The sequence below is a fragment of the Molothrus aeneus genome, chromosome 6, assembly GCF_037042795.1.
Source record: "Molothrus aeneus isolate 106 chromosome 6, BPBGC_Maene_1.0, whole genome shotgun sequence".
NCBI classification, from domain to species: Eukaryota; Metazoa; Chordata; class Aves; order Passeriformes; family Icteridae; genus Molothrus; species Molothrus aeneus.
Genome location: NC_089651.1, coordinates 56,272,799 through 56,400,880, shown reverse-complemented (window position 1 = coordinate 56,400,880; position 128,082 = coordinate 56,272,799). Strand labels below are relative to the sequence as shown.

Genomic DNA, 128,082 nt, shown 5'->3' with positions numbered 1-128,082 from the left:
AAACAGGAGAAACTCCTCTGGTGGCCTTAAGTAAGAATTGATCAAAATTAGGAATTTGCAGTCCTTAGGAATTAAATCTGAATTGACTGAAAGCACTTGGAGATCTGTAGAAATCTAATATGTAAGATATACACTATAGGTAGGATGTACTTTAAAATTGCTTTTCTTTTATAAGACTTGCTAGTTCAGGAGATACTTTAGTTTGTTCAAACCACAAGGAAGCAAAGGTGGAGTGATTCCAGTTTATTTTCACTTAATGGTGAAACTTCACAGCATCAGGATGTTGCTGCACCCAAGCTATCAAAATGGATCAACATTTACCTCCAGACTCAAGGAATGTTCTTAAACTAAAAAAAAAAAAAAATGCAAATAACTGTATTTTTACAGAAGAATGTTCAGGCTGAGCCATGTTTCCTTAAGCTGGGAAAGGAAGTACAGAGTTGTAGCATTAATGTACTGAAACAAAGAAATTCTGCCACCAAAGAATGTTGCCCTAGACATGAAATAGCAGCATGGAACAATCTCTCTTCCAACTGAGAACAAGAATGAGACATATTGCCATGGCAACTGAGAATTTACCTTACAGATCAGCTGGATTTCTACATCTCACCCAACAGCCAAGAACAGGAAAAGAAAAAAAAAAAGCCAAAGGTCATACTGACTTTAAGTGCTTTGAGGTGATCCAATTGCCTTAAAATTACCCTTTTTTTATGAAGTATTTCTGTAAAAAACCTCATCAAAGCAGAGTTGTGAACTTGTTGACTTTTTGTAGCCTCCCTCCTCCCATTGGTTTCTTCTCTGTCTGCTCCCATTTCTCCATCTCTACAGAGAGTTCTGTTCCACAGTGTGGCTGCCATGCTCAGGAGTGGACTTTTCCACCAGTGGCAGCTGCAGCCACCAGCATGGAGATGGGAAACCCAGCCCACAGGGGAAGGGAAGCTCCTGTGACCTCCCCTTGCTGCTGGGGAAATTTGTGCCTTGTCACTAAAGCCTCTGCCATGACCCTGCAGCTTCGCACATCGCAGCACAAACACTCAGAGGTGAACTCAAGGGTGTCTTGTTACTTGCAGCTGCCTCTGGGTACCCTGGCAGTGTTGCAAGTCTGTGTCGTCCTGGATTTCATCCCCCAAGCAGGAAATCCCAGCACCAGCACACACAGATTTGAAGATGTAACTCCTTGCAGAAGCTGTCTTTGTAGCCAGCATGTCCAGGAGAGCCAGGAGGGAGCAAGTGACAGCAGTGGGACAACAGTCCCAGGCTGGGGACATGGGCCCTGGTCCCCTCTGCACCCCATCCCAGGAGACTGGCAGCCCTCTCCCCTTGGGAAGCACAGTGTCCTGGCTGAGAACACACCTGCCACCAGACCTGGTGTTGGCCAGAGTGACAGCAGCAGGATGTGGGAACAGCACACAGGGTACATGGAAGGACCCAAGCTTGGTGCAGTGCCCAGTCCTGCATCAGGACCAGGCTCATGGATCTGAGCTCCTCCCTCAGCACTAATTCAATTTCATACAATTGTAGGATGCTGTGGGCTGGAAGGGACCTCAAAGATCACCTAATTCCAACCCCAGTTTACCATGGACAGGTACAGAAACCAGCTCTGACACCCCAAAACATTTCCAGGTAGAAATCAACAGTTCTCTCTGACCAAAGCCATCAGACCTGAGGCAAATGCTTTGCTCTTTTTTTTTTTTTACCCAGTAGCTTCCACTCACCATCCCTTTCCCCTTGCACACAAACATATTCAAATGAAAACACCGTTGAGCCATATCTGAAACAGACAAGTTCCCCTCATTGCTGGTGATTTTTGTGCATATTTTCTGTTTGGTTTTGTTATGTCCCAGGCATTTACTTCAGAGGGCCTGGCTGCTAAAGCCCAGCTCATGCCATGTAACAGACTTTTTGTCCATCCCCAGACAGAGCTGTGAGTGTTCACCTCAACAGGACACTGTCTATCAGCTGAACTATAAGGTGTAAAAATATATTAGAGTATGAGGAGAACTAGGCATGGATTAAATAAATTAATATTTAGGCTTACAATATGACTAGAAGTCCACTGAAACAACAACAACAAAAAGGCCTTGAACAGATTTCAGGGAAATTATATCTGCACTGTGCTGCCTTTCACTTCAGTGGAAATTAATTAGGATGATTGGTTTAGCTCATGTAGGTTGCTGGAGAGTGATGTATGAGTCTCTGGTGGAAGAAGGTGAAGTCTGGTTTAGCTGAAGCACAATGCAAGGGCTCAGGTTGAAGCTGCCTGATTTTCTTAGAGCTTCAAAAAATGTGGAAATAGAGGAAATAGAAAATCCAGAGTGACAGCTGAGCTCATCCTAACATAACAAGCACACTGGAAAAGTGAAATGGAGCACCCTGGCATGCAGCAAGGGAATGCCACAAATTATTAAATTGGGTTTTTTTGCCTGCCACTGAGTACCAGGGGTGGTTGTTAATCTTAATAGAATGGCATGGGATCAGCAGTAAAATCAAAAATCAAGTGGGAAGTTGTAGCATTGATGTAACTGCAGTGGTTTGAGGGAAATTACCTACAAAACATATGGTCATGGAGAAGCTGAAATGCTGCTGCCCTAATGTGTTAAACTGCAGCAACCTGAACAAATCCTTGCATACAGGAAGGAGATAGAAAAGTGGTAATATACATACAATGTTAAGGCTAAACAGGGGTTTCTTTGCACTTACAAAATGGAGCATGTCAAGCTTGTGAGACAGTAAAATTTCAAGTTTTGCAAACTGATTTTGACCAAAATTTGAATTCTGGGAGCTGCAAAAAAGGGACAGTGGTTACAATCCACTGAGAAATGGCCTCTGCATGCCATTCATTTTCATTTTTCTTCCAGCAAAAATAAATGGTTTTTGAACAGCCATGTTTAATGCAGGTCCCATAAACATTATTCCTGTGTTAGGTTACGTACACACACCTGTCCATGAAATGTGGCAATTTCTCCAGGATCTGCCCTGTTACACTATTTTTTTGTGTTGGAGAGGCAGGAACAGCACAGGCCAAGAGGCTTTAGAATGGGATTGTAGGCAGACGTAAGGAGAGTCATTGACTATCTGGCAAGTCATACCTAATGCCTTTTTTTAAAGCAGCAGATGGTGTGTGAAAGGCAGTAAAGCTTATTTTCAGAAAAACCACAACAGCAGACATAGTGCAAGTGCAGGCATAAGGCCACAGATATAAACTTCAAGTTATTTTTCAAGCACCATTAGTAATAAGGAAAGAAAATCAATAAAGGACTGCCAGGTGAAAGGAGATGAGTTTACTCACTGTGAGATGAGCTAGAAATCAGATCCCAATTTCACCTTAAAAGGAACACTGTTAAGGAGAGTCATAAAGGTTAGAAACCATCCCTGGAACTTATTTGACAGCATCCCCTTAATGCAGCTGATGTCAAAGCCTTTCCTGACAGAGCTGCCTTTGCTAATAGTCTGCTGTCATTTCAAAAGCACTCACAACTTACAGGAAACTTGCTGGATCCTGTAAAACTCATCTCCTTTGGCCTCTTCTGAAACCTTCCTGTTCTAACCAGAGTTCTTAACCTGAAGCTACTCAAGCAGAGTTCCCAAAGTGTTTTCATGCAAATCCCTGCAAGGAGAGATTAGAGGTATTTGAGAGAGATCTTAATTCATCACAGCTGTTATCACATTAAAACCTCCTACAGATGCCTCTGCCCTTTAGAGCCCTGTAAAAACACCAGGACAGTGGGACTGGGACAGTCCTGCCACTTCCAGCATGACTTGAAGGAGGTCCCACAAAAACTCACAGTTTGTCCTGTGCCTCCTAGAGCTCTGAAAAGTTGGGTAGAAGGCAGAAACAAGGCTCTAACCCCGCTCAGGTCCATTCTCATTTGTTCAACTGGATATATGCCCTGTGTAGGTACTGAATTCACCCCAAGTCCAGCATGACAATCAAAACAATTATTTCAGCAGCTGACATTGATATTTGTCACCTTTTTTCTCATCTGAAGCACTCAAAGCATTCAAGATAAACACAGAATTAAATAGCACTGCATCTTAATATGAAATAAAGTTATTCCAAGTGCTTTTATTAAAGGGAGAGATTTTGGTAGTCCTCCTCAACTGAAGAGAATCTCTTCACAAGGAACTCTCTCCAAGTTGTTCCTGTCTCATTCCATCCCACTGGCACTGTTCAGGTCAGGAGGGAGGCTGATTGGTGATCTGTCCTTGCAGTTTAATTACCAGAAAACCTCTGCCAGCTGCTCTAGTGGTGGTGGCCTGTGTTCTTTTGAATCCCTTCAGAAATGGTGACCCAATCACTTCCCTGGGCAGCCTATCTCTCCCTTTAATTCATATATGAAAGTTGCCCCTCTGCTTTTATACCTTGCTTAGTGTCTGTGACCTTTTCCTGTACCTTTTTTTCCCAAGTGACACAGCAAATACCTCTTGACTCACCACACGGAAACCTCATCTGGATTAAAAATAATTTGCAGTGGCATCAATCTGTCTCAGGCCAGGATTGTCTAAAAGCACATTTGTCTTCTCCCACAAAGCAATCCATATGCTCATTTGTTAAACAAAGAGGGAGAATGTAGGAATGTGGCTGCACATGCCTTTCTCCATGGATTTTCTTTTTCCCTGAGGAGGACCTGTAACGTTGTTCTATCCTACATTCAAAAAGGAAAATCTGGAAATAACAGAACATTTTGTTGGTTCACAACTCTATAGGACTGGAAGAGCATCTGCTGTGACAGGAGGTGAGCATGGAGTGACCCACGTCAGAAAACTTCTAGTCACATTTGAGCTCTTTGCAAAAATGATGACAAATTTCCACTATGAATGTTTATTTTCCTCCTGGTGAATAAAGACCATCTGAAAGCAGGAAAAAGCCTCCCACTGATTTCAGTAGTGGCTTGTGATCTCAGCTGTCTTCACCTATCAAAACAAAACAGGAATAGAAATATTTTTGCATCAAAAAGTCAGGACAAAATCACCAAGTCATGAATGCAACAGAATCACTTCTGCTTTGGGGGAGAGCTGCAAAATCAGGGCCCAGAGCCACAATTAGTCTGTTTGATCCTAAACCTTAAATTTCATTTTAAGATGTTAAGGGGACACCCATAACTAGAACAGCAACAACAAAAAATCTTCAACTTCTCTTTTCTTTGTTTCAGTTAAGTTTTCATAAACATGGGAACAAAAATCTGTTCTCTTGGGCAGTTCCAGGAGCCACATCATAACAGCAAAAAGAGTCAGAAGCTCATTGTAAGGAGGAAAATTACTTCAGAAACCCAGAACAACAAGCAAAAACTCATGTGCATTGCTGTCAGTGATGAAAAATCTGTTCAACTTTGAAAATATGGATCCCCATCCCTTTTCATATTGTGCAGACCATAATGCAGTGTTTGGCTGCTTCTAACTATAATGGTAGGGTGGGATTTTCAAAGATGCTCTATGTTGGCTTCATTTCAATTCTCATGAAGGCAATGGAAAATTTCAATGGGGTTTTCCACATGACTAATGTGGAAAATGCTTGAGAATCTTTATGTTTCCTCCTTTTCTGGCCTTTTATTTTGGCTGACCAAGCCTTGAGCACACAGATACACTGAGCCAGGTCCAAGAATCCTTTATACCTTCTGGCTGCTGGTTAAGGACTCCTGAAAGGAGTTGGGGCATCCAAAGACTTTGATGATGTCACCTTTGGAGGCTGGATCTGAAATGCCTCAGTTCAACCACTACTGAGCTGAAGATGAAAGTTACATTTTATTAACAGTGTAATATTCAAAACATATGGTTATCTCTGCTTAAAGACCCTAAACTCACTGCTGTCGTTTAATTTCATCTCATGCCATTCAGGACACCAGGTTTGATGTGGTTTTGGTGAAGATCAGCTTGAGCTCTCACTGATACCAACTCTGGTGAATTTTGACTTTGATTGGAGGTTAATGAATTCAGAGTAAACAGTTGTCACCAGTCTACAGTTTCCAGATCTTCCAACACATTTTTTGTATTGATAACATGTAGAAAAATTTGTCTGATGTCTGTCAAAGCAGTTTGTGGGTAAATCATATCCAGAGTGTGGCTATCATATTGTCCCTCTCAGTATTTTTCCCCTAAATAGGCAGCTGCTCTAAGTGCATCACAGACCTGGCAGGCACTGAACTGCCCTCTCAGCGTGGAGCAAATGAGCCCAAACTCTCCCCAAGCTTGTAAATATTAATTCACTGATAAGCAATAACAAAAATTTACGTGAGAGGGGAAAGACACTGACAAAGTCTTCTTCACTCACGAGCAGAAGTGACCCAAGCCCAGGGTGCCAGGTGGGAAATGCTACAGAGAAGGACATGGTGTGGTGGCCCTGATGCCCCAAAAAATAAGGATTGAGGCTGGTGAACGAGCTGGGAGATGCCTCTGTGGAGTCCCACCTGGGGCTCAGCAGCACCTCGAGACTGGGAGGACTTCAAAGAAGGCTGCAGAGAGGAGCAGGGAGATGGAGTGTGAGCACAACTGAATCCAGTTTAATGTGTCATGATGTTGATGCACTTCTACAAATACAAGAATTTCACTGCACAGAGATTCTCTGCTCCCCCGGGAACACAAAGACAAGGACATTTCATTCCTTTCTTTTTGTGCTTACTTAATAGTAATATTTAAAATTATTCCTTAATAAATGCTTAAAACTAACAGTTCAACAAGTTGTTCTGATTGAGTTGGTGAAGCAGATGTAATGACCTCAACACAAATCAGGACCTAACTCTCACCAGTCAGGTCTCAGCCAGTTAGGAGAAAGAGTCACTTCCTTGATGTGAGTAACTGAATTTTTCTCCAAAGCTGTGTGCAATATTGCTGGAATATGGGGCTGGTGAAACCAAAGGATGGGCACTAAAACAGTATGTCTGACTTTTGAGTGGTATGCCTTTTTTCCAAAGATTAACCAAATCTTCAGAATTCAAAGCAAAACAATTTCAAACCAAGGAAATTCAGTTTTTAAGCGAATGTGTTCTGCATAGTTTAAAAATCATGTAAACACTATTAATTTCCTATTTACAGCACATAATTCTGTACTCTTCTGTTTATCATCTTTTAAACATGTAATTACTGTATATTGTAATGCACATTAATATTGTTTATTGTACATAGTTTATTTTAACAAAATAAATGTATTTCAAAGTATTTTGACAGCATCCTTTTGGGGAGGTGTGCTGCTGTGTTTATTTTCCCAGATGCTCATCACATGAACCTTGCAGGACTTTTCAGGTAGGAAAAACATCTACCAACATGTTGGCAAGGAAGATAATGAGCTGTGCACCCTTTGGTCCAGCAGCCAGGGCAGGGAGGGTCAGGAGGGAGAGTGAAAGGCTTATGGTGGTGAAGAATTTACATGAGGAAAGACAGCCTTGCTGGTCTGGAAATAAGAATATGACTGACTCCAGTCTTCCAGGGATTCAGTGCAGAGATGTGGATCTTGTTTTTTAAAAAGTAACAAAATTAATTACAAAAAAAAAGTGCCTTTGTTACCCAGCTGTTCATTAAAATTAGTTTCAAGACCAGAAGCAATCTCATTGACCAGCTGGTCTGGTCTTCAAGTTAAGCCTAGAAATCCCACCACTCCTGAACAACATCCCTCATCTTGGCTGGACCAAAGCAAGTTTCACCAGAGGAAGGCTCTTTTCATGTTCCTGCAGCTTGTGAACCTCAGCAGGTTTAACCAGCCCTGCCTGCAGCACTTGCAGAGAAAAGACAAAGGATATCAAGGTTTATTCCAAATAAAGAGGCACTGCAGCCCAAATCCCTGGCTGCTGTGAATGGATACATCCTCAGAGGAGCCAGGACAATCCAAGAGGGCACAGCATATAGCCTGGAATATATTTTATTCACCTTCCCCCAGAGGAAGGTGGCATTACTCACCAGACTCTCCATGGCCTGATTTTATCTGGGAAGAGGAGGCACGGAGGACCCACATGTCTGGGGTTAACAGCAATGTGCCAAAGGAATCCCCCAGAGCAGAAAATTCCTAAATTGCTGCCAGATAAGGCTGGGTGGATGTAGCCAAGGGAAGGATGGAGCCGTGCAGCCTTGATGCTTTCACATTTCTCTGAATACCCACAGCTGGCCACAGTCCCTGGCAGGATGTTGGGTGAGACAGGCTTTGCTCTGAGCCTGGGTGCTGCTTCCAGTGTTTTCATGTGGGTACAAAGAGAGCAGGGGGCAGCTGCCTGTCCCATCTCCCAGACAGAAATCCAGTCAGTGCAGGGAACACCCCTGCAGGGAGGCATCCTGCCCTCCCTCTCATGGCAGCTCAGCTCTGTACTGGGGTAAATACACTGATTTCTGGCAGGGTCATTGGGGCTGGGCACACCAGCTGCAGGGGAGCTGAGCTCCCAGGGCCAGTGGACTGCTGTGGCTGTCATGGAACAGGAGGGCATTTTGACAAATCAAAGCTCTGCAGGGCAGTGATCGTTGCTGTTCAGGTTCAATGAGCTCCAATAAACCTATTAATTTCTAAAATAAACCTATTAATCCCTACAATAAAGGTAATAATTTCTATTTATCCTGCAGGCACTGAGTGCACTGCAGGATACAGATGTGCCTGGGGGGCTGACAGCCTGTACACCGCAGAACACACTGTAGAGAGGAAAAAACCACCTGCAGCAACATTCCCAGTGTCCAAAAGGGAAACTGAGGCACAAATAAATCCACTGCTTTTCGTGGGAGAGAGAATACCTGAGGTGTCATGGCCTTTGTGACAAACATTCCTTGCAAACACATACCAAAGACAGACAAGCTGTTCAACTGCTTTGGACAGGTTGGGTGGTGACATCTAAATCCATGGCTCTAAAAAGCATTAAAATGCCCCCAAGGAGGTGAACTTTGCCTGGGAAGAAGCTTCTCATGCTCTGAAATATGTGGGCTGTGTTGGCTGCCTACAAATTCTGGGCAGGATGTACCACCCCAGCTGCAGCATTAAGGATGTGAAAACTAAAGATCTGGTCACAGGTTGTGACAGGACAAGGAGTAAGGGTCTTAAACAAAAAGAGGGTTGATTTTTACAAGTGTTTTACAGTGAAGATGGTGAAACACTGGCTAGAGAGGTGGTGGATGCCCCATCCCTGGGAACATTCTAGGTGAGGTAGGACAGGGCTTTGAGGAATCTGGTCTAGTGGAAGATGTTCCTGCTCTTTGCAGGCAGGCTGGACTAGAAACAACTCAAACTATTCTGTAATTTTAAGTATAAAAAATGATATGAATTTAACAGAATTAAGGCCTACTGGTGCAATAACTTCTGGGGGTGAAGTTCCACATTTACAATCTGGTGTTGATTGGATTTCTGTCACTCAGGGCAGCTCCACAGCACCTCTTTTGCTCTCCTCCTTGAAAGATCATCTCAAAGTGGCATTTTGCTGACTTGGTTTCAGTCAGTAGATCCTTCCCACCTCCCCTTTCTGTTCCCCAGGCTGGCTGCATCAGTCAAAACCCTTTTCCCACCCTGCAGTGTTTTGTTCTGATCACTTGCTGAGGTTTCTACTGTCTCACCGTGTCCGGGTACAGCCCTGACTTCCTGCTGGCTGCAAAGGAAGGAAGTTTGCCACTTTCTAACCCTGCCTCTAATCCTGAGACTGAAGCACAGCCAGAGTCCATCAGAGAAATTCAGTGAAGGAAATGACTTCACAGCAAGGAGATGTTTTGCAGGTGTTCACAGCTCTGGCAAAGAGTTTGTAGGAGCTTATAGATATTCTACGTGAGAAATCTCTACACACAGAAAAGGAGGCACACATTGCTTGAAATTGCTTTCATACTACAGTTATGAGGTTTATTAAGGACACAAAACAATTTGCAGGTTTCCCATAATAACTGTAACACCAATTGACAATATCAAAGGGATCGTGAGGCGCAATTTGAAACAAAACATGAGGACTTTTTAAAGGGTAGTTAAACTCTGCATCAGCAAAATACTGCTCCTGATGCTGTTGGACATAGCAGTCTCTATTCAGAATTACAGAATGGGATCTTCCTACTTAGTCATAGTACAGCTTTTAAAGATAAAAAAAATTGTACCAACCAATAAATTACAGGTTAAATTAAATCTGTCTCAGTGTGGACAGGACACCTGGGGTAGTTTCAAGCATGCATCCCTGTAAATGAAGGTGACTGCATCCAGGAGACAAGGCACTGAGTGGGGGAGGACAGGTGCAGGTATCACTCTGAGCAGCAATTCTCTCCTAATGGCTATCTGAGAAGGTGTCTTCGTTTTGTGAGCTCCTTTGGGCCTCTCCCACTTGGCAAATCTTCCTTTGTTCACCTAATTTCCCATCTTGTTCAGGGGAGAAATGAGAGATGAATGTGAGTGTGTCCTCCTGCAGGTGGGAACCAGGGAACAAAGGCACTTGTGTGGCTGTGGTCACACGGGGCTCTTGTGGCAGCCCCCAGGTGTCCCCCTGGTTTGTAAAGAGTGGGTCTGAGGAGGTGTGAAGTGTCCTGTAGAACATCTGCTCTCTTTCCTGTGCTGGACATGTCTCACCCACCATTCCTGGACACTCTACAGCTTTCCTGCAGGCACATCTGGCTGTCCCCCAGCTCTGTGTGCACCCTCAGAGGAGCAGGTCTCAGGGAGCTGTGGGAACACCCTTCCTTAGCTCCCTCTTTCCCACCACCTCAGCCAGGGGCTCACTGAAACCAAACCATGATCCTTGCATTTTGGCTTGGTCCCTCTGACTCTGGAAATTGTCAGGAGAGATGCCTTGGGCTCTGCAGAGTCTCACTGATTCCATGTGAAGCCATTTTCCCTCCAATCCCTGGACAAAAGCAGATGGTTCTGTACATAATGTGTATCTCTTTGTTCTGGTTTTTTTTCAGGAATTGTCCCTTGTGAGGTAATTTTTTTTTTCAACAAAATAGCTCCAATAAAGCAAAGCACTGAAATACATGCTTAACTGTAAAAGTCCACTGATATCAAGCAAAACACTTAATCATGAGCTTAAGTCCTTGGCTGAGTCAGGGCTGAGTATGCATTCTCCCTAATTTCAAGGTAGTGATCTGAATACTTATTTCCATTTCATTGGCCTTGAGACCTTTTTCTTTGATTGTAACTCCTGAATGACTGCAGGGTAAGATTAACTAATTGGGGAGGGGGAGGTGGTGGAAGTGTTGGTAACTGCATTTATGTTACTGGGAAGAAGCTAAACCCCAGATGAATCAGGCTGTTGTGGAGAAGGCAATGCCTTTTTGGGGTGTTTTCACACCCCAGTGGCTGTTCTGTCCGTGTGCAGGGAGAAAGGTCACACAGAGGGAAGGGAAACTGCAACATTTCTTTTTACCATGTATTTGCTAGTCTAAGGCTGTGGGTTTCTACAGCAATAATGCTTTGAGCAGCATGAGGAGAGGGGATTAAGCCTCATCTGCCCAGAAAAATCAGTGAGCAGCAGCATTACAGGGAGAGATCAAATTCTGGGCTGCTTTACACCCTGCAGAATGCTGGAGGTACCAAGGGTGCGAAGCTGGGGGAGAATTTGTCCCCTCCTTGCCCAGGCTGGGAGGGGAGGTCAGTAGGTCTCACACTCGGTGGTGGCAGTGGAGCAGATGTCACAGTCACAGCGGATGGCCACGGGGTAGGTGTAGGAGGGGTCCACGCCAGGGGCACACCTGGGCAGCTTCACCGTCACCATCCTGGTCTCGTTGTAGGTGCAGATCCGGTGGTGGGACTCGATGTAAGGAGGCTCCAGGATTGGTTTCTGCAGGGGAGAACTGCTGGCCTCAGGCAAGAAGCAAGACAAACATCTGGAGCCCCAGTTTCCTCAAGGGGATTTTGTGTGAATAGAGGAGCTACTGGAGCAGGTGGAAGGGGCTGTGGAAAGAAATTTTAGGCTACATCCTTCAACACTTGCCTCTTGGAGCCCTGCCATGGAGAGGAGTGGGTGCATGTATGTGTTTCAGTTTGCTTAAAGCATAAAGCTCCAATTAAAACCTGCTTGAAGGAAGACAAAAGATTATCCCAAATGCTGGTTTTTAGCAGAGTCTGAGTGTTTCGACCAAATGCTTTCTTCCAAGAGCATTGATTTTCCATTAAACACATTCTGCTGGAAACCCTTCATGTGCACAAGCTGCCTAAGAGTGGGAGTGCATCCAGGTGCCAAGGGCTGGGTTTTTTCTCAGCCAGACCAGTCCTCTCTGTCAGGCTGCACTTCCCACAAATCCTAATGGCTGCACACTGTGGAGAAAGCTCTCAGCACAGCAGCCAGCAGAAAAGTCTGCAATTCCTCTGGAGAAAATCAGCTTGGCCAGAGACCTCAGCCATCAGAAGATGATGGGAGCCTGAAGGCCTTGAAACCCACCCTGCCATGTGGTATCACAGTGGCATTGGTTTTGCTGAAAAATCAGTTTCTCCTTAACAGGGGCACCCATTTTCCAAAGACTCCAGGAATGGGCAGCACATACAGGAATGGGAGCCCACTGCCTAATATCTCCCAGCTAGGAGACATTTTAATTTCTTTCTTTGCCTCTGTGCTGTGCAAAGAGCCCTCCCTGGGAAACAAAAACGTGGGAGAGAACAAATACAACATTTCAGCAAGAAGATGTGCAGAATACACCGACAGCCAGGTTTATTTAGCTGAGCTACACCCCAGGGGTATTGCAATACAGCAGGAGAGGCTGCAAGGTCTGAGATGCCAGAAGAGCTTGGGAGTAGGGGGAAGCAGGGGTTGAGAGATGCCTCACAGGCACCTTATCCCAGCATGGAATCTGCCACTGGTAGCCTCTCCCCTCATCCCAACAAGTCATGAAGAATGGGAGTCAGGGCTGGCACACAGACCCTGCTCCTCCTCTGGTCACTTATGTAGAGTCCTTGTCTTCATGTGGACAAGATCCCTCTGAGTCACTCGAGGTTTTCTGAATAAATTAAACTGGGATTGGCCCCTTGAGCTCTCTGGTTGCTGAACAGTAATGTCAGAAACTTGCTCTCTGACATGTGTGTGGAGGAACTTATGCTCAATCTTTCTCTCTCTGTACACCCCTAAAACTTAAACACTTCACATTTATACAGGGCTTAAAACGGGACCGAATTAGAAACAGACATTATCTTTGGGATCTGCTTTTTGGAATAAAATATATTACCCACTAATTGGGAGCTACATCCTAATCTCCAAGGAATACGGTTTTTTTCAAGCAAAGTAATAAAGTCCCTCTCTCCTTAAGTGTTCAAGCTGTAAGAGGCTTTCAGACTGCGTAGTAAGAGCATTACATAAGTGCTTCATTAATATCATCACATGGCTTCCATTCCCCTGTGGGGCAGTGGCAGGAGGGAGGGACAGCCAACAACAAACGCTGCCAGCGCAGCCAGGGGGCCATGGGCCCTGGGGGTGGGTGTCTTCAGAGGGATTTTTTGAGGTACAAACACCAGCCAGGGGTGTCCCTGTGCCACAGCCTCACCTCCCAGGTCTCGCAGCGTCCCCAGCAGGCGTCGGTGGTGACGCGGAGGCCGCGGCAGCCGCGTTTCCTGGCCAGGAAGGTGAATTCCCTCACGGCGCAGCCCACGAACGTCCGCAGGTCCAGGGCCGAGGCCGCGGCGGCGGCGCGGCCGGGCAGCAGCAGGACAAGGAGAGCTCCGGGGATCAGCCAGGGCAGCTTCATGCTGAGGGCAGAGGGCAGAGGAGGGCAGGGCTGGCAGGGCCAGCAGAGCCCAGCAGGCGAGAAGGGCAGGTGGATGGGCTCAGATGAAGCAGGGGTAGCTCTTCCTCCCTTCAAACCTCATCCTCACTCAGCCTGGGAGAAGAGGGGCCGGGGGAGGAATGAGGGGTCACTACTCCCAGAAGTGGAAAATCTCAGTAAAAAGGTCTGTCACAGAATGCAGCAGTGTGAAGGCTTTCCCTGCAGAGCAGTGGGAGTTTGCCTGGAAGACATGAAGTCACCAGCCCATGCTTCAGCCCCGCTGAAATCTCCATATTGCACATTTGTTTTGCAGCGTATGCCTTTCTGCCACCCTGCTTGGGCTGTCCTGAGCTCACACAAAGCCAAGAGCTGCACAGCTGGGAGCCAAGCATCCCTGAATTTGTGCTACAATCTCAGCATCTCCCAGAAGTATTACTGGAGAGTAATTGAGTAAAAATAAAGGAGAGTAAAAATACTGGAGTATTACCAGCACCCAGTGCACTGGCCTGGTGCCATTCCTCTCCCAGGGCTGCAGCCAGAGGGGCTTGCACAGCTCACACCCAGCCTAGCCTGCCAAGGCAGTGACCAGAGCTGGGCTGACAGGGGGGACATGGCCAAGGTGACCACAGGAACCCTGAACTCCTCACACCTGAGCAGCCCAGCGCCCACCAAGACCTCCAATACCTGTTGACCTTCTGTCTCAGCAAAGAAAGCAAGCAACTTCTCTGGAACAGCTCTCCTGTCAAAAAAAGAGAGCTAGAAAGTAGCTTTAAGACATGAGGTCCATTTTACAATTCACATTTTACAATTCACATACTGTCATTGCATTTAAACACATCTGTCTTAGAAACCCCAGGTTTGACACTGAATTTTGAGAAAGTCATCTACTTCATGGGGCACAGACTGGTGTGTGCTGGGGTCTGTCCTCAGTTGGACAGACCAAAATTAAGTGAGCTGGGACTGCCATTTGCCTGTCTGATGCTTGAGTCTCTAGGCTCCTGTTAAACAAAATTATTTACATTTGCTAAATCAGAGCTTTAGATCAGCACATGATGTTTGCATCATATATGTCACCAGGTATACACTAGCGTCTTACATGTGATTAAAGAGAGTATGATTATATATAACCTTCAACAGGGTAAAAAAATGCTAAAGCTCCTTATTTTTTAAAAAATATATGTAGAGCAAAATAGACAAACTTCAGAACAAATCAAACATTTATCTTTTGCCACTTTAGCAAATCCTTCTGCTTTATTCATGAGCCAGAGCCATGACAGGGAGCAAACACAGACATGCACTCACCTAACTCGTTGGAGTCAGAATTCCTTTTGCAGTTTTAAATTGCAGATGGTGTTTCAGGATGTCAGAGAGAGCAGCAGGAGACCTGCACTGCAATCTCTGTCAGCTTTGTGACCAGTAGATCTCCCCAGCAGCTGCTACTGGGATGTCTAATTGCTCAAATTTATAGAAAGGGTCTTGTCAATCAAGGCAGATCCTTACTTGAACCCCCCAAGGCATCAAAGCCATTGACTGTAAAGCAAGACTCCCCTTTCCAGCAGTGATTAGCTTCAAGGGATTGTTGTTTTTGCAGGTTATTGTTTCATAACCTGATCAAAAAAGGAGTATCTTGGTGAGTGAAATTATGAGCATGCACTGGGGCAAAATGGATCTTCTTTTCCATAATGGAATATCAACACCTTTGTGAAGGAATTGGAAGCTGGCTCTGAAATTATCACTGCCTCTAATTTACAAGCCCTAAGTAAACATCCTCAAGGGAGACTTCTCAGATACTTGTACAAAAAATTGTCTGGATTTTTGTCAGCTAAAGAAGATCTTTTTTTACTTGACTTCTCTGTACAAGCAAGGGCAAAGGATGGGGGGAGGACGTGTGAGCTTACAAGGAAAGAAAGTGTTCTTCTCTTGGTGAGGCAGGCAGCTGAAACACAGGGGAGCTCCACTGTGAAGGGAAGTTTAGAAATCATTGTCCTCTGCCTTCACTGTGCAAACCCAATTCTCAGCTGTCCACAGGACAGGGAGCAGCTGATGAAGTTGTTTCTGTGTACAATTTGCTGGTCAGTGAGTTCATAAAAGTGAAGCCACAAACTCACACAATGGCCTGGAGAAAGACATCTCCCTTCCTTTCCACCATGGATGGACAGTGACTTCCCAGCTCCAGGACCCAGAACAATCCAGAAAAGACAGGGCAAGTGTCAGGGATTATGGATCCCTCAGGATGATGCTGTCAGAGGCAGCCACAGCAATACAACCCAGCCATGAGAATAGAAAACACAGGGGAAACCTTGATTCAAATAAAATCCATGCTACAATGTCTCAGAGGGAAAAACAAAATAAGTAGAAATCAAAAAAGAGTAGAGGAAAAAACCACAACAACCAGGCAAAACAGCTTCTGTTGATGTCCAGAACATGCATCTTATCAAATATGAAGCAGTGATTACTATGAGCTTGTTCATTTACCTTACAAATATCCCAGACATACTTCTGATGGATTGCATTCAGGCTTTCTGTAGTATGAGCTGTGGAAAACAGCAAGCTGCCATTGAGGAAATGAGATATTCAACCATTCAGGACCAAACAAGGTACACACCACAATGGTGCTCTCCCTTTTTCAGGGTACATAACCCATGGCTCGAGGTCCTTGTTTCTCTGCCAGGGTCAGCAGCCCCCATTTGGTGCAGCAGCAGAGCTCCCACTTGTTCTCAGAGCCCAGGGAACCCCAGAACACTTGCTGGGTTTCATTATTCAGCTTGGAGCAGCCACACAACCTGGAATGCAAAAGGCTGGTTATTTACTCTCAACTTCTACCTTTTCTGTCTAAATTAGGAAACAATGATTGGAGCAAGTGAAAGAGGAAAGGGACTGTCAGAAAAACAGAAAAGCAGCAGGCAGGCATTTGGTGCTGCTGCCATATTGCCATCATGACATGGGAAGCAACTTCTTCAGATAATTAATTCACTTAACAGACACCAAAAGAATAAAAAAAGAAGGAATAGCATGTTTAATAAAAATGTGAAAAGTTAGGAGGGAGGGGTTGTTTAAAATCCATCCCAGTATTCTCCCTCACTATTGTTTCCAGTCTCACTGGCAGTAAATGACTCCAGGTTCAAGTGAAGGGTGATCAGGTGAGATTTTGGAGCTGGAATGTTGAGTGGAGGTGTTGTAAATGTCTCCATCAGATCACCAGACAATGTCCCAGACACCTTTTTTCCCCATTGAAACCAAGAGGGAAAAGCAGAAATTCAAAGATAAATGATGTCACAGGGAAGTCAAGAGGATCAGCCAAAGTCTTGTCACTGGTCTAAAATGATCACTTTCCACTAAAATAACCCTGAAACTACTTTTCTGTAATTTTCACTGACCAAAAATAAAGCTAGAAAATAAACTTTTAAAGCTTTTTCAAAAATATACTGTTTAAAAGTTCCTGACTTATGGGGAAAGCATGTAAAAGTAAAAATACTGAGCTTAAGTTCCCTTTATTTGATTCTGGAAATGTACCAGCAAAAATGAGCCCAAGATTAGAGGCAGGTACAGGAAATACGTGCCAGATGGCAGATGAACCAGCTTTGACAGATCCCTCTTCTTCTGTGGATTAAAAAACCAGGTGCTGGAGTTTTTGTGTAATTCAGCTTGGTTTCAGTGACTCCAGCTAAGTAAGATCCTGTTCTCTCATCTCCATTTGTACTGAACGGCCTCTTAGAGTGAAACAAAAGAAAAATTGCAGACTCTCCCTTATTCTGTCTCTAGAAAATCCTGTCTGTTTGTGGGACAGACACCAATTCCTGAAGGATTTGCTTTGTGTTGTGTGAAAAGCCTGAGTGCTGGCTTTTTCCCACACAGAGTTTTTGCTGTATTACTGTTGTGTTTATCTCCTTTAAGCTAATCAATAAATACACCAGTAGGATTTCACATTGGGTTGATCATCAGAAAGTAGCTGAGCTGAGCTGTTTAATGAGACAGACCAAGGGAAATCCAATGCTGCACACACAGTAAACACTGCACAGAGCCGTGTAGGCTGTGGCAGGCCAAAAGAACCTGGTGACCATTCAGGCAAGAAAAGTCAGTGACTGGACAGGAGATATTTAATGCACTGCACACAGCAGGGGTTTGGAAAGGTGGGTGTTAGTTCAAAAGCACCACAGAAGGAGAAAGGGGTGAGGAATCCAGCTGGTGTGGGATGGCTGGCCAAGTTCACAGGAGGTGGCACCCAAGAGAGATTAGGGTTCAGTTTAGAAAAGAGTCATAAAACTATCAGGTAGGATACATAGCTATAAATGTTAGATGTAGTTTGATGAACTCACAGAAAAAAATAGCACTAGAATCACTTTTCCCTATACAAGTTAACATCTGACTTTATGTCTATAGTTTGTTTACTCTTTGCTGGTAGTTTTGAAAAAAAGATAACCTTTATGTCCTGAAACCAGCATTTCAAACAAGTGCATTAAGATTGTTTGATCCATCCCCACAGCTGCTGCATGTTTGTCTTGGAGAGTGACTTTCTGTCATTTTCTACATTCTGAAAGAATGCAAAGAGTTGGTTTGTAAAGGGACAGACAAAGCAGGTTTAACCTTGAGAGGGCACGGCTGATCTGTAAATGAAAATCAAAGGCAGCAAGTAAAGCTCCTTGTAAGGCTTTGGTAGAAACAGTGCCAAGTGCAAGCAGAGGGAGCAAAATGCAGCCATCAGGAAATGTGTTCCTGGGCAGGAATGAGATAAATGTGGGCTCTCCCTGCTAACAATGGGACACCAGTCCTTGCTGAAGGTCTTGGGCACACAAAGCCACTTCTGCTTTAAAAGACTTTCTGCTCATTTTGCTTCCTGGGCTTAACACAACACGAGCTGGCACCAGCTGAATGAGCATTAGGGGGACAAGAATGCAGTCAGGAAAGAGGATTTCTTGAGGCTGCTGTGGCAGTAAATCAGACCACACTCAGTACTCAGGGGAATGAGCCCTCTTACAGAGGAGATGAACACTTCTTGCAGCTTGTGGGGGTACCTGTGTTAGGAATGGCAGAACAGCCCAGTGAGCACACCTGTAAAATCCAGCCCTGCAGATCTGAAGTGCTGGGGAAAAGCTCTGTGCTGACTGCAGCAGAATCCCAGCTGTTTCAGCACTGCCTCAGCAGCATGGCTGTTATAAGGAATCTGTCAGACACTATTCTTCTCTTCCTTTTCCATCAGACTTGGAAAATGAAGTCCAAGGGTGAGGCTTAACAGTAACAAAAACCACTAATCCACAGTTTGCTTGAGGCACATCTATCCCAGAGAGATAACACTCTTCTGCTAAAAAAGGCCTGTAGCTATGATGGATTCAATCCAGAAGAGAACTAATGAAGGTCCTACAGACATTAGAAGAGCTGAAGCTTCTAAAATTTGGTAGTGCACATCTCTAACATACAGGTATTGCACCCTAAACAAGGTAATTCCAATAAAGATAAATCCATTGCAGAACTGCAGATTCAGTTCAGAACCTGGTCATAACCTGATTTGCTACTATATGGACCAAAACTATAGTTTGAACACATTTATTGAAATTCCTTTTTTTGTATGTTTATATACAGGGTACCTCAGAATAGCTGGTTTCTCAAACCTTAAACTTTGAGCAAAATGTTTCACAAGTAGAAATCAGAAGGAAAAATATAAAGGCAAAAAAGGAAGTAAAGACTCTCCATTGTCAAGAAAATAACAGGTTTGAACAAAATTAATCCTGGCCCAATGGCAAAGGATAGCAAAATTTAAAATAAAAGATGTTTAAAAATTAAAATAGAAGACCAGACCAGTTTGTCTGACATCTGTCCCAGTCAAACTAGTGCAAATACTGATTCCAGAGTCCTACTCCACTGTGGCTGTAAATTCCATGTTGCAAAGATTAACAGCTGCTGAAGACACATTTCTGAAACACTGAGTGGCAGAAAGAATTTACCTGCAGCAGGGGCATTCCTGGGGAGTTCCCTGAAGGTTCAGGAGTTATGATACAGACAATGGTGAGGAGACAAACACAAAAACACATATCCAGAAGGGATGAGGAGGAGAGTAAAGGTGCAGCACTGAGCCCAGGCTGTGGAACTCCTTTGTCATGGTCCTTAGGAAAGTAAGGAGACTCATTTCTTAAGGCAGCCATATTCTTGCTCTGGAAATGTGTATTTGTCAAGCATAGCTCCTGATAGTAAGCAATCAAACACCATTTCACCACACTGTTGGTAACATTCTTCCCAGTTTTCTCAGGCACTTTGGAAGCATGTGCACCCTCACATTGTCCTCAAACACAGCCACATTTTCTTCCCTACCAGACTGTCCCTTCATGGTGATGATGCTGATCACATTCAGCCCAGAATCTGGATTCAAGAATTCAAATCCAATGGAATTGGCTAAACATTGATGGGAGAGAGAACTGGGCTCTCTAATTGTACACCAGGGAATTGCCTGGAGATTTGATCTGAGTTCATTACAGTATGGAAAAGATTTTTCCAATAAATACAGATGCTATACAAACTTTATGTGGCTGACAATAACCACTTTAGCTCAAGTCCCTTCTGCACTGCATAGCTCTCCTCTAATAGTCTTTTTAGAAAAGACATTTTAGTCTTTTAGGACAGACTAATGAGCAATGACAGAGCTGCTCTGGGCTCAGAATTTGAAGATGAAGCTTCTTAATCAAAACTACAGAAGTTCAAAGATCCATTACCTTAATTCAATAATTTCCCTACTGTTCAAGGCCGGTGCACTGGAGAACAGACACTTTGTGTGACTCACATCACCCCCAGTGCTAATGCACCTTTTAAACATTGCCTTCATGATGAGTGAAGTTTGCAAATTAGACAAAGCTGGAAATGAAATCTCCTGAAACAAAGCTACTGTCTCTTCCTGTGAATCCTGTCAGAATAAACTCATAGAACTATTGAACTAATCCAAATCCAGCCAGGAGAACAAACAGGATGAGAGTCCCAAACCCCAGAGAGGCACTTGGCCAAATCAAACCTCAGCACAGCACAGACCCAGACAGTAACAGGCAAGAAGTGTCAGGAGTAAATTGAACCAAATCTTCCAGCCTGAAATCTTTTTACCCCCTGGGGAAATGTGGATCTCAGACAACACTTTGAGTCCTCCTATTTCCAGTTCTTCACCCCGTTCCCACTGATTTTTACAAGTTCCTTGTGGGTGCAGATTCACCCCATGTCATGGGACCAGCAGGGCTCACAGAGGCCAGGAAGAATTATATGTTCCAGCAGGCCAGAAACAAACCCCACCACCCTGCAGAGACAGCTGAGGTACCAGAGGCTGCCCAGGGCTCTGTTGTCTGTCTTGAGTCACCAACTTATCAGCAACTGAAGAATTACCAGGGGAGGAAGATAAGAAGAGTGAGAGATAACAAAGATCCATCTTTCACCTCTGAGCATCACTGCCACAGGCACATCACACTGTGACTGTCTCACCACTCTCTCAGGGAAGAATTTCTTCCTAATTAACATCACTTGTTATAGTTTACAGCTTATTTACAAATTCTGATATCACAGTAGTAATGATTTCACCTGAGCTGAAAGTTCAGGTCAGAGTCTGCACTCTCCTGCGTATGGATTAATCAATAGAGATTAACTGAAAAAAGTACCACAAATTCAATTTTATGGTGCTGATGCTACACACCTCTGCCTTTCTTCAAGCATGCTTTTTATTCTGCAGTCTTTGTAAGCTATGTCTACTTTAATAGATCAGACAGATAAATCCTGATTAAAAAAAAACCACTTTTGTCATTTAAAGACACTTTCAGACCAGACATTAATTTATAAAGATCGGACAAGTCTAACAAGACAAGTTTCATGTTTCACAGAGCTTCATACAGTGTTTGACTCTGACAATGTCAGCTATATCCTCTGAAGTTCAAGGGTCAAATATGTAAATCATGGCTAAGTATAATAATTTCTTGCTTTGCTTGCAACTGGCATGTGGCAAATAGATGTTGAAATCCAGCTGCTTAAATCTTCAATCATCCATTTAGGTTTTAACCCAGCAGTAAATGACTAAAAGGTGTGTTTGCAGAGGTGTGTGCCAAACTGTACCCCAGGGATTCCCACTCGACTCAAAGTACTAAAAGACTCTGAACTTCTTGGACATGTAAAGAATACAACATACAGATGTTGCTTTATAAGGAAAATGCATTACTAATGACTCACAGATTAAGCTGAAATGATAATAAAATGCTGGGTTTGACTCGAAACATAAGGCTAGAAAATTAAATTTAAGTTTTGCCTCTTTAATTGGCATCAAGGATCAGGTGTCCTGCAGGCTCCAGTTTCTGAACACTTCATAAAGCATCACCCAAGAGCTACAAGCACTGTAGGTTAAATTTACCAGGGTTAGCAATGGCCAAATCTCCACTGACACTGAAAGGGGAGAGCTGCTGGTCTGTACTTCCTTTAGAAATCCCTCCTCACAGAGGCTGGCCACAGAATGCCAAGAAGACACAGAACAAACTCCAGAGCCACAACCCAACATTTTACTGATCTTCCTGCTTTGGGTGGCATTCCCTGCACAGAGTGGAGAGCACTGGTGGAACTATGATGTGTCTCTAAAGAGACTGGTGCCAATGGCAGCTTCTGGACATCACAGTTGCACAGCCGTTTTCAACTGAGAAATTACCTTATTTTTTTTAATCCAAGGAGCCAGAGTGTTGACAGATTAAAATTGTCTAATCTGCTCTCTTCCCCTATTTAAGCTGTTTGAGTGCATGCACAGGACCATGTCCAGGCAAAGGTTTTCCAAACTTTCTAATTAATATATAAGAAACAGACAGTGGCTGCAGGTTGAGCAACAAAGATTTTGCATGACCCAAGAGGAACTCTGGAATAAAAAGGATTCTCCATGTCACAGGAAACTGGGAACTTCAAATCATGGTCCAAGGATGGATCCCTGCTCTAAGTGTGGTCTTCTTGACATCGTTGTCAAGGGGTTTTTATCACCAAAGCATGGGACACTGAATTTTCATACATTTTATTAAAAGGCTCAGGGCATTTCATCCAGATATGGTGTTATTCAGAATCTCTCCTCTGCCAAACCTGTTTGGCACATGCAAATAGGAAATTACTGGAGGCACTGAATACAGCTCCCCACTCCTTCTGTTGCCCTCTCCTCAGCACCTGAAGAGAAGGACAACAACCTCTCTAAACCCCACACAGAGGCCAGCCTAAAATAGTCACATACAAGGACAGGTAAAACCACAGAATCATTAAGGATGGAAAATACTTTTAAGATCACTGAGTCCAGCTGTTAATCCAGCACTGCCAAGCCCACCACTAAACCATGTCCCCAAGTGCCACATCTGCAAATCTTTTAAACACCTCCAGGAATGGTGATTTAATTTCCCCAAGCAACCTCTGCCAGTGCTTGACCATCTTTTGAGTGAAGAAATTTGTCCTAATGCCCAATCTAAATGTCCTGTGGCACAACTTGAGGTGGTTTCTCTTGTCCTGTTCCTTGTTACTTGGGAAAACAGACCCAGCCCTACCTGGCTACAGCTTCCCTTCAGGGAATTGTAGAGTTACAAGGTCTCCCCTGAGCCTCCTTTTCTCCAGGCTGAGGCCCCCCAGCTCCCTCAGCTGCTCCTCACAGCACTTGTGCTCCAGACCCTTCTCCAGCTCTGCTGTCCTTCCTGTTCCAGCCCCTCAATGTCATTCTTGTAGTGAGGGGCCCAAAACTGAGCCCAGGATCTGAGGTGCAGCCTCAGCAGTGCCCAGCACAGGGGACAATCACTGCCCTGTGCCCAGCACAGGGGACAATCACTGCCCTGCCCCTGCTGGCCACACTGCTGCTGACACTGGCCAGGTTCCATTGGCCTTTTTGGCCACCTGGGCACACCTGGCTCATGTTCAGCCACTGCTGATCAGCACCCCCAGGCAGTCAAGAGATCCAGACTGAGCTTTTCATTGACATGGATGAGACAACCCTATCCTGTGACATCTTCAAAAATGCCTTGTCTCCGTAATTCCTTAAACATCTGGTCATCTTTCAAGGCAGACAAAAGTTTGAACAGATTTTGACTGGTCTTTTCACCTCACTGTAGCACCTCCAGCTTTAAAACTTCATTCCAAGCCCACGTTTTCCCTTCTCCTCTCAGGTCTGGGGCAGAGCAGCACATTCCATGCAAAGCCCCTTTTTCCACAGTCTGCAAAGTGCTGGTCCACTTCCATTGCAGGGTGCCAAAACAGATGGTACACACCTTGCTTCTCAGCATCACAGTGACACTTACAAATCCATGCAAAATACCTTTCCTGGATTCATTTCTCCAAACAAAGCAAGTGAAATTATACTGCTTACTTTCCTTTTTTTTCTCATGTCAAAGAATAGGTTAGCAGGTTTTTTTTGCAAGACAGCATGTTTTATGTAATTAATAATAATGGAGAGTCTCAGAGGAGAAAATTTTTAGTAACACCAGTCACAAAATGACAACTGCACCAGGAAAGGGCAGTTCCCTGCTCCTGAAAGAAAAAAAAAAAATCTTTTCCATTTCCCCAGCAGCAGAATAACATCTTTTGAACAATGAGGCCCTGTTCATAACCAAATTCTTTTGTAGGCAGACATTGTGTCTAGACAGCCTCAGGAAAACTGCCTCACTTAACATCCCAGGGCTGGGTTCATTACATGTGCTGAAGTGTTTACCTGAATGCTCAGGTACAGATCACAAATTATGCAGCAGACATTTATTCAGTGGTTTTTTTTCTGGAGCTGATGGGTGTCATTGTAAAACAGGCAGGAAGCAAACTGGGATCACCTATTCCCTCTGGAGCTCATATCCATGAAAGCTTTCTAGAGGTCACACGGACAATGTGCACACAATAGTGGGTGATGTGAATAGGATCCATTTACTGCAGGAAGAGGAAATGAGTCCATGTCACCCCTGTTAGTACTGAACCATTTTCCCACATAGACACAGCAGATTTGTCCAATCTCCTCACAGATCTTTATTTTACTTTTGGTGACAGCAACAGGGCTTCCATCATTGACTCTGGCAGAAAGAGAATTAAGTCCTGCAGTTTACAGAAGAGCTGTACTTAATCTGTCTCGCCCCGTTTCTGTACTTGGAAGAGGCAAGATCTCCATCATTCAAGCTCATATTAGTGCAGTCATGGTAAAAATAATGACAATAATCTTTAAATAGACCCCAAACCTTAGCCTTGGATAGAAAACATCTGATTTATCTTTGAGATTTAAACAAAATCCCCTTCTGCAGAGGGACAAACTCTATTCCAGATTAACACAAACCTTTTTTCTGCATATCCTCCCCTCCAGGCATCTGATTCTTTGGGAAGTGAAGAACTCAGGGAAATGTGTGGTGGGATGGAAAACTCAAGGACTGGGGATCCAGTGGAGAGTGGGTGAGGGTTACCCCACGAAAGGGAGGAACCAGGTAGGGAGCAGGGATGTCCTCCCTGCATTGCTCACACTCCCACCCCAGTGGCACAGGGATGCCAGAAACCTTCTCCTCCTCCTCCTCCTCTCACCTCCTCAGTCCTGGTTCTGAGGGCAAAGAGATAACAGCCCCAGCTCTGCAGAGAGACACTTCCAGAAGGTGAGACTCTACTTGGAAAATGTATTAGCATGAATGGCCTGATGGGGAAAATGGATGGGAATGAGAGAACGTGAACACATGGAAAACAATTCAAGGTTTCAGTAAAGGAAAATACATTTTAAAGATGTGTTTGCATCTGCTGCCAAGTCAGGCAGCACAGAAGGAGACAAGTCAGTGTAGAAGTAAGGTCACAGAAGTTTAACTACCAGCATTTCCATAGCAAGCTTGAAATCACTGCTGCTAAGCCTTAACAGTGTTTTGCCCACCCTGGCTACTGAAAAAGAATGTTGTGGTAGAAATGCTTTCTTTTCATCTGATTTTTCTCTTTCTGGTCAATAAAGCACTGGAATATAAAACTGAATCCATTTTTGCTTTGAACTACCCTGCCACAATGAATGAAGGTTGACCCAATAGCAATCCCATGAAATCAGGCTTATGTTGAAGCAACAACTTAAGCACTAGAAATCAAGTTTTATTTATTGCTGCAAGATTTGGATTCCATGCCCACACTCCCTGCTGCACTGATGATGCAATCAAAACAGGATATTCTACATCAGTGACTAATTGACACCCAAAAAAACACCAAAAAGCCACCATGACATTAAATGGCTTATTTATAGATTCTGTTTTCCCAGACAATTAATTCAAGCATATAAATTTAATTATTAGATTTCAAATCCTAGTAATGGATTGGATATTGTCCCATGAAATTATATACAGCATACATGTTGTCAATGATTTTAGAGGGGATTGGTAAATTAGAATAGCAAGTGAGAAACAGTTTGATTGGGGATTTAACAGAAATATAAATTATAGAAATTATTATTGGAAGGGGGTAGGAAAAATTGTGTGTGTGTCTTTTCACAGTTTAATTTAGTTAATCTCTTTTCCAAGCAACTGAAATCATAGTGTAAAGGGTACATTCTGGGCACACCTGATTCCTGCTGGAAGAGTGTTCCCTTGCACCTGAACGCCAAGTTTGGTAAGTCTGAAGCACTTGGTGTAAACCAGGGGGATCTTGTTACAAAAGTGTATTTGAACTACAGAGAAAGTCACTAACTCACAGCCAGTGCAAGAAAACCAGATGAAAAGTTCAGGGGAAAAAAAAAACCAGCTGAAAAAGTTGGAAGTCGAGGGACTAAAATTCCATTGGACAGGTGGCCACCTCTGCTCTCTCAAATTCAGACAAAAATCAAGCAAGCAAGAACTCTTGGCCCTAAGCTGTATTAGCAGAAGAATCCAAAAGGTTTGTGCAGCTTGTGAGCTTGGGATCTTTGCAGATATTGATCAGAGGACTTTTTACAATGGGGTGGCGTGAGAGGACAAGGGGGAATGGCTTCAAACTGATGGAGGGCAGGGTTAGACAGGATATTGGGGAAAATTCTTTATTGTGAGGGTGCTGAGGCCCTGGCACAGGGTTGTGGCTGCCCCATCCCTGGGAGTGTTCAAGCCAGTTGGGATGGGACTTGGAGCAACCTGATCTGGTGGAAAGGCCTCTAAAAAAGTCCCATTTCTTTAGCTGACCACTTGGAAAGGCATTTGTTTGGAAAAGGCTGAAGTGCCCCCTGGTTTGTAGTTATGTCCCCCTTATGACAATCTCAACTAGAACAGCACATTTTGCTAAATTCAGCCCAGTACAAGTCCTTACCCTTGTGTTTGCAGAACCTAGTGCAGCACAGGAGAAAGAGGGGCTGGAGGCACCACACTGCAGTGGGAAATATTATTTTCTTTGTATTCCTGAGTCATTTTTGTCTGGCCAGAACTGATGTTGAAATGTGCATAACCACTGACCGTGACAATTATTGTCTGATGAGTGTCATGGAGAGCAAATAGCAATAATATCCCCTTGTGCTTGTGAAATAGTCTGTGGGCTAACAAACTAATTACCACTGTCTGAATTCCACATTTCCTTCCTCCAGAAATCAAGAGTGCCCTTTGCCAATTTGCAGTTTACTCCAAGATCTGGCACCTGCAGACTTGAGCCTGGTCCTCCTAGATGCCTGAAATGGAAGATTATGTAATGCAGATGCCCATGTTGGTTGGAGACAGTTAAATAAATATACAGTGATTTTTGACTCATGCACATCATAAACATTGCCAAATATCTAAAAAAGCAGGGGAGTTGCTGCACAGCCTTTGGGATGAGCATAAACTGTAACCCCACTCAGCACACTTTGCAGAATTAATATAAAAACCTAAAACTGAGCTGGATCAGTTGTCCAGTTTGCTCACATGTGCTGAAAGTTCAAAAGGCAAAGACTCAAACCTGACCCAAGTCTGCTCAGTTCACAAAAGGTTTGCAGATAACCTCTGCCTTTACTGAGGGCTGCAAAAATCCCTGTGCAAACACAAGGTCTCTGCTCCCTGGTGCCCAGCGTGCTCCTGCTGTGGCTGGGGCTCCAGGAATATTCACTGCTGGCTCACTGCTTCCTCTGCCAGGGAAGTGCACAGGCTTCTTACACAAGGCAAACCTTGCAAAGTAAGAATTTTGACAAGATTCAGGTGGTGTGTAGAATATTCTTTTCTCATTCTCTTTTTGGAAGCCCTTCCCAGATGCAGGGATAATGCCAAGTTCCCAGACACTTTCAGTGTGTATGGAAGAATGAACCACTGAATAAAAATCAGACATTTCTTTAAATGCATCTCAGGCTTTCCATCCTTCCTGAGTGACCCCCAGCTTCTCACACCTTCAGTGACTGAAGGGGGGATAATACTGAATAGAAAAGATGGACAGGGGAGAAACAAAACCAAACAAACATAAAAAAATAGTGCAAGATAAAGTTTTTGTATGACCTGTTTTGATGTCGTGGAAACCCCAGAAGAGCCTCTGGTCACTGCTCACAGTGGGTTGGAACACTTGCTTTTGAGGTATTTACTAACAAATTCAGGGTATTTGCTTCAGCTTCAGCTCCAATGTTGACTCTTTAAAGCCACAGATCATAGTTTGAGACCTTGTATCAGTGTCCAGTTTAACTCCCAAGCTATTCCTTCAGAGTACTGAGGCACAAATTAATGCAGCCTTGGGACCAGCCTGTACCTGCACACAAAAGTACTTTTGTAAGCTTCACACTTGTGATCTGAGGTCCAAACTTAATGTAAGATAAACCAGACATTCTGCTGTTGCATGAGAAACCAAATCATCCCTGAGAAGGAAAGACCAAGATGAAAAATTAGCAAAGCAATTGTCATTACTGAAAGTAGGAAACTAATTTAAGTTTTTAATTCCAAGCCTGTAAAGGTTGATTTCTAACTTGCAAGTAAGAAGACAAATCCTACCCTGGAGGCCAACTTACTGCATGTTCTCTTTATTTTTTTAAGTTCTTTAGAAAATACTTGCCTTGCAATAAGAAAGTAGAGAGACATGGAGTTGTTAAGCTGAATTGCTCTGAATATTGTCTTTAAAGTATTTAAAGAGATTTGTGATAATGAGCTCTTCTAACAAAGACAGGCAAGATCCAACTGATTAAAATTAAAGGTGGAAAAAAAATTGCAAAGAATTAAGGATTAGACTATCGGAACAAATAATGTTAAAAATGTGGTATTTAAAAACCAGGTGTTTAATAAATATTTCTCATTTTATGGAAGCAACCAGCTCTCCTACACTGCTGCTGAAGCCAGGCACCTGCAGTGCCCCTTTCCAGGCTCCATCCATGGCTCTCCCCAGAGGCTTTCCCCTGATGACCTCCAGCCTTTCCCTTCACCTCCACACTGCAAGGCAGAGCAGCACTGAAACGCTGCCATAAAGGAACAAATTCCTTCACCAGCTGCACAGGAGAAGGCTCAGAGGGCTCCCAAAGAACTCTGTGGGGCTTTAAAGCCTCTTTCCTGCATCCTGACCTCCCTTCAAAGGGGGTTTGTGTGAGGTACACAGATACTCACCGTCATCAGAGGATCTCTGAAAAAAAATTAACTTACTGAAAACCTAGTGTTTGCTATGGTAATTCTGGCTGGAATTTAAAATTACCACCTCATTGCTTCATTTTTGGGGATTTTTTTTCCCGGACAAGATTCCTTACATTTGATACATGCAGATGGGCACCTGACTGCTCCAAGTTCACTGCTGAAAAGGCTCATGAAGTTCAGATGGGAGGAGGTGGAAAAAAAAGCCAAGCACCTGGAAAACACTTCATTGCTTCTTTATTTAGATGCACCCACAGTACAGAGCCTCTTGAGCATGTGCAAAAGAGGAAGATAACACATTTATAGCTGGGAGCACCATTGAGTTTGAGTTTCTTTGATACCACTTTTAAGAAAGTAAACTGTTTCCAAAGAATGACATTTGAATCCAAGAGTTTAAGACCTGCTTGTACTTTATCCAGAGGTGGAAGATATTTTTATTGTTACTTGGATGTAGAGTAGAAGACATTTTCACAGTCTGGTTGGACCAGTCTATATATTTTCATATGCACCTTTTAATATATATAAAAAAGTTTCATTTTTCCCCCCTACCCACAGATAGTTAGATGCACCTAAGTTTAAAAACAGTAATGGGACCAGAGCATTCCTATGGGGAAAAATGAACTTTTGCTGCCCTCTCCTGCTTAAACAATGAAATGCTAAAATATTAAGATCTATGAATCTAATGCTAACCTTGAAACAAAAAGCATGACAGGTCATTCGCTATACTACAATCAAAAATAGGACAACAACAAGAAATGTATTGGTACTATTTATATTTGAAAACTCCTCATGGCTCCACGAGGTTATGAATACAACATATTTACAGCAGGTGATCCAAGTAACAAAAACTCTTAGAGAGGTTGTGATAAAAAGCACACGCTTCTGTGGATGGGAAGCAACACTTGGATAAAAGTTTTCTACCTAAAGTAGTTCCATTCTCTTTCAAGATGCTGTTTCATAGAGTTCAAAATGGAAAACTGGGCTACATAAAATCTGCTGCACATACCAACTAGGAAGAACTAATTCATGGCTCACTCCAGAGCTGCTAAGGGAAGCACAGGAGCCAAATTAAAAAACTGTAAGTAAATAAAAACATTCTTCAACCTTGAGTATCATCACTCTTGTCTTCTTTAAGGGCAACTGCTTTGGGATAGTGGTGTCACACAATTAAGAGAAATGGGCATCTTTGTTTTCAAAGACAGAATTAAAAGGAAATTATGTCGGTTTTACTTGGAGGGAGAAGAATCTCATCTTTCCCACTCCTCACAAAACAATAAAGAGCTTTTTAGAGCCCATAATATATTTTCTTTTCCATCAAGTGAGAGAGCCTAAGGCTGTACTTACACACGTATAATGCAAGTACAGCTGCTACATTTCTTACTCAAGCAATTCTTGGCTCCAACACCCTCGATTTTTCCATATTTGAGAACAGATTAAAAAATAAATTAAACCCTTTTACTTATGCTAACAAAACCAAGATTAAATTTACTGTGACCCTGCTAGCAAATGCTCCAATGGCATTAGAATACCTTTACTTAAAGCATTCCAACCTTTGGGAGAAAGACAAAAAACACTTGAAAGCAACAAAAGGAAAACAGTACGGGAGACGTGCAAGATGAAGAAAGCAACATGTGGTCAATTCAGAGTGTATGAGAGGAACTTTACTTGCACAGTTGTTACATCCCCATGACCCAATGCCCTCGCAGCTCCTTCCTGTGAGCAGGCAGTGCCCAACCCTTCCCCCCGAGACCAACGTGGCCCAGGACACGCAGGAGCACCCAGTGCCTGCCGGACGAGCAGTCAAGAACAACACTGACACCAACCAGGGTGGTTTGTGGAACTCAAGAAGCCAACAAAAGTGTAATTTATGATGCACTGATCACACTTGGGCCCACGGGCTGCCTTCCTCTTCCTCCTGCTGCAGCTCCAGCGGGAGCCCTGCCGGGCCGGGCACGGCGCTGGGGCTGCGGCGCACGCGGGGTCCTGGCAGCAGGCGCCTCTTCAGGTGCATCACCCAGCCTTTGGAGTCAAGGGACTTCATAACAACAGCACATCATCTCCTTCTCCTTGAAGGAACATTCCTTCCCAGAAGTGATAGATCATCTATGAACGTCAGACACGCCCCGCTGTCCCCGCGGCAGAGGCCACGAAATATTGCAACCCACCAGGTTCTGGTCAGTTTTGTATGATCAAGAGTAGAATGACACGGCAAAACAAAAAATAGTTATGAACAAACAACACTCACCTAAACTCTAAGTACAGGACAAGGTGCTTTTTCTAATTTCACATTGTTGTGTTTTACTCCACCGGGTGAAGAACATCAAGTTTTATTCCTCCATTCTTTCTCAGTTTTTCACAATGGAACATAGTCTTTGAGCATGAGTTTGAGTCCACCCTCTTGTACTGTGAAATGATCATTTCACACAGAAATCACACTAGCAAGTTTGTTTTTTTGGTAACAGAAATAAAAGACTGCCAAAATCAATGGGCTAAGGGACATGATTTGTTATAAATTTATTTAATCTTCAGTATTTCAGCTTGCACCTTTGCTTCAGCACTTTAAAATAAAATGTTTCAACTATGACAGTAACTGCCTAATTTACATTGAGTCCCAGTCAATGTTCTTAAAAGAAGCTCATAGTAATCCCATTAAATCATGTTGTGTTTGGTGTTGCATATGACTAGTTCCACTTTTTTTTTTTCTTTCCAGAATTAACAGTGTCAAGTTCTTACAAAGCCTTGAGTTTACAACATTTGTGTGTGCAGACCCAGGAGTACAAACTGTGACCTGATAATCCTGAAACAGTCAGTAGTCTAGGAGGGAATTCTTTTTTACTTTTTTTTCCGTGCCTGAAAACAAGAAAACTTCAAATTCTACTGTATATTTAAATGGTAGGAAGAAAAATATACAAGCTTGTATTTATACTGTATTTCTATCAATGGCAACAGGTCATAAATTCATGTTTGCAACTATCACAAAGACTCATGAACACCAATTCATTTTTATACTGTAAATACTGCTGGATTGATGGTTTAGGATTATCAATTCACTGTTGTCATATGTCTATAACAGTTCAAAAGCATCCTGGAGAAAAATCCTGAAACACATACCTTCCGGTATAGAATAATGCAACTGCATTAGCTAAATATATACTGTACAGAAGTCTTATCAGCATTTTACCTACCAAAGATGTAAGATTCCACTTTCAAATACAAAGCAGATAGCCAATAATGTATACTTATAATACAGCCCTCTTCTTTGTTTTTGTATTTTTTTTCCTCTTTTGTTTTAAACAATTTGGTCACAATGCACCTTTGATATAAAAGCATTTTAAACTTTATTATTAATACTCAGAACATTAGGATTTCCAGAATTTTTTTTTTTTCAGTAGCATTTGTAGAACCACTTTTGGTAACAAATACAGTAGTTAGGAATGAGCATCCAGATGAGAATGCAGAAGTGTATTATCCAGAATCCTTTCCAGCTAAGACCATAGGGCTGGTACTGTGATGAGTAATAGTACTAGAACCACAAAAACACTAGAGTATGTTTCTTAGAGGCTACATCCTCTTTTGCTGGAACACTTTATAAATACATATTAAAAAGTAAGGCAACAACTCCAAACTGTCCAAACTGCTATCTCAATTTCCAATTAGAACCATGACCACTGGAGATCAATTTCATGCTTGTGTTGTTTAGCATGTGTCTTTATTCTTTCAGAATGGTCCAATAAGAACATACTGTAATAATTTAGCAATTGGTGTTTCTAAACCAACTCTGGTACGTGTGTCCAATGCTGCATCACTAATACTGGTTAGGTATTGGAGTCCAGGGTGTTACCACTGCCCTTTTTTTGTTTTTTCCATGGATTGTGGACACTAATTTGGATTTGCAATAAATAGGTGCACGAATCCAAAGCTCCCTTTCCTACTATGTTTATCACCTACTTGTTTTTTAATTCCTAATGTTCAAATTAAGGAAGCACCAGAGACAGCCTGGTACTAAAAAAATGCTCACACCAGTAAACAAAACTTTTATTCAGGACCAATGTTTTTCATGGCCCTGATCTGAATGGACATTCAACTTATGAAGATATGCAAAAGGAAAAGAAAGTCAAATTACAGTAAAGTTATCCAGAGAAGGAGGATGTTACACAAACTCATAAGGAAATGACAGTCTTTTTTTCTCTTTTACTATAAATACACGTAACAGTTTAGCAGAAAGACAAGCTAAATTTTAAGATTGTTCACATTTGAAAGTTGTATTATACTCTCTGCTAACGATAAATAAGGAACAGGTCCTGACAATGGAATCTGACATTGCAATTTTCATCAACAGATCTTTGAAGACTCGTTTTAAAGAAGGGTTAAAACAATGATTATGTTTGCAAAGTTCTGAGAAGTCCATCTGTTGTCCAAACTTTGGATTAAAGTCCTTATTTTTTTCCTTTACTTAGAGACAGGTATATACAGTGCTGTTGTAATAATGAAACAAATGTGAAATCTACTGTAAAGTTGCACAATACAGAAAACTGTTGCTCCATCTTCTACTACATAAATGTGTGACTCCACAGGTTAATAATGCTGTTTTGTATTTTTGTTAAGTTGGAATTATTCCATCACGTCTAAGACCTCTCTTTAATTCCAAATCCTCCAGTTTTTTCCACAGTTCTTCACGCTCTTTCTCTTTCTTCTTCTCACTGACAGATGAAATAAAACAAAGAGTTAGCAGGAGAGAAGACTGGAGATAAATAATATTTATGTTAAAAAATATATAGCTGACATTAAATATCTGCACTAATTTTCTTGAACACAACTGCAATTTTCCTATCATATATTTAACTTTTTTTTTTGTATTTTCTTTTTCTTTTTGTTACCTACATAAATTTAACTAAACAAAGCAGTATGAGAAAAGCATAAAATGTAAGCTGACCAAAGTGACAGTGTTCATAGACACTCATCTGCAATGAGGAATTAAAAAATGCAGCGGACTTGTACTACAGAACTGATCTGTCAAAATTATAAAAATTAACATTTTGGACTAAGTTATGTAATTATTTTCATTTTATTTATTTAAGATAGAAATAATCCTGTAAATCACAGCAACTTTCTAGAAACCATTCCCTGATCCCTTTAGAATCACTCTTTTTACTTACATGACTGCTGGCTTCCCTATAGCTTAGGCACCAGCCAAGGCAAAGTTCAACCTACAAGATGTGCCTTTTGTGCAGTGAGTTACTCTTTTTCCACACCAAATTCCTGCAAGATCTGTGTAGCATTTGCTTTAACAACAGACTTTAGTGGCTGATTTGAGAAAATTAAACAGCAAACCTAGCATTTACTTTACCTGCATTGTTTGCTTTCTAAATTTCCTGTCTCTGCCTCAGCTTACTGTGAATAAATCTCCTTGAGACTGCAAGGCACAAAATGCTCTCAAGTTCTATGACATCACCTTGCAGGTTTAGATGAAATGGAAATCTAACAATGACAGATACACAGATTCTCTGCCAGTCACATTACAGAAGTCTTGAGAAGTATTTCAAGGGATTAGAACCATTCCTACACACTTTGATTCACTCAGCATACCAACATCTGGCTCATTTGTTTGGAATTCTGATTTCCCAAGAGGATTTTAAACATATAAAAAATACAAACAACTTTCAGATAAATCCTTGAAGAACAGTAAAGAGAAAAAAAGAGCCTACTGTTATTAGAAAGTATTTAAAATTAAATACAAGAGTAAGTGAAATAGCCTTACATTTTCAGGCTACTTACCAATATTTATCTTCTAATCATTAGGAAATACATGTCTGCTTACCTAAAGGTCTGTTAGAGGATGATCACCTCATCCAACTTACCTATTTGACCTATCCTAGCCATTAATATTGAACATATTTCTCCTCAAGCTTTAAGTGGTATCAAAGCTACCCTCCTAAAATGTGGTTTTATTAAGATGCTGAAGATTTTCTGAAAACCTTAAGGTAAATAGCCTATAAATATTCAGATTTTAAAATTATAAGAAGCAAATAAAAATGGTGACATGGTTAGCACCAGCCTTGGTAAGAAGGTACAATGTCACCAGGTGCAAAAGAAATTCTTTGTGCAGTTCAGCCACTAAACCTCCCCCATTATCCAGACATGGGACACACCACTGCAGTGTCTGGTGCTGTTCAGAGCAGAATTTCTCATCTTAAGGGGCAAAGTGCAACCACAAATGGATTCAGGTCACCAAGCTGCCTCAGTGAATATCTGGACTAGATGATCAGTCCTAAAATTCTCTGCCTTTTTGCTAGGAAACCACAGAGTTTGTCTCAACTGCACTATGTGATTGGCACTTATTTATCAACACATATCAAGAATATCTGGTTTCTTAGTTCAAATCCATCTCTAAACAAGTCTCTACAAGTAAAATACCATATTAATGAACTAGCCTGTTATGTGCAGATTTTTTGGGTGACTCCAGTCACACAAGCCAAAAAACTACAACAGCCAAAAGACTTTCAAGGTTGGACTACCCTAAAAACCTCTGCTGATATGCAGTGCCCTTTGCATTTCTTGGGGGAACTCTGAGTCACAGCCAAAGTATGGCTTAAATGAAGTTGCAACCTGTTCAAAGTTCCTGAAATTTGCTCATTTTTTTTTTACCTAATCTTTGCATAAGGTGAAACTTTTGAGAAAAGATGCTGCACTGTAATGGAAAAATAAAGATTAGGGAAAATGGCAGAAAAGACAGGAAGGCACTGAAGTTGAACTAATGTCTCTGTGAGTGGTGTATTTAATGGATCCTGCATGCTGAAAGACTCAGATACAGCAAGACCTCTGAATAAGAAACAAAAAGGCTGAGAAAATCTCTTTGCTTTAAGATCACATCCAGCCAACAAACAGCAGCTTGGAAAATCAAATCTTAGGGGTTTCTCCTCATGTCTCTTTCCAAACCTCAGTGTAACTTTTTTTTTTTAAGGTCTTTAAGCAAAGTGTTACCTTTCAACCCTTGTTTTCCTTTTATCATTGAAGAGCTTGATAGACTTCAGTGTTTTGGAATGTGAAGTCAAAAAGGAATTGCCAAGGAATGTGGATTCCCAAGTCATGCAATGGACACTGTATTTAATAAAGACTAAAGAACAACCTGCACACAATCTCACATCCTGCAATGAGAAACCCAGCAGCAGACAAGGGCAAAAACGGGGCAGTGTCTATAATGTCTGAGATTCTGCAACTGCATCTGAGTGTAAGGGGAGAACTAAACTGCAGGCCATGTGCACAGCTGACAAAAAAAAGCTTTAAAAAGTTACCGCTGACGATCTGACTTGTAAGTGGCTGTCAGCTCGTCAAACATGGTGCTGTTCATCTCCATAAATGCCTTCAACACATTGTAGACTAAAGCCACAATAGCCCTGTGAAACATGGAAAAAGAGGAAAGAAGAGAATCCATTAGTTTCAGGTGAAATCAAACGTGAAATAAAAAGTGTCTTCTCTTCCCAGCCTTTCTGTGACCAATTCTGTTCCTGCAAGTATGGTTATGTAAATTCTTCGATTTCACTGAAACTACTTTGGATTAACATCCTTAAAGGTGAGAATCAGCCTTCATGTCCCTTCTGACTACTGAAATGGAGCAGGCCAAAACTCTAGGGTGAAAGGCAACAACAGAAAGCTATTACATATAACTACAGCCTCTTCTCTCATGCTGTGGAGCAATTCTGAATGCAACTTCAGAGATTCAAATCATCAATGCTGGCAGAAGGAATAGAATTCAAACACAAAATGAAAGTGATTCATATTTCCTTATGACTCTCCTATGAAGCTGAATATTCAGTGCATCTATGCAAAATACAAAGCTGTATTTCAAGAGTGATTTCCTTGTGCTCATGCAGTTCATATTCATTTTCCCTTTCACAGTTCCTGATCCACTACTCTGGCTGTCATATTCAGACCCAAGGCTGCTTAAGAAGCAGCTCCGCAGCCAGGAGGCAGTGAATCAACAGTACAAGTGCCAGGAACCTTTGGAGCTAATCCTTACAGGACACACAAAATATGTGCCATTTCCCACGCACCCCTGTCTCTCTCATCTCTTTAAATAAACTTTCATTTTTGTTGCCTACATGAAAAATTTTCTTATAAACATAGAAATTCTTTAAATAGCTCCTTTATTTTAGACGTGTCTTTACCTGGCTCGTGTAACAAAATTACTGTGGGTATGAAAACTCTGAATTGGGATACTGGAATATTCTCATTACCAGAAGCATCTCAGTGCATAATATTAAAAGGTTGGAGACTGGTACTGGAAAGTGTCTTTTTGTGACCAGTGTTAAGTTACAGAGGCTTTCCAGCAGCATTAGATTTGTCATGTGAGCACACAAGCTTGAGAGTTTGACTAGGTACAGGAAAAAAAGACCAATGTTTGAAAAGATGAATCATTTTACAGTAAGGTCTCAAAGCAACTGGGACCTGAACATAGCACAGCTCATTAAAAATACTGGCTTTACTAAATGCTAATCATCTTGACTTACAAAAACTTTCCGACTAAAATAAAGGATATATGTCATCTTCCTGCAATAGAATTTTCCATAAAAACACTTTTTATTAGGCCATTCAGTTGAAAATAAAATTGCCTAATTACCACAATATCAATACTAAGTAACTGTTCAATTACTGTCATAAAGAACAGCTTTTAAATAAATTTAGAAAAAAAACCCAACCTAAGAATATATTGTCTGTATGTTTCATGGATGTTTAAAAAATGCCAACACCAAAAGTCTCCCAGAGGTATCAGTTGATGACACAGCCACAAAAGCTTTATTAATGCCAACTGATATTCTTCTAGACAATTTAGAATCAGGCTTAAGAGCCAAACAGTTTATAAAAAAACTGCGTAGGAGAAACACTTGATGAGCAACATTTTTCCTTCAATAGCAATGTAACATTTTATTTCTTCTTTTTTCCAGCTTGTGAGAAGGCCTATTTTTATCCTACAAAGTAGTGATTTTTGTACACATACCAGTTAATTAAAAACACTGAGACAAGCTCAAGTTCAGACTAATATATATTGTCATTAACAGAGTTGCACTTGCTCAGAGCAGCTTTGAGTGTGCATCTCTCCCATTCAGATGTTCTTCAGCAGACATTCCCTGAGTTTATCAGTGGGCTGTCAAATGCTAAGAGATAAAGTGTAAATGCACAAACTTACGGATTCCAGTGCTCTTTAGAAATCCTGTAAAGGCTGGAAAACATGATGGGAAGTATAACGTTTGAGTTCTCCTCTATCAAACTCATGATGTATTCATTATTCCAATAATACAGCGCTCTTTCAGCCACCTTTAAGTCAAAGAAATAAAATAGGAACAGGAATTCAGATATCTGTAATTTTGTGATTTTCTGATAGAAAAACAAATCACAGAGAAACTCCACAAAGATGAGCTAACAGCAGTTATTAGTTTTGGAATTAAACTACTCTAATCAGTAGCATAACATGCATTAATGGAATTAATTTCTATCCTGTAGTTCTGATCCCACAGCACCCACTCTCTATTTCCTGAGCAAAGTATTATTGCTCACTGAAGACTGGGTGCAGACACAGCATCAGTTGAGGAGGGGTAGGAAGAGCAGACAGACTTCCCATCACCCTTTCCCTCAAAATCAGGGAGAGTGCAGTTGGAAAAAACCCAGGAGTGCTGGGAAACCAGAGGAAGGAGACAGGGAAAGGCCCCATAGCTGGGCTGGAAAAGGGAGGAGAAAGTGTGGGGAAGGTACCAAGGACAGTAATTATCTTGGAGAGGAGCTGGGGGGTAGGAAGGAGGATGCTGATCTGAATTATGATTAAAAAAAGGATGTAGTCCAAGGAAGAGCTGAAAAGTCACATCTGTCTTTGTGCCAGGACAGATCACCAGGCTTAATATGGAGACACTACAGGCCATGAACTCTATATCCTCTTCACATCCATTACATCCATTATCCAGTTACATCCCATCCATTCCCCTTCCTCCCATTATACAATGTGATTAAAACAGGCTACAGAGTTTGTGTCACCTCTAACCACACACGTGGGTACATGGTTAGAAGGAATTGAGTCAGAAAACAGGGACTGCACAAGACTGCACCAAAACCTGGGAGCAAATCCATCCTCCAGAGTCTACAGGGCCAGCACCTGCCACCTGTAGGGCTCTCTTGCTGCTCAGAGTGACCCCAAGAAAAGCTGGAAAGTCTCTTTTCCCAGCCCAGTGCTTGAAGAAGGAGTCAGGGCTCTTCATTTCTCAGCCTCAAGGTTGTTTATTGTATCTTATCTGTAAAATTCTTTCTCCTGCCCTGCCGAGGTCCATCCAGCAGGACAGTTCCAGGCACTCTGCCTGCCCCAGGGCCAGTGTTATGTCTTTATACTAAAAACTACCTGTACGATGTTTACAATTACTTTTCAATACCTATCACCTATGTTAGACAGTGAGCTTCTACTCTAAACCCATCCAAAAGTGCCAACATCACAGCAGAAGATGGAGGCCAAGAAGAAGAAGGAGAAAGGCTGGACATGCCCAGATCCCTCCATCTTGCCTCCTGAATCCCCATTCTAAAAAACCCCAAAATCTACTTTTTCACCCCATGATAAATTCACTCTCATTCTACTTAATTTGTCATGGCTTGCAGATCTTCATCTAAGGTTGGTAACTTGCTCCATGGGTCATAATCAAACCCACAGGGGCATCTTGGGCTCTGTGCCAGGGTCTCTGAGCCCCCTGGCAGGGGTCTGGGCTGATCAGGACAGCCAGAGGGATGTCCTGGGTCCTGACAGCCACCCATAGTGGGAAGAGCTCAAAGCCTGCTTGGACACAGGTCAAGGATTTGTGAGGAGCTCAGAAGGAGCAGCTCTGTGCTGTAACCCCAAACACCTCCAACAAGTTATTAATGGAGCTCAGACCTAACCTTCCACCCCAACATATCCTCTTCCACAAAAGACAAGTACTTAAAAACATAACATAGAATAATATTTACATTTGGGGGGAGTTATGTTTGAAACTGAGACTATACATTCCTATATGAACTATAACCTTTACCACTGACCTGAAAATGAGGGCTAGAGACACACTTGGCAATTTGTTTAAACAAGGGTTCCTGGATTTTGACAAATTGTGATGGTTCAATTACATCCAAGATTTCCTCCAGCTCTCCTAGGAACATGACCTAAAGACAAAAAAGAAAGCATTGAACATAAAACTTCCAAATCATCTTGTTCTGCAGAATGCTGGTAACCTCCAAATTCTACTGCTTCAGGAAGAAATGGAAACCTCACTCAGCTCAGTGAGACCCTGTCTCAAAAAATGTCATCAGTTCTACCACTGGCAACTTCTGGACTCAGTCCCTTAAAACAAGGACAAGTTTCTTCTTCAAGTGCTGCATTTAACATATTTTGAATGAAATTCAGAATTGCTCCAGTATAAACATCCATGCTGAAAACCTTGTCTCATACAAAGATCTGAACAAAGGCTTAAACTTCAGTAACTAAGGAGATTCTCCTAATTTTACCTCATTTTTGAGAGCAATATTGAAAATAACAGTTTTGCTGTTTCACAAAACCTCACTAGGAAAACTCTGATTTGCATCTGAAACAAAAATGCACATGTTTAACTGCATCTTTCACATGTTTAGTAGGTAAACACCACAAAGTATCTTTCACCCTGACTGGAAAAATACTGTCATCATATATAAACAATTCCAAATCTAATAGAGTTTTCCAATGTTTATTTTTCTCCTTTCTAAAATATTCTCTGCAGCAGAACCAGGAACTGTTTTGTGAATAGGAACCAGACTTATCAAACTTTGCACAGTCAAAACTGTTCAAAAAACTAGAATTAAAGTATTGAAAAATCATCTACAAGAAATAATATCAAGCTTCACCAGAGCACGTGCTATCAACCACGAATTAAAGACCCCTGCTTATTATGTTTTAGAGCAAAATAACTCTTTTTTTTTTCTTTGTAATACCAGCATATCTCTTACCTCTTTCTGACTGCAGGTTTTTGGCCAGAATTTCATTAAACCTCTAATGACCTAAATTAGAAGGAAAAAGAAGTTAGATTTTGTACTTTTCTCTCTATGGGGTAAAGCATTCATAGTGAAAAAAAAAAGTATGAAAGAAATATTTACTGGTTCTGTGAGTGAGGGGTCCTTCTCCAGAAACTGTACTATGCAATATGCCAGCTGTGAAGAGATAAGAATTTACAAAAACAAAATTAGAACATTTCTATAAAAAAAACACAAAACCCCAACTTTTTTAAAAAGAAAAACTTAAGGCAAGATGCTATTCATCTCTCTCAAACTACATCCAATTTTAGACTGAGATGCAGAGTTTGCACTGTGCAAATCCATTCAAAGTTCAGTTTATAAGAAATGAGTTTATAAGAAACAATTGTTCTATACAAGAACAATTAGAGTGACGAAATAGCACATAAAATAAAAATCAGAACAACTTGGGATTCTAAATACAGTCACACAAGCAATGTTTTGAAGCTTCTGCTACTCCCTTAAAGTGCAACTTTTTACTAATTTTATACAGCAAAGTCATGAGAATTCTTGCAAGATGAGTCGACACAGCTAAAACCTGGAATAACATACTTAGAAAGCAGAGCTTTATCACCATAAGAAATACTGAAAATTTTCACTATCTGAAAATCAGAGAGAAAGGCAACAGGTAGCAGTATCAGAGGAAAAATTACATAATGAACGCTGGGGGTATAAAAAGATTTATGAGAGCATAAATGCAGTATATTAAGGAATCTTTGAGGGAGAATATGAAATGAAAAAATGTGGGTATTAGTATTCAGAAGGTTGCCAGGGGGAAGAAGAGCCTTGACAGGACAAGACTAAGGAAACCCAAACATCCTCTTTGGAGAGAGAATGGGAAAGGCAAACTTGTGAGAATGAGAAAAGAGCAGAGAGGAAAACCTAGAGAGAGCCCAACTACTAAATAAAATTTCCAAACTATTACAGATGCATGTTATGCTTTTAATTACCTAAGCAGAACAGAAGCTAAATATTTATCATATAAAGGATACTGAATTAATTTGGAAAAAAATCGATTGTGTTTTTTTTCCACATTTAGAATTTCCCTCCCTTTTTATGTTCATGTAATTAAATGCAACCTTTAAAAATATACATATAATTTTTACTGAACAGAAAATATTTTCATAATTTCTACCTGTGCATGGAAGAGCGATAAACTCCTGACTGTGTGTAAAGGGATCAGCACCTTCACCAGAAACTGTTTATGCTCTGCCTTGAGAGGTAAAGCAAAACCATTGATAATACTGGAAATGAGAAAAGAAATATTTGTTAGTGTCATCATCACAGAGAACAATACTGAGGTCTGAACAAGCACTTTCTAGATTAAAATATATTTAGCAGCCAGCAGCTGTTTACAAACAGCACTTGTAAACAGCTGTTGACTTTGGTCCTGATTTGTATTAACAGGGCAGTTCATATCTAGGTAGCAATCCAGCTCTCATTAGGAATAACCACATAAACAGCTGCACAAAACTGTTGCCAAACAGAGAAAACCTTGTCTATGTGGTCTGTAAATTCATCTGAGCAAGGTGGTCTTGAGTAATTAACCTACCAAAATTAGATTCACTCATAACATTCCCTCTGCTAAGTGTGCTCAGAATAATCCTCCAGCATGGAAGGATGAAGTGTGCAGTGTTTAATGGACTCACACACATAAAATCAACCCAACACTTTGGCTCTAACTTGTAGCTATATATTCTTGGCAAAGATGTGACAGAGATTTGCACATGGGCTTAAAGATGAGCATGTGCACACATCTGTTTTCAGAGTCAGGGATTATCATAATACTTTTTCCAAATCTGACACTATCCTGACGTGTGCACAAGGGCAGTCTGAGTTAGATAATAAATAAAGACTCCTTTACCTTCCTAAAATTTCCAACAGTTCAGCTACGCCATTGAAGTGTTCAGTTTCATAAACAAATCTAAAAAAAGAAAAGTTAAATATAAGCAATATATCAGTTTCCTAAAGGGTTCATAAATGAAACGCACCTTCTTCCACAACTTACCGTAGAAAAATATTATTAATCTGTTTTCGGATAAATGCTCTAAGGCCCAGGAACTTGCCATAAATTCTGTGCAAGACTGTTTTTAGGTAGTCTCGTTCCCGAGGGTCTTCGCTGTCAAACAGCTCCAACAGCTGTGTTTAAAGGAAAAAGAGAACTGAAACAGGAGACATTTGACCAGACTTCTGTATGAAACTGAATTCATGAAAACACATGAATGAAAGAATATGACATCCATGGTACCCAAGCAGCAGATATCCAGTATTAAAAAAGCCTGCTGGAACTTCAGTATAACATCATACACCTCAGAATAATAAATTTGTGATTAACTAGCTCCAAAATGCTGCCCTTCTTCTCCCCAAAAATAAATATGGTAAGACAGTTTGCCTTTTACCATCCACCATTCCCTGACTCTGCAGAACCAGAAGATCCTCATTTGCTCTAACACTTTGTTCTCACAAGGTTGTGTCAAGGTCACATTTTTCTAATTGCTTGTAATTCATATGATGAGCTCTTAAGCCTTCCCAGTGATTGCATGGCCCTCATGCTGTGGAAAGACTCAACAGGGAAGTCCATGCCAGCACTGGATCTGCTGCTATGGGATCTCCACCAATTGCCACAAATCAAAAGCATCAGAGGGAATTAATCCTTCACTTTGAACAAAATGGTGATTTCATTATCAATGCCAATTAAAAAAAAAAAAAAAAAATAAAAAACAACAATAACAAAACCCCCGCATTTATTAAGTTGTTCTTAAATACAGTGCAAAATAGTTATGTGAGATTCAGTCAAGAGAGATGGTGGTTTAGTGTCTGGTATTGTACAAAATATTTCCCAAACACTGTCACCTGAAGCTGCATGAAATGAGCAGCAGGAATATCACCTGCAGGTCTTTGTTTCATTCCCCTTGAATCCTCTGCCACAACAGTATGAGCTTTCCCTTAGCCACCCTCTTCATTTTTTTTGTGACACCACAACATTGGGTATTCTGGTGGATGTTTGGAATAAATTCAGAGGTAAACTTTAAAGCAAAAAGGACAACCAAGTGCCACAAATGTGCAGAAACCAGGGAATTTAGGCAATTTTTAGTAATCAAAGGCAACCAGTATCTGTCTTGCATGAAAAAATCTGTGAACCAGTACCTGTCTTGCAAGAGAAATAAAGACAGTTTGTCAAACAGGTCTTACAAATGGGTAAGATGCTGTCAGAAAATCATTGCAGGAGTGGCAGAAAACAAAATTATCTTAGGTTCACAAACAGATAAATTATAAATACCTATTGCAAGTAGATATGTCAGTGTATGCATGCTACACCTGATCTCTGTTAAACTGCTATATAATTCTGAGGAGGTGAAAAAAGATAAGAAAAAATATGATTTAAAGTTGTTAGGCTGTCTGGGGTTTTGCTTTCTAACATCCAGGTCTAGGACTGATGCACACATTCTTCCTCATTGTTTGGAACATTTCTGCAGCTTGCAGTGAGACCTCACTGTATCTTCCTTGCAGTAAGGATCTCTGGTGGGGATTTCATGAGGGAAGTATGAGGTTTGTCAGCTGCCCTCCAGAGGTTATAAACACATTGCTCTCCTCAATTAGTTCTGGATTTCAATAAATAAATAGTCACCTCATCCTTCCCCAAATAGCACATTTCAGCCTAAGACAGCAAACAGCTGGAAGCACTTATGTTTTTTGTTTTCTTACTGGATTGAAAAGTATTTATATTTCCAGTTCTCTTATACAGATCCTCTCTGGAAACATTGCTAAACTAAGTCTCTCATTAAAAAAATAATAATAATAAGACTATTCTTTTGCTATGTCCAATTTGTTTTCAGGTTTCAACAATAAAGTCTTATTTATATGAATAAGCTTCAAGACTTCCATAATTTATTTTGACTATTCTAAACATACACAGAAAAGGGAAATTAATTTTCCAAAATAGCAACCTACATAACAGAGACTTGTAGATATATTTGAATAGTATGTCTCTTAGCAACCACTGCCAACCATTTCAAACTGTACATAAGCAGGCTTTAGAAATGAACAGCTACACTGGTAAATACAGTATTTTATTAAAACATATAGCTGAAAGCAGAAATACAGCTATACTTAATAAAAGAAAGCAAAAATCATGTAAACAAGCAAAAAGTTTGAAAAAAGTCCAGTAAAAATCTAACTTTTTTTTTTCATATAGGCATCCTTACTGCCAAGAAACACTTCATTAAAATAAAAAAAAAATAATAATTTTGAGAAAAAGCTGATTCCAAATACTCCAAAAGTCCCGCTTGTGTTGTCAGTGTCACAAGACACCAAAATGCTTCTTGTTCTTAAGTCTCAAATTGCCTTCCTGTGTAAGGGATCTGCAGGTACTCAGCAGCTACTCCTGACACACAACAAACACAACAGGAAGTAGAAGGACACCCCAATTTCCTACAGCTCACAAAAAAATATTTACACAAATGGAAATATAACTATTTATATGTAGTGTGTATATGTGTGTATATATATATGTGTCTGAATAAAACTTTTTATAGAAAAATGTGAATTTTAAATTGATACCGTGCACAGCAACATAAAAATGTGCATCACCAAACTCCATGGCAAGAACAGAAATCCTTAGAACTCCTTTGACCTCTTAATTGTCATATCATGTTTTCTGATATGTAGGTTTTAAAATCTCATATTCCCCTCTTTCAGTAGATAATATTCTTCCATTTAGTAGATTTAATGAAAACTAGCAAGATTAAAATAAAAAAAAATAAATCCTTGGTTTAGACCCATTCTCCTGTGCCAAACTGACAGTTTTGAATGTCTTAAAAAGGCTGAGTGGGATGTTGCCAGTCATGACCAAGCTCAGCAGCACAGAACAGGAGCATCTAAGAATTATTTTTACCAGATTTTTGAAGGAGAGCACATGTATTCATCCTAATGCAATCCTGCTCTATCTAATCAAACTAAAACCAGCCTGGAAAAACCTGTCAGGAGTGATTTGTCATGCATATTCTTTTATCTCCACCAGGTACTGAACACATTGGTGCACCTCCTTGTCAAATCAGTACTGAGATGAACAAAAAGGAAACCACCAGAAGTTTGATCCAGATGAAAAAGGCTCGTGTTTAGGAGAAGGAAAAAGTAAAAATTTAAGTATATCCAACTGCTTTTGTAGGATGGAGAAGGTCTTGTGATATCGAGAAGGAAACTGAATTATCTTCTTTGAAACTTTGAATGTAAGGACAGAAATTGCTCTGTCCACTACATTTTTCAGGTATTCTTCATCCAAACAACACAGATGAACTGTAAAAGCACAACTTTTATTGCCTGAGCAGTACAGGGAAAAATAAAAGCTCCATGAGTGATAAGGGGCAAGAGAAAGGTCTTCAGAAATGCTGACTCTCTCCTGCCAGCTCCAGTTGCTTTTTCATTCAAGTGACAGCCTGCAAGGAAACTCCATTTTCTAACTAAATAGCAATCTTTCTAAATTCCCCTGATTTTCAAAAGCAAGCTACAGACAGCATCAAGCACAAAGTTCTTTTTGACTTGGCAGTTACACAGAAACTCACAAAGGGAAAACAAAACCCAAGACAGGCCTGTTCTCAAACCTGAAGACAAAAAAATGTATCTGTGGGGTGTCCTGGCTTACCCAGAAAACAAATGTATCAACAATACTAAGACACATGAAAACTGGTGTTTAAGTAGTCTCTCTAGATAGAGAGAACAGTATTTTGAGACTACTTGGTGGGAAACTTTTCATTTTTCAACAGTTACTGTTTCAGCTCTGTCTCAAAACCAGTAAGTCAAATATTTTGACTGAGGTATTGAAACTGGATCCAAACCATCTATTTTATGTATCTATAGTAACAGAGACTGGCATATAAACACACACACCTTTTTCCATTACCTCCACAGATTGAAAACTTTCATTGCAGATGCTGATTTAGACTTTTTCTATTGCAAATGAAGTTACACTTTCAAATTCTAAACTATATCTTTTAAAGGATTTTTTTTTTCCCAAAAGCACCACTAAGCCTTAAAGAAAACACACCAGCTTACCTGCAATACAAATTTCTGATCTATGTACTTTTTGGCAATGCTGGGCTGAAATTCTTGGCTTTCCAAAAATCGTATGAAAAACTCATATACAAGCTGCAAAACAAAAAATAAACAAAACATGGGTTTAGTTTATGACTTGATTACTCTTTATATTTTTAGTATTTCCCTAAATTATTTTGTTAGAAGATTAAATGCTTATTTTTCCCTAGTACAAAGGGTTAAAAAAATGGAGAAGATTTTTCTCCTTTATCAAATTGCCACCTTTTAGTTAAAATTAATTACATGAGCTTTTTAAGCTGCCTCTGCTTATTTAACTCCAGTCAAAGACATTTCATCACCAAGAACAGGCACTGCCATCTTGTAATGCTTGTTATCATCTTGTAAAGCTTCCCAGAGTAATTGGGAAGCACATTTAAACTGCCCTCTGAACTGCTGAAGACACATCAAATACAGACATTACAATTCTGAAGGGGTTGGTGAAACAGTTGGAAATATTTAAATTAAATTAGAAACTGCTTGGAGTAGTGTTCTAGTACAAATTGAAACACAGAAGAAGAATACCAACCAGAATTTATTCAGAAGTTCCTAACTTACTGTAAAGATTAGCCTCAGGGCTGGAGAAAATCTGCTTATTTTCATGCAGTTCCATCTCTACCTAAACTCTTCAGTGGGACATGCAAGACTTTTCATTTAGTGGAGAAAAAGAAGAGTATAAAAACCAGGGAACAAGGAAGTGAAGTGAAACAGAGACTGCTGTGGCCTCCTAAGACAGCAACTCTGATCTGTCACTGGTAATGAGCTACCAGCCAGCCATTCTCTTGGCAGAACCTTTTCATAAAGAGCAGCCACTGAAAACTTTTTTCTTTTTGTCTTTAGTGAGTATGAATATTGATACTGAAAGGAAAAAGGAAGCTTCAAAATTACATTTTAAAATCATTTTAAACTCTTCCCTGACAGCAACATGCTGCAAAACTGCTGCTGGTACTTTCTAACAGTGTTCTCTGCCTTCTCAAAGGAAGCAATAGGAAATCAAAAGAAAGAAAGAGGTTGAGAAATAAGTTGTGGGAAAAGTGACAGCTTACATAACACCAACATTAAATCATCAGAAAATCAATTCCATTGACTTTTCACAAATACTTGGTGAATTTCTTCTTGACAATGCTAAGTCATCCACTGGGTAAGAAATTCCCTCATTTCCATGCAAGTAATGACTTTTTGAACTACAGCACCAGTGTCACTGAATGTGCTGTTTCCAGGCAGGCACAGCTCCTCAGAGCTGCCTTGAAGTTTTGAAGATTCCTATTTTTTGTGAAATTTAAATATAAATGAGGGATGAACCTACATTTCAACAGATTCTGATTTAGAGAACATAAAAGAGTGAAAAAAAACACTCACAGCATTGTGCATGCAACTGTAAAATAAAATCCTCATTTCAGGCTGAGATCAATTCTGCTCCTTTGCTCACAAAAACACCCAAACTCCACAAACTGTTACTCAAGCAAACTTCCTGTAAATTTACCAGTGGTGTGAGTCATTATCCTGACTAACACACACAGGATTTTCATCTATATTTTCTATAAAGGAATTTACTGCATTAGTATCAAGGATGTTTTCTCCAGTTTATTTTATGTTCTTCATTCTATATCACAGAATGATGGAATTGTTTGGGTTGGAAAGGACATTAAGATCACCTCATTTCACCACCCCTGCCATGGGCAGAGACACCTTTCCCAAGACCAGGCTGCTCATCCAACGTGGCCTTCCACACTCCCAGAGATGGAGCAGCCACAGCTTCTCTGGCAACCTCTGTGCCAGGCCCTCACACCCTCACAAGTCAAGAGCTTCTTAACAAAGTGTAATCTGAATCTCTCCTTGTCCTTTCACTATCTGACCATGTAAAAAGTCACCCTCCCTTGTTTTTTTATCATCTCCCTTTCAAGTACAGGAAGGCTGCAATGAGGTTTCCCTGGAGCCTCCTCTTCTCCAGGATGAACAAGCCCTGCTTTCTCAGCCTGTGCTCACAGGACAGGTGCTCCAGCCCTCTGATCATCTCTGCACCCTCCTCTCTGGACGCACACCAACAGGTCCATGGTTTTCTTGTGCTAATAACCCCAGCCCTGGATGCAGTGTTATTCCACATGGGGGTCTCAAAAGCCCTCGTTTTGACAACTGAAATTCACAGGAAGGGATGCTACTGAGTGAGCGTGAATCCTGCTCCAAACACCTGGGAGCAAACCTTGACTCGAGGAGAAGGAGGACTTAGATAGGGATGCAGCTTCTCATTCATTTTTCTGATCAGCTGCCAACACCTGTACACTTTCCTATGAATATTAACCACCCTCAATAAAGCAAAACTGCCAGCAGTGTCATCCTTACAATGCTCTTGCTGCAGTTGTTGAAAAATACTTGTGCATCAAAGCAGTTGGGAAAGCAAAATAATTTTAAAATCAGTGAAGGAAAACAGGAATATGAGGGACACCATCAATATAATTTTGAAAGAAAGCTTTAACAGTTTGGAAATATCACAAAGTTCTCTCTCTTTTCTGTAGGTACTATATTAGAATCATCAACAGTATTAATAAATGCTAGTGTCTCACAGACTAGTTCTGATCCACAGGTTTAAAAAAAAAAAAGCTGAGAAAATTATTAGATACACCAAGCAATGACAAGAATTTCTTCTGAGGTAAATAATCAAAAACCTGTAAGTGCGGCCACGATGCCTCCAAGGTGGGCTCATCTTCTTCTGGATCAAATTCATTGCTGTCACTAGGTGGGAGAGTTCTGAAGATATTGCAAGATACCTGAAAAGGCAAAGAAAGGAGGATGAGATCCATTCTGCAAACAGGTAATAGATTTTAGGACCCTGTATGTCTGTACCTGCTCCATCCTCCATCCCTTGAACACTGTTTCTTTTTCCTGCTGTCTGACAAGGATCTTTAGCAGCAGCACAGGGCTAAGGAACCTGTCACTTTACAAACCTGCCACCAGCCTTGGCTTTTCTCCTTTCCTCTGATACCCCAGCATTACCCAGTCTGCCACCATGTTCCACCAACATGTAATTCCCAATCCTGATGGGCATCAGTGGGAGCCAGGACTGCTTAGGAGTTGTAGGAAATACCATCAACTCGTGTTTATAAGTGCTGTCATACAGCATTTGGTTATTTTTGTCTGTACAGAGAAACATTAATGATTAAGGCCTCATCTGTCAGCACTTGCTAGGAGTTGCAAGTGCTACTCACACATTAAATGCTTGGACACCTCATGCCAAGTACAGAACTTGGTACTAAATGAAAGCAAATAAGAGCATTTGCTCGACACTTAGCCTACATTTTATTTCATGGCTGGCTCGCTTTGCTTAATCTTATTTGGAGGTACTTTGGTGAGACTGCCTGGCTTTGTGAGGTTCATGCTATCAGCAAAGACTGAGCCAGAGAGCTTTCCTGGGTTAATCAGAGTGCTGAATGGAGCGTACAGCTTATTATGCAGCAAATCTGATAACTGCAAACATGCTGTAGGGCCCCTCAGCACTTGGAAGGTGATGATGTGCCTTCCTTGCCCTGCTCCTGTGCATCTGACCCATCCCTAAGCTGGTTAATCAAACAGCTGGGAAAAGCAGCATGTTATCCCCTAATCTATACATGACCCCTTCATAGTAGTTCAGACAAACTAAGCCATTTAAGACACAAAACTAGTATGTTCTTTAGCATCCTTGTTTATTTTTTCCAGCTTTTTTTGCTCCTGTAAATGTTTTAGTCTGTAAGGAGTATTTTCAGTATGTTGGCAACTTAGTGAGAAAGGGCACTTTAAAGCCCTTTATACAATATATATATTGTATATATATACAATATATACAATCCAAACACTGATAAAACCAGATTTAAATAGGGTGAAGTTTAAAAATTTGCAAGACAAACAGAACAGATTCAAGCACTGCAGAAACAGAAAGATGAAAGAGGCAAGTGCAGAAAAGCCCAGGTGGTGCACCCAGGTGAGGGATGTTCACTGAACCCAACAGAGTGAGAGCAAGGCAAACCGAGGAGCACAGAAAACAAGAGGCCACACTGGTTTGTGCTGGGCCTTGTCCCTTCCTGCCACAAGAGGGTGTGTGCCACTGCAGTTCCAGTCCGGCAGGCTCCACAGGAGCCCCACTCTGTAAAGCTCAGCGCTGCTTCCAGCCTGGACAGACTCAGCATTTCCTGCAGCTGTGCTGGGGTACTGAGCTCCTCCCGCCCTGTGCCACAGCACCGAGTGACTGCCAGCGCTCATTAGGAAAAGGTCCTTTCCTCCTTTCTCCTGCCTCTTCCCCAGCTCATTCACTTCTCTCAAGAGCCCCGTCATGAAGAGACATTTCTAATCTCATGAGAGGTCAAATAACTATTCCAGGAATACATACATGTTACAGTTTGTGTTTCCTCAAGGATTCCTGAGCTCCTCCTTCTACTATCCCTGATACGAAAACGCAGGGAGAGGAGGAGAGTGATCACAATTGGCAAGACAGAGTTTCTATGGTAGAACACAAGAGAGGATAGACAGCCCAAAGGATTTCCAAGTAAAAAGTGGGAAATGTACCTTAAATCCAAAGATTTGGGATTCTAAAATACTTACTCAAGCATTTTTTGTTAATGCTTTACAGTCAAAAATCCCATTGGATCAAAATAAGAAACTAAGAAAACCAAAGGCAGCTTTTTTTCCCCCTTTTCTGCTTTAAGTTTCATTTGAAACAAGAAAGAAAATTTTCTGCAAATTTAACTATACATGTATTGTTAAAACTTGTACCTACAGATCACTCATCAGCTGTTTTGTTTAGAAACTGGAACAAATACTGAATTATGGCACAAGTAAAACCTGCAAGGGAAAGTACATACTTTCAGAATGAAGAGCTAAACAAAGACAAATTCCTGTAAGACTCAAGTCAAACCAAGCCTCAAGCAGTTAGTGCCAGGGCCTTACCAGCATGACAGAAGCATGAGAGGTTCAGCAACAATTAGCTAAGTCCCAGCACAGACACCTGGATCTTGAGCTTGGGACAAAATTAGTATGATCTCTGGAGAGTGCCCATTAAAAAATACCAGTCTCAAGGCAACTCAAAAGCAGGTTTTTTTGCATAAGAAAATTATCATGCAGGAGTAAATGCAATGCAAGCTTGAATCCTGCTTGCATTACGGTCCTAGTATGCAGTTTGTTCTCTTTAATTTTCTGGTTTGCATTAGGAGTAAAGATAAGCTATGTGGAGCCAAAATGCAGATATCCTCCTGAGGAGAACAGACAGAACAGGTTATCTTTAAGTGATTTCCCCAGGTTATCATAACTTTAGGAGATAATGTGTGCCATTACAGTTACATTAATCACCACAACACAGCACGATAGCTCATTTACATGCAGTGTCAATTTATAGCATGCTTATCTAAATCAGTAGCCTCTGGGTGGTTAATGTTTATAAGCCTCTAAGGGAGAACTGAAGACAACAAGTCCTTCCATGCATGAACTGCCCAGCTGTACTTTGGAGACCCTGACAGCCACCACATAACACAGCAGCATCAGATCTGGAAAGACTTTTCCTCAGATAGGCATAAGGCAGCTATTTAGAATTTATCCCCGGGCCCAAGCAGCATGCCAAAATCCCTTCAGCTGGATAGCTGAACCATTTCTCTCCTGACCTTTCTTGGATCATCAAGCCAGAGGACATCCCTGCCAGGCCTGCACACACAGTCCCCAGTGATTCCTGTCCCAAAGCCAACACCAATGACCATGGATCAATACTGACTTCCGTCTGCCACGGATTAGGAATGCCTCCAAGCCCAGATGATCCTTTTGGAAGGCAAACCAGAACTCCAATATTCTAGAAAGTTGTATCGAGACAGATGTCCTCTCTCTGTCCTCAGAAACACCTGCACCCTCTTCTCCATGGCTGTACCTTTCAGAAGCACACACCAAACTGGGTGTACAAAGTCCACCAGAGCTCCTCCATCATGCAGAATCTCAACACCCAAGTGCCAGAAACCAACCTAACGAGCAGTTGAATCTACCCATTGGCACTGAACCAAAAACCAGACCCAAGTGGAAATGCTGAAATGACAGATTTCCAGACTGGAGATGCACAGAAACCTCTGAGCTCTGTGTCAGTCAGGCACAAGTCACAGAATCACAGGGTGGCTTGGGCCGGAAGGGACCTTTAAGGTCACATCCTTCCAACACCCTGCCATGGGCAGGGATGCCACCCACTAGACCAGGCTGCTGCAAACCCCATCCAGCCTAGCTTTGAACACTTCCAGGGATGGGCAATCACAGCTTCTCTGGGCAACCTGTGCCAGTGCTTCACTTGCCCTCTTAATAAAGAATTTCTTCTTAAGATCTGATCTAACACCTAACTCCAGCCAGATGCAAGACAAAAATTCTCCCAGGCAATTACAAGTCAATGTCAATTTGTTAAAAACAAACAAGACAGGGAAGGCTGCTCTGCAACCCCCCCCCCACAGAGAGTGAGCTGCAATTTCTGAACAGATCTGATGGTTGGTACCTGGCAATGCACAACCACAAAATTAAGACTATACAGGTAAAAGCATCAAGCTTCAAGAAATCTTTATCACCATATTTATATTCAAAATAACTTTTAGAAAAGAAGGTAGTAAAAGGATCAAGTTTGAAGTCAAAATTCATGTTTTGAGAAGTCCTCTCCCTGCCCCTCACTGGAGTGCTATAAAAGTGACAACACTGTAATAGAAACACTTCACAAATTGAATTGCAGCTGAGCACTTCTACTCTGTGCTGTTTGAAACAAAGATTTTTATCAGTAATAGTCTTCCTGAATGAAAGCTGAAATGAAAACAAACACACACACTGCAAAGTTTAATGTATTCTCTATATAAAACCAGGGTAAGTGGATACCCATTTAGCTTACAGGGAACACCTGTTCTTCAATTAAAAATATGTGGAATCATCTAAATAAACCCCATGTACATATAAAATTGAAACCCAGTATCTCTGCTCACAATGTTTAAACTGCTGTGCATAATAATAACACACAGAAGCAATAAAATGTAATTAAGTCATAACATGAAGCCATGCTAACCTGGAGACAACACTGGCCCCCAGAAAGACACTGGACTTGTCCTTCTGAAACACATCTGCATATGTGGAGTTTTTTAATATCATTTACAGATTTACATATTCTAGAGCCTGAAGCAACTACTGCAGTCACTCAGCTATAATCTCTCTATAAAACCACTGAATTGTTCCCAGAAGTTTGACTAAAGAACCTCTTACAAAATGTAGTATCTAGTTTTATCTTCAAAGATTATACACTGTTCCACCAGCTCTCTTTTCCTAAAGTTTCACTACTAATTTAGCTACAGCACTGTTTGTGATCTCAAGGTTGAATCTGCCTGATACCCTGTTGGCTCTTGCTAAACCACCAGATCTCTTTTCCACCTGTATATATATATTTGCATATGCAGTATGTGTCTATCTATAGATAGGTATTTTTTTATAGACATGACAACTCTCAACCTCTGTGTCATTAAATGGAAAAACAAAGCTCCTAAACCCAGGCAGTTGTTGGTTTCTCTGTTTGTTTTTAATCCTGTGATTATTTTTGCTTCCTTCCTTTGACCTCCCACCTGTGCACAAGTGCCCTGGGGTATAAAAAGCCAGACCATCTCCCTCTTTTCTCCTGCATGTTGTCATATTAATTTATCGACATTCACTTCTTTGAACAGTGCAGCGTACCAGAAATTCATATTAAGATACTCATGATAAGCAATCCACAATGCTCAGGTTCTTTTCTGCACCACTGCTTGCCTGAATACAGTCTTTCAGGGCTTAATATTATGTGCCTTCTTTTGCCCAGGAGCATTACTTTTGACTTGGCTGCATCAAAATGAACTACATTGGATTGTAAACACAGTCAACAATCCAGATCACAGGCTGGGGGAAAACAGTTCTTCTCATTTTCCCTTTACCTTTACGTCTTCTAAAAATTCAGTCAATAACCTGCAAGAATTTAGCTCTGGATCAGGGCTCCTAAACTTGTTAGCTTACCCTCACCCACTTAGTGGTGGTGGCAGCTTCCATCCATACAGATGAGGAAGCAGAAAACCCAAGATCCTTGGGCAATGCTTCTCTTGGCAGAACTACAACAGGAGTGAGTTTGTAGGAGAAAACAGCTGGATTTCAGGTGCAGTGTCCACACCATGTGTGTTTTAGAGGGAGGAGTTGCTTTCTAGTGATATCTTGCACTGAAAAAAGCAGTAGCTATACTTCTACAGTGGATGCTTTGCCCAAAAGAAACCCAACTGACAAACCCTGAAACTTCTCATAGAACCACAGAAGGGTTTGGGTTGGAAGGGACCTTATAGGTCATCTAATTCTAATCTGTCCTGCCACAGGTAGAGACACTTTCCACTAGACCAGGTTGCTCCAAGCCCCATCCAACCTGGCCCTAAACAATTCCAGGGATGAGGCAGCCACAGCTTCTCTGGACAACCTGTGCCAGTGGCTGGCCAAGCTAACAGTGAAGAATTCCATCCTACACATGTCATCTGGTCCTGTTCCCTTCCAAATTCAAGCCATTACCCTTTGTTCTCCCCTTCCAGTTTAAAGCCACTACCCCTTGTTCTAATCTTGTTCACTCTGGCAAGAACCAAGGTGGATTATGACACTTTGGATCTGAACTAGAAGTGTTAGCTCAGCCCCAGCCCTGGGTACAACCTCCTCCCTGCTGGGAACTGGAGCTCTGCAATTCCACTCTAGGTCACCCAGACCCAAACTATATCTGGGTACCCTACCAGTAACCCCATTCATCACTATCTCCTTGTAACTAAGGTTTCAGATGATTCAATGGAAGAATAATTTAATGTGTGCCAAGGTAATTCTATAATACAGTCTGAAAAATCATAGCAGTAGCTAAGTATCTTGCACAAATTAAAGCACAGTACCAGCAAAAAGAGCTCCTCACCTCTAGAGCAGGCAGGAGATCAAGTGAAAGCCTGCCAATGAATGAACTTGAACTCTAGACAGCATTACAAAACTCATGCTGTCCTGGACTCCAAACTAAAGAACAAAACACACAATTCAAAACTCAGGAAAACAATCCCTCAGAAGCAGATTAACATTGTGGTTGTCTGTAGACAAAATGCTTTAAAGGTACTTAAGAGGATGACACAGCCAAAATAGGGTGTGGGGATGTAAAGGTCCTACAAATAAATAAATAAATAAATAAATAAATACTGTTCCAGTGCTTCTTGAACAATAAAGTGTTTTCCCAGTTTATTTCTCTGCTTCAGACCTAGTCACTGCACTGTTATGCAGATAGAGCCTGACAGATGCAAGGCCCACGTAACCAACCACAGCAATAATGGATACAGGTAAATGTAATTACAGACTGTCCAGAAAAATTATTAGGGACAACTGCTGCAAGAGGAGCTGCCTCCAACTGATTTTTTGAGAAGGGCACAAAACATCAGAGCCTCTTCTTTTAATAAGCATTGTACATTTAATACGAGCTAGGTGTATAAAGAATGTGAGTAACAAAAACATCTAACAAAAGTATTTAGAAATAATCCATAAAAGAAACCGAAGTTAGATTCTTTTCTTGCTTCTACAGAATTGTTAAGCCTCACATTAAAGAAAGAAGAACAGAATGTAAAATATTATGTGATTTTTATGTGTTTTTTTTAACAATAGCATGTTTGCTCCATTATGGCTGCACCTACATGACAATTTTTAATCAAAAAACATGGGCGGAGGGATCAAAGGACATTGCATTTTCCTTCCAGCATTTCAGATGCCTTCAAAATCTGTTCTACTTCCACTGAGAATAAGTTAAGTTCAAGATTAATTCCTAATATTTGACAGAATTCCTGAACATATATAAAATTCCCATTAGAAAGGGATATGATTTGTCAATTCTTGTGAGAGTATATGATTTCATTGTTTTCCCTTAAACTCAAAATGACATTCATTTTATATTTTGAAATCTAATGCAAGAAGCAACAGGAACATACACACAGGTTTTTTGTTAAATCAGAAAGGTAAGACTGAATATAGATGGACCTGCAGAAAAATCTCTATCCAAGAACATTTTAATACAGAAACTCTGAAGATGTCATACTTAGTCATAAGACACAGCTAAAGCTATAGAAAATATAAAAACCATAATGCCTATGAAGTTTAACAGCTAGAACACTTCCTAAAAATAGGTTCCTCAACATACTAAAAAAAATCATGGCTTAGCAAGATATTCTTTATGTTTAACGGGTCTGTCACAAACAAACTCCTGAGCAGATTCTGCCCTCACATCTGCTGAGACAAACCTGCAGTAAAAATGAATGCAATCTCTCCAGATTTATGCCAGTAGAAAGAAGAGAGGGAAAAAAAAAAAACAAACCAGAATCTGACCTTTAAAATGCATTTTTTTGTGTTTATTTGGGTATTGATTTAACCAAGTTTCTTTCCCTGTGTTGCTTAACACAGCTTCTACACCACATGACATCTCCTATGATGTTTCACTCGGGCTGTACAGAAATTACAGTCTTATTTTACTCAATTTGCCATTACAGAAAAGATAAAGATGACAATGGGAAGCCAGAGGCATTTCAGCACTTAGAAAAGAGAACAAAGTATCACTACTCCATTCTAAAAGATGGATCTGAAGAGAGTTTCATTAGCCATCTCCTGTGGGCTGGCAAACACACACTGATGTGTAAACGTCAGGGCCTAGGTCTACAATTTCTAAAGAAGCAAGTAGGAGAGCTAAAAGGTTGCTCACCAACAAAGAGATTCATCCAGACTTCTCAGTTTAAAAGCTTGTCAATTTTTTCATCCATTTTTTCAATTAAATAGATGAGTTTCCTCAATCTATGTCTTAACATCCATAAAGCAAAACAGTTCTACCACATACACCCTTCAGGATACCACAGATAAAAACAAACATTTATTTCCTTCAACTACCACTGCTTAATCTACCAGCAAAAATCTGTATCATTAGTTTAAGCCTCCACATTTTGCTCAGACAGGAATAAATTTTAGATTAAGTGTCCAATTATTGGCTCATAAAGTCCTATTACTGGCATTTCCTTCTTAGCAGAGTGTGGCTTAATTGGCAAGGCCATTTTTCCTAAGATTTGCCTAATTCTAAAGAATGTCATCTGCCCTTCTGAACAACACATCAAACTGCAGGGGAAGCACGCTGAGCAATCCCCTCCTGAATAAATCTGTTCAGCTCATGGCCATTACCACAAATCCCAATTCCTCTCCCTATCAACTGATATTGATGACATGGATGAGGCCTCTGCAACTTGCTTTGGTGGTCATTAGGAGGTTTTGGTTTATTTTATTTTTTTGAATAACAAATAACATGCCAGACACTGTATCAAGCTATAGAGAGTGGTTTAAGGAAGCAGATTTGCACACAGGTTGACAAACAGCCAAGTGGTTTCACATTTAGCTATATACAACATCTTATCACATGCTCAAGAGAAGAAGATGAAAACATGTGATGCTACAAGTATGGCTAAAGCTTTTAATGGCACACATTTTAGATGGTCGGCATGAAAAACATCTCTAAGTTATCTGGCTGCCACAAATGACTTTTTCAAACCCTTATATTTTAGAAGCAATTAAAAATCTCAGCTCTTCTGAAGAATTCTACTGGCAATCTTTTCCTAGCCTAGTATGTCTAGAGTCAAACAACTTTTGGGTCACTAACAGAGATCATTAACATACACATACATTATAAAACCTTAAAACAAAGAAGTTTCTTCCACAAATACTATTTTTTGAACATTTTAGGTGATTTAGATGAGAAAACACTTTAGCTATTAATCCTTCTCTATAAATACTAGTAACTTTAAAAATATCACTTTTAGACTGGTGCACCTTTTTTTTTTCCTGCTCCTGGATGATGTTAAAACTCACAAAAGAACTTTTTTTCCCTTCACCTCCAAATCACAGTAGCCCAAAGGGACAAGCAGGAGATACTAATTCTCAGATTCATAAACACTAAACATAACAGGGCAGAGATCTTTCAAAGGGACATAAAACAACTGGGCTCAGTTTTGATCAGTTTTAAGATCCTGGTCTTTCAATCAAAACACTCCCATGACAATTGTGGCAGGCAGGCAGCAGGGATGCTAATTTGGTCAGAACACAGATATTGCTGTTTTCTTCACTATCATGACAGGTCTGAGACTGTCAACGTGACAGCTCCCTTGTGAACCCAGCTGGAGACTTTGGTGAAAATCCCCAAAAGGACATGAAGGTGGTAGCTGCACTTGTGAAGTCAACTGTGCACATTTAAGTCTGTCTCAGTGTATGATTATGGGCACAAAACTGAAACAAGAACATGTATTTACTGCAAAGAATAAGTTACACCAAAAAGTAGGGCTTTATTACAAAGTGACTAATGCCATCTCTTCACCCAGCAGTGTGTGCTGAAAACTTATTCTACAGCATTTCAGAAGAACTACCCTTCCCTCTAGGGCCTGTGCAACTGTTCTCAAAGTGGTGAACAAGTCTTGCTTTTATAGGCAAAGACCAGCAAGAAAAACCAGCATTTTTACCAGATAGTCCATCTACAAAAACCAAAACACCTGCAAGACTTTTCAAAAGCCCTGGTGAAGTGGTTTAGCAGAAACACTGCAGCAGCATTCACTGGGACCATCAGCAGGAATCATTCGTGCATCTGCTATGGGTGCACTCCCACAAATTCAGTATCACAGCACTGCATCCTGCTCCCATGGAGCACAGCCACCAAAGTGGTTTTCCAGCAGCACATGCACCCAAAACACCACTGGTTGTGACAGGCACAATCAGGGGAGTCCAGCTTTCAACTGCTTACACCTTCACCAAGGCTCAGGTGGCTGTTGCAGGCTGGAGCTTCACCCAAAATCTAAATTACAATTTACAATTATATTTACTTAAAATTTCCTCAGGAAATTCTTAAGAAAAAAAAAAAATCACATTCACTTCCTTAAATACTTATGCATCTTTTTGCTTATAAGAAAACAATCAGGTTTGGCCAGTCAGGGGCCACTGAGTAGCCAGACACAGGACATGAGAATATTCACAGTCCTCTCCTGCTTCAGTATCCCAGAACTGAAGAGGAAACAGCTTGGGTTCAGCACCACAAATGCAAAGTAGAAGAAAGCAGAATGAAGAAGGGCATGATGCCATGAAAGGAAAAGATGAGAGAACAGATTTCTATCAAAAAGGATCTAAGGTGAAACTGAAATTTCTTAAGCACCATTAGTAAATATCTATGAAATACACTGCAAATATTCAGGCTGCATCTTTATTTCCAATAACTCCTCCATATCATAGATACAGACTATATTTAAGGAAATTATTCAAAACCATGCTTTTCAAACTCTTTAGGCAATACCTCATTCCTTAAGTTAAAAACTGTTCTGTGAATCACTACAAGTGACTGCAGGGACAGTAGGAAATTATATCAAAGGGGTTTTACTTTACTGTTCAAGATCACACTGTTTCATAGATTACTATTTATGATTCAAATTGAACCTCATAAACAATTACAAATCAAATTCTTCTTGCTTCCTGGGGCCCAAGCTAAGGCAACACTAACTTACAGAGTTTTTATTCAAGAGATTTTGCTGCAGGAAACAACTATAACCAGTGTCAACCCAAGAATACAACCTCAGTAACAGAAATGCTATAAAAATTACCAAATTCTCTGGGGGGATGAGTTTGGAGGCATCTGCTACTCACAGAAAAAGTCCCCCATTTTACTGAAGTCATCTGTGCATCAACATCCTTTCTATGCAAAGGGTGTGATATACTTTGTTCATCACAAGGGGTACACATCAGATGAAACTAACACTTGCAAACCATTTAGATACTACAGCGCAGCACCAGCAGAAAAATTGAGAAGGAAAACAAGTTATTCTGTATTCTGCCTGGTATTTGAATGGTGCATGAGTTCACATTCTGAAGAAATAACACAGCAAGCAGTTCATTCACAAGACTGGTCCAGTGCAGAAAGGGGCAGGAGAGAGTGAGGGAGAAGGGAAAGAATCTGAACTCATAATTACAGGCTTTCTGACAATGCATACACACAAAGAAGCCATATAAAGATTTTCTCATACACCCTTAATTCTCTTTTTTTCCTTCATGATTAACTGCTTGATGGTTTTGTCACAATTTACAGCTATTTTTAAGTACTACAGACAAGCAACACAGCATGTATCTGTGTGTCAGAAAAGAAGCAAGGAGCATACACAATGCAATGCAAAAACTATTCATGTTTTTTCTTCTAACAGCACATAGCCAGTGGATGGATTCCACAATCACACAGTACTGTTAGGAAACTGTCAAGACCAAATCTATATTTAATTAATTGCTTTCTCATTTAGAGAACAGGTTATAAGGGTTCTGTTCAGTAGCACAGAACAAACATTTTAAAGCAGTGATTGATTTTGCCAGTTGCAATGAACATTCTTCACCATAGAGCATCTGGTACTGTTTCCATTTTTACAATGAAAACACTATTATTTAACAATTTATATATACAAGGTATGGCTTTATAGTTGAGCAATCTTGCTCACTCTAACAGCACCTGCAATGAATCCACATAACCCAACCAGGAAATTGACACAACAATCCTGTACAACATTTTTAGCATTTATTATTTTAAAATTATTATCCATGCATACTTTAAGGTATCTGTAACTGAAGCAGACAACCAAGAACTTGGAGTAAGTTCAAAGAAAGATAAGAAACTTGCAAAAATTATTCCATTATTTACACTGGGAGGAGAGGGAAGATAGACTGGAGCAAACACGAGGGACTCTGATTTAATGGCTGCTGGCTTTCTCTATCAGGAAACAATCCAGGTTTCCTTTCATAATTTGTGACACTATAATAACCATAATCTACTTGACTTTCATTAAAAATATATAAAATGAATATTCTTGTCTTTGGAGAATTATCCCCAAGCAATGTCTATCAGCAAATCCAAGCCAAAGGCATCATTTAATCCACCTACTCCAGGGTTCAATTTCGCCCACAGGGTGTAACTGGAAGTGCAAGTGAGTTTAAAAGGAGACCATGAGAAAGAAAGAACTCACCATTCTAACTACTTCAGGGTAAGTCTGCTCTGTCAAACAGCCTCTGCTTATTGTAATGTAGTCCACCAGTTCATTAAGAGTGGAGCGCTTGTATTCTTTCATTTTAAGGTCTGAAAGCGTGTCCATGAAGTCAAAAATGACACAGCACTGTTGAAGTTTCTTTAGGAACAGTTCAGGCTGCTCTGAAGATGGAACGTCTATGAAACAAGAAAGGAAATCTTTGTGAGTCTGGCATCTTATTATACAAAACAGGATTTCTTTTTGAAGATCAATTTCAAAGGAAAGCAGCATTCATACAATTCTTGTAAAACAGAGCTCAGATTAACAAATGAACCACTTACAGGAACTGTATTGCTATTGTGTGTTTGAGATCTTGAACATATTGCAGAAGGAATTTAATCATCAACTGCTATGAGGAAAATAAAGTTCACCAAGAAAGTCCAGGCTGAAGCAGAGAATGGAAACACACCAGCACTCAAGACATCATTTTACAATAAACAACTACTTTGACTGGAGGCTGGTTTTTACCATCGTTAACTTCAACTCCAAAGGAGGATGAAAGAAGTGTCAAACACATCAAGCTTGATTAATTTGTATTTCTAAAAACACCACGTCATTTATAACCCTGTATGAATATACATGAATACCTATATATGAACACACAGCAAGGCCATAATTCCACAAACAAGTTTTGAGTTTCAATCATTATCCCCATATTGACACTTCCCATAGCAAAATCAATTTCACTGAAACACAGTGAGGATTTTTTTTCTGTACTGTGAACACATAACATGCATCAATAGGAACATTTTCACAAAAAATAGTATGTGCTTGACCAATAAAGTAAACAGAACTCACTACTTTTGCTCTGTTTTCTTAATTCACAGCAAATGAAAAGATTTAATACAATAATAAAAGAAATGTCAACTTCTTAGTTGTTGGTTACTTTACCACATGCTTCAAAAGAATACAGAGACAGCTTCATTTATCCAGTGTTCATGTACAAAAGAGGAGGACAGCAATACCAGGAAGTTGTAGAGATGAAATCCACATTTTTACTCTAAAGGTCTGTCCTCAGACTAGGGAGCTTCCTTTCAACTACCTGGTTTTATTTAGGCACCAATGCCTGCCTCAGCACCAAAATCCATCAGTTGACCTTCCTGATCTCACTTTAAAAAAAGCTTTAGTAGTAAAGAATTTGTGTTTATTTCTTGAAACCTGGGCTTCTCAAAGGCCAATCTAAGATGGAACTTCTCACTGCTGACACAGAATAAGTCATAGAAAGGAATACCTGGCAAATGCTGGGAGGTGTTAGTAATTGTATGGTACTTTTAAATAGTTTTAAGACTTAAGCACCACAAATCTGTTTTGCTTAAACACAGTGCTTCAATTTAATTAAAACCAGTGTTTAAACACTAAAAAGAATAAACATGGAGTGCAGTACAAATAAAGATGCAACAGTTTCTTCAACCTGTTTTTGTTTACAGCACTGAAGTAGTGACAGGATTCAACAGGGAATGTACACAGGAGAAGAATCCTCCACAAACAGCTCTGGAATACTGAGGGTCCCAAAACCAGGCACCCTAAAGCCATTCCACTGGCCAGGTCTCTCTCACACATTCAAACACCTCAGAGGAGGCAGAGCTGAAACCCAAGATGAGCCAAGGAGACAGAGAAACTCATTAGTCTTCATCCACAACAAAAAAGATCATTTCTATACATGACCTTTCTAAGGTTACAGCCCTGCAGGACATAAAGGGCCTGGGGAAGCAGAGTTCTGTGACTGCTCTCTTGACTACCTGCCTTCAAATAACACAGAGATTAATGGACTTCAGAATTCACTGTTATTAACAAGCAGGCAACAGTTAAATGATGAAACATTTCTTCCAAAGACAGCCTTATACACAGGCTGAAAAAAAAGAAAAAAAAAGTGCAATTGGTTAGTTTTCAAAAGCTTTTTTTTAAAAACTTACACTCTTTCTTCTTTATTACACCTATAAAGCACCACAGACCTTGAAAATATTTCAAAGGTATCAATACAATCTATGTTGCTACATGACCATAATGGGGTTTTAGTTGCACTGTTCTACATGACTTTAACATGTTTGTTTTGACCAACAAGGACATTATAGTTAAAGAAAAACAGGCTGAAATCAAGTGGAATCCATTAGGATGTAATTCAGCACAAGTTAAAACCAGACTCATATATATGACTCAAGATTACACTCATTTTAAGCAGAGTTCATATTAAATAAAAAATTTTAAATTACTAAAGCATTAAAATAAGTCACGAAAGTTTGTTTTCTTTTTCTTTCTTAAGTATCTGGAGGTGTGGGAACAAAACAAAAAATATAATTACATTCTTCTCAAGAAAAACCACTCTAAAACCCTTCACGAAATTCATGCCAGTCTGACTACATGAACAGGCCATATGAACCACAGGGAAAAAGCTAAGAAAAACCAAACCACAGCCAAGCAAAAAACCTCCAAACAAACAACAAGAAAACCTCAAAGCCCCACAGAATAAAACCCCACAAACCAATTGTTCTGGTCATATCTGCTTTTCTTTATTAAGCAAGTTGCCACTCACACTAGGGAATACAACTCTAAGAAGTTTCACTCAGTAATTTTTCTCAATGTTCCTGCGAATTTGGGGTGATTTGGGGTGCCTTGGGAACAGGGTAACACCTAATGCCTAATGAGGGTTTTAGTACTTGGAAACATGGGAAGTATATGAGAGTAAATATGCTTGAAAAATTAGGGGGTCCTAAGACAAGAAAAGGGTGGTACAAATAAATAAAATCAGTATTCCATGTTCCCAGCCTTCAGACAGAGACCATGGTATTGGCTGGTTTGAGATTCTGGGAGGGAGGGGTCTTTTTCTGGTATTTGGGGCACATACCCTACAGACCCCACAGCAGAACTCCTGAACTCCTTAAGGCAGCAGCTTGGAATGAAACACACGGCTCCCTACAGATGTTCACAGCTGGCTGAGGAAAGACAGCAAACCCTTTTCTTCTCAGCAGATACTCAGAGCTTTCAATGAATTTTACTCCCATGCTAACACACAGCCACACATTTTTTTTAGGTCTCAAAATTTAATAACCTGCAATATTACCATTGTATCTACTTTCACATAAAAGAACAGAAAATTGAGCAACCACTCTAATAAATCTGTGTAAATACACATAACACTTTAATAACCTATAAAATAAAATTAAAGTGACACTATTAAGTAGCATGTGTGATTTATGTCAAATACACAGAGGAGTATACATTTATTAAAACCTAAATTTAAAGCAAGATAAATTTCTGTTTGGGTGACTGTGAGAACTCTCCTCATTTTCAGGTCTTTGCTACAATTTAATTTTCAGGCTTGTCACTTTTCTCTTCAGGCATTTAAAACTGTTCAGAGCTTTTGAAATACAGTGAGTATTCACAGACTCAAAGGAAATCGGCTTAGTGAAAGCGTGTACTAGGACATCTGAATGCTGATTATCAAGACAGAATCAGAGCTTTAAAGTCAAGTTTTCATAAAGTTATCAGAAAAACTGACAGAAAGTGCTATGATATTTTTTTAGACATGGACCAACACTTTTTACTGCAAGGGCTGAAATACTAAAATGGCTAAAGCAACTCTGTTTTTCTCTTAATAGCCTTTTCCCAAAATAATCCTAATCCAACCAGCCCATCCCTTCTCATCAGTCTCTGCCTTCTGCATCCTTTTATCAACTAAAGACATAAAAATCTGATGGCACACTTTTATTGCAAGTCTCTAACAGCCATAAAAACATATTAACGTTTGTACTACATTCATGTTTTAATTAAAGTCATTTACAAGTAACTCATTTTGGATTATAGGAAACAAACTATGCACCAGAGAAACTGCATCCAGGGAAGTGAGCTCTGCCTCTGCTCTCCCTGGCAAGTGAAAACCAGATGGTGGGAGAACCTGGATCAGTTGCCTCCTGCCCCTAATTTTGCAATGAAGGATACAGTGCTGGGAAGTGAAGAAGGGGAGGTGCAGGGAGGGATCGAGCAGCTCAAAGCAGCATGACAACTGTGAGGAAAAGCCATGGGACTGCAGACACAGGGCAGTAAAAAGCAGAATGAAACAAGACAAAATATGCAGATTACATATGAGGTATTCAGCAGAACTAGAGGATGCTCACACATGCTACCCTTCACCCACATATGCACTATCAGAACATTTCTGAATCATTAAAATCAAAATGCTCTCAGAATAAGTACCGCTTTCAGTATATACATTACCGGTACTCATTAGCTTGAAGATGGCATTTGCATAGAGAATTAGCATCATCTTCTTGTATGATAGTAAAAGCAAACACCACATTAAACACAAAAAATAAAAACACATACTAAAACCAAAGTAAGTCCAAAATGGGGAAGAGAGACTAATAGTAACATTTTTATTCACATTAATTTTAAGAACTTCCTTATAATGTTCCAACATCTGAGAACTCGGCATTCACTCCACCTCTGAGATTTCCTCTTTCAATTGAGTTGCAAAATTTCAACTTTTCCTTTTGACTTAATAGCAAAATAATTCCTCAACTCTTCTTCAATTTTCATATCTTCCAGTTAATAAGTAAACCCAGCACAATTCTTTTTCTAGTTAAGCAAGAAAATCTCCTTATGACAAAAAAATCTTCCAAACCCCAAACAGCTCCCACTTTGCTGCCACTCACCAAATCACATTAAATACAACCAAGTACTGCATCAAGACGTACCTGCACAAAGGGGGCAGTGGTGCATAAAACTGCTACAGCTAACACTCACAAACCACTGTGAGGATTTCATTATGGAAGAAGTTACCTTTCTAGTCTTCATTCCAATAAAACTGGCAAATTTGAATTTGAAAGCCTTTTGGTTTTCTTTGAGAAGCTGACTTCAAGAGGTGACACCCAGCTCAGAGCTTTCCCTAACTTACAGTCCTGGAATACAGAACAACCACGTGTCTACAGGTCACTTTTCACAGCAGAATACTGCTCTTAACATTCCAAGAAGTACAAATGTTTGCCCTCTTTTTCTCACACAAACTTCTTGAGAAAAATAATCACTATCCTGATTGCATTGATTTAATTTTCCTAACTGGCTGTCAATATTATGAATGCTTTGCCAAGTCAGTAATCATTCATTTATAAGAGGTGATTTTCTCAAAGCTGTTTTCCCAACCCATTCTCTAGACTTAATAATTACACAGGCAGGGCAGCAGTTAGGCACTGTGTTCCAAATATGTAAAATCTAACCAGTACAATTATTCACACAGCAATAAATACAGTGGGACAAACTCAAGCTGACTTTCCTGAGTGAAAACACTCAGAAAGAAAAAGCACAACATTACCATACCATTTCCAGCACATTCAAACTGCACGATTAGAAATGCAACACAGGACATAATCCACCAGCTTCCTGATAATCACTGCCTCTTCAGCTAATCTCTCACAAAATTGAGAATTATTTCCCTGGCCATAAATTTGCCCCGACTCAAAGCGAGTAAATTCTCACCAAGTGGGAGTTTCCTGGGTAGTTCTACAGGGATCGTGGATCCACAAATGCCTCCACTGCTTATAACACCTCCCCAGTCATTTCAGAGATATTCAACATCATTTACTGGGGTGGGTATTATAAACTCAGTGTAGATCTAACATATCATTTGAGTGCCTTGATGGGGCAGCATTACAAACAACACGGGCTACTCCTTAACAGATGCATTCTTAGTCATATAAACTGCCCAAATTTTGTAATGTCGATATATTAATCAAAATTCTGCCTTTACTCACATGTGTGGTACCTCAATAGAATAATACATGGATGAAGGGCTACAAATTTACAATAGAAATAATTTAATAAACCATATTTTTCAAAATTATATTCTTACACTTTATGACTTTTCAGTTGAACCCTTTTGCCTATTTCCACAGCAGGCACAGTGCAGGCAATAATTTAATTTCTCTTCATTTTCATACAGCTCAATCCAGAGCCACAGCAGTCAAAGTTTCAAGGAAAAGCCTCCTTTGGGCTATGGTTCATTAACCTGTGATCAACACTCGTCCATTCTCACCAATGATGTCTGTGCTGTGAACATCTTTCAACTTGGAAGTGAACCAAGACCACAAGCCTGGTTGTCAAAGCTATTTATGAGCCATAACAAAACATTATTCCATGAATACTGGCTGCAAAAGGTCTGTATTAGGGCAAACTGGCATTGATGATGTGCACCCCCAAGTGAGCAGAGAGGGGAGAGTCCTCTAAGGGACTTGAGGTTTTACAAGTTTGGGTGCTCTCACTCATCACTGACCTACACAAGGAATCTGTTATGAAACATCTCAGATAATGATATGTAATCAAGGAAATACATGATGGATAGTGAGAATTCCTGAGCAATTAATGGAAGACAAGACTGCCAGGGTATTTTGGTACACCAACTGGTGTCCCACAAAAATAGCCTCACGAGATATTTGGTCTGTACATTATCAGTCCTTATGCTTGGACTCATAATCACCATTCAGAACTGTGCCTCTTCATAATCAGGCAGCAATATCTTTGTTTTTTAGGTAAACTGACAACATTTTCAATATTTCCCCATTAGTTCTTAAAGAAATGGGATGAGTTTAATGAAATAACCCCGAGACAGTCAACATTTTTTACCTATTCTACATGCAAGTCCATTCAAGCCAAAAATGACCCAGGCCAAAGAAGGTAAAAGAGAAGGTAAGGAAAAGGATTCAAATGACAAGATTTCAGAGCAAAATTGATGGGAAAACAGCAGGTAGATGAGTGTACCAAAAAATTTCAGCAGAGATGGAAGAACAGCAAAGAGGCTGTGAATATTATGAAGAGGGTAGACAAAGGGAAGTTAAGGCAGCAAAACAACATAAATTATTAAAAGACCAGGAGAGAGAGAATGAGGTATAGCAGGAGACTTGGAAGATGAAGGAAAAAAATGTTTGGAGAATGTGTACACAATGGAAGTAGACTATTTCAAAAGGAAAGAAAGTAGTAGCTCCAAGCGGTTAAGCAAAACAAGAAGGAAGGAGTTAGAGGTTAGGGGCCAGATTTGATTCAGCAGCCACATATCTGGAGGTTCTTGACACTCTGACATCTTTAATATATCCAATTACATTACTTGGGGTGAGTTTGCCTAGACATCAAATTAACACTTACATTTTAGCCCCAGGCTGATCAAAGGTTTTGTAGGTTGCTTTTGCTCTTCCCCCCCCCCAGTTTTTACTAATATTTCAAAAGCAATTATTAGTAATTTCTTTTTTTTTTTTCCAGGAAAACAAGAAGGCTGGCAAAAGTACACATAAATATGATTTCAATTCTCTAAATTGAACACAGGGCATAAAGTTCCAAAAGAAGACAAGAATACTTTGCTGAAACACTGGGAGTTACTGTGGCCAGTTTCTTGGACTGACTCAAGTTTCTTTCACACTGGCTCAGAAAGCTCATGCCAGTTGTTTTGAGTAGGTTTTTACTGAATTGCACTTTCAAAGTACAAGCTACTCTTCACTGAGCTAAGTCACTGAGTTGGCTGAACAGCCACCAGAAAAACCTGGTGTCTGTCCTGCCACTTGAAAACACTGACCTGAGGTGGTCAAGAAGATATCAGGATACCTTTGCCACACACTTTCTGCCCTATACCATCCAGCATTACATATGAAACACTTAATTGTTACTTTTCAAAGTCTTCTCCAAGAACAGGGGAAAAAGCAAAATGGATTCCAAATGTTCTTTATTAAAAGAAAAAAAGCATTAAAAAATCCCCACTGTTTCTTTTCTAAATACTACATGTATATAAACATAAGCATCCTTCAGTTTGGTTTTTTGTTTGTTTCTTAGATGGTTTATTGCTTCTGGGTTTTTTCTGACATTAACCTCTTAATTTAGCCAGATGTATTTAAAAAAACCAAACCTGGGAGACAGCCTTAAAACACAATAAACTCAGCTCATGCTCTTCAACTCCCTGAGCCGTTAGAATATTCTCAGTGTAAGAATGAAAATACCCACAAACTCAGAAGATCTCTCAAATTTTAGCACCATGCTTGGTTACAAACACAAGACTGACTCTTCATGGGAAATCCCTGCAGCTGGTGAGGCTCCAGGATTAGTCACTAAGTGTTATTCCTTCCACCTTTGCTCAGCTCTAGCTGGTAATGCCTCCAGTGCAGAGCCCTCCACCAGCTCCTTTCAGCCCTAACCAGGAGGAGCTGCACACCAGAATTAAATTTTTTCTGTAGACATTTGAATAGCAAAATCTATAGGTAGAGCATAATGTAAAGTAAACTGAACTTACCTATGTGCTCAACTCTTCCACCCTAAATCACATCCCAAAGAGCAGAGACAGGAACACCACATAAACAAAGCCACCTCATTTTCCAAAGGATTTCTCAAACATCCAATATAGAGCAAGCTGCATAATGGCAGCTTAATGCTCCATGGAAATCACCCTTTCCTTTAAAATCTCTAACTGTTCTTCAAGGTGTTTTTAGTGTATTTTTAACTGCCTAGCTGGTCTCTAGGACCTGCCACCCTACATCCATTCCAAAGTTCTTAGTGGAGCACTGGAACCCAAAACATCAATAGAAACAACAAGCCTCAGCTCATTATTTCAACCTGGTCATGCTATGCTCAAATCTCCTTTATCTCATATTTGTGTTCTGTTAATTTTAGAGAGAATGATGGATTGCATTGCAGCTTCAGCTTTATCTTGCTACAGTGTGTACAATTTTTTTCCATTGCAAATTAATGGCAATATTATGACAAGACCAACAATTTATAAAGAAGAGGACCTTGTTTCCAGGTTTCTTAGATGGCAAAAATTTAAAATGTTTACAACTTCCAGGACACTAAGAAACAAACGTTTGCAAAAACCCCATGATGGCCTCCTGACCTAAGACAGAAGAATCCTTAAGAGGATTATTGTCTTTCTTTTGATAAGATTCTTACCAGACCACAATTTTTTTCTGCATGACATGAGAGGCCTGTGCTCTGTAATGATCATTAAATATAAGAACACAAACATGTCACAGCAATCTTACAGTTAACTTCCACCCTAAATGCAGTCACAAGGCAGTCCAGGATTTGCATTGCAATTCATTTCTTCAGTGCATTAAGTACATAATGAAATAATGATAAAATTATACATCTGTACATGCTTTCCTGTAAGAATGCAAAAATTGTATCTTGCTTAGTAAGTGCTCTGAAACTGCCATCTGTCCAAATAAAATATGCAATATTCATTTTGTTTCAACTACAGAGCTGCTCTATGAAATTTATACAGAAATGCCCAGACACTTGCAAAAAAGCTTGAACCAAGAGCACAGGAAACCCAGCTCATAACTCTTATCCAAGCAGGCTCAGAGCAAGTGCCAGAATTGCTGCTTTGCTTGATACTGACCCACTAATTTATCCCAGAAGTTACAGGAATTCATTCTCGAGTGAAACAAATAATTATGTGAGAGCTGTTCGACATACATAACCCACTGTCTAAGAGCTCGGGCTTATATTTTAAAATATTCACATTTATTAGCTTAAATAATATACATACATATAAAATATACATTTCTATAACCCTGTTTATACATTGAGAAGAGTTTAATTGAACCCTGAAAACATGATTTCCATTCTCTTCTCATTTGGCAGTATAAATTTAGTCAGCAACATATTCTACTTTATGCTAATTTACCACAATAGTCTCCCAACATATTCCAGTAATGTGCTACACAACCCAACTGTTTGCTCTCTCACTCCCTCCACAGAGGGGACAAATGTGTTTAATGGAGTAAAGATTTTATGGAACTGCACATCATTAAAGTACTATGTTTGTGTAAGAAAAGAACCCAGTATTTGATAAACATACCCCAAAATTATGACAAAAGATGCAGAAACAAGCTGGGAAATCACTAAGTCCCCAAATGGACACAGTGAAAGCTCAACTTCTTACACATTCTTATCTCCTGTTTCTCTCTCTTTCTTAAGAATAAGAGATATTCTTATCTCCTCCTTTTCTGTATAAGCTCCAGCATGACACAACAACAAAATCATGGGGTTTAGCCTTCATTATTCATTTAGGTTTTTTTAATTCTAGTTTCAGCCTACTGAGATATCCAAGATGAGAATCAACAAGCTGGACTCAACATTATGCCAAAAGCCAGCTGGAGTTGCAGGGATGCTCCACCTGCAGCAGCAAATCCCTGGGGGACAGCAGCCCCCGTGTTTGCTGAGCACAAGAACAAACCCCTGCTACATCCCAGCCACGGCCAACACAGGAAAACCTGAAGGCACAGCCTGATGTGCAGGCTGGGATAACAGCTCCTGGGCAGCTGAGAAGCTCCACAGCATTGCTCAGAAGATGCTGGGTGAGTGAGGCCCATGCAGTCTCCCTGCCTGGAAGGCGGCTCCCACTCCCTGCAGGGCGTGCAGGGCTCGGGCTCCACGGGCAGCCCCAGACACGGTCACCTGTGAGCCTCACGCTCTGGTATTCAACACCTTGTGACAATAACTCAAATAACTCAGAGGGAACACCCTTTTTCATACTGCCAAGCCCAGTGCATATGTCTAAATGACAGAAAATAAATATATAAATCGACTTTATTTTGCTTTTGCAATTGCTGTAGAGCTCTCTCACGTTTCCTGGTGCACAGGAACACATTGCCATTCTATACCACTTCTACAGCAACTTTTTGATCTTCAGATTATTCAGGATCTGGAACAACTCAGCAATAGAAGGGAAAAACATGACATTTATATAATACTCATCTATAACCTGTCAAGTTAATATGTGCTATGCTGGGTATTTTATGTTATTATGTATTATCATTACATATGTCTAAGTAAAAATAACAGCTATTCCTTTAGAAATAGCATCTTGTCCATCACAGAATGGCTCAGCTCAGTTTCAAAGCTATGTAAATGAGAGTCATTTACTAGTAATTATCCACCTTTAGAGTCTATTGCTCTGTTATACCTAAACCAGGTATTTTAGCTAAAACTTGCAAAATTGACTGACATAGACTATTAGGCCACTTTTCTCTCTTTTGAACAGAAACTTTTTATTCAGCTTCTTGAACCCGAAATGGGATAGGCATTTTATCTCCCTAACATGGTTCTAGAGAGCAAAGACTTAATTTCAGAATATTTATAATTATCTAAAGAACAACCTTTATCATAACCTCGCACTAGCATGATGCACATGGACCTTTTTTCACAAGATCTTTACCTTTCACCTTTTCAAAAACACTGAAGAAAACAATCCAGGGTGTTTTAGGCAGAACATTCTCTATCTGCTTGTGTGCAAATCTATCATAGGGGACTCTGTCCCTCATAAATGCTGTCTGCTCCTGGACAGACAAATATATCTGATGACCACTGGGCCTTGGCACCTGAATTTCTATAGAAATTGTTTAAACACTCTGCAATATCACTATCAGTCTACAACAGCACATTGCTGTTAAAAATAAATATTTGACCCATAACAAATTAGAAGTTTTGTATTACATTCTTAAGAACAAGTCTGAGAAAATTAGAAACTTTACAGACAGGGCTATGCCATGCAAGTACATATACACAATGAAAGGTATAGCTCTGCTGGGCTTAGAGTCACTTTGCAAAGCCTTCTTAGTTTAGACTGTTACAAATATTAACCAGACATAACAGTTTAGGCATTAAATATAATTAAAACACTTCCTCTGTGGTTACCAAACAATAGCCTTCATCATCAACTGCTACCCTCTCTACCTCTTTCAAGCTACTCATAAGTTCAGCTGCCTCTCTGTTGAAGATGATAAACTGAAATTAGATTTCCAGCAGCATTTATCCCCAGCTGTGCTGTGGTCACAAACTTCATCTTGAAGGTGGTACCCTGGCCAAACTGAAGTCAAGGAGTGTTACTCTGGTTCATTACAACTGTGATTACACCTTTGCTCTAACTGGCAGAAAGCTCATTGCTTACTAATGAATAAAAAAAAAAAATTAAAAAAAAGGAAGAGCAATCACATCAGTTATGTATTCCACAACAAATTAATGGAGAAAAACTCAGCAGGAAAAGTGTGTGCTCTGCAGGTTTATACAAAGATAGGTAACTCTAAAAGTGAGGTGATCCAAATACACTACTGGTGAATTAGCATAACATTCTGCAAGCATTTTTACAGAGCTTTTGCAGGTACAGATCAGCAAACATGCTTTGTATCTGTCCAAAGGAACACACAGATCACACCTTCCCTGGCTTGCACTTTTCAGAAAGCAGCCAGCTCACTACTACACCACTAGTAAGAAATCTTTAACTTACACCCTTTGTATTTAAAGATAGGACTTCAAGTGCATCCCTCATGCCTTCTCTTTCTTCCATGAAGTATCAAATTCACTAATACATTATTAAATGCTGAGTGAAGCCAGCCATTCACAATAAAATTGAGTATTTCAAGTAATTGCCTCCCCCGGACTGAGGTTTATCAAGAGAAGGCAGACAGCATCCTAGGTTCTCTTTACACTCAGGCTGTACCAGTGGGCACATACACAGATGGCCCTTTCCCAATCCAATATCTAATATGCAGCCAAAGTAGGTCAGTGGGCAACAAAAGAGTTTTTAACTATACTAATCCAGCAGCTTCAGTATCCTATAAAAACAACAGGGCAGGACCATCAAAGCTGCTGTGGTCCCAGGACCAAGTTGTAACTGTAGAGGCTAGAAAGCAAAATCCCAGCCCATCCAGCTCTCCTCCCTGTACCCCACATGGTAGTTAATTATTTAGTCTCAGAGATGCCAGCAGTAGCCAACTAATTGCCTTCAAGCAAATCAGCTGAAGCATCGCTGGTGTGTGACTTACTCCTGCCTCTGACTGAGGCATTAATGTATCAATCCTGAACAGAAAAGCTAACAATCTAGCGAGCTGTACACCCACACCTCTGGTTCCTGTCACTTTCAGAGGATGCTACAGCTTGTTTCATTTTCATATCAATGCCAGCCTTATGCTCTTGTCAAATGGAACTATGAGCCCAGCTCAGGAACTCCTGTGGCAGCAGAGGCCTGCTGGTTTCAGGCTCTAATTTGGCACTGCTCTTTGCCATTCCTCTGGGCTGCTCCTACCTTTGCCTGCTCGTGGAATTCCTCACAGCCCTGTACTACTCCTTTCTGAAGGGTGCCTCTTTCTCTTGTTTCTCTCAGTCTACAGCTGAAGACCTCCTCCAAGGCAGCCCCCAGCTCCTCCAAATGCCATCTATTTTTACCGAGGCGCTGCCGTCTCATCCGGATGCTGCTAATTGGCCCCTTAGTCACAACTGGAAAAGTAACCTGGCTGAGTAACTCCTTCTGAGCTGCTCACATTCATTCAGACAGGGAAGCTTCCAGTACATTTGTAATTTGGTTTCTAAGATTTTACAGCAGTGTCACACAATTTTTTTTTTTTAAATAATAGCCTTACCGCACAAGATGTTTAAAGTTCAAAATCCTTAAGCAAGCACCATATAAAACAACAGAGAGAACGCAGCACTAGGGATCAACTTTACCCTGCTTATTCACCAGGGTTTTTTTCCCCCACATATTACCAACACCAAAGTGTAAACTTGCAAGGGCTACTCAAAAGAAATTACAAAAAAACCATGTAAATTTAGATTTTTGAAGACTGAAACAAGCAAAGACAATACACACATAAAAGCAACCCATTCTGAGGAGGGTGCTTTTCCACACAGACTTCTTTCTTATGCATGTGACACAGCCCAGCTTGCTACACAGCTAAAAAATGATGTTTCAGACATCTGAGTGAACCCTCCTTGTTTCCCAATCACTTTGCTAATGAAAAGTTGAAACATCTTGGAATTTCCTCCCAACTATTCTGCTTCTGTATAGTTATCAACCAAATTGGTACAAACAGGAAAAACAGACCATGAGAAAGACTAGTTAGGCAGCTTTTACTAGGAAAACACTGGGAAAAACAAATAACTAAATTATCTTAATGCATCCTAAATTATTTGACAGCCTTTGTAATACTTCATTATTCCACTAAAAAGCCAAATTTAAATGCTTGGTATTTAAAAGCCATTACTTTAGACATATAGTACATCATTAGAAAATTACCATTTTATTAAGAGAACCTGACTCATTTTTACTAATAGAGACTGAAATAATTTAATATTAATATAACTAATTCCTTCTAGAAATTCTGATGTTATCACAGACAAATACATCATGTGTTTTTGACAACATGAATGCAACTCTCAGATACCCTGAATATCATCTGTAGTAACTAAAAGCAGAGTTTTGACAGGTAAGTGATTCTGGATTCAGTTCAATACTGGCAGGATTAATCCTATTTCCTAGGACCAAAGAGAAAGCCTGTTCCACCTTATGAAGACAGCTCAGGCTGCCAAGAGTAAAGGGAAGGACCTTCAGCTGTGGGTAAGTAAGAAACAGCCCTTTAAAAAAACTGATATTTTGGAGAACACAGCATCCAGTAAAACGATGGAACAATTTTTCCATGCTGTACTCAAGAGAACTTAAAATCATTTATTCTGCAAATGAGAAACTGAATGCTTCTATGATGGTTTGTTTTGCTGAGAAAGGAACTCCTTTTCACATGAAATGAAGGCTAAAACAATCTGCTTTAAATGTGATTTTGCTGAAAAGAAAGAACACATACAACAGACTGCAAAATCCTTGCCCAGCAAACCACCACCACCATTAGCTGGCACATCCCTACTTCCCACTCTCACATGAGTGTGGTTTGGCTGGGGTTGTTTCTCTTTCTGAAGGAACAGTTCCATATGGCTGTGCACAGCCTTGGTCCTGACTGGGGGTTGGAGTTAATTACAGAATGGGTGTGCACATCTCTTGGGGTTCAAACACACGTAGGTACCTCAAAACCCATGAGGAATCCCATGACACAGCACTGTGAGGGACAGCCAGTGCCTGCAGTGAGCAGAGGGAGAACAAGACCCTACAGGACACACAGAGCCCATCACAAGAGCACCAGGCAACCTGGGCCCTAGAACTCAGCTCCAGAGCATCCCTCTCACTCCTCCTCCAACTCCCAAACCTTATGATTGTTCACCCAAAATGCTGGAAAAAATGTTTGGGAGTTTCTAGCAGTGGATATGGTCACCCCTAGTTACACACTCCAGCTCTCCAAGAAATGGTTCAAGTAGTTTTTGCCCAGGTAAAGGCCTGATGGTTTTCTCAGCATTTTACAGGAGACCCCTCTCATCCAATCTCTGAGGCAGACCTCTCTCACTGCACACAGCCTTACCTGGGCACCCAGGCTGCCCTGGCCTAATGCAGGGTTTCAGTCAGGATTCAGCAAGGCAGAGGAAATTTAAAAGGCTGTTTGTGTAATGAAGAGGAAAATGACAGGTTCTTCTGCTTTGGGCACTACTCTTCCCACTGTGAGATAATCCTTCCTTGAAGCACCTGCACCACTTTAGGGCACTGATGGGGCAAGTATTTACTCTTGGCCCTCCCTTCAACAGCTCAGATACTTGAGAAAAAAATCAAATTATTCCAAAATCCAACCAATTGGTAGACAGTTGTAAGCTCACACATAGACATTTTGATTAAATAATAAGTAAGTAAAGCAAACAAAATTGTATTGTTATACAGTAGTGTATTATTGTACAGAATTTTACCTGTTCAGCAATAAAATCTTATTATCATTTCTCCACATCCTCACTATCTCCAAGAAACAGCCCATCAAGTAAGCCATGAACTTTCTTCTGTTTGCAGTGTTACACAGTGCTCAGACTTCAAAAGGCTGAGGGGAAGGAAGGTGGCTGAGCTCTCCCAGCAGTTTGCCAGCAGCAGCAGCACTCAGCCCCTCTCAGGTGCAGAATAAAGGGGCTGGAGCAGAGCTCCCTGCCCTGCCCCTGACACAGCTCCTCCCATACAACAGGTCTGGCCAGTTCCTCTCTGCTCCCCATGCTGGGACTGAGCAACAGCTTCCCTCCCTGGCTTCTGCCCCTTCCCTGATCATCCCACCTTTTCCTTGGCACCCCCTCACAAGCTGACTTGAACCCTGAAATGATAACAATCATTGGTCATTTTCTGGTTTTCGGCTTCCTGACCCCTTAAAGCAAACAAAAAACAATCAACAACAAAAAACAGGAAGTTTATTTTCTCATTGTAAGTAATGAACTCTTTGAAATCTGTAGGAAGAAGAAGTTTAGAACTATTTGAAAATGTTTAGGGGGGACAAAAGAAAAACAAAACCACAGCAAATGTCTTATTTACAGTACTTGAAACTCCTAATGTTTTCTTGATGTCCATGGGGGAGAATACATAGGAGGTGTATGAAATTCCCACTAGACTGCTATTTTTAAACTAAGCTACTTTTTTATTATGCCTAATAAGCAATGCTGATGTCCTTTCTTAAACCAAACTGAAACACAGCATTTCATTCCTATGAAAAATATTTAAGAAAACACATTACTGGTATAAAAACTTCTGGATTTATAACTTTCACATAAAAACTTTGAAAACTCTAGTTCAAGTTTATTTTTGTAAGTAAATTTTACCTTTATTCTGAGCAAAATTCTCTGCCTCCAACTGGAGGAGAAGCAACTCAGGCCCTGGCATGCTCAACAACAACAACTTCAGCAAAAAGATGGGCAAAAAATAAACTGAAAATCTCTCTTTTGGATTAGAATACAAATACAGTCCCTCTTAACATCCTTCAACACAATGATCAGCCCTTGTTTTATTAAAATGTTACCACAAAATACACCAGCCAGAGTAACACAAACATTAACACTCATCTTCCTTCACCTTTCAAATACTGAACCTGATTCAGCAATCCTTAATCAGGCAAAGTGCTAATATAATCAAATCAGAATTATTTCTGAGCATCACAAAAACTGGTCTAAATTCTGAAATGCAGGAAAAACTGTTACAATGTGGGGATTGATCCTACACCTCTTCAGATTTGGGCCTCTCCAGCCTAGAACTCTGCAGCTAGGATCAGGTTATATGTTGATTTGATTTCCACCCACTGTCTCAAAGCTCTAAAAACCAGAAACAAAAGTATCATTTTTAAAAAGTAGGGATCAGCTTTCCTCTGACACCACTACTTTGCTACAGCAAGCAAAGACAAAATATTCTTAAATGGTATCAGCTGCTAAAATAGTCAACTTAAGCTATAAACCAAACCAAAAAGCATCCTACTTGAAACTTAGAGCCCAAAACATAAACTACTAGAAAAAGCAAATAAAACAACGCCCCACCAAAAAGGAAACCCTAACACTTTATCCCTTGTTTATGCATGAAAATTTCAGTCAAAACCGTATTTCAGAAAATACACCTTTTAACTATATAAGAAACTATAATAAAAATTTCTTATTTTTACAGACCTCTCCAAATTGAAGAGCATTACCTTCATAACATCCACAAGATGAATGTGAAATTTCCCTCAAAATGATTTCCACAAGATGAATGTGAAATTTCCCTCAAAAAAGCACTCCAAGTAACCTCCCTCCTTTTAACCTGAGTCTTTACTGAAGGTATGTTTAGAAGTCCAGCACTAGCCTACAGTCTAATTCACTTGTCTAACGAGTGAATTATATTCATAACTGGATGGTGATTAACACTAAACAGCCCAACACTCACACAAACAGCACAGCAAATCATTCTTTTCAAACTGCCAATCGCTGAGGTCAAAACATTCATGCTTTTAAGTCAAATTACAATCAACTTCCTCCCCCACCCATTCTATTATTTCTTATTCATGCATTGACAAGAGCATGGAAGCCACTTGACAAAAAATCATGGGTCTCTTGGAACAACCTACACTATTTAAAGATCAAACTATTTGAAAACCAAAAGAGGGAAAGGACTTCTTGATTTTTAAAACTAAAACAAAGAAAGCAGAGGGGAAAAAAAACCAAAATAACCAAACAAAACCCAATCAAATTTAGTTTCCCCTTTGATTTGTTTTAGATACCTCCTTGTATTCTCTCATCATTTCATCCTTTATAGTGTTCAGCTATAAAAGATCCAACCTTTAGGATCAAGCCAAACATTCGTTTTCTACTCCACATTTTTTTCAGAAGTTTTCCTGACTAATATAGCAACACTTTGAATTACAAGCAATTCACAGGGTTCAGTTCTGGTCTCTGAGGAAATGTCAGGTTTAGAAAAGAATTAAGAGGAAATTTTAAAAATACTGCTTTCCACTTTTACTGGAATTCATGCTAGAGCCCCTCTTTACCTTCCCAAACTACATTAACATAATAAAGTATTTTCCAACAAAATATTATCAACCTCCTTGAAATACCACTTCTGACAGCAGCAACAGCACAGGGAAGACAACACTGGGAAGGACTTGGAAGAGCTGGAGTTTTTGCTTGCAGCAAAGCTGCTGACACAGGTTTCTGCTTACCCAGGCTGGATCCTCAGCAAAGCTGTGACGAGGGAGCCACGGCCATGGGCTGGCACAGGAGGTGGCTCCTCACTCAGCTCCTGCCTGCTCCAACTTCTCTCCAGCTTTCCTGGATAAACCCACACCGGGCAGTCCTTTCATCATCTGCATAATCCCAGCCTCTCTGATTGCTGCACTGGAACACCAGTGCCCCAGTGAGTTTTCTTTCCTGAATGATGGCCACGTAGAACATGACCAGGGGTGTGCCAAACAAGATGATTAAGCAGCAAAATACGACGAGGCATGAGTTATATTATTAATGTTCCTATCTAGCACTAGCCACAGAGATGAGGGGTTTGTGCAGCCAATAGCAGCTGTGCACAAAGCAAGCTCCTCCACTCTGACTCGCTTTCAAAATAAGAGCAACTATTTCTTTTGAGCAATTTTACTCTTTGGTTGCTTTGACACTGAGCTGTATTTCAGCAGTTTATAAACTGCTTCCTTTTTCAAACTGTACTTTGACAGCGTTGGAGGAAACAAAAAGGCAGTCTCAAATTACAAGCCTTTATTTTCAGAGAACATGAGCATAACCATTTTTCAACAAGATATATTGAATAGCAAATCACTGCTATAAACATTTCATACATTTAAGAATAGATAAGATATATATCAAATCTCCATAAATTTCAGATTCATCGGCACACCATTTCATGTTTCCAAACTTATTAAAAAATAAACCAAAAAGCAAGTTTTAAGGAGTTCAGATAAAGTAATAAAATATTCAGGAAACCTTATTTAACCTTAATTTGCTTTCCTTTTTTTTTTTTTTTTTTGATCTATTAATATGTAACACATGACAATAAATTGCTGCATGCTCCACTACCAAAATAATAGAATAAACACTCAAAGCCCACACAGATGAATTTTTTGATGCCATAAAAGATCACTTCACCATGTAGGGATGTGCTGCTCAATATTCTGTAAGACAAAGCATTTGCTACTGAGCTCCTTCCAGCTGACAATGAGCATCTCCAATGTATGGGGTATCAGCCCTGTCCTCAGCTGTAAACAAAAGAGGGGAGAAAGGGCAGGCAAAGATAGCTGTGCTCAGTCAGGAAGTGAGAAAATAGAAGAGCTTAAGCAGGATCCCAGTTTAAAATTATTTTAACACTATGGCCTTTCTTTAACCTGGTGAGCCTTGCTAAAATATGCTAAGGACAGGAAAAAGATCCGGTGAAGCAACAAAATGGACTATGGATTTCAGTTAAAAAAAATTTTAAAACCCTAAGAGTACACTACCCTTAAGAAAAAAAATTAATTATTTTTGCATAATAAAATCAGGAATTACTGTATTGTATTAAAACCAAGAATAATTAATTTTAAAATTTTATTCCTAAAGAAAAATAGAATCGGATTGAAAAGCAAAAGACTTCATGCTCAAAATGAACCCACAAATCAACACTGCTCCAGTCTGGACACTTGAGTTTCACTAGGCACTTCATCACCTCTAATCAAGACTTTTTAAAATGTTTGTGATAGTCTCATTTTTGAAAAGAAAAACAGAAATAATTCAATCAGATTTGTTTCTATTAAAATAAAATTAGAGCAATTTTTCAGTTACTTAGCTGTAATAAAAGCAGTGAATCTTAAAGAGTTAGCATAATGTTGTATGGAATTTTTATCTTGTTTTTCCTCAAAGCTGACAATATTTTTTTTAAAAGACTGTCATTTTTATGCTGTATTACTCACAAGATACCAATGTAAAAGAATGCTAAGAAATAAAGAGAGTCAGATTAAAAGCATCCATTAATTCTCAATGCTCAACTGGAGACATCCTGATTTCTCTGGATGTTTACTTAGCACTGTGTGATACTCAGGACTAGCTCCCACCAAGTTCACTTGCACTTTGAGTCATCCTCCATTCTGTAAATCACCCCCTCCTGTCTCAGGCTGAGCAGCAGAAACAGTAAAGGAGCAGCTCTCAACAAGGAGCAGAGATTCACCCAAGATACAAAGAGCGGAGGCTAATTTCTCCAAGGGAACATGAAAGCCTTACTTTTCTTCCCAAACTCCTTGCTGCTTTTCCATCAACTTTGACAGCTTCACAAGAGGGAGAAGCTGGGGTCTTAGAGCTGCAGATTTAGGAGACTGCAAGCTGGAAGAGGCTACCAAAGCAGGTAATTTAATCTAAATGAAAACAGTCCCTAAAATATCCTACAGAAGCAACCCTCCACGAATTAATCCGGCAACATGTGCTCAACTACAACTTCTCAAATCAAGAGTCACGACTTTTAGGAAACTCACAGAGAATTTATCATCCATTTAAAGAGCTCCTGCCAGCACAGACTTTTCCTCACTATTAAAACCACATGGATCCTGCTTTAGCTGACAGCATCAGTTCTTCTATTTAACCAGTATTTCCTCCCCATAAGACACTATGACCATATCTGCTCATGAGCCTTTTAATAAACTATTCAAAATTATTTTTTAATTGTATTGCAGAAGGCATTTTCTCTGGGTCTTCCATCATTTAATGGGTCTACATCTCTCCTACCCTCCTACAGCTCCTGCAAGTTTGGCCATGATGCATCCTCACATTGATGTGACCAGAGCCCCAGCCAGGTCTAACGATGCCTCCATCACACCTCAGAGGAAACAAATCCCCCTCAGCTGCTCCGTGAGGATGACACACCTACACACTGGTTAATAACAGATGCTAAAGTGTCTGGTCATGCTTAATTATGATAACCCTATCTAGCTGTTACACACAGAGAAATCTGTCTCAGGATTCAGCCAGTTTTGGGCTGGTGTTCACAGACGAGGCAAAAAGCTGACCTGGGGCACAAACACCAGCCCTGACAAATAGCAAGGGACCACTAGGAGAGTTCTAAAGCACCATTTCAAAATACACTTTTATAAACTCCGAAAAACACCCCTAAAATTTAAGAAACTATATATAGCAATTTTAGCCATATTACTGTATAGTGTAGTAGCAAAAAAATAAATAATCAAACAAAAAGAACATGTTTATGAAAACTGAAAACTGATTTCTCTCAAAAGCAGAACTAGCAGGCAAGATAAATCAACACAGACCCTCTGAAAAGTCTCTTGTCATTTTCTTTGCCTTACTTTAAAAGTGAATAATATCTTTTTTTCTTTCCTGTAATTTTGACAAAGTCTCCTAGGTTTTAGTTAAATCTGCCTGCAATGAAATGATCATTTCTAGAATAAGTAGGCCATGGAAAACTCCATTTTCCATTTAGATTCAAACAAGAGATTGTCACTCATTTGGATATTTTGTGGCTCAACGTGAACTTTGAGTGCAACATGCTAAAAAGATAATGTTTTTCCCTGGTTTCTATAGCACCTGCTAGAATCTTCAGGCACACAAAATCAAACCTATTCCAAAGGTACAAAACATTAATCACCTCTTTTGATATTTTGCAGGTTAAGTATCAAACGTGCTCTACTGGAAACACTTTGTTACCCACACCTGTGCAAACCTCTGCTTCAATAGCAAAACTATCTCCCTTGAAGTTAACTATTTAATAACCTGGTCCAGAGATCCTCTCATCAACTCTCCCCATGGGACAGGTCATAAAAGAAACCCCACTTAGAAATTAATTAGAAGTTCATCCTCCCTGTTAAATCAACTATCCTGGTCCTGAGCAGTGGATTCCTTAGGTCTTTTCTCTATGTTTACTCAGGCTGCACAACACCTTCACACTACTTTTATCTCCCCTCTCCATCCCTAAAAGAGAAAATAACAAACAATGCCGGGATACTTCATTTCATGTGTCCTGCACAGCATCTCACAGGTCAGAAATTAAATGGCTAAAGAGTCTTTAAACTCTGGCTCAGCAACAAGGTAAGAAACCATGGCAGCTCCCAGGACTATCCAACCTCAGGGATGGATGATGCTCATGCAGGGATGAAGAAAACTTCCCCTCCTGGATCGTGCATGAGGCTCTGCATGCACCCAGCAGAAAGCCAAGCCCAGTCCCACCACCTCAGTAATGATGCTTATGGTCTTCTTAGGCAGCTCCCAAAGGCTGCAGCACAAAGTAAATCCTTAAGGTAAATCTTCATTGTGTTATGGCTTACAAAAATGTTAATAGTAACACTGAGCTTTCTGAAAACTTCAGAAAATAACACTCCATAGCTTTCAGCTTAACTTACATAATCATGCTCAGAAACAGTATTGTTCCCTTTGAAAATGAAGTTCAAAATGTTGCATAAACTGACATAATATTAAAAAAATTTAAGACAGGTAGGAAGAGAAAAGGGCTTGGGTTTGGATTTCTTCTGCCCTCCCATCAAGATTAGCAAAATATTTGTAGCAGAACTCTTTTTTTGTATTCAACATGAACAGCAGATCACATCCACACAGTAAGTACCTTTTTAAATTGCAAGTCCATTGTCATATTTGGCCCACTAATTCTTCCTGTCATTAAATGTCTCTTTTTTTAGGCAAACCTACTAAACAGCTCCCTAATATTTTCAAGTAGTTTTGGTCCAGGTAGCATCTGCCAACCTCTGAGCTACATTTAGCATCCTCCCACAGTTGAAGCCTAACAGACTTCTCTATTGAGACTTAAATCAGCAGCCTCTTTGTCTCCATGCAACTGCTCTTTTACTGAAAATGGTATGGCAGCACAGAGAGCACAACACGAATTTAAGCAGTGAAGCTGGGAGAAAACTTCTTGTTGTCTGAAGGGGGGGGGGGGAAAGAGTGAAATCCCACTTACTTCCTCACTGGAAAAAATAAAATGCAGGCCCTCCCTCCCTGCAGCCATATGGATGCCATCACTGTGGCAAAAGAGACATTTCAGTGGTCAGAATCACTCACTGCCCTGTCAGCCAGCTCCATCCCTCCCAGGGAATGGATCACATGGAATAATTTTAAAGGGTCTGTACCAGACAAGGCCATGTTTTACATGGTAGCTTTTTTCTATCAAGGAAATCTCTACTCATGTAAATAAGCTTCCTTGCAATTTATATCTCCACAGGATTGGCCTAAATTTTACAAGTACACTATACTGAAATTCCACACTAAGTTTTTTCTTATGTTTAGTATTAGAAGCATGTGGTTTTTTGCAGTATTATGCATGTTGTTGTAAGAACAAATATTAAGACTGATGAACCAGATTTACTTAACATTGCTGATCATATTGCTTCTTCTAAAATATGAAACCAGGAGTATTTGTGTTAAACACCAACTACTTAAAACAAAACAAAATAAATACTTGTGGACTTTGAACCCAGGCCTGCTATGCACTGTGCCTTCATTAACAAAAGACTGTGCTGTGCAAACCTGCCATTTGACATGATCATTATCCTCATTCCCCAAACACCTTATAAAATCAGATTATTTATCACTAGGTGAAATGACAAATCCATCATCCCCTAACAAACAATACCTAATGCCTTTATTAGACAAACACAGACACCTGACCTTTGACAGCTTGTTTTATTTAAGGATTAAAAAAAAGGAGGTTTTTTTTTCCCCAGGAGTTTTTCTCCTTCCATTTCTCTGAGGAAGCAATCCCACAGAAGCACTTTGTGCAATCCTTAGCAAAGCCAGCATCCCAAAGTGTTAAAGCCACCCTAAACAATCCCAGGACAAGCTCATTTCTCCCAGCACAGACTTCAAGACACGTGTGTGGAAGCACACACCTTCTCCTTGAAGCCAAGGTTAAATGTGTTCACATTAATGCATCCACTCACTCCCAAGTGGTCAGTGCTAAAAAATGCACTCTGGTTTCTGCCTTAGTCATGCACACAAAGGTAAACATTTTGAAGTTCAATTCAACTTCACACAAGAAAAATAAAACAGAAAATAAATCAATTCCTTTTCCTTATCACTGTAGGAGATGCTTAATATTAGCCAAGTGGGAAATTTCATCTTTAATTTTATCTTATTTCTAGAAATGAAATACTACAAAGCCTCTTTGTTACTTATTATTTGTTTATTCCATAGGCATGAAAATATGGGTAGTGGGTTTTTTCCTAGTAATTTATTTTATCTGTTATTTGCCAAAATCTATCAATCTGACCTCAGAAGTAAATTTAATCTTCCCAAACTTTATAACCTTAGATACCAACTATCACACTATATTCCCCCCAATTCCAAAGATTTAGTTCTGTAGGAGATAAAGTGGATTAAAGACATATTGAGGATTATAGATTATGCAGTTAGAACAAACACAGGCGAGTATTTCAAATAGCTGACCCTACAGAAAGGAATCACATTCTGTTCTCAAGATGATATACAAAAATAGAAAGCACATTCCACTAGGAAAATATTTACTTAATAATTTATCATTTAAGAACTGCTACTGTACAAATGAAAGTACAAAAGACAGCATATTGAAATCCATGTGAAGATACATATGTAGTGATTACAACACATCTTCAGTTTCAATTCTGATTGGCTTTACAAAGTTTACTCTATTCCAGCATGAATCACACTTTAGTTTTCCCTGAAAGTCCTACGTTAAAAGCAGATTCCAATTTTTTTGGATGGAAGAGGCTGACACACACAGTGCTGCCAAAAAGTCTAGAATTAAAAGGATAAAAATCTCCAAGTATCCAACTGGAAAGAAATGCTAGTGAGATATAAGAATCAATTTAGTCCAGACATTAATAACTTCCTTAATGATCTAATGATTAAAATAGCATATAGATAACATCTTCAGAGGATATTAAATAGAGAACTTTGAGTAGCAGTAAAGTCAGAAATAATACAAAGGAACCTAAGCACATTCCTTACACAGCCAGAAAATAATGTGAAATTCAGTTTGGAAAAACATCAGCTAATACATCTGGGGAAAATAATCCCAAATATAGATATTCAATATGGACAAGGAACCTGGGAAACAACAATGCAGAAAAACTGCATTAACCACAAAATCAGCATGAGCAAAAAAAAAAAGAGGGAGGGAGTGTCTGTCCAGCCACTGAATGTAGGAATGGGGAGAAGGCTGAATTACTTCCCTTTCTCCCATCTGACAACTCTCCCAACATGAAGCACACACGAGTGGGTGCTCTATTCCACTCCTTCTTGCAGCTCTGGACATGAGATAGGTCCTGTTCCTTCAGACATTTGAAACTACATAGGCAAAATGTACTATCAACTACTGACTGCTTTAGCTTAAAAGACCAAGTGTAATGAAAAACAGTCTGTGAATTTTCTATTGTATATGATGTGGTGTTTTAGAGCTTTTTTGTTAGATTTGATTTATCAGAACACTTAAATCCAGAAGAATAATACTTCTCCAAAAGCAAATAAACATGAAAATATGCTCATTTCCAAACCATTTGCTTTTTATTGACCATGAAGTTTTGGCACATCTCACCACAACTGAAATTACTTTGAAGATTTTGGCTCTCAAATGAATTTTTGCCATAGGGCAATGCCTATTCATGTTGGGAACAACTGTACAAAACAAGGGAAGACAAACCAACACTGCACTCATGTCAAATGAGGTCACCTTAGAATCTATATGAAGGGCATGGCAATCCTCCTCTCTACAAAGTCCTTGATTAAGAAAGTTTCTGCAAGAGGAATGATTGCTCCTTACCAAGCAGGAAATAAGAGAAACTTGCTTAGAGATACTCAAAGCCTGCTTCTAGCCATTTACTTTTTTTTCCTAGGTATTACAGCATTCTTTCATTAGGAGAATATCCCAAAAATTTAGGAAAAATAGATTTACATTGCTAACAGAAATTAGAATGTCCCCAATTCCCTTACACTCAGAAACAGCTCAGAAGCATATACAGAAATTCTAAGTATTTTGGGGGTTTTGTAGATTGTCTTTTCTACTGTGAGGGTGGGATGCTCACCTCAAGAGTGTTTATTGGAAGATTTTGTCCCATTTAAGATTATGGGATACCTGAACCTAAACTTAAACTTGGCCCATGAAGCAAGGGCTCCAAATGCTGTTTATTGAACTTGACTGTGCACATTATGGATGTGGTAGTTTAGGGACAAACAGGACAGTACAAGAACAGGAAGAGGAACAGACTTGTCCTGAGAAATTCAACACATTTCTCTTGCCACTGGAATTTCCTACAGTTAAAGAGAGACAAAATATTTAAAAAGATATTCTGACAAGATCAGTGACTCTGTGATTGTCTTTTTCTAAAAAGATAGAATCTTTTTTATTTATTATTTGGGACACTTGTTTGTTCTTCCTGAAATTAAAGAAGAGTGAGAAATTTCACTCTGTGACCTGGAATTTCACAGTTAATAGGAGGATGGAGTAAACATAACCTCAAGTACTTTGTTGCTCTCTCACTCCTTGCCACGATTCCCGCTGACTCATGGCAATGAAGTGTTTAGAATTTTTCCAGGAGCCTTTTCACTGCCTGGCTTATGCCTAACCCACAGTATAGAGCTCATTTGCTCATTCCTCTAATATTAGGAGACTCACAGCAGCTCTTTTTACTTGTGACTGCAGAGATTTAATCTGGCAGCTCAGATCATATTCCAAAGCAATTTACAGCAATGGACACTTCTTCTGAGACTATGGCATCCAAAATACAGGATAACAACCACCCTGAAACGCTGACTTCTTCTTGAAGGTCAGCTAAAAAGCCCTGCATCCCAACCCTCTCCCACATATATAATGGATCTGCTCCCACATCTGGGTTATCCAGCCACACCACACCACTTTTCCAAGAGCCAAGCCCAGGTGCCAGAACTCTAGTCAAGGTCTCCATCACTTAAGGCACACAATTTTGGAGCTGCTCTTGTCAGAGGGACTATGAGCCACTTATTTCCATCAGCCTTCCTAGCCCTAAAAAGAAAAGCTGAAGCAGCATCTAGTCCTGAGTAAAACACTTGTTCAAGTCTGGGTACAGTCAAAAACAGATAGAAATTTTTACTAAGATTCCCTCTTAAAGACAAATCACAAGAGTGGCTATTTTCTTCTCTCTCTCTGCCTCATCTTTTTATTCTTTTTAAAGATTCATCTTTTTTAAAGATGAATCAAAATTTCAACCAGTTCAGTTTCACAGGACCAGTGAAGAAGGAGGTTTTGTATCCTAGTAAACAGAAGAGGAAGGGGGAAAAAAAGCAAGAAATACTCACAAGAGTGCATGGGGGAGAAAGGAAAAGGAAAATTATTGCATGAATAACAGATATAAAAGGCTGTCTTGCAGCAAGGCCTGATTACTGCAAGAGAGGCAAGATGGAGCTGGCATGTTCTTCCCAGGGTGGATCTCCATCCTGACAGGTCTTGTCTTGCCCCCAGAAGTGCACACAAACAACCTCTGTAACACATGGATGGAGCTGAAGGTGAGCAGACTATTTTTCTGTCTAAGTACAGCTAATTTTATTCTACTGAGTTTGTCAATAACCTCTGCAATCCCCTCCACCTGGAGTGCTCCTTTTAACACGTGTGAGTTTTATCACCCTCTTGTGGAAAAACATGTTATCGTATCCATCAGAGGGTGCAGGAAGAAAACCAAGTGGGAGTAAGGAAGGCAGTGATAAGGAACAAGCACAGAAGAAAACAGGAGATGCATGGGCTGGGTGGAATAAAGGGAAAGTGAAGGAGAACCACGATGACACAGTGCCACCTCAACTTCTTCAAAAAGCTATCCCAAAAGTGTTATTTGAAAACATCAAGAGAGCAAGCTGCCAAATTTACTCTCCCTTGGTAACACTGACAATATTCAACCAATAAGTTTTGTCCTTGACAGCGATTCAAGTACTTTCTCAGCTGTAATCACCACCTTTTGTATTTCTGTTTACACATAGATGGGAAAACATATTCTCTATAAACAGCTTTGAACAGTTAATCTTATGTGAAATCAGAAAACACTAAATAGACTTTCTAATTTATACAGAGACTGCATATAACATCTATGTCCTGCTGTTGGAATGTGAAAGTGGAGAGCACATGAGCAAAACTTGCCAAGAAAACTAATGAAAGTTTATGTGTTCACAGTACATCCTACTGGGTAACATAAAGGAAAAATAAGAATATTTAATTCCTCAAAAATCTGAAATCATCCTTCCCTCAGTTTCTGACCATCCATAGTATCAATTTGTAATAGGAGAAATTTAACTTGCAGTAGATTTCCTTTGCAGCATAATCCATATGACAAAAGCATTGAAAGCAACAAATTTGCTACCACCTATGCTGTAAAATCTGAAAATCCAAGTTCAGTACAAGCACATGGAAAAAAAAAAAGCCACGGAAGTCATAATAACATTAAACTCATGACACTGCAAAGAAGCACAGAAATCTCAAACAACAAAAGCACAACTCACACTAGATAGCTGTATCATGAGCATTATAAAAAAATACATCACACACAATGCATCCCTAAAACTTCCTAAAAACCTTCCAGGAATCCCACAGAAAACTACAGACCACATCCAACTACAGTTACTACAACTCTTAATGACACTAAACCTTTTTTCTGATAGTCCTCAGAGAGTTAGAAATTCACAAACAATTCTAATGACAGATCTCCTTAACCTTATGATAAAAGAATACCCAAAGAAATGCTTCCCCCAATACCCAAACTGCATTTTTGCCCAGCCAGCCTTCACAGTGAAAAATATAAAACAGATAACCATGCAACTTATATCTACTTCATTTTTTAAATCAAAATCTGACAGCAAAGAACTCCAGACAACACACATTTCAACTTAACTTTATTCTTCATGATGGTATCTGATTTTTCAGAATAAAAAATTGTTGTAACTGAGTAATTTATCATATCTCCTTCTGGGGGTCAAGTTCTAAAACTGATACTTTTAACCAGCAGGGGCACAAAGGTGTCAGCATTCACTCACCACCCTGAGATAAAACTGATGGTTTACTTCAACTTCTGCAAAATACCATCAAGTAAGGACAGCTGAATCTGTGACGTGTGTTTGGCAGGAGATGCACCTTTTCCAATTCATAAAAATCTTCAGAAATAGCCTAATTATGCACAAACTTCTGTAATCAGACCAGCAGGCTGCTGTCTGCACTCTCCACATCTCCTGTAACTCGGTGAGCTCTGAAGTCCAACACTGAGGTATCAGAACAAGCTCTTCAGCTCGGGGAACACGAGAAACTGCTGTTCCAGAAGAGCTGGCACCATGTCCAAGCCTGTAAAACAGACTTTACAGCAATCTGATATTCTAATTTTTCTTTTGGGAAGCTACCCAGAAATGAGCCATTTCACTTTTTTTTCTTTCAGCCCATGTAACCAGGTACAGCAATTCTGCTCTATTGTCTTCCTCCTCTGCCCCAGACTCTGGCAGATGCTACAGGAAGGACCTTGCACTTCACACACAAGACAAACACCACTGTCTAAGAATCTGTCATAAATACTGGAATGGAAGAAGAGTGGAAAAATCAACAAAGAGAATAAATACAAAATAATAATCATTTTTTATGAAATATATTAAAAATGCTGAAAATAAAATATTTAAAATAAATATTTAAATAAATATTTATTTAATATTTATAAAATAAAATAAAATTTTAAATATTTTGTTTTCAAGCAAAAAAAAAAACTTGTTAATGTCAGACATACTGTGACTTAAAAATAAACTTCCTACAGGAAATTCAAAAGTAAAATGATACTGACATGTATAATTTTCAAAATGTATGTACTCTTAGATTTGTTTAATATAACAATTAGAAAAAAACTACTGGTGAAAAACCTTCCATTACTGTGGATCATTATTACTCCTAATCAAAGTGATTCCTCTTCGGTCTGACTACAAGACTTCATTGAAAACAGACAAAATTTTCAATCAAGTGCAACAACTAAGGGCAGGAAAGTATTTTACACTGATTCTTTGGACAGCTGCCTTATCTTTTGGAACGCTTGATAAAGATCCTCAGACTGTAGCTGCACTGTTTTTTACTTTAAACAGAAAACCACAGATACAGAAACCATCAACCCTACATAAACATCCACCAGCATTTCAGATTTGCTGAATTAACTGTTTGAGAGGACAAGGATCAAGCACATCACTAAATTCAGGAGGAGGTGGAATGTTTTTAACAATCTGCTTTACACTGTGGCCCTCAGACATTTCCCTCAGCAGATGAGAGGCCACACTTGGCTCCAGAACTTCTCAAGTTTTGCCACGAGAAAAAAACCTTCCTGTTGCTGCACCTGTAACCAGAATGACATTACCAGGGAGGTTTCAAAGGAAGATTTTAGTATTTTTCTAACAGATTTGCCTTAACCTCTTATGCAGCAAAGTGAGCCCATCTGCTGATACTTGTGAGTTATACAGTTATCAAGAGTACAGTAATCCATAAATACCCATCCTACCAAAACTCCCTGAACTCCCCTCCTCTGTTACTAAGGATTTTTGCTTGATTGAGTCAAAGAAACAGTAATAACCTGAATGAAAAAACTGTAGGTGAAAGGAAGTTACCCTGAACCTAAAAATAGTTGTGTGTCCTCCTCCCACTCCCCAGAAAGCATTAATGAAAGTGCTCTTTTCTCAGGGAGGCAGTAGCTTACAATGGATGAATGTGAAAGGACTGCTGCCTTACTATAAAGCTCTACCAATGAACAGAAGCACTATCCCATCTGAAAAACAGAAAATTAAATAAACTCAACATATAAACTTTGTATAAGACATTAAATATGTCTACAGCTTATTTATATACACTTCTATATTATACACATGTAATATACACAAACACAGATTTTATAAATACACACATAATTCCAGAGATATGGAAAATGTGTTCTTTCACAACAGTAAAGCTCCATAACATAATCAATTATAAAGGCAGCACTATACTTCAACAAGCATGTGCACTATATAGAAATAATAGCCTGGCTGAACCAGAACTTGTATTTGTTGAAGGTACTTCAGGAAAGGAATATAAAGGAGGTACTTATTACAGAAACAGGAGGTTTTATTACAGACCCACAGAGTTACGCTTGGGCACAGAAAAGAAAATGGCAATATTATTAGAGAGATAAGTATTACTGGGAAATGTTATAAAGACAGATTGTACAAGTACAGACTAAAACCAAAAGTTTTTCATGATGATGGCCAGGCTGGATGGAACTTTGAGCAGCCTGGTCTGTGGAAGGTGTCCCTGTCCATGGCAGGGGGCTGGAACAAGAAGATCTTTAAGGTCCCTTCCAACCCAAACTGCTCTGTGACTCTGTGATTCTATGATAAAGTCTAAACACCCTGCAGAAAATTATCAAGATTTTAGAGTCAATCTTGTGAAGAGTACAGAAACACATTTTACATAATTACAACTTACTTCACTTTAAAAATTATTTAAAAGAAAAAAGAAAAGGCAAAGGTGGGAATCATCATCACTAAACACTTCCAGAAGCCAGGCTGAGAAATTTTGGAAGTAAAACAATTACACTGGAGGCTTCAAAAGCAAAGCAAAGCAAAACCAAACCAAACCACCTTCCCCTAAAAAACAAAAAATAACCCACCACCACTCTGGCCATAGGAAAACTGCCAGTCCTGGAGAGACTCAGCAATTAATACAGAGAAGTGACTGGAAACACTGGAAGATTGGGGATAAGCTGACAGAACTCCTCACCAACTACATTTTCAACCATATGCTGTTAAGATAAGAGGGTATTTCTTTTACTTAACCTGCCCATTATCTACAAATGTTGTCCTCCAAAAATACATTCCCAATGTGGGAGATAGTAACAAGCAACCAGAAAAAAAAAACAAACAAAAAAAAATCTAAAAACCAGAATGGAATTAGTGTATTGAAACAACCTTTAAAATTACTGGGAAAAATTTCTACAATCAAGAGATGTAAACAGATTATAAAGAAGGTTAAGTGCATATTCAAAAACCAACTGACAAGAGCACAAAGAAAGTGAAGACATTTATTACTTATGACTAGAACATCATACATATTCATAAAAAAAATACTAAATGGGTTAAGTCCTTCTTCCTTTTGAGACTGTGGCCCTGTTCCCAAATCTTACACAGAGATGGCCTATTATGTCCAGATTTATATCAACCAGAATGGGCAGAAAATTCCTAGAAGCAGTTCCAGGATTCATCCCTGATTATGTACATGCAGCTCAAACCAAGTTCCAGTGTTTCTTCCATGCAATAAATTAGGAGTCCTAAGATCTATTTCTAATTCTGTAAATAAGGCTGAATTTTATTTTGGGAAATCATAACCACTATGACCCTAAATTCCTGTTTATATATGAGAAGAGAGCATTTAGCTCAGTGATTTTATTAACAGTTTACTGATATTTGTATATCTGATATCTGTAAAACATTCCAAATGTCTCAACTGAAGAGCAGCACAGACAAGATAAGCAGGCAGCTCCCATGGAAGCCAACAGAAAACAAACTCTGTCTTTCTTCTTCTACAACTCAAATGATAACTATTTCTCATATTACAAGTTTTAGGTGGCATCCATAGGTCTGCAAAGGCCTGGATACTTTTTGTATGATAAAGGAATATTTTAAAAATTCAAAAGTAATTGCGTTTGAACAAGAAGGTGCACATCTTGCAGTTCTCATTTGAGAGTCTTTTCAAATTGTTAGAATTTTTTTACTTTTTAGGAACCTCAGCATTTGACCAATAGATAAGATTCACAAGAAAAGCTTATAATAAAATCTCAGCTATAGGGAAATAATTTAATGATCAAAAGCAAATAGCAAGTGGAAAGAGATTTTTCCCTTTTTGACTATGCAATGCTCTTTTGTTGCCACCACACCAATTCTTTAATGCCATGGAAACTATCTGATAAATGTATTAGAAGCTCAATAAATTTCATAATATTGAGGTAGCAAAGCAATTGTTACTGTTGACAGAGAACTTCTGCTCTGAGTGCTTATTTTAAGGAGGAAAAACCATCTAAAAATAAAAATCATACTTTGAAACATTTTCAACAAAAATATACAATAGTTGCAGAGAACATTAAAGTAACCTTCACTAATTATATTAAATCATTGGAAAATGTGGAAGGATGACAGGAAAAAAACACACCCTGAATTACAAAAATGGGATACAAATGATTTAACAATTAGCAGTCTGGCTTTTGGATGGTTTGCTTTGCCTAACTTCTGTGTTTGTAATGAGGACAAGAGGGGTGGCAACGATGCTGTGAGCTGCATGCAAGTTTTCTGTGCAATTTCTCAGGATGCTAAATGTGCATTTTTAAGACACATGATGTTTTTAATCATCTCTGTGTATGTTTTCATCCTCTGAACACTCCCCTACTTCTACAGACACCAGGCAGGAACACAAATGAGCTCCCCCTCCCCCTTTTGCAGGTAATACTGAAATTGCTCTGTTTTCACATGTCCAGCACTTACAATATACTCTTTTTCCAGCCAAATGCTTTCTAACATTGCACTCCTGCTGTTCCACCTCTAGAGACTTCTAAGTAAAAAGAGCAGCTATACAAAATGAAAGCAAAATAGTCCTCCAATAAATAATACACCTATCCAGTGCAGCTACAATTATATTTTCCTCTACAGAGCCAGCTCGATTTGAGGCATGCCACAAACCTGGTTAGCAAACCTGGGAGGGAATCTCAGGCACAGAGATGGAATCACTCAATCCCAAAAAAGGGCCCTTCACCAGGACTGCTCTGTCACAAACCAGTTACACCTAAGGCACCTGTCAGCCTGGGTAATACCAGCAGCCTCTTCAAAGTACAGCCAAAATCCATCATGCACTGCGAGATACACCAGGGAAAAGCATGCAACCTTCAAAATGTGCATGTGAGAAACATACAGAGGAGCACACAGGCAAAATGCAACTGTGCCACAACTCCCATGTGCACCTCCCATCCCATTCCTCTACACTTGAAACGAAGGAGAAAACGCTGGCCTTAAAGTGTTATACTGGACAATAGTCAGATTTTTAAAGATAACTTCAAATTAGATTTAGTCACAATGCAATAAATAAAAATATAATGAAATCTTCTAAAATTTTAAGTCTTTAGGCAAACAGCAGTTTCTTGACTTGGGGCTTTTGAAAGCCTGAATTCAGCCCAGCAGAGCCTCAGAAGGAACACCTTGTATTCCAAATACATTAAATGTTTGTTTACAAACTGATACCATACACATGTTTTTTTTTAAAAAATACGAGAGCAACAACTTCTTTTCTCTATACTTTTTTTTCCTGAAATGAGCAACACTGAAAATTCCAGTTGTTCTTATTCCATTTCCTAAATGGCAGCTTATCCTTCAGACTTGTACAGAGCATCAAAACATAGCATCTCTCTTATTTTTCTTTCCCAAAATATTTTTATTACCAAAAGAACAACAACAAGGCTGGCATATCTATCTGTTTTTGCAATACAGGCGTGTATGCTCACAGAAGGCAACAGACTGCATTAAAACACTACCAAAACAAGCCATTTCACTATATGTGACTCTGCCCCTAGGGAAAGGAAGGAGAGCAGATAAGATGTGACAGATGTGTAGTCACGTCACTTAATACACTACTGGAAGGTGCTCAGATCATTATGGTGACAGGCAGAGTATAAAAACTTGCAAGGAATGGACCAAGCAGTTACCCAGTTTTCTGCATACATGATTCTTGTAATCACAGAAGATACTGAAGGCCATAAAGTGCTGCTTGAGATAAAGCAGCCTGACAATGTCAATAAGCAATATAGCCACAAAAAAAAAAAAAATTAAAAACAAAAAAAATAGAAGGGAGCATAGCATGTATGTTTGTGTAAGCAAGACCCCTCCATGTTGCATATGAAATACATCTGATGAATATGAATTTGAGGTCTGTCCTCTAAAAAGTTCCCATACTGAAAATTTCTGATGATATTTAATTAAACCTGAAATCTACCCAAACCAGGAAGCTTATCAATTGCACATCTCCAAACTAAGCTCAGTTTTCTGAGACTTTAAAAAGCTACTTTGCTGGTATCTCTTCTCTATTTGGGTTTAAAAGACAAAATTTTCCAGGATAAAACTGGAAATCATATGCTTACTGGACAGAAGGAATAGGACTGATCACTTGTTGGAAGGTGAATATAACCATAAGAGTTAAAAATAATCAGGACATTGATTAAATTGGTCAAGAAAAGGATGGAAAACACAGGAGAAAATAACTTCCTCACTTCTTGCAGACTTAACAACCCTGAATGTTACAAATATTAATGTAGGTCAAGAATATTTCCGAACAGCAGCATGATTTTTAGCTGCCAGTGTCCCTTCTGCAGGGACCAATAGCTCTGCTGTTTAGAGAGATTGTTAGGTCCAAATCCCACAAATTAATCTGCACAGGTAGATCCCTGTGCCTCTGGGAATCTGCATTAAGGCAAAGAGGGAAAACCAACTCCCAGGATCACATTCTTAATTTGAAGCTGGACCACTGTAACTCACTATGACACTAATCATAAATGTCTCACCAACACTCTCTGCTCCCCAGCTGTTTGTTTTATCTTATTATAGTTTTATATCTCAATCCTCAGGACTGGCTGCAGTAGTCACATTAAGCACCTGGACACGCCTGTGTTTCTGCAAGGCGAGGCTCTCACTGTTTTACTTATGCTTGTGCCCATGCCTGGTTTACTCCCTGAATGGGACTACAGAATAGAGTGAAATAATCACAACATCAGTTTCTTCATTTATACAAATACAAATCTCAATGTTTTCCACTAATCCCATCATTTAAGCCAAAGGATAAACTCCAGTCACCTACCAAAATGCAGCAACTGGCATGAAATAACCTGCATATCAAAAATTACCTAAAAAAGTGCAAAACTGAGCTTTAAAATTATTTGAAAGAAGTATTTGCTTCTTTATCATATTGGCACCAAACAACAAAAGAGTTCAACAACAAAGAGAAAAAAAAATTTTAGAATCACAGAATAACCTGAGTTGAAAGGAACCCACAGGATCATTGAAGTCCAACTCCTGGCCCTGCACAGGATCACCCAAAAGAATCACAAATAATATTCACTGCAGACTACAAAGTCAAATCCAGTGGCACCAACCAACCCTAAACTGAGAAATACTGGATGAAAGTCACCACCAGGCACAGTGCAGGGGGGCTGGGTGCACATTTCATTTGACTCAGGATACTCCATTTGTACATTCTTACAGGGAGCCACTGAAAGAAGCCCATAATATTGCAATTAGAGGTCCACTGGAACTAAGCCTGTTCCTGTAAAGGAATCCTACTTTTAATTAAATTTGAAGACACACATTAAGGTGAGAGATTTTTGGGGGGGGTTTGTAGGGGTTTTTTTTTTGCAACTACTGTATCCTTATGAAGTGGGGTTGAGAACCAACCAAAGTACAGTTCCACATTTGTTATGTATTTCAATACCCTGATTAACAAATTTGTCAAACAAGGCAGATGAGAGAATGTGGGGAATATACTTGCCCAGAAAGGAAGAAAAGGGACAGACACAGTATTAAACCTATTAAACTTGTTATTTTCCAGAATTATCAGCACCAGCCGTGCCTATTTTTGCTACTTAGAGCAGAAATGAAGAATAGCAATGAAAAAAACACACAGAAGTAAATAACCCATTTGAGAAGTCAGTGTTGAAGACTTCTGAAAGGTGATTTCCCCTTTCTCACCAGACAGACATTCTGAGAGGTGCTTTTGACCCCTGGATTTGTACTGAAATTCAGTGACAACTAGAATTCAGGAGAAGCAGTCAAGGTATCACAGAGATATTGACATCCTTTTAAGAGCAGTATGCTGGATAATATTTTTCCTTCTCAAATCAGAGGTTAAATCTGCCAGCAGAAATTCAACCAGCATTGGGATATGCAAGATCTCAAAACAGTAGGGCCTTGCCTAAGACCAGATTGGCAGCATCTTTCCCCTTGGGAGGCTGCAGCTCATGGGACCTTTCCATTTCAAAATCCAGCAGAAGGCAGGACCTGGGAGCTATCCATGCACAAATGGTATGAGAGGGGATCCCACCTCCTCTCTTGCTGTAGGGGCTGCAGTTGGCACCACTATCACAGGGTGCAGATCCACACACCAAGGAAAGATACTAAAAACCAGTTTCCTTCAGCTCACAAGCCCATTTACCCTTACCAAAATTACTGCTGATTTATGTCAGGATTCACCAACCACAACACTCTTGCACAAAGCCTGAGAGCCTTGAAAATTCAAGTCGTGGTAGGGGTTAACATCAGCATTTAAAACTTCCAAAAGTATTGCAAACAATTACCACACCCTCAAGTCACAGATAAAATATTTTGTAGCACTTAAATACATATATATGTGGCATGAAACATTTCTCAATGCCTGCAAAATTTCCCTGCAATTTCTGACCATAGAATACTTGGATTTTAGAAGTTGGTTGTAGAGCAAAAATTGTTTAATTTATTAAAAACTGTGTTTGATCTTACCTTTTAGCAGAGGCAGGGGAGTTAACTCGATAGGCTTGCCCTGAGACCTGAACTGGGAGGAGCTTTGTGACCTCTTCTGTCTGGCTTTTCTGACGGACTTCCGAGAAAATCCGTCTACTTTATCCACTGATGGAGGAGTAGTTGGTGCTGAGGACATATCCCTACTGAAGGAAAGCATGGGTTAAAAATGTGTTCCAAATGAGTGAAACAGGTAAAGATTAATCTAAACTTTCCAGATATCTTCTTCCTGCACTGCTCTCCTGTTGACAACTCACATAGATAAACTGCTGAGAGATCTAACCCATCTTAGGGATGGAATAAACTTAATGGAACTTAATTATTAGTGTAGTAATTCCTCTTGCTTACTTTTTTACCTGTGTCTCCCATTTGCCAAAAATTTCAGACCAAATGCTGACATCACTGCCTTCAGAACTTCACACACCTGCAGACCTGACTGTAGCTTTAAATTATGCACTCCTTGGAATGAAGTCATTCCAACTTACTCTGCTAAAGAATGGGTACACAAAAAGGCACAGATGGTTTTTTGGCATTAAGGTTACCCATATGCACAGGACAAAAAACACAGGATAGAACAAAAACTCCATTTATTTGCCACACCTACATACAAGATTTTATAGAAATTTAGGAAAGTATAGTAAAAGGTACTGCTATGTTTCACAATTTCACTAACACTGAGAAATTGTGCATATTACTTCTTTATTCTCCACTTCAGAAACACTCAGTTATTTGCCTGCAAGTGCCTTTACATGTAGTTATTCCAAGTCCTGGCATTTCTGGATGACTGGCAGTGTGGTAGCAATAACTGCTCTAAGGGCATGAGACAGACAAGGTTTGCAGGGAGAGGCAGAGAGCCAAAAAAGGCTTCTGCAAGCAAAAGTTTGTTTGTTTCCCAACTTCAGCTGGCCTAAGCAATAGGCATTTGCTTCTTCCTACAAAACCTGCCTTGGTGGTACTCCTGCAGCTGATTCTGTACCTCTAGCAAACACTGAATTAATGCATCCAGCTATTTTATTTACCAGTCTGGTCCTGTCTGTTAAAAAGGCCCATCAGAGCTTGATGAAATACATGAGTAATACTCAAGGGAGAGGAGACAGGAGGAATCCAGGCCTACACGTTACAAGCGGCAGCTCGGTGCACAGTTAACTCCAGCAGCCTCATCTGCATTCATTAATTAACACGACCATTAACGAGGGCAGCTCTGTCGATTTCGGCCAGGACAGGCACCCGTGCAAAGTTAAGCATCGGCGTAAGCACTTGCAGGATCAGGGTCTTAGAGCATGTCCTTGGAAAGCATTACTCATCCTCAATGTCTGTTGACTTCAATTACCAAAGTGACTCCTCGTGTGCTACAAGAAGTTGATTCCACAACATACAGAACGCTTTCGAGTACTTATTATTTTTATTGAAATTATCTGGTCACTCGTGTGCTTGGTAGATTACTAAATCCACTGAAACTGGCATTATTTGGGTTTGTGTTTTGTAAGAAAAGCTTTCGAAAGCAAGGTTTGTGGCAAGAGTGTAAACAAGCTCCAAAAGATAAGAACTATTTAATGCAAAATTGCATATAGGTGCATTGAATCTATCAAAAATGGAGTATAAACTCCATAGCTTCTTCAAGGAAGCATGTGCAGCACCCAGAAGCTGAACCGTGCAGCCAGCATTAGAATAATGAAAAAAACCTTATTCCATCTTTCTGATTTCTCCTGAGGTATTCTTTCACTACCAGCTTAGGCTTTCTAAATATAATATACTATCAGCAACATGAACCCGTACCTTAAACTGGTCTTGTTTATCACCCAGGCAAAAAAAAAAAAAAAAAAAGCCACCATCACCAGGGCATTCAGGCCCCAGCCAAGATTAATAAATAAAAAAGTCAGATAAACTGGAATAGAATGGCCTGTACTTTAGTAACCCACTTCTAAGATCTCAACAGTCCGCCAAAAAACACACAAAGTTACCTGTTACATAAACCAAATTCTGAATATATCAGCAAAAATATATTCCCTAAACCTGAATCGGTTTGGCCCCATCTCATCTCATCAGAAATCTTCCCCTCCTCATCACGTGCATCATTAAAGTGTAACCATCCCTGCAGAAATGTTTGCACGCTCTCTCCAAATTAAATTACAAAAATTAATAAAAATAGTAATAATGGACAGCGACTAAAGTAGATCACTTAAACTGGAGGATCATTGTGTCAGCAAAGAGCTTTACTGACACTTCTCTGCTGTAAATTTAGTAACAGTTTCCCTAACCTGCTTTATAAATTATTAAAATCTAATTCTAATTCAACAAGACTACATCCAGCCTAACAACCTTACAGTAAACACTGATCTTTTTTTTCGCCTCTCCAAATGAACATTCGCTGCCCTGCATACACTATCACAGGGAAATACTCTGTTTCCACCAACAGTGGGGGGGAGGGGGGGAATAAAGCCCGAGATTATTTATTGTGTGCGAGGGGGAAAAGCTGCAAACCCGGCCACCGCTCCCCGCTTCCTCCGCTCCATTCCCCGAGTATTTTGGTAAATACGAAGCCACGCTCATCAGATCCGCCGGTCCCGGGGGTGGGGGGGTGGGGGGGGAAGTGAAAATACCGACGGCTATCGGCGGGGAAGGGAGCAGAGGCGCAATTATCCGCTCTCGGCTGTCATTTCCAGACGGGATCTCCGCAGCTGGAACATGTCCTCCCGCAGCCCCCCGCGCCTCCTCCTCCCGCACCGCGGGGCCGGCGATGGAGTTACCTTGACGCTCCCGGTAGAGAAGCCGGAGACGGAGGGAGGCGGCGGCGGCCTTGGCGGAGCGCGGCCGATGCCTGGCGGCGGCGGCGGCCCGAGTGCGGTTCTCGCCGGGCTCGGTCGCTGCCGCGGCGGCGCAGGAGCCCTGTAGGCCTCGGCCTCGGCGGCGGCGGCAGCGCGGCCTCCCCGGCGCAGGGCGGCGTCGGCGGCGGGTTCAGGCGCGGGCGGCTCCGCTCAGTCCCGTGCACTCCCCGCTGCCTGCGGTGCTGCTGCCTCTTCACATTCCCGGAGAAGGGCCCTGCGAGGCGGGAGGGAGCCGAGCCGAGCCGAGGGGGAGCGGCGGGCGCGGGGGGGGGCAGTGCCGGGCAGGGCGGGGAGCGCTGCTGTTCCGCCGGCGGCTGGCGCGGGGGAGAGCGAGCGGAGGGTCCCGGTGGGCGTCGGGGTCTCGCTCCTATTGTGGCTCTCAGCGGGCTCCGGCCATTGCACTCGCTCGCACGCACTCGCTCTCGCTCACAACCGAGCGCGCTGCTGCCACCGCCCCCCGCCCGCGGACCGCCCCCGACCGCCCACCGGAGCCGCCGCCGGGACGCGCCGCCTCAGTGGCGCCCGGAGCCGCCTTGGCCGCCGGGACCGCCGGGAAAGGGCCGCCCCCTCCCCCGGCAGCGCGGCCCCGCCGTCCCTCGCCTCTCTCGCCCGCGCGTCGCTCCCATCCCTCTGCCGGGCGAGCGGCGGGGCCCGTCGGCTGAGCAGTAAAACCCGGCGCTGCTGAGGGGAAACCGCGCTCAGGCTGAGGTAAAGCCCCGTCGGAGCCTCTCGGGGGGCGCAGAGCCGCTGCCCGGGGCGGACTGCGGGCGAGGGGCCGCGCTGGGTGCAGCCGGAGGGACCGAGCCGGCGGTTCCCTGCTTTGGGAAGCAGCCGCTGCGCCCCTCACTCTTCACTGCTGCGGCTCTGCACCCTTGGGTTTCTCAGCCCAGTGTGTGATCGCTGTCTGCATCGTTTTTTTTGGTTTGGTTTTTTTGTTTTTTGCCCCCAAGTATATTTATATATACTTGGAACTAGGGACCAGCACAATGACTGCTTGTAGATAGCATAGTTAAATATCATAAATTTGGGTTAAATTTATCTACCCGATGGCTTGGTGTTTGATGGTTTTGGTTTGTTTGTTTTTGCCGTGGGTTTTCCCAAAATACAGCTGATGGCTACAGGGTAACGAAGCTGGGCAAGGATCTGGAGCACACAAGTCCTGTGAGGAGCAGCTGAGGGAGCTGGGGATGTTTAGTCTGAGGAAGAGGAGGCTCAGGGGTGATTTTAGTGCTCTGCAACTCCCTGAAAGGAGGGTGTAGCCAGGGTTCAGTCTCTTCTTTCTCAGACAAGTGACAGAAATAAAGGGATGCAGTAGGGGATGTCAAGGAACATCCCTGCTGAGCCAGGGCATGTTTAGTTTGGACATTAGAAAGAATTCCTGTATAGGAAGGGTAATTAGACATTGGAATGGGCTGCCCAGGGAGATCGGTGGAGTTACTGTCCCTGGAGGTGTTTAAGGGATGACTGGGTGTGCCATGGTCTGGTTGACAAGGTGGTGTTCAGTCCTAGATCTCAGAGGTCTCTTCCAACCTAACTGATTGTGTGATTCTGTAATGGTGTTAATAGGAATGTTACGTTTTTTAAAAAGTTGACATCTATTAGTAGCAGCCCTCCTATGTTGATATGACCAAATCCCTCTGACGTACAGTCTTTTTTTTTTTTTTTTTAGGAAATTAGCTCAAAGGCAGTTTGAGAGCTGGTTGATTTGGTGGGTCAGCCACATCCCTGCTGTTTGTGCAGGTACTGAATGCTCTCAACATTACTAACCCTGCAAAGGATATCTAGTTGTTGTCCTACTCAGCTTCCTGACTCAGCTTTTGGCATAAGGGAGGAAGTGAGACTGTGTCAGACTTGATTCAAAGTCATTTAAGCTGTTGTCAAACTGCTTTCAAACTGCTAATTTTCAGCCAGTTCCCTGGTCCAGCTCCCGCTGAGAACCTGCAGTACTAGTTAAAAGCTCATGGCCACTGAAGTATCACTGTAATGGATGTGAGTGGTTTTGCTTCTCACCTCTCAAAATGCCTCTTTATATCTTAAGATAAATGTCTCTCCTATTTTTTTTTACCTATAGACAAAGCAGTTTTGTTTTCTTTTAATCCTTCCTGGTGTGGCACAGTTTTAAACCTCTTAAGATGCTTATGTCTTCTCCTTGTGTTGTCTCAAAACCATTCACATCTTTTTTTTTTTTTATTTTGTAACTGTAGTGCCCAAGACTGGACATTACTAAAATTAAGGCCTCAACAAGGCCAGCATCTGCTGTCCTGCCTGTCACATACCCCACTGTTTACACATGCCAATACAAATGCTTTTGAGTCAGTCTGATCTATTCACAATCTTGCTGACCTGTTTTACCCCCGCATCCATTTCTGCTGACCTCCCAAGCCAGGTATTTCTCCCTCAAGTAGACAGTAATGCTGCTTGAGAAATTATTTCCTGCAACAGCCCTAATGCCATGCCTTCATTTTTATTTTATAATCTAGCAGTCAAGACATCTTTTAAGATGAAATTCCACATGATGTTAAGTCAGAGAACTGTAGAATTTGTCATCCTCTGTAAATCGATTGCACTTCTCAGAAGAATTGTATTTAAAAAAGCAAAACTAAGATTGAAATGTGCCACAGTTACAGAAGGGTTGTGTAACTCTAAGTTTAGAAGAGTGATTTGTATGTATTTGTAAACATTTAAAACTTTAAATTTTCTTAAACCAGCTAAAATAATCTAAATGCAAACAAGGGTGGATAACAAAGAATGTGGGTTGGAGTTATACCAATTTAAGATAAAATATGGCAAAAACAATGCAACGTCCCATTAGTGAGGGACAGAACTTGTATTTGTGTGTGTTTTGCTGTTCCATGTGCTCAGAATTCCCCAGTTCTGCTCAGTGTCCTGTGTGCTGCTTTTGATGTCAGCAGTGCAATGAGCAGCTTATACAGCTGCTGGCAGCACACTCTGCAGAAGGGAGGTTCTAGCACAGCCTGATGGCTACACTGGCACTTCAGGTGCAGTTGAGCAAGTCATTTTACATGATTGTACTTCAGTTTTCCTAGTATGGGATTAATCCATCTCTGTAAAACATCAAATATCTAAAATTGAAACCTGTGATGTATCTATTAAAATAACTGCCATAGAAGGGATAAAAATCAACAGTGCTGTCCAAGTCCACTGTCCAGTGCACACAGATGTTTTTACTCTTCATTCTGACTTTGTATAATAACTACAGAATTAGTTCTTCAGTACAGCTGAACAAGCTGGTAAATAATGCATTCAGCTAATTCATTTCTTAGATGGTCCATCTAGTCTGGTTGGTCCATTTTGGCTGTGCAAAGCATTTTTGTGATGTGTTTTATATCAGGTAATGTTTGGACAGTAACAATCCAAGAAAAAAATACAGGCTTTATCAGGGAATAAACAAATCTTACCTTTTCTTTATCACGTGGCCATCAGATTTTACACAGTGGGCTTCCCATTTATTTCCTGGTCGCTTTCTTTTTTCTGCTTTAATCTGTGAAGTCCTCATCTATGATGAGATTTCAGAGCACAACATAAGATATGAATGTAAAACTGCTGATGTTTCAAAGGGGTACTGTTACTTGTCCTTCTCCTATTCTCTGTTTAGCCTGTATTTTGTAAAAATTGCTGCTTTGAAAATGGTTATGTGAATCCCAAGCAGAGATGGAGAAGAACTGAGTACTGCAGGTGTTTTACATAGATGTGTATCTGGATATGCTTATGTATGTGTTTGTATAAATACATGTAATACCAATTTGCAAGAATAAAAATTAACTTTCCTCAGATAAAAGTTCACAGGACCAACATCTCTCAAACAAGTGTGTGGGCATATATATGAAAATATGTGCATTCAGTACCTGCAGCTCTTCCTGGAGATCTACAAGCAATAATAAATGCTTTTGATCAGTGTTTTTCCATTGCTATCAAAGGTAAAAGACAAACCTATTCTTTTGAAAACTTACACTGCCTCACTCTCCTACAAAAGGGCTTTTTAAAAATAGCTGGGAAGGAATTTTCAGGGCCAGCTCCTCACCAGTTCAGCTCTGCTTTTTAGCACCCAGACAGTTGGAACAGCAGTCAAGAGCCCTCCAGAGCAGAGATTGTACCAGTGACTCAGATTTGTGCCACTTCACGTTTTTTTGTGTGTCTGGAGTTCCACTATAGCCCATCTGTTATGGCCACCCAGGCAGGAATACAGGAGCTCTCATCCACATTGGCATTCTGCTCTTTGCAGAGCAGCTTATCAAACAGGATTGCTGCAGAGATACCACTGTGCAAGTCCTGCTGTATTGAGTGATAAACACAAATGGATCTAGCTGGAGCCTGTTTCACCTGGCACGTGTGACATGTGTTTGTCTACAGGAAGGGTCACATAATGCTCCATAAAGGATCTCCTATATGTCAAAGGGAGCATTATCAGGGTACCATGGGATTAGTCCAGATATTCCCTGTTCCAATACTTGGAAGCAAGAAAAGACTTGATCTCCCCAGAGAACTAATTATTCAGACCATCAGGAAAAAGACCAGCCACAGAAAGTGTTATGGAGGAAGAAGCAGAGCTGTTTGAAGAGGCAAATCAGCATCTGAACAAGGCTTTTACATCTTTTAACAAAAATGAACGCTGTGGAACACAGCATCAAAGTAACTGTCCTGCTCCATCACTGGGATTGAAAGGGCACAATCTGAGATTTTTTTGTTTACCTTGGAATCCAATTCACAGGTAACAAGAAAGCATTCTGCTTAAGTCTGTTCACCCTGCAGTTGACTCCTGATTCGTGTTTTTGCTTTTGGGGTGTGGCCTTTAGGCAGTGTTTGCAATTGCCATACCAAGTTTCTCTAATAATAAGCAAGTGCTTGTTACAGCTTCCTCCTGCTCCTCCTCTATCAGCTGTGCCATGGCACTGTCAGTGCCCTCAGGAACTGAATTCCTAGTGTGTGTGGGGTAAGCATTTTAGGGTCATAGACACAACTACCAGAATGGGAACTAATTCTTCCTCTCTGTTTATAGACACTGCGTCATTTGAGGTCTGTTTCTGTAGTCAACATGGCAAGATAAGTAGGAGCTTGCTCGCCTTGGCAGCTGGCTAGCTGCCTCCTCCAGCACAACACTGCTCTCACTTATTCCCCAATTCATGGGTTTGTTCCTGCTTTGTTCCCCTCCCCCAGCACCTTAACTTGCCTCCAGGCCCCAGGCACTCCTTTAAGCCAAGTTTTCTGAATTTTTTTGTTCGCTTTCCTTCGCTGCCTGTTTACCTCTTACCTTCCTCAGGCCTTGCGCTCCACTGCTGGGCCAACTCCCCTCCCCAACTGTCCCTGCCCGCCCCAACTGTCACCTACAACTGCCTCAGAAGGTTCTCAGGGCAGCCTCTGGCACCTGAATCTGCCTGGAAACAGCCACGTGTGTTACATGGTCCCCTGGGGAATGTCAGAGTCTCAAGTGAAACCAGCTCGGCTTGTGCTCTTTGCTTTGTGATCAAGTCTCCTTCAAGTACCTGAAGGGAGCCTACAAGAAAGATGGAGAGGGATTTTTTGGAGAGCATATAGTGACAGGACAAGGGGGAATGGCTTCAAAGTGAAAGAGGATAGGTTTAGATGATGTATTACTAAACATTCCTTTACTGTGAGGGTGCTGGCACAGGTTGTCCAGAGCAGCTGTGGCTGCCCCATCCCTGGCAGTGTTCAAGGCCAGCTTGGATGGGGCTTGAATACTGGGACTTGGATGGGGCTGGAGCAGCCTGGTGTGGTGGAAATTGTCCCTGCATTGGGTTGGAACAAGATGGTCTTTCAGGTCTCTCTCAACCCAAACCATTCCTTTGTTCTGTCTCCTCAGTTATCTCTGCATTCAATGCATTACAAACCAATATATGCACTGCCATAAAACATCCTCATCAGGTGAGCACCTTCTGTTGTGGCCCAGCTTCCTACTTCCAACATCACCCTGGAAAGAACAAATGAGTGAAATACCTGTGTGTGTGTGTGTGTGTGTGTGGTGCAGGTGCCCAGAAAGTGTGTCAACTGTAGCACTTCCCAATCTCCACTGAAGCATCACCAGCTCCCTCCCAAGCCTGGTGCATGTCTCATGATCATAGCAGCAGTTGATAAAACTCTTGGATTTTTCCACAAGTGCAGAGACCCTGAGGATGGAGTAGGCTGACAGATATCTCGTTCTCTTTGCTGTAAAAGAGAACAGGCAAGTGTTCATGTTGTATTTTTGCAACCTGCTTTATCTCTATCTCATTGTACAGCCTTAACCTACTGGGTACTTTTTAAATTTTCAAATTAGTGTTCAAATGGAAGTGTTCTATATTCAGTGGTGGTTCTATATTCAGTGGTTCAGCTCAGCATTGTAAGGAATGCTTAACATCAGAGGGGGTCTAGCAGCACTTGAGTTTAAAATACAAGTCTTAATGGGCTCCAAATTTTGTAGTAGGGATGAGTAGATAGGTAGGAATACTGCCAAAATGGGAAGGATAGAAAAAGAAAGGTGATAGGAGCATTTTCTAGAGTCTTCTGAGATCCACTGCCAGGTAAACAAATAGTATAATTTTGCCACTCAGAAAATTGCATTAATTAGGAGGTTGTAGTTCTGTCATGACCCTGAATTTTAGATACCCTATAAATGACCAGTAAGAAAGGACTTTGTGTGAGACAGGAACTGGAGTTGGGATCCAAAAGCTATAAATCCTAGAAAAAGGCAGAAATTCATTAGATTGAGATGGAAAATAGCAAAGAAATGCCTAAATAATCTCATGACTAAGCAGACCACACAAAAATAGATAACTGGAACAGGAACAAAACTGGTGTTGTGTGCAAGCACTGGAAGTTTAAAAACTTGAAGAGATGAGGACATCTCACTTTAAAGGAGCACTCTGATAGGACTGATTTTTAGGAAACATTGAGAAGGAATGGCATTAAAGGCTCCCCATACTTGGTGGCCAAAAGAGTTGAGGATGCCAGAGTTAGGAAAAGAATAGCAAATAAACAGAAAATGTACCACTGTACAAATCCATTGTGCATCCTTCCTCATCTCTAACTCTGTGTAATTTAGAGAAAGCCAAGGAATAAGATGGCTTGGTACAATTGCACAGAAGGACAGGATTCACACTCTGGTGATCTTGATCTCAGAATTAAAAAAGCTGAATTTGACAGAGGTTTGTCGAGATCTTCAGTAGAAGGGAGGCAGGTGAATGAGTTATTTATATCAATATCAAAACTGCTTTGTATTTTTTGTTCTGGTCTGGCAAGGTGGAATATTGCAAGCTTCCACATCCTGTTAGGGAGGCAAAAGGTTTGAACAGGTTCAATAAAGGAAAATTTTAAAAACCAGATGCTCAAGGGCACTGAGGAGATTAAATTGTCCTCATATTTAATGGGCTGCCTTAATTGCAACATACAAGACACATACAACATATTAATGAGTGGAGAAGCCTATCTAAATACTAAATAAAAATGCACCACTCTCAGCTTTAAAAGTCTGCTCTGTAGAGAAGTTTAGACACCAGATTTAGGGTAAGATAGTTCAGTAAATACAGAAGAATTGGAACCAATATAAAATCTGTGATGTGTAATATTTGGCATATTATCATTATTGAGTGGTTTCTTTGACATGCTGTGCAGTCCCCACACTTGGGGAATTTTCAACATTATCCAGTGTCAGGTGGGACCTCAAAGAATTTATAGCAAGAATCAATAGCCAAGACTTGAGTGAGAGCTGATCAAAAATAGAGTTGAAATTTCCCTTTTTAAGAAGCAAGGAGAAGTTAAAACCACAATTTGCTGGGGCACCAAGTGGCACCAGAGGACACCTCTGGAAAATTTGTCTTAAGCTATATTTGGTACATCCAAAGAAATTGTAGCTCCCACTTGAGCCATTTCAGCTCAAATACAAATAAATAAAGAAATATTTTAGAGAGCTGTGTGCTTCTGAGTCATGTTTAGTTCTAAGATCTCCTGCCTTGGAGCAAATTAATTTCTGACTGCAATTCTATAGGTGTGCACTTCTACTTTGTGTGTTAAAGGCCATCAAAAATACACTAGGCACTGAAATTCTAATATTGAAAGCTTTTAGTAAAATGGCTAATGAGAGCCCTTCAGACAAGCACTTCTCAGCAAGTTTGTTTTAGAATAATTATAGTTTCTTGCAATTACTGGCTTTTAATGATAGGCTGTTGAGACATTTTTTTAGTTCCATAATCTTTGTAGAGTCTTTTGTTCCTGAAATTTTATCACCATCTTGATGCATGAGTGTGAGATACTCCAGGGAAATGCTGTTCAATGCCTGCTTGAGTACAATTTTAAAATGTAATTTTTTTGTCTTTTCTCTGATTTATAGCTAGGTCAAATTCATATTATGATTTTGGGTTCCTTCTTGAAAACTCACTGCATCTTCATTTAAGATCTTAAAGTATTATGTAAGTCACATCCTGGGAGATGTGATTCATCTTCTTCATAAAGCATCCTTTCTGAGTTACTAAACTTTCCTCCAAAGTACACTGATTTTCATCCAGAAATTGATTCCATGACATTCAGACTGTTCTGATGGCATCAAATGTAATTCTACCTCCCGTGAAACCCACCTCAGGCCTGCTCCCAGCATCATCCAGGGGTTTTTCCTTGGGATGTTACAGAAGTTGCACACTACCATTCTGGTACACAGCAGTGAATACACTCCTTTCAGAATTCCTGGTAGCATTGCAACTCAGCAAACTGGTTTGATACATCTGTATAAGCAATTTACCTTGTCCCCTGTTCCCTCCCTGCTTTGCTTTTGAGGAATTGACAGAATTCTGACAAATACACTCACCAAAGCTTTCACACAGTGCTTATCATCCCATTCAAATGCTTTCTTCACAGAAAATTCCAGTAGTGTTAGTCCTGCTGGTGATCATCCACAGGATATTTCAACCTCAATGCCACGTATGCAGAATGTTTTATTTGTGTTGCAAAAAGATTTGCCACCTGAAACACTCTCCACTTATTCAAGCCATAAGACAGACATATAAGCAAGGTTGTCTGCTTTTGACAGAGATTTACAAAAATCCTCATTACCTCCTGGGGAAAACAGGGTAAAAGACATTTGCAGAGAAAAGTGGGGCATCCATTGTTGCCACATGTTTAATTTTATTTGATTTACTATACTTAACTTTTTCCCTTGTTGGCAGGAACAGCCTTAGCTGCTGCTCATGCTGTTTGCCAGCACCTCCATCTGCATCTTTGGTTACTCCTTGGGTTCCTTCTCCTCCTGCATTTGCAGAATGCTGCTTGCATCCTCTGCTCCCACGGGAATGTTTCCCCTTTGTGGCTAACATTCCCAGCAGCATGGAGTTACTCTCCTTGTGCATGACATTTTCCTGCAGCTGCAGACACCTGAGCCCAGCTCTCTCTGAGTCTCCCAGGTGGCCTTGGTGATCACTGCCACTGATAAGGGAATGCCTCCGACTCCTCTTCCCAAGTCTTGGATTGGTGCTGTGAATCCACACCCACGTTTCAGTTCTGTCAGTAATCCCAAATCCCCTGTGGGAGAGTTTATCTGAATTAATCTCATCTTGTAATTTTGCCATGTAGGTTTATTTTGCAACTGGACCGTTCCTTATCTTACCTTTTGTAGATTTTTTTCTCTTGGGAGTGGTTTCCATCAAACCCCTTGGAAAGCATTTAATTCAGTCTCAAAGTTAGTGCTGCATTTGCTTGGAATTTCTGTCTGGCCTGTTTTCTGCTGACCTTTACTTAAATGATTATATATATGCATGTGTGCATGTGTATTTGTAGTGCTTTCTGTCTTGCTCAAGTTTAATTTTACCCCATAAGGCAAGCTTTCCTCTCAAGTGTGATGTCCCAGTTGTTTTATTAGGACTGTGACAAGTCTGCTCACACGAGGCACATCCACAGCACATCTGAATGAAAGCAAACATCCTGTGTTCCTCAGCCTTCTCTAAACCCCAGCAGATGGCTGCTGCTTCTGCAAACTGTGAGCAATAGGATGGATCACATTTCCCATGCAGCAGACTTATTTCTGGAATCCAAACCCAGTATACTTCCAGAAGGTGGGAACGTGGATCCAGCCACAAAGCAGTTTAGCCCAAATCAGTGCTACATGGTGATTCTCCATAGCTCAGCCCCTCTTGCTTTTTGGGATGGATGTACAGCAGTGCTGAGCCAGGTGGACTGGTAGCAGCTTCCACATGCAAGTCTTTAAACACCAAGCCTGGAAGTCCTTTGTGCATTTGTTAAAATCTGTGTATGTTTATTTTTTCTCTCTGTGGTTAAGTATCTTGTGGAGATAAATGGTGTTTTTTGGAATGACTGGGTTTCCTTGATGCTCAGAGCCAGTTCCTGCTCAGGATGCTGGCAGGATCTGCAGGAGGTGATGTGTGTTTTCTCCACCTCAGGTAACGCTGAGGGGACACAGACAAATGTCCTTGCAGCAGCAGTACCCTGAGGTGTCTGTGCTTAACCCCAGGTGTGGAATCAGGGCCACTTCAGTGTCCAGGTGAATTAGCAGGAATCACAGAATCGTGGAGTGGTTTGGGCTGGAGGAGACCTCAAAGATCCTCTCATTCCACCCCCTGCTGCTGTGCACAGGGGCACTTCTCAGTAGACCAGGTTGCTGCAAGGACCATCCAGCCTGGCCCTGACCAGGGATGGGGCATCCAAAATGTCTCTGGGCAACTTTTCTCAGCTTGGAACTTGACCCTGCATGTGTGTCTGTGTTCAGGGACCCATTCCCACTCATTTTTTCTCCCAGAAGGAGGGAACAAAGGAGTTATTTGGGCAGCAAGTCCAGGCAAATAGCCTCTACTAGCTCTGTTGGGAATGTTGTGTCCTGAGGAAAGGGCAGTTTGGGAAGGGGTTTCATCTTTTCTTACTTAAAACTTCTCTCCACTGAGCAACAGGCTCAGTCTCAGCCATTTGTGCCCACTTGCCATCTCATGTTGGAGTATTTAGCATCAAAGAAGGCTTTTGAAAGAACACCTGCATTCTTCTACAACTTGTGCACTGATTTCTTTGCATGGATGATCTTCAATGGGCTACACATCTGTTCTGTTGCATTCAGAGGCCCTAAAAATGATGCCATTTGTGTTTAGAATCATAGAATCATTAGGGCTGGAAAATACCTCCAAGATCATCAAATCCAGGAAGTTAATTCTAAAGAATTACAACATTTCTGATGTTTCTCCTCCAAATGTACTGATTATAAAAATGTCTGTGTGCCAGCTAGGCTAGCATTAACAATCCTTCATCATCCAGAATCTCTCTGGTCATGCAAATCCAATACACAATTAATGTACACCATAGGATATTTTCCTCCATCACACCAATGTAGAAAGCTCCCAGTGGCTCTGGAGTGCATATTTCCATTAAGGATTCAACAGGCTACTCACAGTCCACAACAGTCTTCATTATTTCCTACATCAAAGTTATTCACACTTCAATTTTCTTTACAATTCATTGGGGTTTTTTTACAAACTGTTGTTAAGCCCAGCACACTGTTGGTCAAAACCTCTGACTAGTTGGAGTAAGAGATGAGATTGTTGATCCTGTCTTCCAACAATTGCTTCTGTGCTTCAAGAGATACTCCCCAGCTGGTTATGATTTTTTTTCCCACTAATGGGACTAAGTGTCATTGACTGGGGTAGGCAGCCAAAGACCTTCTTGAGATTTTTTTATTTTTACTAAAGGCTGTGCTCAGAAGAATCAATATTACAGAAAAAAACAACCTATCAACATTTCCCTTTACATACATTTGCTTTATTTGATTTTGTATCCCAGCCACAGAAGGATGGGCACTGAAATCAGGTGGATAACCTGCAGCCATGGAACTCTGCTAATAATTCAGTATATTTTGCAAATTGCAATATTTCTGCTCTTGTTTTGGTTCTTTAATCGAGAAGAAAGATTTACAACTGGTTGTACTGGCCCACTCAAAGGTGTTTGTAAATAAAGTATGAACCACAAAGCTGTATCTAGTCCTTTTTCTTACAGTTTTTCACCACAGCAGTGAAGCCTCTTGGGCTTCTCCACTGATTTTTTTCAAACTCAACAAAAGCATCTGAGAACCAGTGAGCCATGGGGTTTTGCATCTGGGAAGAGGGACAACAGTATAAACAATGCAAAAAAAAAAAAAAGAGACAAAGTCATGGAGTCATTTTGGTTGGAAAAGCCCTCTGAGATCATTGATCCCAACCACTAAACCATGTCCCCAAGTGCCACATCTGCACCTTTTTTGAATGCTTCCAGGATTGGTGACTCCACACCTCCATGGGCAGCCTGTTCCAATGGCTGTAAGCCCTGCAATGAAGAAATTTTTCTTAATACTTTTCCATCTCTACAAAAATTTATGTTTCTGGCACAAGTGGGCTTGATAAAATTGTCATGAATTATACCTGTGATCCAATGAGGCACCAACATCACTTATTCCTCAACAAGAGAGCTGGAATCAAGTGTGTGTACCTGAAGGGAGCCTATAAGAAAGATGGAGAGGGACATTGTACCAGAGTCTGGAGTGACAGGACAAGGGGAATGGCTTCAAAATGAAAGGGAGTAGGTTTAGATTGGATATTAGTAGGAAAAAAATCTTTACTGTGAGGGTGGTGAGGCCCTGGCAGAGGTTTCCCAGTGAAGTGGTGCCCCATCCCTGGACATGTTGAAGGCCAGGTTGGATGGGGCTTTGAGCAACCTGGTCTGGTGGAAGGTGTCTCTGCCCATGGCAGGGGGTAGGAATGAGGTGATTTCAGGTCCTTTCCAACCAAAACCATTCTATTGATTCCATTTATATTGATGTTTGCTACAATTAGAAGCACGGGGCCATGTGTACAGCTTTGCAAGTTTTAAGTGGGAGAGAAAGTTCCTACAAAAATCCTGAGCAGAGTCACAGCCAGGGTCCCACACTCAGGCAGAAGCCTTTGGTGAGCCCTGAGCCTCTGACCTTCCTGCTCCATACCCACACACAGATCCCACACCCTGTGGATATCCCACATCCAGCTCAGGGTTTCCCCCTGTGATTGCTGTGGGTGCCTCACACTGCCCAAAATCTCTCCTGCCCAGCCAGGGGCTCCAGCACTGCCCCAGAGGAGGGCAGCAAGCTCCAGCTCATCGGGCCCTTGGGGAGGGCAGTGACCCTCTGTGGCTATGAAAGAAGGTAACAGCAGGCTCAGGCTGTTCAGGAGAGAAATACAAATAAACCCCTACCAGTACAAATAAGGCACATTCAAATGTGTTTAATTGTGTGTGCCTGTCTGGAAGTCTGGCTCATCATTCCTCTTTCCATTTCTCACTCAGAGGGTCACCAGTGCCTGAAAACAATGATGTGCCAAGGAAGCCAGTTCTTTGTGGGGGCATGACTCTGCTCCACACAGACACTTTACCTTCTGTCACTTGGCAAAATTCAGTATGTGCCTTGAAAATTCAAAGTATAAACAAGAGAGATGAACCAGGGCCAGTCCTGTTGCAAGCAGAAAAATCTCAAACCTTCCCAGTAAGTGAAGAATAACTCTCCTCTGCAAATGCCACCAATGTCTCCATTCTTTTCAGCTTAACCAGAATGATTCCTTTGCAGCTTTTAACCTATGAGGAAACTGGGGCAAAAATATCATAGTTGAGCACACATGTATGAGACTATAAAACCATTCAGTGCCTCACAATACAGAATTTATCAGGCAAGCTTCTCTCATCTCCTAGTTCTCCTATTCCTGTGAATTGCTAATTGCTTTTCTTTCTTCCTCAGGATCATTTTCCCCTGTAACTTTGTTATTCTTTAGCAGTTCTTTCACAGTTAAAAACCTTCAGGGTATTTAGGTATTCTAAGAATGACAGAACTGTCCCCTGTATTGTCCTTTAGTGGCTTCTGGTCATTCCCACATTCCAGTATGCACCAAGTTACTGCAGCTTTTTCCTGAAAACTGATAAATCCTACACCTGAGCTAAACAAATAGAAAAAAGCCAAGAATTTCTGAGAGTGAGGAGGGCATGATCCACTCAGAGAATTACTGAACTGAATTAACAAGAGTGACAATTTCTTAACTGGGAGGGAAAGCAGGGAGAAGAATTCAATGGAAGTTAATACTCCTGGCTAAAGAGGTGAAAAATCCATTCTGCATTTTGTCAGGGAAATTATTTTAAAAAAGATAAAAGAAAGAAAATTGTATATGAAAATTCACTCAAATATAAGAAACATATGAAAGTATATATGAGTATGAAAATAGTTGTGATGCTTTAGTAAATGAGGAGTTGTCATCTCTTGTGAAGGAAGCCCAGTCTTAATTTTTAGTGTTTCCTGTGCTGTGGCCTTGTGTGGTGTAGGCAAGTTACTGAATGGTTAATTTTGACCTCTGCCATTATAATGTACATTATTTCTTATTGGAATTACCTCCAGTTTTGGCTCCCAGACATTCATCCTGTCATATGTTGATTACTGTAAAAAATATTGTCATTACTGAATTTATTCCTATATGCAAACTGAAGATCAGAGTCTGCAGTGCTCACAGGCTGTTTCAAGCAGGGTAAGCAGCCTCTAAAAACCTTCTGCCTTCTCTCCTGTGGTTTCCCAGCCCAGGAGAGGGGAAGGACTGCAGGCTCAGTGGAGAAGAGGTCCTGGAGCCAGGCTTCTACTTTTGGGGGTTGATTTTCCCCCCGTACATTATGACCTCTGCAAGGAAAATACTGATGAGTTTAGGCATCCCACTCTGGTGGTCATCCCACCAAACCTGAATTCAGCTGTTCTCACAGATGTGTGGCAGGATTAGATACTCATATTCTTGGCTGTTAATTAATTTTACTATTAATTGTGATGTCTTCACAGAAGCCTCTGTTGCAAAAGGAATTTTAAACATGCTTAAGTCTGGATGTTTCTCACATGTAAATAGATCTCAGTGGCACTCAGGCTATATTAAACACAGTATTTGAGCTAAAGCACCTGGAGAAAGACAATTCCTTGTAGTGGGCTGAAGCCAGGTGCCCACCAAGCCACTCTGTGAGTCCCCTCCTTCAGCAGGGTGGGGACAAGGGGAAATGGGATGGAAAAGGCCTCATGGGTCACGATAAAGGTTGTTAAATAAAGCAAAAGCAAAGCCATGCATGGAAGCAAAGGAAAACAAAGTATTTATTCCCTACATCCCACCAGTAAGAAGGGTCCAGCCACTTCCTGGGATGGTGCAGGGTAAGGATGGGATGCCCTCCCTCTTTCTCCAGCCTCAGCTTCTATTGATGACCAGGCACCAAATGGTTTGAAACATCCCTTTGGTCACTTGGGGTCAGCTGTCCTGGCTGCGTCCTCTCCCAAATCCTTGTCCACCCTGGTGAGAGGAGGATGCTGGAGAGGCAGCTTGATGCTGTGGAGTGCTGGGCAGCAGCAGCCAGAACAGCTTTGTGTTGTTTATCAACACCTTCCCAGCCTCCAATACACAGCACAGCCCTGGGAGGGCTGCTGTGGGCACGATTAACTCCATCCCAGCCAGAGCCAGCACAGTACAAAAAACATCTTCAGCCTTCCCATGGACACTCACAGCCATTTCAGACTGTCCTGGTTTCCCAGAATGATGATTTTAAAGGGACTGTCAGTGCCCTTAGGGCAGTAAATACAACACTGCTAAAGTGTTGGTAAACACAAACAGAGCCACAGGAGAGATCCATGGGTTTTTCAAACTAAAGTGAAATGAAACAGACTTGGTTTATCATCTCTTCCTACATAATGCACAATGGCAGCAAGCACAGACGGGCTCCTGCACACACTTCATGCCGTATCCCAAGTGTGTGTGGTGTTAAGAGCTCCCAAAATTTCTAAAACCCATGGAGGAAAACAGCAGGGAAGTCAAGTGCCTGCAGCAGAGGACAGAAGGCAACAGCCCCTGTGTGTCCCATGGTCTCTCATCTCACACCATCTCCTCCACATCACCCTCAGCCTCGCTGTTCCTGTTCTCCCATCCAGCTCTTTAAGGACAAAACATGCAAAAGAAAACACCAAAAGGTTGCTTTAGTGACACCCATGCTCAAAAGCCTCTGTTCACCTTTATCTTGAGGCTGCAGAGGATCACAGCCTGGACTTTTCAGAGGGCAGAATTTGGTAAAGTCCTTGCTGAGGAGAGAGGAGTTGGGCTAAGCACAAACTTCAGCCCCGCTGCCCCCATCCCCAGGCCTGGCTCCTGCTGGACTGGCACAAGAGGTTCCCTGCCTGTCTTTCCTTTCCCCTCACACTCATTAGCAAGGAAAACAGAGCTGGCAGCAATCCCAGCACTGCGTTTGCTAAATGGATCTATTAAAATGTAAACAGAGATCACGTTGCAGGGCATCATCATAAAACACCGTGGCTGACAGTTCAGCTGGTTCCCAAACCCTGCCTGGGCTGCACCAAGCTCCTCCTGCACATCCCAGTCCCAGCTCTCCTGACTCTCCCTCCTCTCTCCAAACATTTGCCCTCTGGGTTTTTTAAGGCTCATCATTATCTGTCAGTGCCCTGCAGCCTCACACCAACAGGAGCCTCGCTGCATCTCCAGCACATTTTGGAGCCCCACAATCTCTCTGAGGCTTTCTGCTTTAGGAAAACAGAAATTACTGTAATAAGGGCCTCCTCAGAGGCCCCTTGCCATCCCTCAGAAGCCCTTGAGTTTGCAGTTTAGCATTGATGGAGCACAGGACAGGCCACACGGGTTACACCTGTCCTACTCCTGCCTGATACACATCTAGGAGGAGTTTTATCACCTCTTTGTCTGACTTCCAAATGAACATTTTCCTGCTCCCTCCCCTGCTGCCCCTCCTCGCTGTCCCCAGGGGCTCTCAGGAAACCACCAAGCCATTGCTTTATTCTCTTTTAAGAATTCTTTAAAATCATGTGTTCGTTCCCCTCCCTGCCAGCTAGTCTGCAAAAGCTTGACAGAAATGGGAAGGGGCTGGGGAAAGGTTGGGGCTCTGTGGCTGCATGACCCTGACTTGTGTTGCTGCTGTTCTCATCTCTTTCCCCTTCTTTGAGTGCTTTATTCCCTCAGTACTTCAGCTCTGTGCCCCTTGTCTCTCTGGGGTTCCAGACCCCAAGCTTCAAATGTTTAAATTAACAAAATAAATTACCCCTGGTGATGACTTTATAAACTCCACAAGAGGCCAAAGCAGCAGCAGCCCTGTGGAGCAGAGGGATGGAAGAGAGGCAGGAGTTCTTGATTCTGATCAGCTCTGGCACAGATTTCTTACGTGCAGCTGGGGAGGTTTTTGCCTCACTGTCCCTCTCTAAAATGAAAAATGCAACATGCACTCCCTGTTGGAGACACTCAAAGGACAAGCTCTCTGGCAGGACAATCCACTGTTCATCCACAAAACACCACAGGCAGCCTGTACAGAGCTGTTCCTCCATGCAGGAAAACCTCGGGCCCTGCTGGTCACAAAGAACACCACGAGCAGGTGGGAACGTGTCACAAAAAAAGTTACTGGCACTCAGAGAAGACTTTCCTAAGGAAGATAAAGAGAGAGGCTGTTTTGTACCATTTTCTAAAAGGTGATACAATATTTATCAATGGCTTTCAAGACTATTCTGCTCATGAAATATATAATAATTAAACCCTCCTGATGGAACAAAATGTGTATTTTTTATATTTAAAAAAATCTGTGCATTTAGAAACCTAGATTCCATTTGGGTTCTAAAGTTTAGAGGTTTTAATTTCATTGCTTGAGAATAAATACGTAACATAACTTTAAAAATCATGCAGTTTATTTTAGTTATACTGGAGATAGTGGGGGGGGGGGGTGAGACCCAGCTTAAATCCTGTCTAAAATCTGGGAAAAATAATCTTTGAGTGACAGAGGACCATTTTCTTCCAGGAGATTAGCAATAGTTTATTATTCCAAATATATATTTAGACTATTCCACTTAACACAGTTGCTTTAATGTCAACCATGTTGAAACCTTTCTGATAGCTGTTGGCATTCAAAACTGATTCCAAGCTCCAAAAAGTGGAGCAAAGTGCCTCTCAGACCAGCATCTGAGCAGGGCTGCTCACACCTGATCCCTCTGCACATCCCAACAGGGAACAGGGCAGGGGGGCACAATGCCCTGCACTTCCCACTCTTCTTTCAATATCCTGCATGCAGCCCCACAGCCCAAAATGTCAAGGAGCAATAGAGTGCTCTTGGAGCCCTCAGTAACATTCTTACAGTTTGGGATTAAAATTATTTCTTTTTAATGAACAGCATGTTTCCTGTTCCTTTGGTGCTCTCCCAGTGCCTGGGGGTGAGCCAGGGAGGTGGAATTTTCCTGGTCACTGTCACAGGTTCACCTTTGCCTAAAGAACAGAAATGGTTTGAGATCAGGAAGAGCAAGGCAGGCAACAGGAGGTTCTTAGAGATCACAGAACCACAGAATCATTGTGGCTGGAAGAGAGCTCTAAGATCATTGAGTCCAACCACCAACCCAGCATTGCCAAGGCCACCACTAAACCATGTCCCCAAGTGCCACATCCACACCTTTTAAATCCCTCCAGGGACAGCAACTCCCCCACTGCCCTGGACAGCCTGTTCCAAGGCTTGACAACCTTTTATGTGAAGATTTTTTTTCTTACATGCAATCTAAATCTCCCCAGGCCCAGTTTGAGGCCATTTCCTCTTATCCTGTTCCTTGCTCCCTGGGAGCAGAGTCCAGTCCCGCCTGGCTCCACCCTCCTGTCAGGGACCGGCAGAGGTGACCGAGGCTCTCCAGGTTCGACCCCCCGGCTGCTCCTCATCTGACTCGGGCTCCAGCCCCTTCCCCAGCTCCGTGCCCTTCTCCAGCCCCTCTTGCAGTGAGGGGCCAGACTGGGCAGGGTTTGAGCTGTGCCCTGACCAGTGCCCAGCACAGGGGGACAATCGCTGCCCTGACAAAGACCAGGTGCCATTGGCATTCTTGGCTACCTGGGTTCTGCTGTCTCAAGTGTCACGTCAGTAACACTCTCTTTTTGTAATAAGATGACGCCAGATTGCACAGGAAGTTAAAGAATCTCTCTAAAAAAAAAAGGTAATAGAATGAGAAGACACAAACACAGCAGCTCTTGCTCCTCTAAGAGGAGCAATAAATCCTGCTCCACACGTGCAGGATTTATTCTCCTGGACCTTGGATTCTGACCCAGCAGAATGCTGTGGTTTGCAGCCACATGAGCTCCCTGTGGCCTTTCTCCCCTGAGCTGCTGAGCATGGTCCAGGTGAAGCCCAGGATCCGCAGGGAAAGGCTGAGCCGTGGCTGAACTCACCCGGCGGGGTGGAAAACACGTTAAGGACTGGAGGGGGTTTGTACTTTGCAAACAAAAGGAAGCTCATTTCCTCTATTAGCTCACCATAGCACTATGTGCAAAAACACGCCTGGAGCTCTTGAAATACCTTCACTTATTTCTGCACCTACCAAATTTATTTATAGAGCCATCTGGAAAACACTGGCTCTTCATTTACAAGATACTGTGGACCTTTTTGGAATTGTTGCACCAACAAAACTCTCTAAAAACACCCCCACCTACTGAAATTGTCAACTGTAATCAAATCTCAGGAGTTTTTTTGTGTGTCTGTGTCTTTAGAATATTGACCAGGCAGTTAAAGCTGCTGTATTAATGCATAAATAGGTAATTCTCCACGTGTTAATTCTGCCATGCTAGTAAATCTATTAAATGTGTCTAATAATAAATCAGCAAATGGGTCTAATACACACCCCTGTAAGAAACCACAAATACTTCAGCTATGTCTCGTTTAAATGCAGTCCTGGGGCATTCTAACAGTTTAGAAAATAAATGGGAGCAAATTTTTCTATGAAATAGAATAAACCTTCTGACTTGGAACATCTGAAACAAAAGCAAGGTGAGGCCTGGGAGACAGGAGTGTCCTGGCTGGAGGTGGGACAAGAGAGGGAAGAGCAGCTCCCACCCCTGCACATGGCCCAGAGCTCACTCAGAACAGCTGAGTTACAGCTCACTCACTGTCTAGGCATCCTGGCAATAAACTACAACAGAAATGTTAAAATAATAACACTATTAAGAATAAATAAGGATTTGGGCTTATTTTAGCCCAAATGTTTTAACAAAGCACCACTATTCATTCCTTGGCATGTGCTGGGATGCCTGTGTGCTCCTTTTACTACATTCCTGAGTTGCCTTCATACTTTCTTCTGTTTGCAACAGTCAGGACTCCATAAGTTCAACCCAACTATAAGAATTAATTCCAACCATGATTTAATCTACCTGTGGTTTAGTACCACACACGTCTAGAAAGCTACACAAGATCTTTATTACTGCCAGGTTGATGGGTTGCTATCTCAAGGTATCCTCCTGACCCATACAGCATTATGTGTCTTCATTTATCAAGACAAGATTGTTTTCTAAAATGCTCATTCCTTTCTAATAAACACTAGGTTATCCAGTGCTGGCCTCAACCAGTCTTTGGTTTTTGGGGTGAAGCACAACCACCATCCTAATTGATCAAAGGAACATCCCCGTTTATCCTGATCCCTCATGTATCAGTCCTAAACTAAGATAATTCACCCAGATCATTGCTAGAGTGAAGCCCTGAGCCTTCCCTCTTCAAATGATGCCCAAATTACTGTTTGAAAACACTGCACTCTGCATTCTCCAAATGCCTGAATAAAAAACCTTTAAAAGAACCGCTGAGATCTCCATGTACCAGTCAGAGTTCCCAACAGAAAAGTGTATCGGCCTCAGTTTCCCTAAGACAAGTCAGTCTACCTTTCTGCCTTGATTTTTCATGTAATTGCATTTCTGAAATCAAAGACAAAAATCAGAACCATTGCACTTGGACTATGGGCATTGCTCTCCAGAAGTCCCAGTAAAAGCTAAGGGAGCCACTTCCAGCTGTTTGGCCTGCTATTTATTAAAATAAATTCAATTTATTTTAATCTGGATGTGAAGTACTGAGGGCTGGCATACATTGTACTTGCAGGTATTAAATTCCTTTAAAAATCAAGAATTGCTGTATTAAAAACATCCAGAAAACTGGACTCTGAGTCTCTCAAACTGCTTCAGTTTTTATCTAATATACTCTCTAAATCAGTAATATCAAATATATTACCTGGAATGCAACAGTCCTTCAGTGCCCTACTGTGTGTTTTGAGTTATTAGACCTTCTTTTTTCCCACTTTCCAGGACATTTCTCCAAATGATTATTTTAAATCACCACTGAGAGCTCTCCTGAACTCCTCCCAGCATTTCTCACTGCCAGTTCTGAGTTCCTGCAGCCACAGGCTGCTCAAGTCCCACCTTCATGGGATTGGAGCTCCATCAAATCTTTAGTCAGAGCATGAGAGAGTAAGACTGAAATTGCTATTCAAAATGTAATCTATTTCCTTAAAAATATTGCTATTCATCTATTTCCTTAAAAATACTGGTGCCAAGATTGCAGGAAGAGTATACAGAATAGTATTTTCTGACATTCTATTTCCAGAAAAGTAGATAGCTTTCAAAATACAGATTTCAAAGTATCCAAAGGCTGGAAGAGGAAGGCTGGAAGAAACACACGTGTAGCAATCCCAGCAGGACAGGACAGCCTGTCAGGAAGCTGAGGCCAGGAAACTGCAGGTAACACCTCTCTCCTTAGCCAACACACCTGGGCCAGGTCAGAACTGCTGCAGAAAAAGAAAAGAGAAAGCAAGAAGTTATCAAAGATCCCCAGAACTGGTTGATAGGTTATCAGCAAATAACTCTGCTAAGGAAGCAGGGAGCTGTAAAATCACCCAACTGCAGCAAGTTCAGAGTGAATTGTTGCCTTTAGCTGTCATCTCCACACCAACTCCTGCCCTCCTGTTTTTTCATGGCACTTGGAATCCCCAAATCCATTGGTTCCTGCAGAGCAGGGAGAGCAAGTGTGGCTCAACCAGTGGCTCTGCTCACAGCTCCTGGAAGTGAAGAACAGGCAGCCCTGGTGAGTGAACACCCTCTGCCTCTCACACACTTCACTGCCAAATCACACAGGCAATCTCACAGACAAACCCATCTCACAGACAAACAGGAACTGGCTTTTATGCTTAAAGGGTGTTTATGCCTTGCATAATTTATTTGAGGTCCTATCCTGCTAACATCAAGCTCAAGAATAAGCTCTTACATGTGTTTCAAAAGGTAAGAGGGTCCAGCTCCTTATCAAGGAGCCTCCCTGGAGAGATGCCCTGTCAGAGGGTCAGCTGGGGCCAACCTCCCCTTTTTCTTCTCTCCCTCTGCTTCCCACTCTCCATTTGGTGTGGTGTGGAAGTGCAGAGTCCAGCAGATCCTGCACAGGGCAGGAGTGCTCCCAGAGGAAAGGAACAGGACTCATCTCTTCAGAAAGGCAGGTGCCAACACAACTTCCCACTACCCTGTGCAAAAAGAGACCAAGAAGACAAACAACAGAAGACTATTTTGAAGAGGTGAAAAAATTCCAAATTAACCACTGCAAATGATCTTTAGGAGATGGGCAAGTGTGTCAGTTCTTTCAGGAGTACAAAAGCTTTGCTGATGGACTGACAGTGCAATTAACTGCATCCATACCCAACCCCTCCCGACAGAAGGGAGCCTCTCCCCAAAACACAAATATTTAAGGGTGAGTACCAAGGGGATGGGACCAGGCTCTTTTCAGTGACAGGACAAGGGGCAATGGGCAGAAACTGATGCACAGGAAGTTCCATCTGAATATGAGGAAAAACTTGTGAGGGTGGCAGAGCACTGGAACAGCTGCCCAGAGAGGCTGTGGATATTCAAACCTTGCCTGAACACAATCCTGTGCAACCTGCCCTAGTGAACCTGCAAGAGCAGAGCGTTGGACCAGATGATCTCCAGAAGTCTCCTCCAACCCCAACCAGTCCAGCATCCTGAAAAACACAAGATGCAGCTCCAGGAGTGTGCAGAGGCTGAGTCAGCACCTCCCATGACAAAATGCACTGCTTCACACAACACTCTGACCCACAGAGCCACAGCACAGCGGGAGCCAAGAGAAAGCTGTCATTTGGAACAGTGTAAAGCTTGCACTCACATCTTTAAAATGTTTTACTGTATCAGCTTCTCTGCTAAGGGATATTTGAATGTAGATATGCAGTTTGAATACACAGGACACGTGCCATATGCAATCTGACCACAGAATAGATTATGGCTGGGAACTGGCTAAATAAATTCCATCCAGAAATGAATTCACAACTTTAGATTTGTCAAATAATTTCCACCTCATCTCCCAAAGTGTGGGTAAAATCCTACACTCAAGTAATTGATGAAGTTATCCACAGACTGTGGGATGTCACCCCGAACATCTTTTACTTGAAAAACCGTGATGAGCATGCAAGCACTGCACTTTAATTACAGAGACAAGAGAAAGAAACGAAGAGGACATTTCAGGACATGCCAAATGCAAGTAAGTTAATTTTCATGTGTTTACAGCAGGATAATCTACTGCTCAGACACATCACACAGGAGGTTTACTATAAACTCTGAATAAAAATGGACACTGTTTTTTGCATTTAAGAAGTCTATCTGGATTTCTGCTTTTCATTTACTGGAACAAACCTGATACTGCTTCCGGAATGAGAGCTTCCCCTGGGGTTAAACAATTCACACCGTGATGATTTCCTAAAGCCACTTGCACATAACTTCAGTGATGTAAGGTTTATAAAGGTCACAGCTGCACTCCTGCAAGGCCTTTGACACAGTCCCCTCCTGCATCCTTCTGAACTGGAGAGAGATGGGTTTGATTTGGGTGCATGAGGAATTGGTGGGATGGTCACATCCAGAGGGTAATGGCCAACAGCTCAATGTCCAGACAGAGGTCAGGGGTCTGTACTGGGACCAGCACTGTTTAATTAATGGCACAGACAGTGGGATCCAGTGCAGCCTCAGCAAATCAGCAGATGAACCAAGCCCAGGGGCGCTGCTGACACTCCTGAAGGATGAGATGCCATCCAGAGGGACCTGCAAAAGCTCAAGGGGGATCACAGGAATCTCATGAGGATGAACAAGACCAAGTGCTGGTGCTGCACCTGGGTCAGGGCAGCCCTCGGTATCAATCCAGGCTGGGGGTGAAGGGATCAGAGCAGCCCTGCCAAGAAGGACTCAGTGCTGCTGCTGGAGAGGCTGGCCAGGAGCTGGCAGTGTGTGCCTGCAGCCCAGAAAGCAAATCCCATCCTGGGCTGCAGCCCCAGCAGCGTGGGCAGCAGGGCCAGGGAGGGCATTCTGTCCCTCTGTCCCTCTGCTGAGAGCCACCTGCAGAGCTGCACCCAGCTCTGGGACCCCCAGCACAGGAGAGATGGCTCAAAAGAGATGCTCAGAGGGCTGGAGCACCTCTGCTGTGAACAGAGGCAGCCTGGAGAAGAGAAGGCTCTGGACAGACCTTATTGCAGTCCTTCAACACCTGAAGGGGGCCAATGGAAAAGATAGGGACAAATGTTTCAGCAGACCCTGCTGGGATGAGACAAGGGGTAAAGGTTTTGAACTGAGAGGGCAGATTGAGATGATACACAAAGAAGACTTTTTTTACAATGAGGGTGGTAAAACACTGGCACAGGTTGGATGCCCCATCTCTGGAAACATTCAAGGTCAGGTTGGATGGGGCTTTGAGCAACCTGGTTGAGTTGAAGATGTCCCTTCTCCTTGCAGGGGGTTGGACTAAATAGCCTTTAAAGGTCCCTTCCAACCTAAACCATTCTGTGATTCCATGATTCATTGTTTCTTACCAATGCTGAAGCCAACTTAGAGATGTCAAAATTAACCCAAGAGATTAAATACTGTTGGACAAGGTAACCTATTATTATTTATCATAAATAATATTAATAGAAGTCTATTATTATTTATGTGATCACCCATGGATTCTGTCTGTGCTCTATGAAACAGTGTCTGCAGCCTACAGAAGCAAGCAGTGCTAATTACTTGTTCACATGTGGTTTCCATCTATGTTTATTTTGTGGGTATTAACCTGAAATTAAGTCAACACAAAAGAAAAAGAGGAACAACAAAACTGAATATTTTCAGAGGCAACACAAGCCTCAGTCTCGTGACAGCTGCTGTGCCTTTGCAGAATTTTAAGATACAGACACACATTTTTTTTCCCTTCTGCTGCTATTTCTGTTATGCACGTAAAAGGGAGAGAAAATAATGGCTTCAGCTGTGACTGATACAGAACAAATCAATATCCACCTAATCCAGGAACAAGACAACAGGCACAGGTTGCATACTGCAAACTCTTCAGTGCCAGACTCCCACCTCTGCTGTTTTAATTCAGAGGCAGCTGGCACAGCACACTGGAATTTCACTCAGCAGACACTTGAAAGCAAGTGGGACAACCACAAGCTCCCTCTCT

General features: G+C 41.0%; 2 protein-coding genes across 3 annotated transcripts; both read right to left on the bottom strand.

Annotated features, from left to right (window-relative positions):
- Positions 1-11,519: 11,519 nt before the first annotated feature.
- On the bottom strand, positions 11,520-13,602 carry GPHB5 (glycoprotein hormone subunit beta 5). The gene is made up of 2 exons (XM_066552859.1): positions 13,402-13,602; positions 11,520-11,708 (listed from the first exon to the last, which is right to left on the bottom strand). The coding sequence occupies exons 1-2, from the start codon at positions 13,600-13,602 to the stop codon at positions 11,520-11,522; spliced, it is 390 nt and encodes a 129-aa protein (XP_066408956.1).
- Positions 13,603-31,586: 17,984 nt separating this feature from the next.
- PPP2R5E (protein phosphatase 2 regulatory subunit B'epsilon) lies at positions 31,587-102,893 on the bottom strand. Of its 2 annotated transcripts, none has more exons than XM_066551291.1 (14): positions 102,739-102,893; positions 99,974-100,137; positions 62,276-62,472; positions 49,892-49,993; positions 47,193-47,285; positions 43,150-43,280; positions 43,006-43,065; positions 42,277-42,385; positions 41,226-41,279; positions 41,079-41,129; positions 40,143-40,262; positions 38,281-38,408; positions 36,389-36,490; positions 31,587-33,796 (listed from the first exon to the last, which is right to left on the bottom strand). In XM_066551291.1, the coding sequence occupies exons 2-14, from the start codon at positions 100,128-100,130 to the stop codon at positions 33,697-33,699; spliced, it is 1,404 nt and encodes a 467-aa protein (XP_066407388.1). In that variant the 5' UTR covers positions 100,131-100,137; positions 102,739-102,893; the 3' UTR covers positions 31,587-33,696. The 2 variants fall into 2 exon arrangements, with proteins under 2 accessions (XP_066407388.1, XP_066407387.1); XM_066551290.1 differs by having other exon boundaries at positions 99,974-100,134.
- Positions 102,894-128,082: the final 25,189 nt, after the last annotated feature.

Bases quoted from the DNA above. Each gene is read 5' to 3' on its own strand.
- GPHB5 (XM_066552859.1), bottom strand. From the start codon at position 13,602: ATGAAGCTGCCCTGGCTGATCCCCGGAGCTCTCCTTGTCCTGCTGCTG. The intron at 11,709-13,401 runs GTGAGGCTGTGG...TCTCCCCTGCAG, and splicing joins GACGCTGCGAGACCTGGGAG to AAACCAATCCTGGAGCCTCC.
- PPP2R5E (XM_066551291.1), bottom strand. From the start codon at position 100,130: ATGTCCTCAGCACCAACTACTCCTCCATCAGTGGATAAAGTAGACGGA. The intron at 41,130-41,225 runs GTAAATATTTCT...CTTCTAATTTAG, and splicing joins ACCCCTCACTCACAGAACCA to GTCATTAGAGGTTTAATGAA. The intron at 38,409-40,142 runs GTCAGTGGTAAA...TTTGACTTAAAG, and splicing joins TCTCTAGCCCTCATTTTCAG to GTGGCTGAAAGAGCGCTGTA.